General features: G+C 44.9%; 8 non-coding genes and 1 pseudogene across 8 annotated transcripts; 3 read left to right on the top strand and 6 right to left on the bottom strand.

Moving 5' to 3' along the window:
* Positions 1-29,951: 29,951 nt before the first annotated feature.
* On the bottom strand, positions 29,952-94,963 carry LOC144698558 (uncharacterized; annotated as a pseudogene).
* On the bottom strand, positions 39,764-39,836 carry trnav-gac (transfer RNA valine (anticodon GAC)). Its single transcript has one exon. It is a non-coding gene; the product is annotated as a tRNA-Val (tRNA).
* trnan-guu (transfer RNA asparagine (anticodon GUU)) lies at positions 47,994-48,067 on the top strand. The gene has a single exon. It is a non-coding gene; the product is annotated as a tRNA-Asn (tRNA).
* On the bottom strand, positions 54,922-55,003 carry trnas-uga (transfer RNA serine (anticodon UGA)). The gene has a single exon. It is a non-coding gene; the product is annotated as a tRNA-Ser (tRNA).
* Positions 58,108-58,189, bottom strand: trnas-aga (transfer RNA serine (anticodon AGA)). Its single transcript has one exon. It is a non-coding gene; the product is annotated as a tRNA-Ser (tRNA).
* Positions 68,732-68,804, bottom strand: trnav-uac (transfer RNA valine (anticodon UAC)). Its single transcript has one exon. It is a non-coding gene; the product is annotated as a tRNA-Val (tRNA).
* Positions 78,181-78,254, top strand: trnan-guu (transfer RNA asparagine (anticodon GUU)). The gene has a single exon. It is a non-coding gene; the product is annotated as a tRNA-Asn (tRNA).
* Positions 82,080-82,151, bottom strand: trnae-uuc (transfer RNA glutamic acid (anticodon UUC)). Its single transcript has one exon. It is a non-coding gene; the product is annotated as a tRNA-Glu (tRNA).
* trnat-ugu (transfer RNA threonine (anticodon UGU)) lies at positions 84,565-84,638 on the top strand. Its single transcript has one exon. It is a non-coding gene; the product is annotated as a tRNA-Thr (tRNA).
* Positions 94,964-133,721: the final 38,758 nt, after the last annotated feature.

Below are 133,721 nucleotides of genomic sequence, written 5' to 3'. Positions count from 1 at the left end.
CCGGTGATTTTCCAGTCACACTGATGATTTAAATATTTCCCCACAGACAGAACAGACAAACATTTCTCCTTCCATAATCAGAGGCTGATCATTTATGAATTCAGTGATTCTATAAGATCTTGAGATTTTTGCTTTGAGTTTCTCATCTGAAAATCCTCTCCCTCTAATCCCCTGTAAACAGAGTTGACAAAAGCCATCACTGTCAGTACAGGATAGAAATTCAGAACAGACAATTCTAGTTCCAAGGGATATTCTTTCTCCTTTCATTCCCCCAAATCTATAAATCCCTGTCCCACACACTCCTCCCCCTCTCTGCTCATTGTTACAGATTCAGTGCCTGATCTCCTACTAATTATTTTCTCCCCTCCAGATTCCCTCTCTTCCTGTCCTTAAAGTGGTGTCTCAGGCTGTGGGTCAATCCCACTCCTTCACTCTAATTCTATCAAATAATTCAGCTCACAACAGATGTTCTTTAATGGTTTTGTGGTAATTTTGAATGTTTGGAAAGAATCACCTTTTCCCAACTGTGACACAAGCTGTGCCTGAGTTACATTAAATAGACTCATTCACTCAGTAAGTGATCAGATCTCACTGAACTATGATACAAGCTGTGTCTATCTGAGTTACATTGATACAGACTCAGTCACTTAGTAAGTGATCAGATCTCACTGAACTATGACACAAGATGTGTCTATCTGAGTTACATTGAAACAGACTCGCTCACTCAGTAAATGATCAGATCTCACCGAACTATGTCACAAGATGTGTCTATATGAGTTACATTGATACAGACTCACTCACTCAGTAAGTGATCAGATCTCACTGAACTATGACACAAGCTGTGTCTATCTGAGTTACATTGATATAGACTCAGTCACTTAGTAAGTGATCAGATCTCACTGAACTATGACACAAGATGTGTCTATCTGAGTTACATTGAAACAGACTCACTCACTCAGTAAATGATCAGATCTCACTGAACTATGTCACAAGATGTGTCTATCTGAGTTACATTGATACAGACTCACTCACTCAGTAAGTGATCAGATCTCACTGAACTATGAAACAAGCTGTGTCTATCTGAGTTACATTGAAACAGCCTCACTCAGTCAGTGATCAGATCTCACTGAACTATGACACAAGCTGTGTCTATCTGAGTTACATTGATACAGACTCACTCACTCAGTAAGTGATCAGATCTCACTGAACTATAACACAAGCTGTGTCTATCTGAGTTCTATTTATACAGACTCACTCACTCAGTAAGTGAACAGTTCTCACTGAACTACAAAAACAACAACTTAAATTTATATCGGGCTTCTAACATAATAAATTGTCCCAAGGAGTTTCACCAGGGCATAAGGATATATTAGGTCAGATAACCAAAAGCTTGGCCAAAGAGGTCGGTTATAAGGAGTGTCTGCAAGGAGGAAAGTGAATGAGAAAGGTGAAGAGGTTTAGGGAGGAAATCCCACAGCTTAGGGTCCAGACAGCTGAAGGCCCGGCCACCAATGGTGGAGTGATTAAAATCGGGGATGAAGGACATCCGGTAATGGTGCTCCATATATGTGGGCCCCATAGCCCAGGCTCAAGGCCCTAATCTGAACTTTGGGACATAGTTTGACCATCCCGGGTTTCAGAGAAAAACACAGCAGGTCAAACATCATTGGAAAGTGATAAGTTAGTGGTCACTGTTTCAGGTGGGACTCTTTCAGAATGAACACTTCCCACCACCAGCACCAACCCCCCTCCCCCATCCCCCTCCCTGTGAACTGAACATTCCTTCAGCCACTCATCCACCCATTGCACATCCACCCAATGGCTCCCAGCCTGGATTGACATTCAGCATGAACCCAGTGAGAGGGTGAGCTGGCCCATGGGATGTCAGAATGGACAAGAGCTGGAAGTGGTTCCAATCAATGCGTTTTAAGTTTCATTGTTATAAACAGGAAACTTAATATTTTGTTAAACCCCCATGTTCACACCCTTGGTGAATTACAATTTCTCACCCAGTCCTTCCCTCTGGCTTCAACATGGTGCATCCTGTATGGGTTCAGCAGAGGTAGAGACAGGCTGCTCGTGAGATGGGGGCAGAGTGTCGGGAGACGGGGGCAGAGTGTCGGGAGATGGGGCAGAGTGTCGGGAGATGGGGCAGAGTGTCGGGAGATGGGGGCAGCGTGTCAGGAGATGGGGGCAGAGTGTCGGGAGATGGGGCAGAGTGTCAGGAGATGGGGCAGCGTGTCGGGAGACGGGGGCTGAGTGTCGGGAGATGGGGGCAGAGTGTCGGGAGATGGGGGCAGAGTGTCGGGAGATGGGGCAGTGTGTCGGGAGATGGGGGCAGAGTGTCGGGAGACGGGGGCAGAGTGTCAGGAGATGGGGGCAGAGTGTCGGGAGATGGGGGGCAGAGTGTTGGGAGATGGGGCAGTGTGTCGGGAGATGGGGCAGAGTGTCGGGAGATGGGGCAGCATGTCGGGAGTTGGGAGATGGGGGCAGAGTGTCGGGAGATTGGCGCAGTGTGTCAATAGGTGGGGGCAGAGTGTCAGGAGATGGTGGTAGGGTGTTGGGAGATGGGGGCAGTGTGTCGAGAGGTGGGGGCAGAGTGTCAGGAGATGGGATATATACTGTACGTGTTGCTCAGCTTCATAATCCACATCTATCAGTAATGGACTTGCTGCCATCTCGAACAAAACTGTTTTCACCACTAAGGCTCCGCTGGTATTTAATAGTCTTCATGACATCATCGCACTGGGACTGGATGACATCATTGCACTGGGACTGGATGACATCATAAGAGTCCATTGTTTCTTAATGACCCACATCAATAACAAGAGGAAATATTAATAAACCTGAGCACATTATCTAGGCTGACACTCCAGGGTGACACTGAGGGACTGCTGCACTGTCAGAGACAGCATCCTTCACATGGAACTTGTGGAGGCTCTGGTCACAATCTTCCAATCCTCCTTATATAGTAGTGGTGTCAAAGAACTGATAGATTGTAAATGTTACACCCCTGTTCAAAAACACAGCTATTCTAGGACAATCAGCTTCATATCAGTTGTGGGGAAAGGCTGGAGACAATAATCTGGGAGAAAATCAATTGGCACTTGGAAAAGTATCGGTTATTTCCAGCATTTTCTGTTTTTAACACTGATACTTCCCTGGATCCCAAGGCTCTCTGGGAGTTGTGGGGAGCTGGGACGTATCCATGAGAGTAACCAAAGGTCTGAGAACTGAAAGAATCTAGAGTTAAGAGAGGAGAAAAGATCCAAAAATGGAGCCATTAGGAACAGGACATCAATCAGTCTTCTCTTATCCTGGAGAAATCAAGGACTCGACATTCTGAGAGTATGAAACAAAACTGATTTATTTAACAGACTTCAAGATATTAAACTTCAGCCCAGTTACAGGGATTATGAACAGCAATAGAAACAAACCAAAACTGTCAGAATGAACACAGTTCAGTTCCGCATGTGATTAACAGCAGCAATAACAGCAGAATCCAACCTCTGCAGACACTTGTGAACTCACTGCTGTCTGAGCAGGTGGGATGACTAAGTGAATCCCTTCCTACATTCGGAGAAGGTGAACAGCATCTCCCCATTGTGAACTCGCTAGTGCCTCAACAGGTTGGATAAATGAGTGAATCCCTTTCCACACTCCGAGCAGGTGAACAGCCTGTCTCCCATGTGAATTCACTGGCGTACACTGAGGTGGAATGAAGGCTGAATCTCTTTACACAGGAAGTGCAGCGGAATGGCCTCTCCTTGTGTGAATTCGCTGGTGTTTCAGCAGGGTGGATGACTGAGTGAATCCCTTCCCACACTGGGAGCAGGTGAATGGTCTCTCTGCAGTGTGAATTCGCTGGTGTGTCAGCAGGTGGGATGACTGAGTGAATCCCTTCCCACACTCGGAGCAGGTGAAAGGCCTCTCTCCAGTGTGAATTCGCTGGTGTACTTTGAGGTTCCATGAAGTCCTGAATCTCTTTTCACAGGAAGTTCAACTGAATGGCCTCTCCTCAGTGTGAACTCGCTGGTGTGTCAGCAGGTGGGATAACAGAGTGAATTTCTTCCCACACTCAAAGCAGGTGAATGGCCTATCTCCAGTGTGAACTCGCTGGTGTGTCAGCAGGTGGGATGACCGAGTGAATCCCTTCCCACACTCGGAGCAGGTGAAAGGCCTTTCTCCAGTGTGAATTCGCTGGTGTACTTTGAGGTTCCATGAAGTCCTGAATCTCTTTCCACAGGAAGTACAACTGAATGGCCTCTCCTCAGTGTGAATTCGCTGGTGTGTCAGCAGGTGGGATAACCGCTTGAATCCCTTCCCACACTCAGAGCAGGTGAACGGTCTCTCCCCAGTGTGACTGCGTCGATGGGTTTCCAGTTCGGATGGACGATTGAATCCTTTCTCACAGTCCTTACATTTCCACGGTTTCTCCATGGTCCAGGTGTCCCTGTGTCTCTCTAAGTTTGATGATCAGTTGAAGCCTCGTCCACACAGAGAACACGTGTACAGTTTCTCCCTGCTGTGAATGGTGTGATGTTATTTCAGGCTGTGTAACTGGTTAAAGCTCTTTCCACAGTCAGTTCACAGGGATACTCTCACTCGGGTGTGTGTGTGTCTCGGTGCTTTTCCAGTCACACTGATGTTTGAAATCTTTTCCCACAGACAGAACAGACAAACGTTTCTCCGTCCACATTCAAAGGTGATGATATTCAGGTCCTGATGAATCGAGTGACTGTGTCAGATCTTGATGTGATGTTTGGTTTGAGTTTCCTGCCTGAAAATCCTCCCCTTCTAATTATCTGTAAAAGGAGTTTACAAGATCCATCACTGTAAGAACAGGATAGAAATTCAGAACAGACAATTCTATGGAACATTTTTTCCTCTCTTGTTCCCCCAAAGCTGCAAATCCCCATCCCACACACTCTCCCTCCTCCCTGTGCTGAAATCCAAACAGAGTTTTGGACAATTCTTTCTGTATATTTTTAACAAATTTCTATAATTGGAGTTGACAATATGTCTGATCATTCACCTCAGTGATTACTCGTGACAAAACATTAATCTGAAACCCCCTGACCGACCAGACAGAATAGCAGATGTTAACCTTGTGTTCAAAACTAACTGTGTGGAGATTTAATGAGCGATTATGAAGGTGGTTTCTCCCAATGTCCCAGAGTTTCCTTCCTTCCTTCTCTCCCTCTCTAACTGAGTTAAACCTGGGATCAGTCTCATGGCCCATTCTGGTTCCTGCTTCTCTTCCTGATGACTAATTAACTCCAATTAAACACTGAGAAGACTGAAGACACTGTTTTCAGTCCCTGCTCCAATCTCCATTTCCCAGATACCAACTCCATCCCTTTCCCTGGGAACGGTCTGAGATTAAACCAGTCTGTTCACAACCTCGGTGTCACATTTGATCTCGAAATGAGCTGCTGACCTCATGTCTGTGCCATTACTAAGATCGCCTGTTTCCACCTCCGTAATATCACCCGACCCCACCCCTGTCTCAGGAGTGTCTCATCTGCTGCTGAAACCCTTATCACAGCCATTTTTACCTCCAGACTTGACCATTCCAACACACTCCTGGCTGGTCTCCCACATTCTGCCCTCCGTAACCTTGAAGACATCCATATTTTTGCTGTCTGTGTCTTCACTCACAGCTAGGCCCATTCCCTGACCTTCCTTGGCTCCCGTTCAAGGAGCGACTCGATTTTAAAAATCTCATCCTTGTTTTCAAATCCCCCAATGGCCTCCTCTCTGTGGCTCCTGCAGACCCACAACCCTCTATGATATCTGCACTGCTCTAATTCTAGCATTCCCTGTTTTAATTTCTCCACCATTCGTGTCCGTGCCTTCAGTTCCCTCGACCCCAAGCTCTGAGATTCTCTCCCTCTGTCTACCACACTTTCCCCCTTTAAGACAACTTAGTATTAATAAAAAAAGACATTCTGTCAAAACATTTTATCTTGTACTCATCAGGATAGAGGGAAGAATACCAAATTTCAAAAATTATCAGTCAGGCTTGTAATGTGTCTCACTTACACTTGCTAGAAGCTACATATGTTCATCCACAGGGACCTGGCCTCTGCAGGCAGAAGGAACAAGTCCAGGCACGGGGTCTTTTGTGGAGTTAAACAAAAGCAGAGGGGATGACAGCTCCTGGCTGTATTGTCCATGGCAACAACCAATCAGAGCCGACGGTCCAACCAATCAGCACCCTTTTCTCGTGCAGTATAAATTGTGGTTCCCTTTGAAATTTGGGATTCTTGCGTCTGTCCTGGTGAGTGCAACAGGAAAAGCTTTGACAGCTTGTCTCTTTTTTCAGTAATAATCAAATTCTGTACAAACAAGTGACTATTTAAGTATTTTGGTCACCTCCTTCTGTGTCTGAATGTTATACTTTATTTTATAATTTCCCTGTGAAGCTCACTGGGGTGATTTATGATGTTAATAGAAGCTGTTGTTGTTTCTGACTGTTACCCTGATCTCCTGTTTTACAACAACCCATTGATTTCACACCAAACTCTATCTCTGATTTATTGTCCCTCCTGCGGGTCATTCATCCGGGCCTGCAGCCTCTGTAAAGATGGCGCCCACGCATGCTCCCTGTTGGACATTGCCCGCTATAAAGATGGTGACCACACATGCGCTCTGCTGCTCCTTGCCCCCTATAAAGATGGTGACAGCACATGCGCTCTGCTGCTCCTTGCCCCTATAAAGATGGTGACCGCACATGCGCTCTGCTGCTTCCTGCCCCCTATAAAGATGGTGACCGCACATGCGCTCTGCTGCTCCTTGCCCTCTATAAAGATGGTGACCGCACATACGCTCTGCTGCTCCTTACCCCCTATAAAGATGGTGACCGCACATGCGCACTGCTGCGCCTTGCCCCTATAAAGATGGTGACCGCACATGCGCTCTGCTGCGCCTTGCCCTCTATAAAGATGGTGACCGCACATGCGCTCTGCTGCTCCTTGCCCCCTATAAAGTTGGCGGCCGTTAACTCAGGCCTACTTCCGGAGAAATTGCCTAATCTGTGTTTGGAAGGATGGTTCCTTATTGAGGGTTTAGGACAGAGACCGTGAATTCATAAAGCCTCCCAACTCACCCGCCAGCCCTATCTATGCTCACGGGCTTTTTTTCCAGCTCTCAGTCCGCACTCGCTCTTTGTAAATCCCGCATTTTAAATCCGCTCGCTCCAGCTCTGCTCACGCCTGATTTCACGCGCTACACATGCTCCAGCTCACAATGATTGACGGCAGCTCCGGACCAATAGGGACAGGGGGCGGGCCTGGAGGACCAGCGGGAGCGGCTGTTCCTCCGGCCAATCGGAGTGAATGAGGGGCGTGGCCGGGCTTGAATTGGAGCATGCGCAGCGCGGGTGGGGATCGGGATCAAGGCGGCCGGGTTGAAAGTCCAGCGGGTGAGAAAGGGCCGAGTGCAGGAGAGGAATGGAGCCGGAGGGTGGACTGGGAGGATTCACAAACACCCGGTGTAGGACTCCAAACCCGGATTACAAACTCCCGGAGCCCAGTTTACACCGAGTGTTTGGAAACTCCTTTTCCAGGGGGTTACAAGGGGAGGATTTACACACAGCAAACTCCAACCCAGAGAAATGTTTGTCTCTTAATTTCTATCCTGGACTGACAGGGATGGATTTTTATAATGTCCTTTGTACAGGATTTTCAATGGGACGGATTTGCAGATGGGAAACTCAAACCAAACTTCACATCAAGATCTAACAGAGTCACTCGATTCCTCAGGTCCTGAATATCATCGGACTTTGACTGTGGAAGGAAAAAGGTTTGTTCTGTTTGTGGGAAAAGCACCGACATTTTCAAAATCCTGGTTAGACTGCACCTGAACCACTGTAATAAAAATAAATAATGCTGGAAGTACTCAGCAGGCCTGGCAGCATCTGTGGAGAGAAACAGAGTTAATGTTTCGAGTCAACATGAAATTTCATCAGGACAGGAATACTGTGTTCAGTTCTGGGCATCACACTTTAGGAAGGATAGAACATATTGGCCTTAGTGGGAGAGCAGTGCAGATGTACCTGAATAACAACTGAACTCCAAGGGTTAAATTATGAGGAGTGGTCAAACAAATGCATCAGAGTAATTACAGCACAGATAGAGGCCATTCAGCCCACTGAGTCAATGCCAGCTCTCTGTAGAGCAGTCCAGTCTGTCTCATTGCCCCGCTGTGTCTTCAACCCCCTGCATGTTTATTTCTCTTAAATGCTGGTCCAATTTAATTTTAAAGCATTTATCATGTCTGCTTCCAGCCTGCTCGTAGGCAGTGAGTTCTGGGTTATTACCACATGTTGTGTAAAATATTCCTCCCTGCATTTGCCCTGTATCTTTTGCCCATAACCTTGAATCTGTGTCCCCCTAATCTTTGTACCATCACCAGATGGAAACAACATTTTCTTTGTCCACCTTATCTTAACCTGTCACAATCTTGTTCACCTCTATCCAATCTCCCCTCAACTCTGTAACTCCAAGAAGAACAACTTCAGATTCTCCAATCTCACTTTGTAACCGAATTCCCTTCTTCCTGGAACCATTCTGGTAAATCTCCTCCGCATCCTCTCAAGGACCCTCACCCCTTTCCTAAAGTGTGGAGACCAGAACTGGATGCAATACTCCTGTTGTGACCTAACCAGAGCTTTATGACGGGTCAGCTTATTTTCCCTGTGTTTATACACATTAAATCTGCTTATGAAGCCCACGATCTCATATATTTTGCGTACTGCTCTCTCAATATGTCCTTTCGCCTTCAAATGTGTATGCACATCAACCCCAGGTCCCCCAGTCCCTACACACCCTTTAGGACTGTACCATTGAGTACCCTATTCATTCTGCCAATATTCATCATCTCACGGCGAGGTTTGTATTCCCTGGAATTTAGAAGTTTGGGGAGGATTTTCTCGAAGTTTTCATGATATAAATTGGACATGGTGTGGTAGATAGAAGGGAACAATTTCCATTGGTTGGGGAATCCAGGACTGAGGAACATAGTCTAAAACTTAGAGCCAGAACTTTCAGGGATGAGATTAGGAAAATCTTCTTCAGAAAAAGTTGGGAGAAGTTTGGAATTCTCTTCCTGAATTAGCAGTTCATGCTTGATCAATGTTCAGTTTCAATCTGGCATTGATAGATCCTTCCTAACACAAGGTATAAATCAAGGGACAGGAGACAAAGGGTCACAGATCAGCCGTGATCTGATTGCACGGTGGGACAGACTCGAGGGGCTAAATGGCCAACTCCTAGAATCATCGAAACTTAGAGCACAGAAGGAGGCCATTCAACCCTTTGTGCTTGTGCTGTCTCTTTGAAAGAGCAGTTGTATTCGTCCCACACACCCACTTTCTATTTGTAACCCTGTAAGTTCCTCAATCCCAAATCCCTGTCAACTCCCTTTTAAAATTCCTGATAGAATCAGGTTCCAGCACCTTTCCAGGTAGAATGTTCCAGATCCTGACAACTCACTGTTGGTGCAGAAACTGCTGAACTCGATGTTGAGTGTGGAAGGTTGTAAAGTGCCGAATTGAAAGATGAGCTGCTGTTCCTCGAGTCCCCATTGAGCTTCATTGAAACACCGCAGGAGGCCAAGGACAGAGAGGTCAGAGTGGGAGTGGGGCGGAGAATTAAAATGACAAGTGACCGGAAGCTCAGGGTCAAGCTCACAGACTGAACGGAGGTTGTTCCACAAAGTGATCACCCAATCTGTGTTTGGTCTTCCCAATGTAGAGCAGACCACATCATGAGCAGTGAATACAGTAACTAAACTGCAAGAAGTACAAATAAATCACTGTTTGGTTTCATCTTGCGCAACCTTGAGAACAGCCCGACGAGAGATACTTTACTTGAAGAATAAAGGTTAAAATATAATTACATTGTCTATCTCAGGGTGTAATCCAAGAACACCACCTTGTATTTACAGGAAGGGTTGTGGGGCTGGAGGAGGTTAGAGATACTGAGGATCCGGTTGACATTGTCTATCTCACCAGTGTCAAATTCATTTTCCATGGTGGCTCTGATCCAATATCCTGACACTGGGTGAGGGCCACATTCAGCAGAATTTATAAAAATGGAACTAGATACAAATAAACTATATCAGTATTTACTGACACCTTCGTTTTATTTATTGTTCCTGCTGCTCCCGGTACCCGGCATCTCTTCGCTTGAACCATCACATCAACACTCGGGGCAAATGACTGGGCTGAGGCCTGTCTCAGATAAAAACACGAGGACCACTTGTCACCACAGAATCTGTCGCAGAAAAACGGAGTGAACACTCAGAACCTGGAGGTTTGTCTAGGAAGTCTTTATTAAAGTCGTGATATCACGGAGAGCCTAGTTGCATACAACGGAGCGAACCAGTCTCTGCCTAACAAAAACAGAATTACCTGGAAAAACTCAGCAGGCCTAGCACCTCTTTACACACATAGATAAAGCAAAAGATTCGTGACAGAAACTTGGGCAATTACAATAGTTTCAAATGGTTTCAAAAAATAGCAATCAGTGTTAATGGTTTCACGATTAGACAGGACAATGTCAATGGTTTAGCAAATAGACAGGACAATGTCAATGGTTTAGCAAATGGACAGGACAATGTCAATGGTTTAGCAAATGGACAGGACAATGTCAATGGTTTAGCAAATAGACAGGACAATGTCAATGGTTTAGCAAATAGACAGGACAATGTCAATGGTTTAGCAAATAGACAGTGATAATTGGTTACATATCCTGGGCAATGCACACTCACAATAGTTTTTTTCTCTTAGATTTTGCCACCGTATCTGACATCCGGAGCCCCTTAGTCTGGGAAGGTAGCACTGGCCCTTTGATTTGCTAATTTATGTGCTGGCTGCGTGACTGTTTGGGGACAGTCTACAGTAAATTACATTATACATGTATTTTAAGTTTATTTCTCTCACAAATATAGGTGTATTTTATTTCATTCACAATTGTATGTGTATTTTATTTCATTCACAATTATACGTGTATTTTATTTCATTCACAATTATATGTGTATTTTATTTCATCCCCAATTACACACATATTTTATTCCTCCACTGTCCCTCCTTGTTAATCTTTTCTTTTAGATTAACACCAGTGAGGAATAATATCTTCATCATCATACGGGGGTTCATAACCATGAGGAAAAGGCCGGTCCCTGGCGGGGTAAACTTTCTCTCCCCACCAGTGGGCTTCGCTGGGGCCAGTGCGCATCATTTGGGGAATGATTGGGGCACCCCCTAATCCAGTGGAGACACTATTGATAATCTGGGAGCAGCAAATCCGTAAAGTAACACACGCACAGCACCCTATGATACATGCTACGACTATCCCAATTAAAAAGTATAGCAACCAACTTCCTCAACCAGAAAACCAACCTAGTATTGTAGACCACTGAGAATCTTTTTTATAAAAATCGCTCGAACTTTCCCCAGCCTTCTTTATTTCTTGTACCTTGTCCATGACATGCTTTCCAAAGTCAGTGATATTTTCAGAGACATCGGGGACTGAAGTGCAGCACTCTGAGCCTATCATAGCACAAGTGCCACCTTTTTCAGCTAGAAGGAAGTCAAGGGCCATCCTGTTTTGTAATACGGTTAGGCGTAATGCTATCATTTCAGTGGTGCTGGCTGAGATCTGCTTCTGTGTTTTAATCAGAGCATCAGCCGTTGAATTAGCGACTTTTTCAAGCGCAGCTGCCAGGTTGATAATTTCACGTGAATTACGAGCTGATCCATAAGGGGGCAAAGCAATCATCCAGAATCGTTCAGATTCCGAGATGCCACGGCGATGTAGGCGCCAATGTGGGTGCATATCTGATTTACCTATATGGCGAAGATAGGGATTTAAGTATGCTAGGTAGCAACAGCCACTCCAGGTGGGAGTGGTTTTGTTCTTTTCCGAATTTCCTACAGACATGTTAGAGAAAAAGGACAGCTGAGGCATCCCAGGCAACCAGGGGTAAGCTTTATCTCCACAAAGCCAATATGTACCATTAAGAGGGTCTGGTGGATGTTCAGCACCGGCGGGCTTTCGGACAGATAGGTCAAAGATGTATGATACTGTAGTATGACAGGAGCTTCATCCCAGATCATAAGTGCTCAGTGTAAGGCTGGAACACCAGCAGGTGGCGTTTACCGGCTCTAACGGGGGTCTAATTCTAATCCCATGTTCTGTGTAGTTCCACCCATTGGCAGGTGGAGAGCGACGGAACCAACCCCGAAACATATTGTGCTGCGGTGTTACAATATCCAAAGTTCGAACGTCAGCATACTCAGCGTCATTTAGAGGAACAGCACACCAATTACCCATCTCTCTCCCATGTTGGGGAGTCTGGGCACATATCCAACAGGCACCCTGTCCTACCTCTCTAGCATAGGTGCGGCATAGAAACAAAAAGGTGTTTGGGTGAGGGTCCCTTGGGCATACTCTGCGGAATATAACAAATAACAATATCCTATACATAATGCAAGTTAAATCACTTAGTAACAGTTGCTATACTGTCGCCAGACAATGTTTTTTACAGCGGGTGACATGGATCCAGTCTTCCTTCCCTTCAAAGCTGACCGAGCTGTTAGCAACACGAGGTCGGGTCCTTTCCACCTAGGAGAAAGAGAGTCTTTATTTAGATTTTTTACATACACTTGATCACCTGGCTGGAAGTTGTGTATAGGAGTATCTTCTGCGGTCACCTGAGCCCACCTTACTCTCTCATGCAATTCAGCTGCAGTTTTGCATAGTGCTTGGGCGTAAGCCAAAGTCTGTTCATCGTTCCAAACTAAGGCTAATTTTTCGGCACATACAGGGGGCTGGGCTCCAGTAGTCATAGGATGTCCCATAAGAGCTTCATGGGGCGTTATTCCAGTGGCTCTATTGTTTCTATTTCGCATAGCATAAAGCACTACTGGGAGTGCTTCTGGCCACGGGAGTTTATTATCCTGACAAACTTTAGACAGGGCGTTTTTAAATTCCCCATTTACCCTTTCTACCATCCCTGAGGACTTTGGCTGGTAGGGAATATGCAATTCCCACTGAAATCCCATAACCTGCGCTAAGTCTTTTACTATCTCTCCGGTAAAGTGAGTCCCTCGGTCACTATTTATTCCCATAGGTATTCCGTATCTAGGTATTATTTCTTTCCACAATATTTTCACTACCGTTCGAGCATCATCTTTTCGTGTGGGATAAGCTTCTACCCATCGGGTGAACATGTCTACTATCACTAGCATATACTTATATCCCAAGGCCGGGGGCATATGTACAAAATCAATCTGTAAATTTTCGAAGGGTATCTTGAGCATCGGGAGGTGATCATACTTGGCTGCTGGCCCTTTGTTATTCTGCTGGCAAATTGAACAAGAGCGAGTGATTTTTTGTATGGTTGGGGTTATGCCTGGCGCAAACCATTGTTGGTTAATCGCATGTTGCATCCCTCCTTTGCTCATGTGTGCCTGTGCATGCACTAGGCAATACAGGGGCAAAAACAGACTTCGGGGACGGACCACCCGTCCATCCGGATGAAACCAAAATCCTTCCTTAGTACTGCATTGTGCCCGTTCCCATGTCCGCTTTTCCTGTTGAGTAGAGTTTTGTTGCGCTATCTGTAGTTCAGAAGACTCTAAAACAGGGATGGGAGGGTGGCTGGAGACGCGGAGAGCTTGCAGGAGAGGTACTTGTGCGGCAGCTACTCCTTTGGCTGCCTGGTCAGCGCGGGCATTTCCTTTGGAGACATCATCAGTTAAATTAGTGTGTGCTTCACATTTAATAATTGCCAGGCGCTTGGGCAATTGAATTGCTTCGAGGAGGTTTAATACAAGTTGGGAATGCTTGATGGACTTTCCCGCTGATGTAATAAAACCCCGATTTTTCCATATCTGTCCGAAATCATGCACAACACCAAAGGCATAGCGGGAATCGGTGTAAATATTGGCTGCCTGATCACCGGCCAGGATGCAGGCTCGGGTGAGGGCAAAAAGTTCCGCTGCCTGCGCTGAAGTGCCAGGGGGCAATGCATAGGCTTCCACAGTGCAGTGCGGGTCCACGATGGCATAACCGGCGAGGAGTAAATAGTCTCTTGGTCGATGAGAAGAGCTGTCAGTGTAAAAGATAACATCCGGATCGAGCAGGGGGTCTATCCGCAGATCCACCCTGGGGGAAGTGGACTGTTCGACCACTGTGAGGCAGCCATGCTCTGCATCGGTTGAGGGCTCCGGCACAAAGGTGGCAGGATTATTGCAGGCGATCGGCGGTAAGTATAATAGGGATGTGATAGCAAAATTACTCCGTATCCCATACATCGTGAGGCAGTAAAATGTTGTGTAGCGGCGGAGTTTAAAAGTAACATGACAGCATGGGGTACTCGCACCTGACAAGGGTGGTCGAGGACCAACGGTAAAGACTTTTCGACCATGGCAGCGGTGGCTGCGATGTCACGGAGACAAGCAGGCATTCCCAGTACTACAGCAGGGAGAGCCGTAGAGTAGTAAACAACTGACCTCCTTCCTCCTCCATGGTCCTGTGTAAGCACTCCCGTGGAGATTCCTTCCTTCTCACAGACGTGCAACTGAAAAGGGCGCGCATCGTTAGGTAGCCCCAAAGCCGGGGCTGTTGTTACAGCTGCCTTGAGGGCTCGGAATGCTGACTCCCATTCTGGAGTCCATTGAACGAGTGCGGGTGCTTCTTTCAGAGTAGCAGCATGGAGGACAGCATCATGCAGGCGATAATCGGGTATCCATTGTCGACAATAGCCAACCGTGCCTAGAAAAGAAAGGACTTCCTTTTTAGTCTTCGGAGGGGGTATTCGTAGGATAGCCTGTACTCGCTCAGGTCCTATTTGCCGAGTTCCAGCCTTCAAGGTGAATCCCAGGTACTGGACTTGTGACTGGCAGAACTGTAGTTTAGACCTCGATACCCTGTGGCCTCTTGTAGCTAAGAATTGGAGCAAAGTCACTGAGTCCTCTACACCGTCCACCAGGGTAGGTGAGGCCACTAAAAGGTCACCTGCATATTGTATCAGGGTAGAGTTTCCATTCAGACAGCATTCTTCCAAATCACATTTCACAGCAGCTGCATACACAGCGGGGCTCTCTGTATACCCTTCGGGAAACCGTGTCCAGGTATATTGTCGTCCTTTATATGTAAAAGCAAACAAATACTGGCTATCCAGGGCGGAGAGGGATAGAGAAGAATGCAGAACACAAGTCAACTACAGTGTAGACCGCAGCTTCAGACGGGATAGAGGATAGAATCACATTTACATCGGGCACCACCGGGGCTATGGGAATCACAATGTTATTTACAGCTCGCAAGTCCTGCACAAAACGCCATTCATCTGGCCGTCCAACTTTAGGTATAGGCAGTATTGGTGTGTTACAGGTGCTGACAGTAGGCTTGAGAAGCCCTTGTTGGAGCAGGGAGTCTATGACTGATGCGATGCCTGCCTCAGCTTCAGGGGTCAGTCAGTACTGTCGAACGCTGGGCAGCACAACATCCTTTCGTAGTATGACAAGGTGGCCCGGGGCGGTGAGCACTCGGCCTACATGAGTATTGTGCAGGGCCTACAAATCGCTATTGCTTATGTCCAAGGCTGGAGGGCCAATGAGGCTGGGCTGCTCAGGGGGCTGCTGCCGCTGAAATTCAGCAAGAGGGTCGATTAACTGACAGGAAATACCAGGGAGGTATATTCTACCCTCAGCAGGTCCAAACCACTCAAAAGATCCAATGCATTCAGAGGTAGAGGCCGACTGTAACCGTTTAATCATGGGATCTATGTGCTTTGCCAGGAAGAGGGGCGATTAGCGAGTGTCAAGTGGGGCTTGAATCAAGGTCCATAGGGAACAGGGGCTGCTGCTCTGTGGTTAGGTGCACCGGGACGCCTGTGCCCGCTTCCCCGAAATAAATGTAGCGGTCGGAGCTGACGGAGGTTAACTGTCCTGCAAGAGCATTGGCCTTTTGGTGATACTCAGGGTCATCTGTCATTGTAATCCACACAGTACAGTGTAAGCGAGAGTAATACTGCACCACCTGTAACAGGCTTTTCAGAGTCCGAACAGGAGTTAAAAACGGCAGCTTATCAATTTCCTGCCACAAGCGGCCCATCTTTGCCGCATAAGGGTTACCCTCAAGTTGCCAGCAGTATAAGGTCGGTTCGGGCTCAGCTTCGGGGGTAAGGAGTAGGGACATTAGCTGATGGGTCTGGGGCGAGGGTACCTCCATATACATGCCCTGAGGGGTACAGTAGATAGTGGCTCCTAATTTGCACAGGGTCTGGCGTCCTAGCAGGGGTAAGGGAGTGGTTGCTGATACTATCAATGTCTCCTCTACATGGTTGTCTTTTAATGATAAAACAACCCGTTTCGATAGGGTCTCTGATAAAGGAACCCCAGACACTCCCACAGTCACTACCCTGTTCTGACTAAGGGGCAGTCACAGGGAGGGGGGTACAGAGCACAGGGTAGTGCCAGTGTCCACCAAGGCTCGTAAATGTGTATCTCCTATTCTAAGGGTTACCATAGGTTGTGCTTCCGAGTCTTGGGAAAGTGATATATCCGCTCCCTGTACCATAACCTCCCCTGGGCTCCGCTAATTTTGTGGAAAAGGGTTATTATAAGTAAAGGAGGGAACCGCAGTTATCGGCTGCCTGTGTGGCATAGCAGGCTCCTTGGGGGGAGTAGATGGGCAGTCCCTGGCCCAGTGCCCTTTCTTCCCGCATTTACGGCAAATGTCTTGGGATTTGTCCTGTCTCAGACCCCTAGCCTGTCCCTTACATCTGCCCTATTCTTGACGATAGCATTGGGTCTTTTGTTGTTTGGGGCCCTCCCGGGGGCTAGCAAACAGTCCCTCAGAGTCCATATTGACCAAGGTAGGGGTAATTTCGGACCAGCGCATAGTTTGCCAATTTAGATTTCGCATCTTAAAGGCCTGGGCTTGTTGGGTTCAACAGTTCAACAGCGTTCGAATAGCCAAGGGCCCGTTGCCTTCCAAGGGAACACCTGCATACTCTTCCCAGGTATTACTGAATCTGGCAATAAAATCAGGGGCGCCCTCATCTTTCTTCTGCAAACACCGAGTTACATCCCCCAGGCCCCCATGTCTCTGTGCTGCCCCCATAATTGCAATACGTCCCCTCCCTCGTAACCAACGCTCTAAACTTTCATTTCCCATGTCAGCTTGATCATCATCGGATCGCCAATCCCCATTTTCCCCAGGTGGCACCGGAATGTGGCCCAGGAGCTGCCATAAGCAAATTTTAATAAGGCTTGTAAGTCGCCTGGATGGTGTTGATAAATTGCACACATTTGCTCCAACCAATTGAGGAAGGCTGCGGGACGCTTAATGGGTTTGGGTGCCTCGGCTACCATGGCGCGAGCCTCAGCTGGGGTCCAAGGTTTAAGTACAGCCATGTCTCCAATCATTATTTTAGGGGCCTGAAATGCATGAGAGGCAGAGTCAGCTGCTATCTGTCTAGAGAGGCTTCGTGTGATGGCTCCATTTAGCTGAGTCACTTTCTTACTTTCACTATCAGATTCCGACCCCCTGAATCGGGAAGGGTGTTTACGCTGGTCGTCAGTTGGGACTGGATTTGATGGTCCCGGACCCGCTTCTGCCTCTGCTCCAGCTTCCGCACCCGGTCTCGCTACTTTATTACACTGTCTCCAAGCCGCTACCATCTCTATTAGTTCTTCTGTCAGGGTATCAGGTAGAGGAGGCTGACAAGGGCTGTCAGAAACGGGCGACATGAGTCTAGGGAACTGGGGATAAGGCCCCAGTAGTCCGCAGTTAGTGGGATAAGGAGGAGGGGCAGAGGGGTTTTCAGGCTCTGGAGCGGGAGTTTTCTCCTTTAGGGTGGTATCAGGGGTACCCCCTCGGTTGGTCGGGGTCTCATTATCAGAAGCCAAACCCTCCTGTTTACTCTTTTGTTTGGGGGGCTGATGCCGCTTTGCTACCTCCATCCATTTTTCAAAACAACCCAGCATATAATTAAAATCCCAAGTAGGATCTCCGGCCCCATTCGCAACTCCATCCCACCAGGTCTGGATGAGGGGTATTTTCAAACTGCCGCCATACGGCCATTCCCCTTGTGTCCAGCCCATATAAGTCACTACTAAAAGGCACCGCATACCTGTCATCTCCCGTTTCTGTTATTACAACGTCGGCTGGCGACCCCGGAGGGACCAGCGGATCTCCTACCTTCTGCCGAGCCCTGGTTACCATTTTCATGCATTTTTCCGTTCTCTTGCCCATCTTCAAAGTTCCCGATTTGGGTTCTGGCTTTGGTCTGTTTTTGAATTCCCGTGGAGCCGGAGATGCGGCAGATGCCTCTCTGCTGCCACGATTTCCCATTTTATCTGGAAAGGAAATACAATTAAACAGCGCAGTGCGTTTTGCCTACCTATGCGCCCACCGGTGTTTAAGAATTCCTCAACAATACCTCCAAATCCTTGGGTCTTTCAAATCTTTTCGGTCGGTAGCTACCCTTTTTCAAGCACTCCCCCTTTCAGCTAGGATGCTTGTTCATCCCCCTTTCACCTCTCCAACTTAAGAGGCCACCTCTCCAACTTAAGAGGTAGCTGGGACGCTATTTAACTGCACTCCCCCTTTCAGCTAGGATGCAGTTCGTATTCTCACCAATTTAGGAGAGTCTCTCCCTTTCTCCGCGAGGGTTCTTTTTCAAAGATCCGATGGTCCAGGTTTTCAAATACCTCTCCAACTTAAGAGGCCACTGGACTTCAGTCGGATCCCATCCTCGTCTCCATCTGTCGCGGAAAAACGGAGTGAACACTCAGAACCCAGAGGTGTGTCTAGGAAGTCTTTATTAAAGTCGTGGTTTTTTTTTTCTTGCAAAAATATACTTTATTCATAAAATATCTTCAACCACATTCCAAACCATTTCAAAAACACCATTACAAAGGTACAATCAGGTTCAACTTTTACAACATGTATCACCAGGTGCATCAGAACAAACAATATTACAATCATTTGCAGACATTCATTTTGAGCTGTACAGCCCGAGGGGATTTAAACAGTTCCCAGTCCCTCGGTGCGCTGTGGCAGAAAGTTCTTAGGCAGCGACCCTTCCCCATTGCGCCTTTGCAGCGGCTGCCCCAAGCTTTAGTGTGTCCCTCAGCACGTAGTCCTGGACTTTGGAATGTGCCAGTCTGCAACACTCGGTCGGTGACAACTCTTTGCGCTGGAAGACCAACAAGTTTCGGGCAGACCAAAGAGCGTCTTTCACCGAGTTGATGATCCTCCAGCTGCAGTTGATGTTTGTTTCAGTGTGTGTCCCTGGGAACAGCCCGTAGAGCACAGAGTCCTGTGTCACAGAACTGCTCGGGATGAACCTCGACAGCAACCACTGCATCTCTCTCCAGACCTTCTTTGCAAAGGCACAATCTACAAGGAGGTGAACAACGGTCTCTTCCCCACCACAGCCACCTCGAGGGCAACGTGCTGAGGGGGTGAGACTCCTGGCGTGTAGGAAGGATCTGACGGGGAGGGCCTTTCTCACCACCAGCCAAGCCACGTCTTGGTGCTTGTTGGAAAGTTCTGGCGATGAGGCATTCTGCCAAATGACTTTGACAGTCTGCTCGGGGAACCATCCCACAGGATCCACCCTCTCCTTTTCCCTCAGGGCCTCTAAGACGTTACGTGCTGACCACTGCCAGATGGACTTGTGGTCAAAGGGGTTTTTCTGCATAAATTTTTCCACGAGGGACAGGTGGACCGTTCCGCGGCAGCGTGGCCAGACCCATCCTTCGCAACACCGGGGACAGGTAGAACCTCAGCACGTGGTGACACTTGGTGTTTGCGTACTGAGGGTCTACACACCGCTTGATGCAGCCACACACAAAGGTGGCCATCAGTATGAGGGCGATGTTGGGCACGTTTTTTCCCCCTTTATCTAGAGGCTTGTACATCGCGTCCCTGCAGACACGATCCATTTTTGACCTCCAGATAAAGCGGAAGATGGCTCGAGTGATCGCCACCACGCAGGAGTGTGGAATGGGCCAGACCTGTGCCACGTACAGCAACAGCGAGAGTGCCTCACACCTGATGACCAGGTTCTTACCCGCAATGGAGAGGGAGCATCGCTCCCACATGCCCAGTTTCCTTTTCACCATAGGCACTCGCTCCTTCCAGTTTCTAACGCATGCTCTGGTCCCTGCGAACCATATCCCCAGCACCTTCAGGCCATCAGCCCTGACAGTGAAGGGGACAAACTCCGCCCAGTTCACAGCTCAACCTACCAGCTTGCAGCTTCCTGCACCTTGACCCCGCCCGGCCCAGGTGTGGGACAGTCCAAGGTGAGTCCTTCGTGTTACCAGGACAGTGGGGGAGGGGTGACCTCCTGCCCTGTGCTGTGTCCCAAATGGTTCCATCCTCCCCTCCTCCAGGGCCCACTAAACACTGCATGCAGACGGCTGATGGACCTTGGGGATCCTCACTGACCTGCACAGGTACATTATGCTGCTCCCCAGCCCCGATACACTCTGTAACCAAGTTGCTTTTCTTTTTTTCTGCTGTCCCTTCGCGTAAACACCTTGTTTCATACAAGTTTTGATTAAGAATTGTTCAATTTTGTTTAATTGCAGGGCTAGGGGGCAAAGGCAGGGAGGTGGCATTAGGTAAATTGTCCCTTCAGGGGCCTAATACAGACACGACTGGCTGAACGGCCTCCTTCTTTTGCTACAACCATTCTATGATTCTCTGACTTGTCTCTATCCTGCTGCTCCATTCAAAGTGAATCCTACCTTCTGCTTTTGTCCCTGGATCCCTGTTTAACCAAGTAATTATCTCTGCCCTCATTTGTTCCTTATTTCTTTGAGTCCTAGTTTTCCTTTCTTATTTCTCTCATTTTCTTCCCATTGCATTCAGACTGTTGTTATCGTGCCATTCACACCTTATCTCGAAACAGCTTTTGTGTTTTTAATAGTCCCATTACCACTCCTTTTGACCTTGCATTATGAAGACTTTTGTCAGTTAATCTCTCTCGCCCTGCAGCCTTTCATAGACCTTCCCTTCTGTTCCTCTTCCACCTCCCCTTTTCAATGGCTAACAGACCTGAAACGTTAATTCTGTTTCTCTCTCTACAGATTCTTCCAGACCTGCTGAGTGTTTCCAGTTTTTAATCTTTTCATTTCATGTTTTAAGCATTGCAGTAATTTTCGTTTCTCCATTCCAAGCACTCTACCTGACATTATTAATAATTCAATTCAGTTATTCATAAATTAATTTATCTGTACTTTATGTCTTGAAAACTGATTATTTATTGAGCTATTTATCAGTTATCAGTGTTTTTAAATGTTACAATTTCACAACTCCTCACGATTTCCCCACACTTCCTGGCACTAATATTAAATCCTTAGTAATCTTAAATGGAAGGGTCAACCCAGCATTGACAGACCAGTCAGTTTAACCTCTTGTGTGGGAAAGCATTTAGAAGCGGCAATTCAGGTCAAAATTAGGTCACTTGTACAATTTGTTCAGGACAATCGTGTTGAACTAAATTTCTTAACTTTTTGATAAGGCAACAGAGAATTTTGATGAGCGTAACACGGTTGATATGCACATGAACTGCTAAACGGCATTTGATACAGTGCCAAGTAACAGGCTTGTCAGCAGAGTTAAAATCCATTGGGCAGAGGCAGCATTGGTTGTGTGACAGGCAACAACATGCATGGTGAACGGCTGCTTTTTCAAATTGAGGAAAAGTATACAGTGGGATCACAAGGGGTCGGTCGTCAGACCACTGATTTCTTGATATATATTAATGATTTAGACTTGTGTGTGCAGGGCTGCATTTCAAAATTTGCAAACGACACCAAATTTTCAAGTTGTCTTTACAGTCGGGAGGATGGTGATAAACCTCAAGAGGACATAGACACGATGGTGGAAAGGGCAGACAGGTGGCAGATAAAATTTCATTCAGAGGGTGTGAAATGATTCATTTTGGTAGGAAGAACAAGGAGAGGCTATATAAAATAAAGGATACAAGTGTAAAAAGGTGCAGGAGCAGCGTAATGTGGGGCTTTATGTGCACAAATCATTGAAGATGGCGGGGCAGGCTGAGAAAGCAGTGAATAAAGCATGTGGAATCCTGGGCTTTATGAATACGGGAATAAAGTACAAAATCAACCAAATTAGAATAAACCTGAATAAAACACTGCTTTGGACCCAACTGCAGCATTGTGTCCTATTCTGAGCTTTACGAAGAATGTGAGAGTGTGGAGGAAAGATTCACGAGAGATCGGAACTTCAATTAGGCGAGGTGAAGTTGGTTTGTTATCCTTGGAAGGGGAACCGTTTTCTTGCATCTTTTCTGGACCCTCTGTCTTCACTTCCTTCCGAAATTGTAACCATTCAGTGGCGGTGATGTTAAAAACTTTCTTTCATGGAATGTGGGCAGGGCCAGCATTTGTTGCCCTTGAAGCAAGTGCTTGCCACACCATTTCAGAGGGTATTTAACAGTAGCCACATTTCAGTGTGGATCTGGAGTCACATGTCAGACCAGGTAAGGACAGCAGATTTCCTCCCCGAAAGGACATTAGTGAACCAGGTGGGATTTTATGACAATCGACAATGGCTGAATTGTTGCCCTTATTGAGACTCACTTTCAATTCCAGATTTAATAATTGATTTTAAATCCCACCAGCTGCTGTGGTGGGATTCGATCCCATGTCCCCAGAGCATCAAGCTGGTTTTCTGGATTATTAGTCCAGTAACATTCCCGCTGTGGCACCGTCTCCCCCAATATATATTTTTATTTATTTTTAGCCGACAGTTGAGTATTTGTCAGTATTTTGTTCCATGTGGTTTCTATTCTGAGTTTCAGACAGTTTCTGTGCCAAGTGGACGAGGTGTTTAAAGTTCATTCATTTGCCCCTTTTCCATCTCCAGGTCCGGGAAAGACACAGAGAATAATGTCCCCTCATTAAGTATCTATTGACGAGACTGAGATGGACAATTCCCACTCCCCATCTTTCCGGTGGATAATGGATGTTCTGTTACATTCAGGTTTCTCTATTATTTCATCTCTAATTTTATTGAGTTTTTTTATTTAAATCCCCGAGACCCAGACCCAAGATAACGGCCGCCATCTTTTTTCAGTAGGTAGCAGGGCGCATGCGCGGCCTTGTTGCTGCACCAGTGAGTGGGCGGGGCTTCATGGTCCCGTTTCCCAACAGGGTCCTTGTGCCCGGGAGAGGCAATTATTTAGCGGGGTGACAGGGTTTTAAGCAGCTTTACCCACTCCCAGGCTGCAGGTGATGTTTGCGACCTGGAGGAGTCCATGGGCCTTGTATATGTTCAGAGTGAGAGGCTGCAGCCCCTATGGGGCTGATTCGCAGCCTTTGGTGACACTTCAGCCCCACAATCCTAATCTCTGGTTGCCTAGTGTAGGAGGGGTGGGGAGAGGGGCTGCGGTAAGACAGCGAATCTTTTCCTGTAACTGTTCATGTGCCTGTTTAAAACAGGAATTTGTAGATCCAGGATGGGTGACACACATGGGGGTGGTCACACTGGCTGCCGATCTCTCTTCCGTGGTCTTGTCCATGCCTGACTGTCCCTGGAGACATTCGGTGTCCACCGGTACGCTTGATACCTTCCACATCCAGTGGGCACCTGAGGGTACAGTGTGTCTCACAAGCACTGGAAACAACATTCTGGTTTAGTTATTAAGATTTCCTTTGCTTTTATTGGGACCTTGTTGCTGATTTGAACTTCTATCTGTTTGATTGGACCATATGTTTGGGGAAAGAATGTCCCAAAGTAACTCGAATTGTCTGTTTTGAATTTCTATCCTGTACTTACAGTGATGGTTTTTGTAAACTCCTTTTACTGGGTACAAGAGAGAGATGATTTGCAAATAGGAAACTCAAACCAAATATCACATCAAGATCTGACAGTGTCACTCGATTCACCAGGAAACAAAAAAACATAGAAAATAGAAGCAGGAGTGGGCAATTCGGCCCTTCGAGCCTGCTCCGCCATTCATTATGATCATGGCCGATCATCCAACTCAATAGCCTGCTCCCGCTTTCTCCCCATATCCTTTGATTCCTTTCGCCCCAAGAGCTATATCTAACTCCTTCTGGAAAACACACAATGTTTTGGCCTCAACTACTTTCTGTGGTAACGAATTCCACAAGCTCACCACTCTCTGGGTGAAGAAATTTCTCCTCATCTCAGTCCTAAATGGTCTACCCTGTATCCTCAGGCTGTGACCCCTGGTTCTGGACGCCCCCACCATCGGGAACACTTCTTCCTGCATCTATCCTGTCTAGTCCTGATAGAATTTTCTAGGTTTCCATGAGATCCCTCCTCATTCTTCTGAACTCCGGTGAATATAATCCTAAACGACTCAATCTCTCCTCATATGTCAGTCCCGCCATCCCAGGAATCAGTCTGGTAACCCTTCGCTGCACTCCCTCTATAGCAAGAAAATCCTTCCTCAAACAAGCAGACCAAAACTGCACACAATATTCCAGGTGTGGTCTCACCAAAGCCCTGTATAATTGCAGCAAGACACCCCTGCTCCTGTACTCGAATCCTCTCACTATGAAGGCCAACATACCATTTGCCTGCTTTACCACCTGCAGCACCTGCATGCTTGCCTTCAGGAACTGGTGTACGAGGACACCCACGTCTCGTTGCACATTCCCCTCTCTCAATTTATAGCCATTCAGATAATAATCTGCCTTCCTGTTTTTGCTACCAAAGTGGATAACCTCACATTTATCCACATTATACTGCATCTGCCATGCATTTGCCCACTCACTCAGATTGTCCAAATCACACTGAAGCATCTCTGCATCCTCCTCACAGCTCACCCTCCCACCCAGCTTTGTGTCATCTGCAAATTTGGAGAAATTACATTTAATTCCCTCACCAAAATCCTTAATATATATTGTCAAAGCTGGGGACCCAGCACAGATCCCTGTGGTACCCCACTAGTAACTGCCTGCCATTTGGAAAAAGACCCGTTTATTCCTACTCTTTGTTTCCTGTCTGCCAAACAGTTTTCTATCCATCTCAATACACCATCCCCAATCCCATGTGCTCTAATTTTACACGCTAATCTCTTATGTGGGACTTTGTCGAAAGCTATCTGAAAGTCCAAATAAACCACATCCACTGGCTCCCCCTCATCAACTCTACAAGTTACATCCTCGAAAAATTCCAGTAGATTTGTCAAGCATGATTTCCCTTTCATAAATCCATGTGGACTCTGTCCCATTCTGCCACTGTTTTCCAAGTGCTCAGCTATTGAATCTTTTATAATGGACTCTAGAATTTTCCCTACGACCGACATCAGGCTGACTGGTCTATAATTCCCGACATTGGACTGAATAACATTGATCTTTGACTGTGGAAGGAGAAATATTTGTCTGTTCTGTCTGTGGGAAAAGATTTCAAACATCAGTGTGACTGGAAAAGCACCGAGACACAGACACACCCGAGTGAAAGTGCTCCAGTGAACTGACTGTAGAAGGAGCTTTAACCTGTTACACCAACTGAAAAAAAACATTTCACCATTCACAGCAGGGAGAAGTGTTCTGTCTGTGGACAAGAATTCAACTGATCGTCCAACATGGAGAGACATAGGGACACTGACACCATGGAGAGACCGTGGAAATGTAGGGACTGTGGGTTAGGATTCAGATCCCCATTTGAGCTGGAATCTCATCAGCGCACTCACACTGGGGAGAGGCCGTTCACCTGCACTGACTGTGGGAAGAGATTCACTCAGATAAGTACCCTCACTTCACACCAACTTGTTCACTCTGACAAGAGACCTTTTAAATGTTCTGACTGTGAAAATTGCTTTAATAGCAGAAAGATTCCGCTGACACATCAGCGAGTTCACACTGGGCATAAACCATTCAACTGCACTTCACATCAATGTGTTAACTCTGAAAAGAGACCTTTTAAATGTGCCGACTGTGTGAAAAGCTATAAAAGCAAAATGGATCTGCTGACACACCAGTGAGTACACACTGGAGAAAGGCCATTGACCTGGACGGTGTGTGGGAAGGGGTTCATTCACCCACCCCTCCGGCTGAAACACCAGCGAGTTCACCCTGGAGAGAGACTGTTCACCTGCTCCATGTGTGGGAAGGGATTCAGTCATTCATCTACCCTGCAGACACACCAGTGTATTCACAAGTGACTCCCAGGGTTGGACTCTGCTGTTAATCACATCCAGGACTGAACAATACTCTTTCCGACAGCTGGGCTTTGTTTCTGCTGATGTTAATAATCCCTGTAACTGGGCTGGAGTTTAATATTCTGGATAAAGGTTAAATAAATCAGCTCTGTGTCAAACATTGTCGACATATTAGTCGAGGCATTGAATGCAAGAGCAGGGAGGTTATGATGGAGCAGTATAAAGAATTAGTTAGGCCACATTTGGAGTACTCTGTGCAGTTCTGTTTGCCACACTACAGGAAGGACGTGAATGCACTGGAGAGGGTGCAGAGGAGATTCACTCAGGATGTTGCCTGGGCTGGAACATTTCAGCTATGAAGAGAGACTAGATAGCCTGGGATTGTTTTCCTCAGAGCAGAGAAGGCTGAGGGGGGACCTGATAGAGGTGCACAAAATTATGAGGGGCATAGATAGGGTGGATAGGAAGAATTTTTTCTCTTTAGTGGAGGGGTCAATACTCAGGGGGTATAGATTTAAGGTAAGGGGCAGAAGGTTTCGAGGGGATTTGAGGATTTTCTTTTCACCCAGAGTGTGTGGGCTATCTGGAACCTGCCAGCAAAGCTTACATCCCGAGAATGAATTTTAAAAGAAAGACAACGCTTTCATCCCAGAAATCAACTGAGTGAACCTTCCCTGAAATGCTTCTAATACAACTCTATCCATCCTCAAGATTATCCCATAGCTATGTTATCATAAGGTGCGAATGGTATGAGCTGGAACTTTGTCTTTGTTATTTTTCATTCCATTTGCTAACAGAATCTGCCCCTCCCATCCCCAGATTCAGACAATGATTAACTGAGACTCAGTCTCTAATGGCGGCCTTAAAAGTGGATAAATCCCCAGGCCCAGGTGAAATGAGGAACTCAGTGCCTGAGGGGGTGGTAGAGGCAGGAACCCTCACAACATTTAAGAAGTATTTAGATGAACACTTGAAACACCACAGCTTACAGGACTACGGGCCAAGTGGTGGAAAATGGATGAGAGTAGATGGGCTTTGATGATGACCACTGCAGGAATTCACCAAGGCTCCTTCGACAGCACCATCCAAACCCATGATCACTAACATCTAGAAGAATCATGGCAGCAGATAGATGGGAACACAACCACCTGGAAATTCCCCTCCAAGTCAACCATCATCCTGAATTGGAAATATATTGCCAATCCTTCACTGTCGTTGGTTCAAAATCCTAGAAGTCCCTTCCTAACAGCATTGTGGGTGTAGCTACACCACATGGACTGCAGTGGTTCAAGAAGGCAGCTCATCACCACCTTCTCAAGTGGAACTAGCGGTGGGCAATAAATGCTGGCCCAGCCAGCGAAGCCCATATCCCATGAATGAAGAAGAAAAAACAGGGCATGAGTGATTATTGTGGCCAGTAGAATGAAACAACGTTTTAAATTATCAATACAGTAAGACCTATTCCAGATAAAAATCGTCTCTCAAACATTCAGGAAAGAATTAAACACCTTGAACATATCAAAGTGAGTCAAATTAATTTGAAGAAGGAAATAGAATCTGGATTTAGAAAATATCCACGAAGAGGATGTAGGTTAACAGAGAGCTGAAGAATCTTTAAAGTCTGTGCATGAACTTTTGTTTGAACCAGGTGTAATTACAACATGTCAATAATTTAGAATTGTGTGGGATGATCAGCAGATGGGGAGGATGAATCTAAGTCGATAGTTATCACATTTTAGTGGAAAAGTTTTGACATTTATTCTTGGTGGCAGCTCAAGTGTTTGTGTAGCTGATTCTGATCATTCTAGTAGCTTTAGTATGTTATCTACAGTTTGTCATCAAGAAATTAGGAAAACAAGCTCGTAGCTTAGAAATAGTGAGGTTAGTCAGAAATCAGTTGTGAGAAGTCAGAAAGGATATTCCCTTCTCAAGGTGGAGAGATCTGTGAGAAATAATTGTCTAATTAACTTTATAAAATCTTCAGAAATTTAATGAACATTACAGAAATAGTTCTCTCTCTATCTTCCTTGTTTAGGAAGAAAGATTCCTGGGTTGATAAACATAGGACAACGTACCCTTATGATAACTCATCGGGATGGTCTCAGTAGTTAGGGGATGGAATTTATAGTGGTGATTGAAGACAATGGCTTTTGTCTTCAATTTTTAATTGGAGGAAATTTCTGCTCATCCAGTACTGGATGTGGGATAAGCAGTTTGATAATTTAGTAACAGTGGAGGAATGGAGAGGGATGGTGGTGAGGTAGAGCTGGGAGTTGTCAGTGTACATGTGTAAAGTAACACGGTGCTTTTGGATGACGTCACCTAGTCGTAGCATGGAGATGGGAAATAGGAGGGGGCAAAGATAGATCCTGCTTTTAGGATGGGTCAGGATGGTGGATTAAAAGGTGAGAGGGACAGTACCAGAAGAGAGAGACAAATCTGTGAATAATATCAGCTAACATGGAGAAGTTGGGTGATCAGTAGATCAGTGAGAGTGGGGTCAGTACAGCAGAAAGTGAGTCTCATGGACAAGATGAGCACTGAGAGGACATGAGGGGAGATGGGAGAGAAACTGGAGAAAATGTGGGTTCAGGGTTCAGACAGTTTGTCCCGGTGGGCTAGTGGAAGGGAGGGAAGCATCAGAGGCAGCTGATTGGATTTTCTCAATCTTAGTGACAAAGAAGCTCCATGGGCAGAATTTTGCCCTTGGCGTGCGGGCTTGGCGGGGGTGAGTGGGGCAGTCGGGAAGCTGACCACTGCCTGCAATCAGGCCCGGAAGGCAATTTCATGCTGGGGGCCAATTAAGGCCTGTGCTGTGTGAAACGTGAGCAGCAGTGCTCAGCGCTGCCTGTGCGGGCGGGGGGAGGAGTGCGAGCTGGGCGAGTGTGACCTTTGTGCATGCACGTGAGAGCGAGCTACATAATCTCCCTGAAGCAGAGAGCTGTCTCAGGGAGATGGATTGACTTGAAAAAATATAGACATAAATATTTTTTACAGGTTATGAAACATGTCCCCTCATGTCACTCTGTCACATGAGCAGGAAGATGTTCTGAATTAATAAGATAAAAGCAAAATACTGCAGAGCAGTACTGCTTCAAGGTAGGCATTCCTGGAAGAGAGTGGCAGTGAATTAAATAAGATAAAAGCAAAATACTTTTGCAAAAAAGCAAAACTCTGTTTGTCTCTCCAGAGATGCTGTCAGACCTGCTAAGTTTTTCCAGCATTTTCCGTTTTTGTTTCATGCTTTGAATTCAAGTGTAAAATTTGATTTGCTTCAGGTGACCTCGTCCCGCCCGTGGATGAGGTTTCCTGAAAAAGGTAAAGGCCGCTTGGCCTTTTCGCCCGCCCGCCAACCATTAGGTTCGATGGGCAGCGTAAATTTGAATTTAATTAACTTCTTAGTGGCCTTACAGGTTTCTTAATTGTTCGTGAAATATTGCAGGACTGCGCGATGACGTCGGGACTCTCGCCCACCGAGCGTAATTTTCTGCCCCATGAGCTCCTCACACTTGTTGTTGGAGGTGAGGATGGAGGAGATGGGGGTGAGGAAGACCCCTTCAAAGGGAACTAACTTGTGTCTGAGAGATTAAAAACACTTGACACATGGTGAGTTTAACACAAAGATGATTTATTTGACTTTTATCCAGGATATTACTCCCTATAACTGACCTGGAGTTTATTAACATCAGCAGAAAGAGACTCCCATGAGCATGGTTCAGTCTTGGATGTAATTTCACAGCAAACTCCAATCACTGCAGTTACTTGTGAACTTGCTGGTGTCTCAGCAGATGGTATAAGCGAGTGAATCCCATCCCACACCCGGAACATGTGAACGGCCTCTCCCCAGTGTGAACCCGCTGGTGTGTCAGCAGATGGGATGAAAGAGTGAATCCTTTCCCACACATGGAGCAGATGAACGGCCTCTCCCCAGTGTGAACCCACTGGTGTGTCAGCAGATGGGATGACTGAGTGAATCCCTTCCCACACACAGAGCAGGTGAATGGTCTCTCCCCAGTGTGAACTCGCTGGTGTGTTAGCAGGCTGGATGACTGAGTGAATCCCTTCCCACACTTGGAGCAGGTGAAAGGTCTCTCCCCAGTGTGAATTCGCTGGTGTTCAGTGAGTTGAGATGATCGCCTGAACCCAGTCCCACAGTGAGAGCACCTGAACGGTCTCTCGTCAGTGTGAACACGTTGATGGTGCATCAGTTCACCAGAACTTTTATAGCATTTCCCACAGTCTGGGCTTTTAAAAGGTCTCTCATCAGAGTGAACACATTGATGGGACATCAGATTCCCAGGATTTTTATAGCATTTCCCACAGTATGGACATTGAAAAGGCCTCTCCCCAGTGTGAACTCGCTGGTGCATCAGTAGGTTGGATGAGGTAGTGAAGCCCTTCCCACACTGGGAGCAGGTGAATGGTCTCTCCCCAGTGTGAACTCGCTGGTGTTCAGTGAGTTCAGATGATCGTCTGAACCCAATCCCACAGTGAGAGCACCTGAATGGTCTCTCATCAGTGTGAACACAGTGATGACGCATCAGTTCCTCAGAACTTTTAGAGCACTTCCCACAGTCTGAGCATTTAAAAGGCCTCTTATCAGTGTGAACTCGCTGGTGTGTCTTCAGGCTGGATGACTGACTGAATCCTTTCCCACACTCGGAGCTGGTGAACGGCCTCTCCCCAGTGTGAGTGCACCGATGAGTTTCCAGCTCAAATGGGTATCTGAATTCCTTTCCACAATCCTCACATTTCCTTGGTATCTCTCCATTGTGAACGGTGCCTTTTCCTTCCATGATCAAAATCCGATGATATTCAGTTTACGATAAATTGTGCGACTCCGTCAGGTCCTGATGTGATGTTTGATTTCAGTTTCCCGACTGCAAATCCTCCCCTTCTAATACCCTGTGAAATTGATTTAAAACAGAAAAAAGGGAGTGAGAGAGAACCCACAAAAACACAAAGGCAGGTTGTGTAATTGAGCTGAATGAATCTGGGAATTTGTGGGGCCGGCACGAGGAAAAAGTGACCATGAAAACTGCTGGATTGTCATAAAAACCCAACTGGTTCACTAATGTCCTTCAGGGAAGGGAATCTGCCACCCGGTCTGGGCCTACACAAGGCTCTGGCCTACAAGGAAGCAGAGGGAGAGAGAGGTGGGAGAGGCAGGGGGTGAAGGGATATCTACAACACAACAAGAACTATGACAAAGTCTCCAGAAATCTCAACCTCCACCACCTAAAGGACCAGGGTAGCAGGTGTATGTGAACACCATCACCTCCAAGATCCTGTCCTAGTCACACACTATCCTGACTTGTCTGGATGAACAGAAATTTCCTCCATTTCAATATTAGGAAGACTGAAGTCATTGTCTTCAGTCCCCGCTACAAACTCCACTCCCTGACCACCGGCTCCATCCTTCTCCCTGACAACTGAGGCTGAACCAGGCTGTTCATAGGGACATAGGAGCAGGAGTAGGCCATTCAGCCCTTTGAGCCTGCTCCAACATTCAATCTGATCAAAATATTTTTCCCACACTATCCGCATATCCCTGTATGTAATTGCTCAATCTGTCATCCATTCCTTTGTTCCCTCTAGACGTAACTATCCTAACGCACTCCCAGCTGGCCTCCCACATTCAGCCTCCCTGTAATCCAAAACTCTGCTCACTTGCACCAAGTCTTATTCACCCCTGTACTCACTGACTTACAAGAGCTCTGGGTTAAGGAGAACCTCAATTTCAAATTTCTCATTCTTGTTTTCAAATCCCTCCATGGTCTCTCCCTCCCTACCTCTGTAATCTCCTCCAGCCTCACAGCCCTTCGAGATATATTTGCTTCTCTAATTCCGACCTGCTCAGCATTCCTGATTTTAACTGCTCCACCTTTTGTGTCTCCCCCAGCAGCTGCCAAGGCCACAAGCTCTGGAATTTCCCGCCTAAACTTCTCCACCTCACTTTCCTCCTTAAAACCTACCTCTTTGAGTAAAACTTTGTTCATCTGCCCTGATATCTCTTCATGTGGCTCAGTGTCAAATGTTGTTTTCTAACACTCCTGTACATTTAATTACACAATAGAATGAATTAATTACCATTTCAGGTTGGGCAGAATTTGATGGTTAACATAGGCGCCAAAGTGAATGAGAAATGGACTACAGCTCAGGAAAAAACAATTCCTCAAAGGTACTGTGGGAAGATAAAGCTGGTGAGCCAGCAGCACATGGTCAGGGGATGGGCAGCAGTGGAAACCTCATTTAGACACAGTTGACAGAAGGAACATTAAAATCCTAAACATAATTAAAATACACTCATAATTAGAGACAGAGAAAGTTAGACAATGGCAGAGAGGTGATCAGGAAGGGCAGAGGTGAAACAGAGCAATAGATGGACATGGATTCAGATCCACAGTAAAGGACTCGCACCAGTCCCAGAGACATGAAACCTCTCACAGATAACAGAGCACAGCACTAAAAGCTCTAAACTGTGGATGAATAGTCAAGAATACTCAACTCTGAAACAATTTCAGTTTTTAAATATAAACTCTCCTGCTGGAGCCTATCAGAAGCACTGGAGTCAGAGAAAAATCTCCCAGTTGAGGAAATATCCAGGGAGCGGGATGATGTCACGGTGTAATTGTCGATGTGCGATGATGTCACAGTGTAATTGTCGATGTGTGATGATGTCACAGACATGGACACAGAACATCTGGGTCTGTGCAAACCAGTGATCACCACACATTATGAAGGATGGGAGGGTCCTTGAGAGGGTGCAGAGGAGATTTACCAGATTGGGTCGAGGGATGAGGGATTTTAGTTGTAAGGTTAGTTTGGAGAAACTGGTGTTGTTCTCCTTGGAGCAAAGTAAGTTGAGGGGAGATTTTATGGAGGTGCATAAGTTTATGTTAGGTTGAGATAAGGTAGATAAAGATGTTCACATTAGTTGATCATAAAAGAATTACAGACACAGGTTTAAGATTTGAGGCAAGATCAACGAGGAAAGGAATTTACAGAGTGAGTGGTTGAATGAGCTGGAACACAATGCTTACAGTCAGAGGCCAATAATATTCAGATCCTGATGAATCGAGTGACACTGTTAGATCTTGATGTGATGTTTGGTTTGAGCTTTCCGTTTGCAAATCCTTCCCATTTTACATCCTGTAAAAAGAGTATTAAAAAAATCCATCACTGTCAGCCCAGGATAGAAATTGCGAAGAGACAGACATTGGTTTGAGTTTACTGTATGTAAATCCTCTCCTTCTAACCCCCTGTAAATGGAGTTTCCAAAAACCATCCCTGTCAATCCAGGATAGAAATTCAAAACATTGTCTCCTCCTGCCACCTGGACCAGTATGGCCGCGCATGCGCCCTGCTGCACAGCCGCTCCCCCGGGCCGAGCAGAGGGATATTCAGCTATTTCCGGTCTGTTTGCTGCAAACGCGGGACCGGTAGTTTCCTATTAAGCGTCTGGGGCCTGTACCAAGTGTTTATGAAGCCTCCTTGCGCACTCCGCTGGCTCCATTCCTCCCGCTCACCCACCCACAACTCTGTTATTCTGCTGCAGTCGCCGTTTTTTCACCCACTCGCTGCCGCTCTGCTCACAGGATAGCACTGCGCATGCTCAGACAGGAATCCACAATGCGCAGGTGCCAACCACACCCGCAATGCGCATGCTTATCTCTCTGGGGCTCTGGATAGAGCACATTCTCTCCCGCTGTGAATGCTAGGTGACAGATCCGCCATTAGAAGCCGATACTGTTGCATATAAAATTATTTTTGATGATCCGATGATGACTAAAGATTTAGGGTCAAGATATAAAATTATTAAATCAATTGAGGCAATAAAGTACACACGCCTCTACCATACTCCTGACCTGGGTGTAATTAACAGCAGAACAAACCCCTACAGTTAGATGTCAATTCACTGGATTCTTAGCAGGTGAGGTGAATAAGTTATTTTTCTTTCCACACACTGAACATTTAAACTCCGTCTTGCCAGTAAGAATGTGCCTATTGCGGATTAAATCTTTTGAACTTTTAAAGCCTCTGGTGACTGGTGGCCAAACTTTGCACACATGAACTACCAGAATTTTCTCCATCAGATGTGACTGCTGCTGTGTCAACTCATCAGATGATCGAATGAATCATTTCCACATTCAGCTGGTGAATGATGTTTTCAGTGTGTGACTTTACCCAGGAGTGTGAAGCTCAGACTTGGATCTCAAATCCTTCTTGAAATGAGTTCTACATTCTCATCCAAGGAAAAGATGCTGTAAATCTGAAATAAAAACAGGACATTTTGGAATTCGAAACAGGCCTGATAGCGTCAGTGGAGCGACACATATTTTTCCTTTCAGGCCTGTGACTTTTCAGCAGAACTGTACTGAGTCAGTGCACAGACCTGAAAACATAACTCTGACTCTCAATCCAATGAAATTTCCAGATATGCCAAGTACTTCTATCATTTTCAGCCTTTCTTTCTGGTCAAAGACGTTGCTTCTGAAATGGACATTGGATTTATTGGTGACTAAGTTATATTGATTCTTGTCTGTCTGCAAGTGGAAACATCTTCCAAACACTTTTCTGACATTAACAGCTTCGATCAAGTCATCCCTCACCCTGTTTTCCAGAGAACCTGTTGAACCTTTTGAATCGTTCTTGAAGTTATAACTTTTCAGTTCTGGCATCACTCCACTAAATATTTCTTGCACCTTTAACAGGGCTTCTGGATAAACATAATGGTATGGAGATGGAGCGTCCCTTTCAAAATAGGCACTTTTATCATGAGCCTGTTGTGTACCTTCTTGCAGTACATCGACTGAACAACATAAACTCATCCCAGCTCCGCTTTCTTCACATTGAAATCCAGTGTGAAAATATTAACAGTTTCAAAGCTTAACAAGGTGCACAAGATTGGAAGGAGAGTCTGGCTGTGGATAATTGACACTGTGCACATTCCTGTAATCAGTATCTCGGACAATCAGGAAAATGAGCTCCTGTCAACCCATCCCGACTCAAAGCCTCGTGTCTTACATTCCCTGTCCCTGCTTACCAGGGAAAAATTAGGTTCGTGAACTGACTTTGCCTGCATCAAGCAATTAATTGACCTGGGAGTTTAACGGGCACATGGAGCTGGAGGCGAGGCAGGGATAGAAGCAGAAACAGCTGCAGCATGGAAGCGTTTAGAATTTGACGTGCGTCAGTTACTTTCAGTGATGAATGTCAGCCGTGTGTTCCGTTGTCAGTTTCACAGGAACCGCAGTGATGAGGTTGGTGTGTTTTGGAAATTGCAAGTTGTACATGAGCAGTTTGAACAGCAGGTCGAACACGTGCCAGCTCAAATTTTATTTAGGGGTATGTATGCGGTGTTTCATTTTTACAGGAAGGACGAGGAGGGACAGGATCGATATAAATTGCTGTGGGAAAAAGGTGGGATTATGAAATTAGTTAAATTGCTCTTCCAGAGAGCCGACACGGACACGATGGACCGAATTTACTCCTTTTCTGCTGTAGGCATTTATGATTCTATGCCAACAACATTAAACTGTGCAGAGGACCAGTCATCGTGGCCAAGTGGTTAAGGCGTTGGAGTCCAAATCCATTGGGGTTTTCCGCTTCCCATTTTCCCTGCTTTTAACTCGCTGTCTACAGAGTTAATTATCATTTAAATTGAATCTAATCCAACCAAACATTCGAGAGTTTTCATATTTACGTTCATTAACGAAAACAGTCATGAAACTAGCACTGGAACATAGAACAAAAACAGAACCAGGTTGGTGTCATTCTTGCTTCCCTAAAGGACATTAGTGAACCAGATGAGTTCTTATGACAATCGTTCCATGGTCACCGTTAGACTTTCAATTCTATGTGGGATTCCAACCCTGGCCCCCAATGGATTACCCTGATTACTCTGGATTACTAGCCCAGTGACAATACCAATAAGCCACCACCTCCCTGAGTCTTCATTCTTTCTCAAAATAAAATTCAGCAAAATAATAATAGTTTTAAAAGAATGTTTCTTCTGGCAGCGGCTGATTGGAGAGTGTTGGGCTGGATAATTGCTGCATTTCCCTGTCTCACTCACTGTGGAGCTGAGGAAGAGAGAAAAATTGATGTGTTCGTTTGATCCAATAACTTCATAGATTTCTATTGGGCTAGATGGAGGTACATGATCGTTTATTTTCTTTAAAATGAATATTCAGAATATTCTTTGAAATGAAAGTTCAGAAATGAAGATTGTTGTGGGAACTCAGAGGGTAAAAGTCGAGCTTGCAATGTTGGGCGATATTTTCCTGTGGTTTCAGAGCCACAGAGCCAGCCAGACCTGTGTGGGAATGAATGTTGATGGGGAGAAAACGACGACGGATTCGCCCCTGGGTGGCCTCAAACCACCGATTTTTTTTCAGTTCTCAGCTGAATGTACTGATCAATTGTGCAACAGAGACTGATGAAAGTTGACTCTTCGAGATACCCTAAAGCAGGGGGTCAGTGAGTTAAAGCTTCAGATTGCTGCTACCAGAATGACAATTGTTCTCTATCAGTTTCATTCTCCCAAAATTAAATTTGGGACACTCATCGTGGATACATGGACACCTCCATCTCACCGGGAACCAGCTCTGCTACAACAGTTGCCGTCTCCCTTTGAAACTTTCAGTGTTTTGTCTGTTACCAAATATTCTGATTGTCCCGAAGCCAATAATTCTAAAGGGGTTTCTCTGTTACACAGCGAGTGGTTAGGATCTGGAATGCACTATCTGAGAGTATGGGGGAGGCAGGTTCAATCGTGGATTTCAAGAGAGGATTGGACAGAAAATCCAGGTCTCCGGGGAAAAGGCGAGGGAGTTGGACCAGGCGAGTTAGTTTCCAGAAGAGCAAGAGGTCTCCCTTTTCAGACGGAGATGAGAAGTTTTTTTTTCTCTCTCGGTGGGTTGTTAGTCTGTGGAATTATTTTTCCCAGAAAGCATTGGAGGCTGAGTCATTGAATTTATTCAAGGCAGACTTAGATAGATTTTTGATAGACAAGGGAGTCAAGGGTTATGGCGGACAGACAGGAAATTGGAGTTGAGCCCACAAAAGATCAGCCATGATCTTATTGAACAGCAGAACAGACTCAAAGGGCTGAATGGCCTATTCCTGCTCCTGTTCCTGAGCCCTATGTTGCTATGACACGGGCTGAATGGCCTCTATCTGTGGGGTAACTTTGAACCTGATACTATGATACTATGAGGGGCTCGGGAGGTAAAATGGACTATCTTGGTTATGTTGGTTATGTTGTAATTCAGTGCAAACACCACTCAAGGCAATGGTTAGTGTGCATTGAGTGGAGATAGCATGGCCGAGCGGTCTCAGGGGGTTGGGTTTAGACTCCAGTCTCCTGTGTGTGTTGCCCTTTCAGTCACATCATCTCAGAATCGGCTCGAAGTCGGTATCCTTTTAAGATCTTCATTTTGGTAGGAAGAACAAGGAGAGTCAGTGTAAATTGCAGGGTGACCGGGAAGATGTGGAGCCGAATGATCTCTGTCGCTGCTAGAACCGTTCGGGGATGTTATATGAGCAACATTAAAATCACCGTAAGGCCTGTAGTTGGGGCCAAGTGTTTAAAGTAATGGGCTTGAAATCCATTGGGGTCTCCCGAAGCAGGTTTGAGTCTGGCTGACTGCACATCTTCCTTTAGATGCCTCCAGGGTTAGTTATTGGTTAAATTGAATAAAAACCTTCCAACATTCCCGTGTACTTTACCTGCTTACCTTCCGCGTTTCTTCATTTCCATTCATCTGCAAACATTTACTCAATTTGGAGTCTGGAAAGGAACAATAATTGGCCAAGTTGGTGTCGCCCTTGCTTTCTTGGTGTTTGCCTCTCCTTCTCAGTGTAAATGTCTATCTGTGATCCTCTGTTTATGTCAATGTGCTTCAGTTCCCCAAGGGGATGAACACATTTTTATCATCACAAGCTTTATTCACATGAGTTAAACTCATAACAAGCTGAGACACCAACTGGAAATCAGGATTTCTATCCCTGTATTTTGGAATATGAACGGCTTAAAATGCTGGTCCGGTTAGCTCAATCGATAGAACATGAAACTCTAAATTCCGGGGCCATGTATTTGAGCCCCACGCTAGGCGCCATTATTCCTGAAAACTTTGCAGCTTCCATGGGTGATCCCCAGCTCTCCATTTCTCCAGCAGTATCACCGCTCAAACTGAGTCTTTCTCTGTCCCACTTTGTGAAAAATCGATTTGGTTGTTTCTGCGTTAAAGTTGCCCTCTACTTCACTGGAAGTTGTGACTGTTCAGTGCTGAGGATTTGGTGCTTTCACTGGCAATTCCTGGTCAAGGAAAACCTTTTCCTTACCACTGTGTGAACTGTCACAATGAACAGAAATTCCTGATTAAATGAAACCAGGTTTGGCAGCGTCTGTGGAGTGAGAAACTGAGTTAATCTTCCAGCTGGATGATCTTTCATCAGAGCTGGAAAAGTCAGAGATGTTACAGGTGGAAAACAAGTCCAGAGGCTGAGGGAGGGGAGTGAAAGGACAAAAGGGAAGGACTGTGATAGGTTACAAGGCCTGAGAGAGAAACTGACTAAAGGTATGATGGTGCAAAATGCGGATGGGAATGGGACAGATTTATCTTCCTGCTGTTCAAACTGGCAAAAATATCACTCTTGATCAACCAATCACAACTGCCCTTTCAAAGTAACTTTCTATAAGTGTTTCATTTCCATCCCCACTGCTGCTGCCTTCACAGTCATTCTATCATCTTCAACCCATTCCAGCAAAATCCACCTTCTTCCCTTGTGTTCAGCTCTTCTGACGTCATGGGACTGAGTAAATTCAGTGAAAATTTTTTTGTCATTTGGCACAAGATTCGGAACCAGACCTGGGAGAGGTTTGTGTCAGTGTAAACAGTGAAATTTCCCCTATTACCGCTATATTTTGCCGTGAACCACCGTCTCTATAGTCAGTGATTTGCAGCCTGCCATGCCCTTCTCTCATTCCTTATCTTCACCTCTGAATTTGTTCGTGACCTGTTGAACGGGTGACATTTCAGGCGCTGATGCAATACTCCAGCTCTCAATCCACTGATTCAGGTGGAACTGATATGCGTTTTCAGTTTTCAATCAAGAAGTAATGCATATTTATATTAATCATTCTCATGACATTTATAAGCGCCGAACCCTAACCACTAGACCCCCAGATTTGCAGCTTTACAGCCCGGCTTATCCATGCTTTCTGTGCCTTTTATTTTCATTTCAAACTTCTTTCAACAGAGACACTTTTCTCCGACAAAATGACACGTTTCTCTAGAACACAACCGACTTCTTCAGCCAATGACAACAGCGATTGCTGTTAGCTGGAGAAGCATTCATTGTCTCACAGTCCCGGATTGTCATTGGATCATTAAACAACAAAAAAAGACAGAAATCGCCAACTCTCCTGTTACCCGGCGAGTTCCAACAGGTAAGGTGAAGAGCAAGTGCAATACGGCTGTGAGACACTGCATTCAGCTAACATTCAACAACAAGAAGGAGCAACGCAGCTTTTCCTGTTACTTAAATGAGCAAGTTGCGGTAATGTTTCTGCCCGGTTTCGAACCGGGGACCTTTCGCGTGTCAGGCGAACGTGATAACCACTACACTACAGAAACGCCATTGATAAGGAGCCCAGTACATCTGACTACAATGCAGTTCCGCAACAGCATTTTTGGGTCTTTGTTTTGAAGAAATGGAATTCGGTTGTTCTCATTAGGAATACTGGAGACAGACTGATCAACAATGTCATCATCAAATGGCACAGCAGGTTGGATGGTCATTAGATCATCTCTTCTGTGCCAGCTTCTTTTTTAAAGAGGAACCAATTCGTCTCAATATATTTCTCTCTCTCTCCATAAGCCTAATTTTTCTCTATTTCAAGTAACTGTCTAATTCACTTTTGAAGAAGGTGTTTCTGCAGAATCCATGCACAGTTTCCCTTAATTAACAAAGTTTTCCCGACCCAGTAACGTGAAGATTTGGACTTGGGTTTCTTCAAGTCCCTGGAGGAGTGGATCCGAATCCCAGCACTGCCACAGTTTAAGTCACATTCCCACTTTGGGGAACTTTAGGAATTCCCTTTCGGAGAACAAGAGGAGATTCTAGTTTAATACAGGGCGGGTTGTGAACTTTATTTTGTTTGGAAAAACGCGGAGAGGCAACACAAATATAAATTGTTGTAAGGGAAAGGCGGGTGTGTGGAATTGGTTGAGTTGCTCTTCCAGAGAGTCAGCATAGACACGACGGGCCGAGTGGCTTATTTTGCAGCCATCTCTGATTTGACAAGAACACATTTGAGCTCGGAAGCTGCTGTTAGTCGTGGCTGAATGTTTAAGGTGATGGATTTCAAATCCATTGGGGTTTCCCCCTGTAGGTTTCAATCCTGCTGACTACAGTTCTCATTATTCCTAATTTTAACCAGGTGCCACCAACTTCATCCCTGCGGCTCCTGTGAAACTGACAAGGCGACACACGGCAGAAATTCATCACTGAAAGTAACTGACACACATCAAATTCTGCCGCTTTCATGTCGCATCTTTTAACTCCCTGTTCTCCCTCTCAGACATTTCCAGGTCTATCAAATGTCATCCACCTGGAACTTCAGCCGCCACCTCGTTTTACTGAATATGGTCGATTTTCCGTTAGATTAAGTTAATAGGTGGCTCCATAGCTCAGTGGTTACAGCACTTGACTTGTAAGTCAGGGGGTGCGAGTTCAATCTTTTCTGGAACCTATGGATAACCTTCAGCTGAGATGGTGGAGTTATGTAGAAAGCTGAGAGACTGCAGAACAATATAGAAGAAGCAACTTAATAATTTAAAACACTGTGGATGTTGGAAATCTGTATTAAAAACAGAAAATGCGCGAAAAACTCACCATCTGACAGCATCTGTGGAGAGAGAAACATAGTCAATGTATCGAGTCCTTGTGACTCTTCAGAGCGAAAGGGAAGCAGAAAAGTGATGTAGTTTATACTGTTATACGAGGCGTTGGGTAGAGCAGGTGAGAAGGTCAGAGATAGGTGGGGGATCAGGAAGGGTTGACAAAGGAGTCAGGGACACAAGACAAAGGGAGTGTTAATGACAGCGGTTAGGGCGAAAAAAGATACTGATTGTGGCATAAAGGCAAGAAAGCAGAATGTGTGAATAGCAGAACAAGGATCAGCACTCTGTGAAAGAACAATTGACAGTTGGCCCTTCAGGGGCCTTCCTCCTCACTTTCCAAGGGCCAAAACGCTTCTTTCAGGTGAAGCAGTGCTTCACTTGCACCCCCTTTAATTTGGTCCACTGCATTCGCTGTTCCCAATGCGGTCTCCTCTACATTGGAGAAACCAAACGCAGACTGGGTGACCACTTTGTGGAACACCTTCTGTCTGTCTGCAAGTATGACCCAGACCTTCCTGTCGTTTACCATTTCAACACTCTACCCTGCTCTCAAGCCCACATGTCCGTCCTTGGCCTGCTGCAATGTTCCAGTGAAGCTCAACGCCAACTGGAGGAACAACACCACATCTTACGATTAGGCACTTTACAGCCTTCCAGACTGAATATTGAGTTCAACAATTTCAGACCGTAAACTCTGTCCTCTAATTTCACCCTTTTTAAAATCTCGCTATAAAAATGTATTTTTATTTTTATTTACTTATTTTTATTAATTTATTCATTATTTTATCCCCCTTTTATCCCCTTTTCTATCCTTTTTCCCCAATCACCGCACTTCCTCCCACACCAGCCCAAAATAGAGCCATCTGTTACTTGTTCCATGTTGCTCTTTCACAAAGTGCTGACCCTTGTTCTTCTATTCACACATTCTGCTTCCTTACTTTTATGCCACTATCCGCACCTTCTTCAGCCCTGACCACTGCCATTAACACTGCCTTTGTCTTGTGTCCATGACACATTTGTCAATCTCTCCTCCACCCCCACCTATCACTGACCTTCTATCCAATCTCGCCTGCTCTACCCGCCCCACACCGCCCCCCTCCCGCCCCCTCCCCGCCCCGCTTGAATAGCATAAATCCTATCACTTTCTATTTCTTTTCAGGTCTGAAGGAGAGTCATACGGACTCGAAACGTTAACTCGGTTTCCCTCTCCACAGATTATGTCAGACCTGCTGAGTTTTGCCAGCATTTTCTGTTTTTATAATATATAAGAGGTGATTGGCTAACAAGATGACAGACGGAGAAAAATGTAGCAAAGTCTGAAGTTACTCACTTGGTCGTAAAAATAGTTTGAAAAAACAACAAAGCAGAACATGTTTGAAGAGGTGAGAAACTTGTGCTGATGTTCAAAGAGACTTGGCTGTACCTGTACAAAGAACACAGAAAGTTGCATCAGTCTCTGTAGCACAATTGGTCAGCGCGTTCGGCTGTTAACTGTAAAGTTTGGTGGTTCAGAGGCGAAGCCGTGAATATTTTTCCCCCATCAACATTCAGTGTCACTCAGATCCGGGTTGTCAATGGCGGTAAGAACATTTTCCACAATTGTTTCCAGTTCTACTGTTCTTCAATGAGTTTCGATTCAGGAAACTTTCGGCGTGTAAAGCAAATTTGATAACCACTAGACTACAAAAACAACACGCAGCTCCTTGCAGAACGACGTAGAATGTCAAACTGGGCTGTCTTATTGCACTTCGGAACCTTGTTTTGTGGAAGTACAATTTGGCTGAAAATCTTAGCCATGCGGCAGAGAAATTGATCTAAAATTAGAATCATCAGATGACACAGCACATCAGCAGCTCATTCAACACCTCACACATGTACGAACGGCCTTACAGCAAATCCGTCCCCATCTTTCTCTCTTTCTTCCAAGCCATGCATTTTTCAGAATATAATTCGAAACCTGGAGAAGTATAAATGTCACGTGGTTTTGAGAAGATGCATCCGGTTACTGTTTAACAACAAACGGGAAAGATGCAACCTTTCCTCACACTCAATTCTGTTAATGCTTCTACCCCTTTTCGAGCTGGGAAACTTTCCGTGTGTGAGAGACCGTGATCCCTATTACCCTACACAAACCCTGCAATATAGCGGGGAAACTTTCCGTGTGTGAGAGACCGTGATCCCTATTACCCTACACAAACCCTGCAATGTAGCGGGGAAACTTTCCGTGTGTGAGAGACCGTGATCCCTATTACCCTACACAAACCCTGCAATATAGCGGGGAAACTTTCCGTGTGTGAGAGACCGTGATCCCTATTACCCTACACAAACCCTGCAATGTAGCGGGAAACTTTCCGTGTGTGAGAGACCGTGATCCCTATTACCCTACACAAACCCTGCAATGTAAAGAGCCCAATTTAACACATAGAAGGCAGAGGGCCGGGAATTTTCAGATTGGAAAGCCGCAAGTAGTGGAGTGCCACAAGGATCAGTCCCAGGGACTCAATTATTTACTATCTATATTAATGACACGGAGGAGGGGACGGAGTGTAATGTATCCAAATTTTCTGACGATACAAAATAGGTGGGAGGTCAAGTTGTGATGAGGACCTGAGGAATCTTCAAAGGGATATAGATAGGTTGAGTGAGTGGGCGAAAGTTGGCAGATGGAGTTTAATGTAGGGAAGTTTGAGATCATACACATTGTTAGGAAGAATCAAAAGGCAGAATATTATTTTAATGGAGGGAGACTCCAAAAAAGTGCAGCACAGAGGGATTTGGGTGTTCCTATGCATGAAAGACAAAAATGACATGCAGGTGCAGCAAGTAATTTTGGCCTGTTTTGCTCGTGGTTGGAGTTTAAAAGTCGGGAAATCTTGTTACAGCTGTACAGGTTGTTGGTGAGGCCGCACCTGGAGTCTTGTGTACAGTTTTGGTCCCAAATTTAAGGAAGCATATATTGGCATTGCAGCCTGTTCAAAAGAGATTCATTAGGCTGATTCCTGGGATGAAGAGGTTGACTAATCAAAAACTGTGAAGCAGGTGAAGACTTTATTCATTAGAGTTTAGAACACTGAGGGGTGATCTTATTGAAACGTGCAAGATTCTGAGGAGGTTGACAGGGTAGATGTTGAGAAGATGTTTCCACTAATGGGGGAACCTACAACTAGGGGACATAGTTACAGAATCAGGGGCACTCATTTAAAACTGAGATGCAAAGGAATTTCTTCTCCCAGAGGATAGTGAATGTTTGGAATTCTTTACCCAAGTGAGTTGTGGAGGCTAGCTCACTGAGAGTATTTAAAGAGGAGGTAGATAGATTTTTGAAATATCGGGGATTGAGGGCTATGAGGAGCTGGCAGGAAAGAGGAGTTGAGGCCTGGGGCACAGTAGCCATGATAATATTGAACAGCAGGACAGGCTTGAGGGGCCGAATGTCCGAATGGCCGACTCCTGCTCCTATTATTAATGCTCTTCTGTTCTTATGAAACGTGTCTCTGGTGAAAGAGGTCTGAAACAAAAATAAAAGGCCCAGGTAGCATAGATAAGCCACGTGGTGAGGCTTGTGAGCAGCTTTCTTGGTGTTCTAGTGGTGAGGATTCAGCTCTTTCACTGCTGTGGTCCAGGTTTAATTCCCAGTCAGGGAATGGAGATTTACTGACCTCGTGCAAACTGTTAAAATGAGTCTGGGTTGTTTCTTGATGAAAAACAGAAGACGCTCATCTCTGCCAGAATCAGTGGAGTGAGAGCTGGAGTTCTGCCTCAGAGCTGGAAATGTCACCCGTGCAACAGGTGGAGAACAAATATAGAGGTGAAGATAGGGAATGAGAGAAGGGCTGTGATAGGTGGCAAAGCCCAAACCAGAGAAATGTTGCTGCAAGGCAAAATATAGCGGAAATAAGGGAAACTTTACTGTTTACAACGACACAAATACCTCCCAGATCTGGTTCCATATCTCGTGTTAAATGAGAAGAAAACTTCTCGCTGAAGCTTCCACTTTTTAGCTGCACCTCCTTCCAAACATTGCAAACTCCCCCTGCATCTTCCATCTTGATATTTTTCTCTGTGACATTTTGATATGAAACTGCACAACCAGTGTGAATAAAGTTTGTGATGGGAAAAAGATGTTCATGCTCTTGGAGAACTGAACCACATTGACACACACAGAGGAACAAACACAGACATATACACCAAGAGTGACAAAGAGCAAGGAATTGTCTCTAAGGAGAGACAAACACCCAGAAATCAAGCCTGACACCAACCTGTTTCCGTTTTTGTTCCATTTCTCGCTGCAACTTTTGTGAATGTTTGCAGGCGAATAGACATTAGAGAACGTTGGAGGTTTTAGATGGTTTTATTCTACTTATTCGGACAATTGATTGTGCAGATACACTGTAAAATTCAGGAATGATAAGAAGCGTATTGGCAGGATTCCAGCCTACCTGTGGAGATCCCAATGCATTCAACACATGCCGCTTTAAACACTCAGTCACGAATCCAAGCCCCAGATTTGTATTAATGATGTTTGTATAAAATCATAGACGGCCGCATCAGACGGCCATTCAGCATGTCGACTCTCTGGAAGGGCAAGTCAACTCCTGTAGTTCCGCGCCTCGACATTTCCCTACAGAAATTCATATTTATATTGCCTCTCCTCGTTCTTCCCATCAAAATAAAACACCGCACACTCCGCTGGTGTGAGCTGATATCTGTTGACCTGTTGGTTTGAATGGGGCTGCTGCAGATCCCAAAAGGTACATTATCTGAACGCTTGGCAGTGGTGAGATTCGAACCCACGCCTCTGTAGAGACTGGAGCCTTAATCCCGCAATTTAGACCGCTCGGCCACACTACGACGTTACCTACTGGTGCTCCTAATTCCCTTCACTGGTATTATCATCGAAATAGAACAGAAGCAAAGGAGCAGAAATCGGTCATTGGGAAACACGAACCAACTCCGCCAGTTAATCAGATCAACCTGCACTTTGTAACATACAGAAATCATCTCCACTATTAACTTCATTATTTCAGTGTTTCACTATTTCAATGTTTCAAATGATGTGTTTTTTTTCCTGTGGTGACTGTGCGTGTTTGCTCAATGAAATGTTGGTAAAAGGTATCGAAAGAGGAAAATGAGGAGATGATTGGTCAGAGCAGATATTTGTTTTCTGAAAATTCGGTTTGAAATCAACTATTTTTAAAATTTGAATAATTGTAAAAGAATTCCGAATCCAACCCTTCATCTCAACGAGTCAGGGAATCTTTGTTAATTTTCACCCACTGAGCATGGACACGGCAGCAGCTCCTGCACCTCTTTCAGTATTGTTTCTCTTAACTCAGAGTTTTCAAAAGGGAATTGGACAATGATTTGAAAGGGAGAAAAAAATCAGAGTTATGGAACGAGACAAAGAAATTGAGATTAAGTCGAAAGCTCTTTGTGAAAATCTGACATCGATACTATGGGCCTCTTGTAGAGCTGTGCCTTTTGATGATGACATTGTTGATCAGTCTGTCTCCAGCATTCCCAAAGAGAACAGCCGAATTCCATTTCTTCAAAATAAAGACTCAAAGTGTTGCTGCATGACGTCACCGCTTAACATTTTAGTGAGGCCCATTGAGTTTTTTTCCTGTCCCCTGTTTCTGCAATGCAGTGGTTATCATGTTTACCTCATACGTGAAGAGTTGCCCCGTTCGAAATTGGCCAGAACCATCACCAAAACTTGCAGATTGAAGTTTGTTAAAGACAGCAGGATGCAGTCATGTGTCCTGGTCACTGTTTATCCTTCAACCAAGGTTATAAGATCTGTGCATTGTCAAGTCCCTGGCTTTGGTTGTTTGTTGAGCAGCGATTGGCTGCCGTGCTCCAGCATAAAAACAATGACTCTCCTTCAGAAGGAACTTCAATAAAAACAAAATATTGGAAATCTGAAATAAAAACATTAAATGCAGGTAGAGCTCAGCAGGTCTGACAGTGTCTGTGGAAAGCAAAACCTGCAGAGTTTCTCCAGTATATTCTGTTTTAATTTCAAAAAGTGCTTAACTGGCTTGAAAGTGGTTTCAGACATCCGCTGGTCAGGAAAAGCGCTGTATAAATGCAAGTCTGTCTTTCCTTAACTATCTTTTAAATCCCAGTCCTCTGGTTACTGATCCCCGTCATTGGAAACAGTTTCTCCCCATCTGCGCCATCAAGCCGCCCGTCCCCACTGCCCCCACCCACATTATTTCGAATAGCTCCATGAAATCTCCACTTAAACTTCTTTGCTCTAAAGAGAACAAACCCGGTCTCTATAATCTCTCCACAAAACTGAATTTCCTCATCCCTGGACATGATGCGCCTTGCATTGAGGGATTGAGATGAGATTTTGGAAAATATTGTCAGTTGGCAGGTGGGAAAATGGCGAAGGAACCAGAACAGAAAACCCAGTCTCCAGCTTTGTGAATCTTTAGAAACTCTTTGGGAACCGGAATCAGAGGAGAATGAAGGGTGAACTGCCCGACTGACCAGAGACAGTCAAGGCATCTTTCCTTTCTTTAAGACGTTGGAACATTGACTCTGATGTTATCAGTGAAATTAACTAATCTGAGACATTGAAATGATTCTCGTTACTGCACATCAGGAATTCAAACCTAATATCAGCTTCGGGACAATCAGAATACTTGGTAACAGTCAAGACACGCAAAGGCTCGAAGGGGGACGGCACCGGTTGTAGGAGAGCTGGTTCCCGGTGACATGGATGTGTCTGCAGTGGGTGGGATGAGACTGTTTCCATGTATCCACAATGAATTCTCCACTCTTTGTTTTGGAAGAGTAAAACTGATAGAGACAATTGTCATTCCGATAGCAGCAATCTGAAACTTTACCTCACTGATATCCTGCATAAAATTTTCGTCAGTCTCTGTGGCGCAATTGGTCAGCGCGTTCGGCTGTTAACCGAAAGGTTGGTGGTTCGAGACCACCCAGGGACGAAGCTGCCCTTTTTTTTTTCCCCCATCAGCATTCATTGTCACTCAGTTCCCGGTTGTCATTGGCTACTTGAGCTGAATGTCAAGACCCCGGAAATGTTGCCGGCTCCACTGTTATCCAGTGAGCTCCCAGGCAAGCGGCTTTTTTTTCGAATATTCATTTCAAATATAATGAGAAAACATTTAGACCTACCATGCACTGATATCCAACATACTGGAAATTTATGAAGTTATTGGATTCAAGCAAACCCATCAATGATTCCCTCTTCCTCAGCTCCAGTGAGTGAGACAGGGAAAAGCAGAAAAGCAGCAATATTCCGGCCCCGCACTCTCCAATCACCCGCTGCCAGCAGAAAGCGGCGACTGCAGCTACAATCAGCGGGTTACTGCCCATCCCTGGGACACAAGATATTCCAACCCGGGCCAAAACTCCCAATACACCGAGCACAGGCTCGGGAAAACACAGGTAGATTATATCCCGGTCACAAAATCTCGGCGCAGCATTTACAGAATACCCGAGTGAGTGAGTCACAAATAAAAGTCACGCAAACTTTCTAAATCTTTTCATTGTCAAATTCCTTAATTTAAATGAAAAGCTGACTGTTGTGAATCTGAAAATGAGCACCATGGGACTTGTGTTACCGAGTGACTTGTTTTCCACTGATTGTCCTTCAGGTTTGGAATTCAAATTGTGTTGGATATTGAAGCGAATCTGTTTGCAAAATGAGGTCACAAAGCAAGGAAATATTCAATCCAGGAGAAAATCCTGAGGAAAATTGATCACCATGTTTGGAAGGAGGTGCAGCTGAGAAGCGGAAGCTGTGAATGATGTTATTGATGATTGAGTGGAAAGCACTGGGGCCCTTGGTCAATCATCGTGTCCCAGTGGTGAAAACGATGCTTTTAAAATCCACTGGAGATTCCCCAGGAAAGTTCCAATCTTACCGAATGTTCTTCTTAATATTGCTGATTTCAACCAGGTGTCCACAGAACTCTCGGATCAATGGAAGAAAAAACATCCAAAAATTCTCCTGATTTTTGGACTCTAAGGGAATGAAGGGCTATCGGGATCGGGTGGGAATTTGGTGTTGAGGCTGGAGATTCGCCATGATCTTATAAAGTGACGGAGGAGGCTTGTGGGGCCTTATGACGTATTGTTGCTGCTTTGATTCTGTTCTATTTGAGTAGCAATGCTAGGCAAGGCGATGGGCAGTAATAATGAAGCTTGGTTTAAAATACCACTTCCACTGCTGCTAAAATTGCCCGATTGTTCGAAAAAGTGGCAGCTCACAGTTAAAGCAGGTGTGTGCGGTCTTTCACTTTAACAGAAATACTGAGAGACAATAAAATATAAATGGCTGTGGAGAAAAGGCGGGGTTGTTGAATTAGTTGTGAAACTTGTGCAGGACAGATATTCGCCTCCAGCTCTTTCTGCCCGTCCAGGTCAATTGGCTGCTTGATGCAAACGCAGTCAGATGGTGCGAACGTGAAACAGAACGTGATCGGTTTACAGATAGCAGCGGACAGAGACACCAGGAACTTCCTGATTTGCCCACGTACTGATTACAGGAATGTGCACAGTGCCGATTATCCACAATCACACTTCCCTTCCAGTCTTGACTACGTTGTTTAGCTTTGAAAATGCTCATGTTTTCATATTGGAGTTCAATGTGAAGAAAGCAGAGCTGTGATAAGCTTATATGGTTCAGCAGATGTACTGCAAGAAGGTACATAACAGGCAGATGATAACAATGCTCTTTGGACGCGGTGAGCTCCAGTGAAGGATTGGCACCATTAATGTGTCGCTCAATTAGTCTCGTGACAAATCTCGTGCTGGAAATGACAAGAAATCTCGCTGAATTTGCTCCGCGTTTTGGTTTCAAACGAGCCGAAAACAAGGTAAGAAAGTACACTCGCTCGAGTGGGTTAGAAAATGGAAGAATGACTCGTGCTGTTGGGAAACATAAAATTATAGAAAGTTGCAGCACAGAAAGAGGCCATTCGGCCGGGCGTGCTGCTGTCAAAGAGCAGTAGTGATTGGTTGATCCATCAGGAGTGATATTTATGTCAGTGAAAACAGTAGGCAGCAAAATTTGCCCTTCTCCCGCCCATATTTTCCTGGCGCCACCATCTCTGTGGTCAGTGATTTGCACCCAGCCCTTCTCTTGCCCTTCTTTCACTCCGCTTCTGTCTTTGTTCTCGACTTGTCCAAATATGACATTTCCAACTCTGTGGTGAAACTTCAACTATCACCCCACTGATTCTGGTGGAGCTGTTAAATGGTTTCCATCAATAAGTAATTAATACTCATTTTAACAAGATAAAAAAAATCTACATTCCCTGATTGGGAATCGAACCCAGGCTACTGCTGATAAAGTGCCGAATCCTGACCACTGGACCATCGGGGAAGATATCGCCTCAATTTCTCGGTTCCTTTCACCCACTCTAACCTGTCTCTCTCTGAACTTGCTGCACTCCGGTCGCTCAGGTTCAACCCTGACATTGTCATCAAACCTGCTGACAAGGGTGGTGCTGTTGTTGTCTGGCGCACTGATCTCTACCTCGCAGAGGCTGAGGGTCAACTCGCAGACACTTCCTCCTACCTGTCCCTGGACCATGACCCCACCACTGAACATCAAGCCATTGTTTCCAGGACTGTTACTGACCTCATCTCCTCTGGAGATCTTCTTTCCACAGCTTCCAACCTCATAGTCTCCCAATGTCGGACGGCCCGCTTCTACCTCCTACCCAAAATCCACAAACAGGACCGTCCGGGCAGACCGATCGTGTCAGCCTGTTCCTTCCCCACGAAACTCATTTCTTGCTATCTTGACTCCATTCTCTCTCCCCTTGTCCAGTCGCTTCCCACCTACATCCGTGATTCCTCTGACACCCTCCATCATATCATCAATTTCCCGTTCCCTGGCCCCAACCGCCTCCATTTCACCATGGACGTCAATCCCTCTACACCTCCATTCCCCACCGGGATGGTCTGATGGCTCTCCGCTTCTTCTTCGAACAGAGGCCCGAAAAATGCCCATCCACCACTTCTCTCCTCCGTCTGGCTGAACATGTTCTCACACTGAACAATTTCTCCTTAAACTCCTCTCACTTCCTCTAAATAAAAGGTGTGGCTATGTGTACCCGCATGGGCCCCAGCTATGCTTGTCTCTTTATGGGGTATGTGGAACATTCCTTGTTCCAGTCCTACTCCGGCCCCCTCCCACAACTCTTTCTCTGGTTCATAGATGACTGCTTCGGTGCTGCTTCATGCTCTCGCCTGGACCTGGAAAAATTTATTAATTTTGCTTCCAAATTCCAACCCTCCATCATTTTCACATGGTTCATTCATGACACTTCCCTTCCCTTCCTTGACCTCTCTGTCTCAATTTCTGGTGATAGACTGTCCACCAATATTCATTACAAGCCTACCGAATCCCAGAGCTACCTTGACTACAGCTCCTCACACACCGCTTCCTGTAATGACTCCAACCGATTCTCTCAGTTCCTTCTCCTCCGTCGCATCTGTTCTGATGATGCCACTTTCAAAAACAGTTCCTCTGACATGTCTTCCTTCTTCCTAAATCAAGGTTTCCATCCACAGTGGTTGACAGGGCCCTCAACCGTGTCTGGTCCATCTCCAGCGCATCCGCCCTCACACCTTCTTCTCCTTCCCAGAAACATGATAGGGTCCCCCTTGTCCTCACTTATCACCCCATCAGCCTCCGCATTCAAAGGATCATCCTCCGCCATTTCCACCAACTCCAGCATGATGCCACCACCAAACACATCTTCCTTTCACCCCACCCCCGGCGGCATTCTGCAGGGATCATTCCCTCCGTGACACCCTGGTCCACTCCTCCATCACCCCCTGCACCTCAACCCCCTCCCAAGGCACCTTCCCATGTAACCGCAAAAGGTGCAACACCTGCCACTTTACTTCCCTCCTCCTCACCGTCCAAGGGCCAAAATATTCCTTTCAAGTGAAGCAGCATTTCACTTGCACTTCCTTCAATTTAGTCCACCGCATTTGATGCTCCCAATGCGGTTTCCTCTACATTGGAGAGACCAAATGAAGACTGGGTGACCGCTTTGCGGAACACCTTCAGTCTGTCTGCGAGCATGACCCAGACCTCCCTGTGACTTGCCTTTTCAACACTCCACCCTGCCCTCATGTCCACACGTCCGTCCTTGGCCTGCTGCACTGTTCCAATGAAGCTCAACACAAACTGGAGGAACAGCACCTCATCTTCCGACTCGGCACTTTACAGCCTTCCAGACTGAATATTGAGTTCAAAAACTTTAGATCATGAACTCTCTCCTCCATCCCCACCCCCTTTCCGATCCCCCATTTTTTCGAACAATTTATATATTTTTTTCTTTTCCCACCTATTTCCATTATTTTTAAATGTATTTCCATCCATTGTTTTATCTCTACCTTTTAGCCTATTTCGATCCCTTCCCCCCACCCCACCCCCATTAGGGCTTTTTCTACCTTGCTCGTCCTGATTTCTACCCTTAATGTCACCTATTAGCACATTTCTTAGCTAATATCACCACCGTCAACATCTCTTTGTCCTTTTCTCTTTGACATCTCTTCTTTGCCTCCGCCTATCACTGCCCCTCTATCCAGCTCAACCTGCCCCACCCCCCACTACCAATTTATATTTCACCGCATTTCTCCATTTCCTTAGTTCTGAAGAAGAGTCACACGGACTCGAAACGTCAACTGTGCTCCTCTCCGCAGATCCTGTCAGGCCTGCTGGGTTTTTCCAAGTATTTTTGTTTTTGTTTCAGATTTCCAGCATCCGCAGTATTTTGCTTTTATCTGAGAGAGAGAAATCAATACGTTTCAGTGAGTGAGACGCTGTCTCAGATAGAGATATGACAGACATTAAGTGATTGTGGTGACAAACGTGCCCGTCTTAGCAAAGAAATGTTTGGTATGACATGAATTTCTAAACAAGAGCACACAACAGAATATATTATCAATGAATATTTATGTTATTTGACGATCTGTAGTTACAGTTTGAATAAGAGAAAATAAAATAAAATGAAACATTCTGGTGAAGATACATCTTTTATCTTTGTGGAATGACGCAGCATGATTTCTTTTCACACTGACACATAGAATAGGTGAAGTCTCATATGTAATACTGTTGGCTGTAATGAAACTGAATATTAGGAGCTGCACGGAACAAACAGTCAAAGCCTGTAGTTTTAGGCCAAAGTCAGAGGCCCATTTCTAACTCAACGTTCACCTTATAGAGACATAGAATAGAGTAGTAACAACAGAGACAGAGCCTGGTGTGGTTATTATTGAGACAGGGCCTAGTGCAATTTAAGCAGAGGCATTACTAGAGAGGCCACCTAATGTTACTTAAGCAAAGACGTGACCTAGTGCACGAATAACAGGGGCGGGGACGAGTGCTATATTAACATAGACAAGGTCTACTGCTGTAATAGCGGAGATGGGTCTAGTGCAATAGTTACCGATACAGGGCCTGGATCAACATCAAGTGAAATAGGGCAATTATTACAGGCGCAGGACACAGAGTAATTGCTTCCCAGAGAGAGTCTAAGGCCGTAATATCGGAGACTGCCACCAGTGTAAGAGAGACAGATGTGATCTCGTGGAGTAAACTCAGGGAAGGGGAGAATGGAATAGAAGCAGTGACAGAGGTACAAAGACAAAGTCTCTGCAAAGACAGGATCCATTTTAATTAAAAAGACAGATAAGCTCGAGTGTAATACAGGCTGATACAAAGTCTAGTGCAAATTGTTCTGAAATACGGTCTAGAGGAATATAAGTGCAGACATGATTGAGTGTGTTATAAGCAGCGCCCTGACCTCGTGACACATAAGTGAGACAGTGCCGAGTGAAGTAATAATTGAGACAGGATCTTGTGTAATACGAACCAGCCTGGTGTAGCAATAACACTGACCGGATCCAGTTTAAGAAAACTGGTACACGGTCTCGTGCAGCTTCACATAATTGAGGGCTCTTTTTAATATCAACTGACGCAGTGTCTGGTGAATTAAATACCGGCAAAGGTACGAGATCAGTAAAAACAGAGACATACACTAATACAGCAATAAGAGAGTAATCGTTTAGGACAATAACAACAGAAACAGGGAATTGTGTGATATGAATGTAGGCATGTATTGGTGCAGCATCACCTGAGACAGGGTCCAGTTTGATAGACACGTGGCAGGTTCTACTGGAGTAATAGCTGAGACAGAGTCTTGTAAAATGCAAATAAAAACATGTTCTAGTTTTCTATAACCAGAGACAAGCTCTAGTGCAGTGCTAACTGGGGCATGGCTTATTGTAACTTTGGTCGAGACCTGCTTCAGTGCAGTCATGACTGAGATAGTGCCAACTGTATTGTGGCCCTAGCCCAGTACATAAACTACTGAGATTGAACCAATTACAGAAACAACTGAGAGATGACCTTCTCTAATATGATCAGAGACATGTCCTCGTGCAATAGAAACAGTAACGGCGTCTAATTTAATATGAAACTCTTTCGAGTTATCAACAGTCACAGATTGCAACTCTTTCGAGTACAATCACAGTTCTTGGTTTTCGGGAGTGGGACATGAACCCACAACCCTCTGATTCAAAGGCGAGGGTGCTATGAACTGAGCCACAGCTGACACCTCCCTTAATTTAATATGAACAGAGACAGTGCCAAATGCAGCAATAATTGAGACAGCGTCTGCTTCATGTGATGTGAGCAATCACGGTTTCACTGCCACCTACTGGTCAAACTTTGCTACTGCAGGTGTTGTGAAAATGTCGATTCCATTTACTGTTTCTGAGATCAATGGTTAAAATCAGAAATAATGGAAAACGTAGACGGCAGGATTTGCACCTGCGCGTGGTAACCACAAAGGATTTCAAGTGCATCGCCTTAACCACTCGGCCACGACTACAGACCTTGGCATGGAGCCTGTATTATTTATATGAAGTCATAGAACGGTTACAGCAGACAAAAAGGGCCTTCTGCCCGCCCTGTCTCTGTCATAACCTAGCCGGGTATGCACGCGCGTTATTTCCTATGTGAATATTCAGGGAGATCAATGTTGTTTCCTCCTGGAGCCTCAGCTTGTTCTGAATTTCAATCTGTGGAAGGTAATCGACCTACAAAATCCACAAGATGATAATGCATTCCTCTCAATCATCAATAACATCATTCACATCTTCCACTTCTTTGCTGCACCTCCTTCCAAACATTGTAAACTCCACTTGCATCGTTCATCCTGATATTTTTCTCTTTGACATTTTAATATGAAGTTGCACAACCAATGTTAATCAAGTTTGTGTTGGTGAATATGTGTCCATCCCCTCGGGGAACTGAACCGCATTGACACACACAGAGGAACACACACTGACACATACACCGAGAGTGACAGAGGCCTAAGGAGAGACAAACACCCAGAAAGCAAGGATGCCACCAACTAGGCCAATTATTGTTCCATTTCAGACTCCAAATGTGGTGAATGTTTGCAGATGAACAGGACTAAGAAACGCGGAGGTGTTTGGCTGGTTTAGTTTTTCATTTGACTGACAACTTATTCTGCAGACAGTTTGTGTCAATCAGGAGTGAGAAGGGGAATTGGCAGGATTCGAACCATGTGGAAAAACGCCTGAACCACTCGGCCAGGACAACTGGGTAAAGGCTGCATGTTGTTTGTTTAAAATAATAGAATGAATACAGGGAGTTCCAGTGAAAGAAGGTCTTCCAGTCCGTGCCATTGCCCCAGCTTTTCCCAGTCACCCTGGGATTTACACTGTCTCTCCTGATTCTTCCAACTGAAATACAACACTGCACAGCTCAGCTGCCCCTTCACCGCACAGGGAATCTTTTGGAAGTGCATCAAACAACAAACCACCAGAAAGTTTGGCAGCGGTAAGAGTGAAGCCCAAATCTTCAGAGAGATCGAAACCTGAACCAGCGGCTGATCCCGCTCGGCCTCACTACCACATTCAGATTAGACACAAACATTGTCTTCACCAACATTGACACTGAATTAGAATATAAAAAATTATGATCAGGAATGGGCCATTCGGCCCCTCGAGCATTCTCAGCTACTTGATAAGATCATGTGAAAACTTGAATCATCATCCACTTTGTAACATCCGGACGTTTAGTTACTGAACAGTCTCCGCTCAAAGAAAAGAGAGAAATGTCTTCTTGCATCTTTTAAAACTGATGGTTTTTCTCTCTCTCTGCACCTTATGATATTAAGCCACAGAACGAATATGAGTAATGTGTGGGTGGTAAAAATGGGAAACTGAACCACATTGACACACACAGAAATTCACAAATACGCACTTGTTAAGTTTTGAAATTGTGCTTCTTTTCAAACTGTCTTCAATGTGCAGAAAGTGGAGCTATGATCAACTTATAGCTCAGAAGATGTACATCAAGAATGTATATAACAGGTTGATTCTCACGGTGCCTCTTGGGACTCGGTGAGCTGCATCTAACGATTTAGACCATTTAATTGTCGTTCAATGAGTCCGGTTCCAAATTCGGTGCTAGAAATGATAAGAAAACTCGCTGAATTTGCTTGTCTTGAATTCAAAGCATCGCATGGAAGATAAGAAAGTTCATCTTAACCGTGGTGTTAGGAAACATAAAATGACAGAAAGGCACAGCAAAGACAGGGGCTATTCGGCCCTGTGTGCTGCTTTCAAAGAACAATGTCATTGGTTGATATGAATATTCAAAGATATTCGTCATTTAGGAAGAATGGTTAAAAAGGAAAATGAGGTGGGGTCGCGCTGTTAATAAGGAACGAGATTGGTACATTAGTGAGAGAGGATCTTAGATTGAAGGATCAAGATGTAGAAAAAGTTCGGGTGAAGCGAAGAAACAGCAAGAGGCAGAAAACATTGGTGGGAGTTGTTTATAGGTCACCAAACTGTAGTGGGAATGTTGGGCATGGGATAAATCAGGAAATTAGAGCTGCATGTGACATGGGTAATACAGGAATAATATTCTGCCTCGCACCACCAGCTCTATAGTCAGTGCTTTGTAACCTATCACAGCCCTTCTCTTTTATTTTCACCCCCTCACTCCGACTCTGGGTTTATTCCCGAGTTTTGCCCTTGTGACATTTCCAGCTCTGATGTGAAACTTCCACTCTCACTCCACCAATTCTAGCAGAGCTTTACCGTGTTATTGTCAACCAGCAAATCAATCACATTGATTTGAACAGCTCGCCCAGGACTTATACGTTTCAACTCCCAAACCAGGGATCGAACGCAGGCTGTACTGATAAAATTAACGCATTCTAACTACGAAACCAGCAGTTTGACACATGGAAGCTGCTTTTGGTATTTTTCTATCCCAGATCTCTTTCACAAATGACAAGTTTCTTTGGCCAAATGGTCGGTGTCGTTTGAACACAGGTGTCCTCTTCAGCCAATGAGAACAAACATTTCGCTGGAACATGAAATCGATACTTTCCCCCTTTAAGACAGTTATTAAAGCCGCCCACTTTGACTGAGAATTTAGTCGTCTGACCGATTTTGTGGCTCAGTGTCACACTTTGTGATAAAATGCTCCTGGGGAACGCCTTGTGACGTTTCATTAGGGAAAAGGAGCTTTATAAATATAAGTTGTTTTTGTAGTCCATACATAGAAAGAGACAACCTCCTCTTCCCTCTTTCATCCTGTTATTTTTCACTGTAACATTGTAATGTGAAGTTGCACCACTAATGTGAATACAGTTTGTGCTCGTAAAAATGTGTTCACCTCCTCAGGGAACTGAACCGCATTGACCCACACAGAGGAACACACTCAGAGATATGCACCGAGACTGACAGAGGCCTAAGGGATACCAAATACCAAAGTGAAATCATGTAACCAAATTGGCTCCGTTTTGTTTTCCATTTCCGACTGGAGATTTGCAGAAGGCTGACAAATGAATGGAAATAAGAGATGACGGGTGTGTTTGGATCGTTTTTACTCGATTCAAACGATAATTAGCGCTGTCTGTGCGCGGTTAGAATCCAAAGTAGTGAGAAGCGTAGTCGGCAGGATTCGAACCTACGCGGGGTAACCCCAATGGATTTCTAATCCACCGCCTTAACCACTCGGCCACGACTACAGAAGCTGCTGCTCGCTCACTATTATTTGTGTGAAATCATGCAATGGTTACAGCGGAGAAAGCGGTCTTTCTGCTCGTCCTGCCACTGCCATGACCTGACCTTTTCCCCGGAACCCAGCAATTTATCCTGTCTCTCCTGGTTCTCCCGACCAAACTGGGAAAGAAAGAGTGAGAATGATCAACCCGGTCAATTACCGCTTCATCAGTCTACTCTCCATCATCGGTAAAGTATTGGAAGGAGTCATCAACGGTGCTATCAAGCGGCTCTGACTTAGCAATAACCTGCTCACTGATGCCCAGCTTGGTTTCCACAAGGACCACTCAGCCCCTGATCTCATTACAGCCTTGGTTCAAATATAAGCAAAAGAACTCAACTCCCAAGAGGAATTGAGATCAGCATTTGACTGAGTGTGGCATCAAGGTTCCCGAGCCGAACTGGAGTCAATGGGAATCAGGGGGAAACTCTCCGCTTGTTGGAGTTATACCTAGCACAAAGGAAGATGGTTGTGGTTGCTGGAGTCAGTCATCTTAGCTCCAGGACATCACTGCAGGCGTTCCTTAGGGTAGTGTCCTCGGCCCAACCATCTTCAGCAATGAACTTCCATCCATCATAATGTCAGAAGTGGCGAAGTTAGCTGATGATTACACAATGTTCAGCACCATACCCGACTCCACAGATACTGAAGCAGTCCATGTCCAAATACAGCAAGACCAGGGCAATATCCAGGCCTGTGCTGACAAGTGGCAAGTAACATTCGCACCCCACAAGTGTCAGGCAATGACCATCTCCAACACGAGAGAATCCAACCATCGCCTCTTGATGTTCAATGACATTACCATCACTGAATCCCTCACTATCTACATCCTGGGGATTCCCATTGACCAGGAACTGAACTGGACTAGCCATAAAAATACGGTGGCTACAAGAGCAGGTCAGAGGTTAGGAATCGTGCAACGTGTAACTCACCTCCTGACTCGCCAAAGCCTGCCTACCATCTACAAGGCACAAGTTAGGGGTGTGATAGAATATTCCCCACTTACTTGGATGAATGCAGCCCCCCCGCAACACTGAAGAAGCTGGACACCGTCCAAGGCAAAGCTGTCTACTTGACTGGCACCACATCCACATTCACTCCCTTCACCACTGATGCACAGTAGCAGCAGTGTGTACCATCTACAAGGTGCCCTATAGAAATTCACCGAGGCTGCTTAGACAGTAGCGTCTAAACCCACAAACATTCCCAGCTAGAAGGACAAGGGCAGCAGATAGATAGGAACACCATCACCTGGAAGTTCCCCTTCAAGTCACTCACCATCCTGACTTGGAAATATATCGCCGTTCCTTCACTGTCACTGGGTCAAAATCCTGGAACTCCCTTCCTAACAGCACAGTGGAATACCTACACAACATGGACTGCAGCGGTTCAAGAAGGCAGACCACCTTCCCAAGCGCAATTACGGATGGACAATAAGTGCTGGCCCAGACAGCGAAGCCCACATCACGTGAATGAATAAAAAAACGATCCAGTTTTACCTGCCTTGAACTTCTGACCAAAGTAAAGCACTGCAAACGTCAGTCCCTGGAGCAAGTCTGACGTATTTGCTCAGGTGAGGAACCAGCTGAAGCTTTCAATATTGGATTTCTTAACACCGATTTCCAAATGGGAATTGTTTAATGGCTTGAAAGCGAAAAAACAGGACTATGGAGAAAGAGAAGGAAATTGTCATTAATTATAAAGCTCTTTGCACAAAACTAACGTAGACACCATGGGTGGAAGGTCCTCTTACTGCGCTGTGCCATTTGATGATGACATTGTTGATCAGTCTGTCTCCAGCATTCCTAATGAGAACAGCCGAATTCCATTTCTTCAAAACAAAGACCCAAAGTGCTGCTGCATGACGTCACCGTTTAACATTCCAGACAGCTCCATTGGGATCTTTACAGCGCAGGGTTTATAGAGGCGAGTGGGGTCATATTCGCTTCACATGTGATGGAGCTGCGGTTTGAAACCTGGTAAGAGCATTATCCAAGCGTGTTTATTTGAGTGTGAGCGACAGTTCGATAATTTCCGTTTGTTGTAAGTATGAACACAAGTGTTGGAATCCTGCTGACTAAAGATTGCACCATTTTTGATTTTAACCAAATTAATTATCAGTTAATTAGAAGGAAACCCATCCAAATACGTCCGTATTTTCAGATTCCCATTCATTTGTCAGCATTCAGGGAATTTGCTTTCGGAAATGGAACAAATACTGAGCCAAATTGATAATACCCTTGCTTTCTGGGTTTGTGTCTCTACTTAGGCCTTTGTCACTCTCGGTGCATATCTCTCTGTGTCTGTTCCTCTGTGATTGTCACTGTGGTCCAGTTCCCTGAGGGGGTGAAAACGTTTTTAATGTCGCAAACTTGATTCACATTACTTGTGTGAATTCATGTTAAAATGTCGCAGAGAAAAGCATCAGCGTGAAAGATAAAACAAGAGATTGGCCCTTTCCATTTCTATCCTACAACAATAACAACTTGTATTTATAAAGCGCTTTTAACCTAATGAAACGTCACAAGGGCGTTCCCCAGGATCATTATATAACAAAGTGTGACACCGAGCCTCATATTCGGTCAGATGACTAAAAGCTCGGTCAAAGGGGGAGGCTTTAAGAACTGTCTTAAAGGAGGAAAGTATCGATTTCATGTTCCAGCTAACAGCAATGGTTCTTCTCAATGGTTAAGGAATCGCTTGTGTTCAGCTTAAACAGACCATTTGGTCGGAGAACATTGTCCCTGGAGGAGATCCCGAATGAAAAAAAAATGTCAAAAGTTGCCTCCATCATCCAAATCTCAAGTCTTATTGGTAGTTTCCCTGATGTTCAGTGACTCGGGATCGGCGCTTCCATTGGACCAACAGCGAATAGGGTGGAGGTTTTTGGAAATTGAAAGTTGCGCATGCGCAGCTTGTGGGGCTATTTCAACTTACTGTCGATTTCATGTTCCAGCTCAGAGCATCCGTTGTTTTCATTGACTGACAAAGTCGTTTGTCTTGAAACGAAACAGGCAGTTTTGGAGTGAAAGAGATCTGAACTGAAAAGCAAAAGGCAAAAGCAGCGTAGATAAGCCAAATCGAAAACTAATGGTATAGCTTCCCTGGTTGTCTAGTGGTCTGGATTCGGCGCTCTCACCGAAGCGGGCTGGGTTCGATTCCCGGTCAGGGGGTGTAGAGTTAATCAATTCGTAGGAACGAGTGTTAATTATTCATTGATTGGAGAAGTTTAAAATCTCCATCAGAGAAGTGACAGAACATAGGAACAGAAATTAGGCCATTCGGCCCATCGAGTCTGCTCTGCCATTCAATCATGGCTGATAAGTTTCTCAACGCCATTAAATACACTCAATGACCTGTCCATAGATTCACCACTCTCTGGCGAAAGAAGATTCTCCTCATCTCTGTTCTAAAATGTCTTCCCTTTACTCTAAGGCTGTGCCCTCGGGTACTAGTCTCTCCTACTATTGGAAACATCTTACCCACTCTATCCATGCCTTTCAGTATTCTGTAAGTTTCAATCAGATTCCCCTCATCCTTCTAAACTCCATCGAGTATAGACCCAGAGTCCTCAAACGTTCCTCATATGTTAAGCCTTTCATTCCTGGGATCGTTCTCATGAACCTCCCCTGGACTCTCTCCAGCGCCAGAACACCCTTCCTGAAATACGGGGCCCAAAATTGCTCACAATATTCTAAATTTGGTCTGACTAGAGCCTTATAAAGCCCTAGCAGCCCATTCCTGCTTTTATATTCTAGTCCTCCCCAAAATAAATGCCAACATTGCATTTGCCTTCCTTACTACCGACTCAACCTGCAAGTTAACCTTAAGAGAATCTTGGACTAGGACTCCCAAGTCCCTTTGTACTCCAGATTTCTGAATTCTCTCCCCATTTAGTGAATAGTCTATGCCTCTATTCTCCCTACCAAAGTGCATGACCTCACACTTCCCCACGTTGTATTCCATCTGCCACTTCTTTGTCCATTCTCCTAACCTGTCCAAATCCTTCTGCAGCCTCCCCGCCTCCTCAATACTACCTGTCCCTTCATCTATCTCTGTATCATCTGCAAACTTAGCCAGGATGCCCTCAGTTCCTGCATCTAGATCATTAATGTATAAAGTGAAAAGTTGTGGTCCCAACACTGACCCCTGCGGAACTCCACTAGTCACCAGCCGCCATCCTGAGAAGGACCCCCTTATCCCTACTCTCTGCCTCCTGCCCTCCTGAGAGTTCCCCCTCAGAGCTGGAAAACATCACACTTGGATCAAACAATCACTGGAATAGACACCGAGAGTGACAAAGGCCTAAGGAGAGACACAACCAGAAAGCAAGGATGTCACCAACTTGGCTCAATGTTTGTTCCATTTCCGAAAGCAGCCCGGCCGAATGGCCTCTTTCTGTGCTGTAACTTTCTATAATTTTATGTTTCCCACCAGCACCGGTCATTCTGCCATTTTAAACCCACTCGAGCGAGATGTAATTTCTTACCTTGTATTCGGCTCTTTTGAACCTAAACACGAAGCAAATTCAGTTTGTTTTCTTGTCATTTCCAGCACGAGATTTGTCACGAGACTAATTGAGCGACACATTAATGGTGCCAATCCTTCCCTGGAGCTCACCGCGTCCAAAGAGCACTGTTATCATCAACCTGTTTTGTACCTTCTTGCAGTACATCTGCTGAACAATATAAGCTTATCACAGCTCTGCTTTCTTCACATTGAAATCCAATGTGAAAATCAATTTCAAAGCTGAACAACTGGAAGGAGAGCGTGACTGTGGATAATCGGCACTGGGCACATTCCTGTAATCAGTATATGGGAGAATCGGGAAGATGAGATCCTCGTGTCTCTTTACCTTCGAGTTTTACCCATTCCCACGAACTGACTGTGTCTGCATCAAGCTGCTGATTGACCTGGGAGCTGGATGGACAGAGGGAGCTGGAGGCGAAGCAGGGACAATAGTTCTTCTCATTGGTGAAGAAGTCGCTTGTGTTCAACTTAAACAGACCATTTACCGGAGAGAATTGTGAAAGAGATCGGGAATGAAAAAAAAAATGTCAAAAGTTGCCTCCATAATCCAAATCTCAAGCCTTATTGGTAGTTTCCCTGATGTCCAGTGACTCGGGATTGGCGCTTCCATTGGACCAACAGCGAATAGGGTGGAGGGTTTTGGAAATTGAAAGCTGCGCATGTGCAGCTTGTGGGGCTATTTCACTTCACTATCGATTTCATGTTCCAGCTCACAGCAACCAATATTTTCATTGGCTGACAAAGTCGTTTATCTTGAACCTAAACAGGCAATTTTGTGGTGAAAGAGATCTGAACTGAAAAACAATAGGCAAGAGCAGCGTAGATAAACCAAATCGAAAAATATTACCTGGTGGTCGAGTGGTCAGAATTCAGCGCTCTCCCCACCATAGCGTGCGTTCGTTTCCGGGTCAGGGAGTGTCGAGTTATTGAATTTGTTGGAACGAGCGTTGATTTTTCATTGATTGGAAAGGTTTAAAAGCTCCACCAGAAGCAGAGGAATGAGAGTTTAAGTTTCGCCTCCGAGCCGGAAAACGTCACACTTGGTTCAAGTGGGGTAAGGGAATGAAGGACGAGGAGGAGAAGATCGGGGTGCAAAGCGCTGAATATAGAAATGTTGGTGTGAGGCAAAATATGGGTGGGAGAAGTACGAATTTTGTGGCTGCCGTTTGCACTGACACAAATATCACTCCTGGTGGATCAACCAATCATAGCTGCTCTTTGAAAGCAGCACGCCCGTCCGAATGGCCTCTTTCTGTAATTTTCCATAATTTTAGGTTTCCCAACAGCACAGATCATTCTGCCATTTTATAACCCACTCCAGCGAGATGTCCTTTCTTACCTCGTATTCAGCTCTTTTGAAACCAAAACACGGAGCAAATTCAGCGAGTTTTCTTGTCATTTCCAGCACGGGATTTGTCACGAGACTAATTGAGCGACAGATTAATGGTGTCAATCCTTCACTGGAGCTCACCGCGTCCAAAGAGCACTGTTATCATCAGCCTGTTATGTACCTTCTTGCAGTACATCTGCTGAACAATATAAGCTGATCACAGCTCTGCTTTCTTCACATTGAAACCCAGTGTGAAAATCAATTAAAAAGCTGAACAACTGGGAGAGATAATCGGCACTGGGCACATTCCTTTAATCAGTATCTGGGAGAACCAGGAAGGTAAGATCCAGGTGTCTCTTTACCCACGAATTTTATCCATTCCCACTATTTGACTGTGTCTGCATCAAGCGGCTAATTGACTTGGGAGCCGGACGGGCAGAGGGAGCTGGAGGCGAGGCAGAGATAGAAGCAGAAAGACATGCATTGAATTTGACGTGTGTCAGTTGCTTTCAATGGTGAATGTCTGTTTTGTAAGTTTCAGAGGAGACACAGAAATTGGTGTTTTTTATTTCAAGCAGCAAGCAGCAAAAGTAAAACGATAAAAGCTAATTACTGCGAACGATAGAAATGCTGGAAAAACTTCACAGCTGGTGAGAGACACAGAATGAACGTTTCCAAGCCGCACGAATCTTATTTGGATTTTTAAGACATTATAGCGCCCAGCGTGTGGCTCGAATCCACGATCCAGAGTCGCATGCTCTACCGACTGAGCTAGCCGGGAATATAGAAGGTCGCTCCATATGCCAACACACGTGGATAAACCTGCTGCTTTCCACCCGATACCTCAGCTTGTTCTGAATTTTAAGGTGTGGAATATAATCGACCTACAAATGCCCCAAGGTTGCAATGCATTCCTCTCAATCACCAATAACATCATTCACATCTTCCACTTCTTAGCTGCACTTCCTTCCAAACATTGTGATCGATTTTCCTCAGGATTTGTTTCTGGATTTAATACTTAACTGCTTTGTGTCCTCATTTTGAAATCAAATTCGCTTCAATGTCCAACACAAATTCAATTGCAAACCTGACGGATAAACAATGGAAAGCAAGTCACTTGGTAACACAAATCCCATGGTGCTCATTTTCAGATTCACAGTCAGCATTTCAATAAAATAGAGGAATTTTACCGTGAAAACATTTAGAAAGTTGGTGTGACTTTTATTTGTGACTCTCTCACTCGGGTATTTTGTAAATGCTACCTGGAGGTTTAGTGACCGGGATACAATCTACCTGTGTTTTCCTGAGCCTGTGCTCGGTGTATTGGGAGGTTTGGCCCGGGTTGGAGTATCTTGTGTCCCACGGATGGGCAGCAACCCGCTGACTGAAGCTGCAGTCGCTGCTTTCTGCCGGCAGCGGGTGACTGGAGAGAGCGGGGCCGGAATAATTGCTGCTTTGCTGCTTTTCCCTGTGTCACTGACAGTGGAGCTGAGGAAGAGAGAATAATTGATGGGTTTGTTTGAATCCAATAACTTCATAAATTTCCAATGGGTTAGATATCGGTGTATGGTAGGTCTAATTGTTTTCTCAGTGGAGTCAGAAACGTTTCGGGGGTCTTCATATTCAGCTCAAGTACCCAATGATAACCGGGAACTGAGTGGCAATTAATGCTGATAGGGAGAAAACAGTGAAAATTCCATTCCTGGGTGGTCTCGAACCACCACAATTTAGGTTAATAGCGGAACGCGCTAAACAATTGTGCCACAGGGACCGATGAAATCTGAAGCCAGGGTGTCAGCGAGTTAAAGCTTCAGATTCCTGCGAACGGAATGACAATTGTCTCTATCAGTTTTACTCTTACAAATTAAAGAGTGGGACATTCATTGTGGACACATGGAAACAGTCTGATCCCACCCATTGCAGGCAGACCCATGTCACTGGGAACCAGCTCTCCTACAACTGGTGCCGTCTCCCTTCGAGCCTTTCGTTGTCTTGTCTGTTAGCAAGTATTCTGATTGTCCCGAAGCTGATATTAGTTTTGAATACCTGATGTGCAGTAACGAGAATCCTTTCAATGTCTCAGATCAGTTAATTTCACTGATAACATCAGAGTCAATGTTCCAGCATCTTAAAGAAGGGAAAGGTGCCTTGACTGTCTCTGGTCAGTCTGAAAGTTCACTCTTCATTCTCCCCTGATTCCGGTTCCCAAAGAGTTTCTAAAGATTCACAAAGCTGGAGACTGAGATTTCTATTTTGGTTCCTTCTCCACATTCCCACCTGCCAACTGGCATTATTTTCCAAATATTTTTTGGAGAGGACAGCAAAGCGGCCTCGAGGCCACAATCAGATCAGCCATGATCTTGCTGAATGGCGGAACAGGTTCAAAGGGCTGAATCTCCTCCTCCTGATCGTCATTCGTCCCTTCCTGTGACACAGCCCGAATCACTCCTGACTTTAGCAAACTGCCTTCAGAATTAATTATCAGCTTTATACTTTCCGTTCATCTGCAAACATTCACTAAATTTGCAGTCTGAAATGGAAAAATAATTGGCCAGGTTGATGACATCCTTGTTTTCTGGGTGTTTGTCTCCCCTTCGGTCTCCGTCACTCTCGGTGCATATGTCTGTGTGTGTTCCTCTGTCTATGTAGTGTGGTTCATTTCCCGGAAGTGGTGAACACATTTTCACCATCACAAACTTTATTCACATTGATTGTGCAGCTTCATATTGAAATTTTACAGAGAATAATATCAAAATGAAAGATTCAAGAGGGGTTTGCAATGTTTGGAAGGAGGTACAGCTAAGAAGTGGAAGGTGTGAATGATGTTATTGGTGATTGAGAGGAATGTATTGCAACCTTGGGGCTTTTATCGCTCGATTACCTTCTACAATTTGAAATTCAGAACAAGCTGAGGCTTGAGGTCGGGAACAGCAGTGATCTCCATGGATGTTGGGACGTGCAATACTTCGCTCTTCTTACATGCCTGGCGAGTTCAGTCGACGGCGTCTGAGGCTCTTAATGCCAGGTCTGTTGGGTTCGCGACCTGGGATCAGTGAAATTCTCTTCTTAAACATTGTTGCTTTCATGGGTGACCCCCAGGTCTCCATTCCTCCGGCAGTATCACCGCTCAAACTGAGTCTTTCTCTATCCCGCTTTGTTAATATCACAGCCGCTGGTTTATGAATGAAAACTGTTCTCGGCTTCACTGGAAGTCAGAGTATTTAATTCTGAGCATTTGATGCTTTCGCCGACGCAGCCTAGGTTTAATTCCCGTACGGAGAAAACCTTTTCTTTCCCGCTGTGTGAACTGTCACAGTGAATAGGAATTCCTTATTAAAAGAAACTAGATCTGGCAGCGTCTGTGGAGTGAGAAAGAGAGTTAATCTTCCAGCTGGATGATCTTTCACCAGAGCTGGAAAAGTCAGAGATGTTACAGGTGGAAAACAAATCCAGAGACGGAGAGAGGGGAGTGACAGGACAAAAGGGAAGGACTGTGATAGGTTTCAAGGCCTGAGAGAGAAACTGACTAAAGGGATGAGTGTGCAAAATGTGGGTGGGAATGGGACAGATTTTTCTTCCTGTTGCTCAAACCGGGACAAATATCACTCCTGATCAACCAATCACAACTGCTCTTTCAAAGCAGCACGATGGGCCGTAAGGCCTGTTTCTGTACTGTAACTTTCTATAATTGTTTCATTTCCATCCCCACTGCTGCTGCATTCACAGTCATTCTGTCATCTTACAACCCATTCCAGCAAAATCCACCTTCTTCCCTTGTGTTCAGCTCCTTTTACGTCATGGGGCTGAGCAAATTCAGGGAGAATTTTTTTACCATTTGGCACGAAATTCAGAACCAGATATGAGGGATATTTGTACCGGTGTAAACAGTGAAATCTCCCCTATTACCTCCACATTTTCCTTTGCACCACCATCTCGATAGTCAGTGATTTGCAGCCTATCACAGCCCTTCTCTCATTTCCTATCTTCACCTCTGTATTTGTTCGTGGCCTGTTGCACGGGTGACATTTCCAGCTCTGATGCAAAAATCCAGCTCTCACTCCACTGATTCAGGCGGAGCTGATATACGTTTTCAGTTTCAATCAGGAAGTAATGCACATTTATTTTAATAATTCGCATGACATTTATAAGCGCCAAATCCTAACCAGTAGACCCCCAGGCTTGCAACTTCACAGCCCGACTTATCCATGCTATCTCTGCCTTTTATTTTCATTTCACATCGCTTTCACCATAGACACTTTTCTCCCACAAAATGACAAGTTTATGTCGAACACAAACGACTTCTTCAGCCAATGCCAACAGCGATTGCTGTTAGCTGGAGCAGCATTCATTGTCACACAGACCCGGGTTGTCATTGGGTCCTTAAGTGACAAAAACGGGCAGAAATCGCCAACTCTCCTGTGACCCGGCGAGTTCCAACAGATATGTTTTTTATTGAACATTCATTTTGAATATTCTCCACTCACCCGCTGCCAGCTGAAGGATATCCTCATTTTGCTGAATGTTCACTTTGTGAAAAGACGAAGAGCAAGTGCAATCCGGCTGTGAGATTCTGCATTCAGCTCATATTCAACAACAAGCAGGAGCGAAGCAACTTTCCTTTTCGCCTAATTGAACAAGTTTCAATAATGTTTCTGCCCGGTTTTGAACCGGGGACCTTTCGCGTGTAAGGCGAACGTGATAACCACTACACTACAGAAACTCGACGCGCAAGAAGTCTAGTACACCTGACTACAATGCAGTTCCACAGCAGCACTTTGGGCCCTTGTTTTGAAGAAATGGAATTCGGCTGTTCTCATTAGGAATGCTGGAGACAGACTGATCAACAATGTCATCATCAAATGGCACAGCATGTTGGAAAGTCATTAGATCATCGCAGCTTCTTTTTTAAAGAACAATCAATTAGTCCATATTTTCTTCTCTCTTTCCATAAGCCTCAATTTCTCTATTTCAAGTAACTGTCTAATTCACTTTTGAAGAAGGAGTTTCTGCAGAATCCATGCACAGTTTCCCTGACCCAGTGACATGAAGATTTGGATTTGGGTTTCTTAGGAGTGGATCCGAATCCCAGCGCTGCCGTAGTTTAAGTCACATCCCCACTTTCGGGCACTTTAGGAATTCCGTTTTGGAGAACAAGAGGAGATTCTAACAAAAAGCTACTGCGGATGCTGGAAATCCAAAACAAAAACAGAATTACCTGGAAAAACTCAGTAGGTCTGGCAGCATCGGTGGAGCAGAAAAGATTTGACGTTTCGAGTCCAACATGACCCTTCAACAGAACTGAAGTATAGTTAGGAGAGAGGTGAAATATAAGCTGGTTTAAGGTGGGGGGCGGGGGGAGAGAGAATTTGAGGGTGGGGGAGTGCAGTAAGTTCAGAGAGAGACAGATTAGAATGGGTGAGAGGAGCAGAGAAATTGAGACGGCTAATGTCACGCCGACAGTTCTCAATGAAAAGATCAAGAGAAGGTAAGAATCCAGAGGGAGGCAAAGGATCATCCTCCGCCATTTCCGCCAACTCCAGCATGATGCCACCACCAAACACATCTTCCCTTCACCCCCCCTGGCGGCATTCCGTAGGGATCGTTCCCTCCGGGACACCCTGGTCCACTCCTCCATCACCCCCTACTCCTCAACCCCCACCTATGGCACCTTCCCATGCCCACGCAGAAGATGCAACACCTGCCCCTTCACTTCCTCTCTCCTCACCGTCCAAGGGCCCAAACACTCCTTTCAAGTGAAGCAGCATTTCACTTGCATTTCCCCTAACTTAGTCTACTGCATTCGTTGCTCCCAATGCGGTCTCCTCTACATTGGAGAGACCAAACGCAAACTGGGCGACCGCTTTGCAGAACACCTGCGGTCTGTCCGCAAGAAAGACCCAAACCTCCCTGTCGCTTTCCATTTTAACACTCCACCCTGCTCTCTTGCCCACATGTCTGTCCTTGGCTTGCTGCATTGTTCCAGTGAAGCCCAACGCAAACTGGAGGAACAGCACCTCATCTTCTGACTAGGCACTTTACAGCCTTCCGGGCTGAATATTGAATTCAACAACTTTAGATCTTAAACTCCCCCTCGCCCCATCCCCACCCCCACCCCGTTTCTTCCCCCTCCCTTTTTTTTCAATAATTTATATAGATTCTTCTTTTCCCACCTATTTCCATTATTTTTAAATCTGCAACTAATACCTTGTTAGTCTTTCCACCCCATCCCCACTAGAGCTGTACCTTGAGTGTCCTGCCATCCATTCTTAATTAGCACTTTTCTTAGATAATATCACCACCTTCAACACCTCTTTGATCCTTTTGTCTGTGACATCTTTTGATTATCTGCTCCTATCACTGCTTGCTTGTCCCCACAACCACCCCACCCTCAACTTCTCGCTCCCCCCGCCCCCCACCTTAAACCAGCTTCTATTTCACCTCTCTCCTAACTATACTTCAGTTCTGTTGAAGGGTCATGTTGGACTCGAAACGTCAACTCTTTTCTTCTTCACCGATGCTGCCAGACCTGCTGAGTTTTTCCAGGTAATTCTGTTTTTGTTTTGAAGAGGAGATTCTAGTTTAATATAGGGTGGGTTGTGGTCCTTTATTTTGTTTGGAAAAACACGGAGAGGCAATACAAATATAAATTGTTGTGGGGGGAAAGGCGGGTGTGTGGAATTGGTTGAGCTGCTCTTCCAGAGAGCCAGCACAGACACGATGGGCCAATTGACTTATTTTGTAGCCATCTCTGATTTGATAAGAACACATTTGAGCTCTGGAGCAGCTGTTGGTCATAACTCAATGTCTAAAGTGATGCATTTGAAATCCATTGGGGCCTCCCCCTGTAGGCTTGAATCCTGCTGACTACAGTTCTCATTATTCCTCATTTTAACCAGGTGCCACCAACCTCATCCTTGCGGCTCCTGTGAAACTGACAAGGCAACGCACGGCAGAAATTCATCACTGTAAGTAAATGACACACATTAAATTCTTCCGCTTTCATGTCACATCTTTTAACTTCCTGCTCTCCCTCTCAGAGATTTCCAGGTCTATCAAATGTCACCCACCTGGGACTTCACATCTACCTTGGTCTATTGAATATGGTCGACTTTCCAGTGTTGTATAGTTAGCCAGTGGCTCAATAGCACAGTGGTTGGCATGCTGGTTTTATGAACCAGGGGTTGAGAATTCAACCTTTGCTAGAGCCTGTGATTAATCTTTAGCTGAGAATACCGAGTTATGTGGAAAGCTGAAAAACCGCAGAAAAAATATTTAAGAAGAAAAAGTTTGCTTTTTGAAGCATGTTGCTTTTAATTTAAAGTACTGCGGATGCTGGAAATCTGAAATAAAAACTGAAAATGCTGGAAAAACTCAGCATCTGACAGCATCTGTGGAGAGAGAAACAGAGTGAACGTCTCGTGTCCGTGTGATCTTCTTTAGAGCTAAAGAGAAGCAGAAGTGTTCACTGTTTTTATACTGTTTACGAGGGAGTTGGGTGGAGCAGGTGGGGAGGTCAGGAGGAATTGACAAAGATACTATGGGCACAATACAAAGGGAGTGTTAATGGTAGCGGTAAGGGCTAAAAATGGTGCTGCTAGTTGCATAAAGGTAAGAAAGCAGAATGTGTGAATACAGAACAAGGGTCAGCATTCTTTGAAAGAACAACATAGAGCAATGACAGATGGCCCTTTAGGGGCCTCTCTCCTCACCTTCCAAGGGCCCAAACACTCCTTTCAGGTGAAGCATCTCTTCATTTGCACCTCCAATTTGGTCCATTTCATTCACTGCTCCCAATGTGGTCTCCCCTGCATTGGAGAGACCAAACGCAGACGGGTGACCGCTTTGTGGAACATCTTCAGTCTGTCCGCAAGCATGACCCAGACCTCCCTGTCATTTGCCATTTCAACACTCCACCCTGCTCTCATGCCCACATGTCTGTCCTTGGCCTGCTGCAATGTTCCAGTGAAGCTCAACGCAAACTGGAGGAACAGCACCTCATCATCCGATTAGGCACTTTACAGCCTTCCAGACTGAATATTGAGTTCAGCAGTTTCAGATCATGAACTCTCTCCTCCATTTTCACCCTTTTTAAAATCTCTTAACAAAAAAGAATTTTATTGACTTATTTTTCATTCATTTATACATTATTTCACCCCACCCCCTTTTATTATCCCCTTTTCTATCTTTTTTTCCGCAACTATCTCCCCCTCCCACATCCCACCTCCAAAAGGGCCATCTGTTACTCATTCCATGTTGTTTTTAAACAGAGCGCTGAACCTTGTTCTGCTATTCACCCATCCTGCTTTCTTACCTTTATACCACTATCAGCACCTTCTTCAGCCCTTACCACGACCATTAACATCCCCTTTGTCTTGTGTCCAGGGCATCTTTGTCAGTCTCTCCTTAACCCCCATGTATCGCTGACCTTCTATCCAGAATGACCTGCTCTACCTGTCCCGCCCCGCCCCCTCCCCGCCCCGCTTAAACAGTACAAATTCCAACACTTTCTACTTCTCTTCATCTCTGAAGAAGAGTCACACGGACTCTAAACGTTAACTCTGTTTCCCTCTCCACCGAGTCTGTGAGACCTGTTGAGTTTTTCCAGGAATTTCTGTTTTTATAATATATCAGAAGTGACTGGACAACAAGATGTAAGACGGAGAAAAATGTAGCAAAGTCTGAAGTAACTCAGTCAGTCGCAGTAATTTTTAAAAAGCAACAAAGCAGAACACGTTTGAAAAGGTGAGAAAGATGTGCTGATGTTCAAAGAGACTCGGCTGCACTTGTGCAAAGAACGCTGAAAGTTGCATCAGTCCCTACAGCACAATTGGTCAGCGTGTTCGACTAACTGAAAGTTTGGTGGTTCGCAGGGACGAAGCTTCCAATGTTTTTTCCTCCCATCAACATTCATTGTCACACAGATCTGGGTTGTCAACGGCGGCAAGAAATGTTTCCACAAATGTTGCCAGTTCTACTGCTTTGCAGTGAGTTTTGAACCAGAGAATCTTCCCCATGTAAAGCAAATGTGATAATCACTGGACTACAAAAACTACACGCAGCTCCTTGCAGAACGACCTAGAATAATAAACTGTGCTGTCTTACAACAGTTCCGAACCTTTTTTTATGGAAGTACAATTCGGCTGAAAACCTTAGCCCTGCGGCAGAGAAATTGATCTAACATTAGAATCATCAGATGACACAGCACATCAGCAGCTCATTCAACACCTCACACATGTACGAACGATCTTGCAACAACTCCATCCACATCTTTCTCTGTTTTTTCCGAGCCATGCATTTTTCAGAATATTACTCAAAACCTGGAGAAGTATAAACGTCACATGGTTTTGAAATGTTGCATCCAGTTACTATTTAACAATAAACGGGAACGATGCAATCTTTCCTCACACTGAATTCTGTTAATGCTTCTACCCCTTTTCGAGCTGGGAAACTTTCCGTGTGTGAGAGACCGTGATCCCTATTACCCTACACAAACCCTGCAATGTAGCGGGGAAACTTTCCGTGTGTGAGAGACCGTGATCCCTGTTACCCAACACAAACCCTGCAATGTAGCGGGGAAACTTTCCGTGTGTGAGAGACCGTGATCCCTTTTACCCTACACAAACCCTGCAATGTGAAGAACCCAATTTCACACACAGAAGGCAGAGAGCCGGGTATTTTCAGATTAGAAAGACGTAACGAGTGGAGTGCCATGAGGATCAGTCTCAGGGACTCAATTATTTACTATTTATACTAATGACATGGAGGAGGGGACAGAGTGTAATGTATCCACATTTTCTGACGATACAAAAATAGGTGGGAGGTCAGGTTGTGATGAGGGCTTGAAGAATCTTCAAGGGGGTATAGATAGGTTGAGTGAGTGGGCAAAAGTTGGCAGATGGAGTTTAATGTAGGAAAGTTTGAGGTCATACACATTGCTAGGAAGAATTGAAAGGCAGAATATTATTTAACTGGAGGGAGACTCCAAAAAAGTGCAGCACAGAGGGATCTGGGTGTTCCTATGCATGAAACATAAAAACTTGGCATGCAGGTGCAGCAAGTAATGAAGAAGGCAAATGGAATTTTGGCCTGTTTTGCTCGTGGTTGGAGTTTAAAAATCGGGAAGTCTTATTACAGCTGTACAGGGTGTTGGTGAGGCCGCATCTGGAGTCCTGTGTACAGTTTTGGTCCCCAGATTTAAGGGAGCATGTATTGGCATTGCAGGCAGTTCAACAGAGATTCACCAGGCTGATTCCTGGGATGAAGGGGTTGACTAATCAAGAACTGTGAAGCAGATGAAGACTTTATTCGTTAGAGTGAAGAAGACTGAGGGGTGATCTTATTGAAACGTGCAAGATTCTGAGGAGGTTGACAGAGTGGATGTTGAGAAGATGTTTCCACTAATGGGGGAACTTCCAACTAGAGGACAAAGTTACAGAATCAGGGGCACTCATTTAAAACTGAGATGCGAAGAAATTTCATCTCCCAGAGGGTAGTGAATGTTTGGAATTCTCTACCCAAGAGAGTTGTGGAGGGTATCTCACTGAGAGTATTTAAAGAGGAAGTAGATATATTTTTGAAATATCGGGGATTGAGGGCTATGAGGAGCTGGCAGGAAAGAGGAGTTGAGGCCTGGGGCAGAGTAGCCATGATCTTATTGAATAGCGGGGCAGGCTTGAGGGGCCGAATGGCCGACTCCTGCTCCTATTTCTAATGTTCTTATGAAACGTGTCTCTGGTGAAAGAGGTCTGAAACAAAAATAAAAGGCCCAGGTAGCATAGATAAGGCACGTTGTGAGGCTTGTGAGCAGCTTTCTTGGTGGTCTAGTGGTCAGGATTCAGTGCTTTCACTGCTGTGGTTCAGGTTTAATTCCCGGTCAGGGAATGCAGATTTACTGACCTCGTGCAAACTGTTACAATGAGTCTGAGTTGTTTCTTGATGAAAAACAGAAGACGCTCATCTCTGCCAGAATCAGTGGAGTGAGAGCTGGAGTTCTGCCTCAGAGCTGGAAATCCGTGCAACAGGTCGAGAACAAATATTGAGGTGAAGATAGGGAATGAGAGAAGGGCTGTGATAGGTGGCAAAGCCTTAACCAGAGAGATGTTGGTGCAAGGCAAAATATAGCGGAAATAAGGGAGGCTTTACTGTTTACACCGACACAAATACCTCCCAGATCTGGTTCCATATCTTGTGTTAAGTGGGAAGAAAACCTCTCCCTGAGTCTTCCACTTTTTAGCTGCACTTCCTTCCAAACATTGCAAACTCCTCCTGCATCTTCCATCCTGATATTTTTCTCTGTGACATTTGAAACTAATGTGAATAAAGTTTGTGATGGTAAAAATATGTTCATGCCCTTGGGGAACTGAACCACATTGACACACACAGACGAACAAACACAAACATATACACCGAGAGTGACAAAGGGCAAGGGATTTTCTCGAAGGAGAGACAAACACCCAGAAATCAAGCCTGACACCAACCTGGTTCCGTTTTTGTTCCATTTCTCGCTGCAACTTTTGGGAATGTTTGCAGACAAATAGAAATTAGAGAACGCTGCAGGTTTTAGATGATTTTTATTCAACTTATTCGGACAATTAATTGTGCAGGTACACTGTAAAATTCAGGAATAATAAGAAGCGTAATTGGCAGGATTCCAGCCTACCTGTGGAGATCCCAATGCATTCAAAACCCGTCGCCTGAACCACTCAGTCACGAATCCAAGCCCCAGATTTGCATTAATGATTTTTGTATAAAATCATAGACGGCTACATCAGACAGTCATTCAGCATGTCGTTCACATGCCGACCCTCTGGAAGATCAACTCAACGACTGCAATACCGCACCCCGCCTTTTCTCCACAGCAACTGATATTTATGTTGTCTCTCCTCGTTCTTCCGATCAAAATAAAACACCGCACACTCCGCTGGGCTTAATGTGAGCTGGGATCTGTTGGTCCAAATGGGGCTGATCCCAAAAGGTAGATCACCTGAACGTTTGGCAGTGGTGGAATTCGCCTCTGTCGAGACTGGAGCCTTAACCCAGCGCCTCAAACCGCTCGGCCACACTACCACGTTGTGTAGGGCTGTTCCTAATTTCCTTCACTGGTATTATCATCGAAATAGAACAGAAGCAAAGGAGCAGGAATAGGTCATTGGGAAACTCGAACCAACTCTGCCAGTTAATCAGATCATCCTGCACTTTGTAACATACAGAAATCATCTCCACTATTAACTTCATAATTTCAATGTTTCACTATTTCAATGTTTCAAATGATGTGTTTTTTTCCCTGTGGTGACTGTGCGTGTTTGCTCAATGAAATGTTGGTAAAAGGTATCGACTGAGGAAAATGAGGAGATGATTGGTCAGAATAGACATTTGTTTTCTGAAAATACGATTTTAAATCAACTATTTTTAAAATTTGAATAGTTGTAAAAGAATTCAGAATAATTGTAAAAGAATTCAGAATCCAACCCTTCATCTCAATGAGTCAGGGAAACTTTGTTAATTTTCACACACTGCACATGGACACGGCAGCAGCTCCTGCACCTCTTTCAATATTGTTTATCTTAACTCAGAGTTTTCAAAAGGGAATTGGACAATGATTTGAAAGGGAGAAAAAAACCATAGTTATGGAAAGAGACGAAGAAATTGAGATTAAGTCGAAAGCTCTTTGTGGAAATCTGACATCGATAATATGGGCCCCTTGTAGAGTTGTGCCTTTTGATGATGACATTATTGGATCAGTCTGTCTCCAGCATTCCCAAGGAGAACAGCCGAATTCCATTTCTTCAAACTAAAGACTCAAAGTGTTGCTGCATGACGTCACCGCTTAACATTTTAGTGAGGCCCATTGAGCTTTTCTCCCGTCTCCTGTTTCTGCAGGGCAGTGGTTATCATGTTTATCTCATATGTGAAGAGTTGCCCCGTTCGAAATTGGCCAGAACCATCATCAAAACTTGCAGATTGAAGTTTGTTGAAGACAGCAGGATGCAGTCATGTGTCCTGGTCACTGTTTATCCTTCAACCAAGATTATAAGCTCTGCGCATTGTCAAGTCCTTGGCTTTGTGTGTTTGTTGAGCAGTGATTGACTGCCGTGCTCCCTGCATGAAAACAATGACTCTCCTTCAATAAAAGCAAAATACTGGAAATTTGGAATAAAAACATTAAATGCAGGTAGAACTCAGCAGTTCTGACAGCGTCTGTGGAAAGCAAAACCTGCTGAGTTTCTCCAGTATTTTCTGTTTTTACTTCAGTGCTTAATTGGCTTGAAAGTGGCTTCAGACATCCACTGGTCAGGAAAAGCACTGTATAAATGCAAGTCTGTCTTTCCTTAACTATCTTTAAATCCCAGTCCTGTGGTTACTGACCCCCGTCAGTGGAAACAGTTTCTCCCTATTTGCACCATCAAGCCGCCCGTCCCCACTGCCCCCACCCACATCATTTTGAACAGCTCCATAAAATCTCCACTTAAACTTCTTTGCTCTAAAGAGAACAATCCCAGTCTCTATAATCTCTTCACAAAACTGAATTTCCTCATCTCTGGACATGATGCAAGGTGGGGGATTCAGATGAGATTGTGGAAAATATTGTCAGTTGGCAGGTGGGAAAATGGAGAAGGAACCAAAACAGAAAACCCAGTCTCCAGCTTTGTGAATCTTTAGAAACTCTTTGGGAACCGGAATCAGAGGAGAATGAAGGGTGAACTGTTCGACTGACCAGAGACAGTCAAGGCACCTTTCCCTTCTTTAAGACGCTGGAACATTGACTCTGGTGTTATCAGTGAAATTAACTGATCTGAGACATTGAAAGGATTCTCGTTACTGCACATCAGGAATTCAAACCTAATATCAGCTTCAGGACAATCAGAATACTTGGTAACAGTCAAGACAGCGAAAGGCTCGAAGGGAGACGGCACCAGTTGTAGGAGAGCTGGTTCCCGGTGACATGGATGTGTCTGCAGTGGGTGGGATCAGACTGTTTCCATGTATCCACAATGAATGTCTCACCCTTTATTTTGGAAGAGTAAAACTGATAGAGACAATTGTCATTCCGGTAGCAGCAATCTGAAGATCGAACTCACTGGTTTAAGTCTTCATCAGCCTCTGTGGCGCAATTGGTCAGCGCGTTCGGCTGTTAACCGAAAGGTTGGTGGTTCGAGACCACTCAGCGGCGAAGCTGTCGCTATTTTCTCCCCATCAGCATTGATTATCATACAATTCCGGGTTGTCATTGGGTTCTTGCGCTGAAACGGAAAATCCCCAAATTGTTGCCAGTTCCACTGTTATCCAGTGAGCTCCCAGGTAATTGGCTTTTGTCGAATATTAATTTCAAATATAATGAGAAAACAATTAGACTGACCATGTACCGATATCTAGCCCATTGGAAATTTATGAAGTTATTGGATTGAAACAAACCCATCAATTATTCTCTCTTCCTCAGCTCCACAGTGAGTGAGATGGGGAAAAGCAGAAAAGCAGCAATATTCCGGCCCCGGACTCTCCGCAGAAAGCGGCAACTGGAGCTTCAATCAGCGGGTTACTGCTCATCTCTGGGACACAAGTTACTCCAACCAAAGCCAAACCTCCCAATACACCGAGCACAGGCTCAGGAAAATGCGGGTAGATTATATCCCGGTCACAAAACCTCCGGGCAGCATTTACACAATACCCAAGTTAGTGAGTCACAAATAAAAGTCACACACTCTTTCTAAATCGTTTCACTGTAAATTCCCTTCACTTTATTGAAAAGTTAACTGTTGTGAATCTGAAAATGAGCATCATGGGATTTGTGTTACCGAGTGCCATTATTCCATTGTTTGTCCGTCAGGTTTGCAACTCAAATTGTGTTGGATATTGAAGCGATTCTGATTTCAAAATGAGGTCACAAAGCAGCTAAACATTAAATCCAGAAACAAATCCTGAGGAAAATGGATCACAATGTTTGGAAGGAGGTGCAGCTGAGAAGCCGAATCTGTGAATGGCGTTATTAATGAATGAGTGAAAAGCATTGGATCAATGGTCAATCTCCGTAGCCGAATGGTTAAATGGATGGTTCTAAAACCCATTGGAGTCTCCGCAGGTAAATTCAAACCTTACCGAATGTTCTTCTTATTATTGTTGATTTCAACCAGGTGTCCACAGAACTCCCGGATCAATGGAACAAAAAACATCCAAAAATTCTCCTGATTTTTGGACTCTAAGGGAATGAAGGGCTATCGGGATCGGGTGGGAAATTGTTATTGAGGCTGGAGATTCGTCATGATCTTATTAAGTGACGGAGGAGGCTTGTGGGGCCTTATGAAGTATTTCTGCTGCTTTGCTCCTGTTCTGTTTGAGTAGCAATACCAGCCAAGGTGATGGGCACTAATAGCCTGAGTTCGGCAGATTGGCTATAGGTGGTTGAAGGTGTCACTCTTCACTGAGTGGTGAAAAGGATGCTTTTAAAATCCACTGGGGTTTCCCCAGGAAAGTTCCAATCTTACTGACTGTGCTTCTTATTATTGCTGATTTCAACCAGGTGTCCACAGAACTCTCGGATCAATGGAAGAGAAAACGTCCAAAAATTCTCCTGATTTTTGGACTCTAAGGGAATGAAGGGCGATCGGGATCGGGAGGGAAATTGGAGTTGAGGTTGGGGATCTACTATGATCTTATAAAGTGACGGAGGAGGCTTGTGGGGCCTTATGACGTATTGTTGCTGCTTTGATTCTGTTCTATTTCAGGAGCAATATCAGAAAAAGCAATGGGCAGTAGCATCCTGAGCTCGGTAATTCAGCTGAGTTGTTGTAGGTGCTGGTTTAAGGTTTCACTCTTTATTGAGGCGTGGTTCCTAATCGCACTGCTGCTAAATTGTCCTATTGGTCGAAAAGGTGCCAGCTCACCAGTTAAAACAGGTTTGTGCGGTGTTTCACTTTAACAGGAAGAACGAGGAGACACAATAAAAATATAAATGGCTGTGGAGAAAATGTGGGGTTGTTGAATTAGCTAAATTCCTCTTCCATAATCTGGCAGGGCCAGACTGGGCCGAATTTCCTCCTCCTCTGCTGTAGACATCTATAATTTTATACGATCAACACTAACTTATCCATAGGACCAATCATCGTGGCCGAGTGGTTCAGGCGTTGGAGTCCAGATCCAGTCAAGTTGAAGTAGAGTAGTATCGTGAGCTTGATAGCGCAGCTGTAGTGATTTTCAATGGTTTAAGATCTCATTCTTTATTGAGGCGTGGTTTCAAATCCCACTGCTGCTAAAATTGCCCTATTGGTCGAAAAAGTGCCAGCTCACAGTTAAAGCAGGTATATGCCGTATTTCACTTTAACAGTAATACTGAGGAGAGACAATGAACATATAAATGGCTGCAGAGAAAAGGCGGGATTATTGAATGAACTGAATTCCTCTTCCATGAGCTGGCACGGACACGATGAGCCGAATGTCCTCCCTCTCTGCTGTGGCCGCCTATAATTTTATACCAACAAAATTACCCTGTGCATAGGGGCAGTCATCGTAGCCGAGTGGTTTAGGCGATGGAGTCCAAATCCATTGGGGTTTCCTGCTTCTCATTATTCCTGTTTTTAACTCTGTGTCTACAGAGTTAATTATCGGCTACATTGAATAAAATCCAACAAAACAAGCGGGCATTTTCCTATTTCTGTTCGTTAACGAAACCTGCAGTGGAAATGGAGCAAAACTTAGTGTCATGCTTGCTTTCTGGGCGTTTGTCTCTCCTTAGGGTCAAACCCTTGCCCTCTGTCAGTCTCGGTGTATATCCCTGTGTGTGTTCCTCTGTGTGTGTCAATGTGGTTCAGTTTCCCGAGGAGGTGAACACATTTTTACCATCACAAACTTTATTCCCATTAGTTGTGCAGCTTCAGATGAAAATGTTACAGAGAAAATTATCAGGATGAAAGATGCAAGAGGAGTTTGCAATGTTTGGAAGGAGGTGCAGCTAAGAAGTGGAAGATGTGAATGTTGTTATTGATGATTGAGAGGAATGTATTGCAACCTTGGGGCTTGTGTAGTTCGATTACCTTCTACACTTTGACATTCAGGACAAGCTGAGGCTCCAGGTGGAAAGCAACAGTTGTCTCCATGTATGTTCGGATATGGGATACATATGTTATGTATGCCCGGCTAGTTCAACTGGTAGATCAAAGGCTCTAAATCTCAGGGTTGTGGGCTCGCCGCACGTTGAGTGCAGCTTCTTTAAAACAAATAACCACCAACCTCTGTTCCTTTGAAACTGGCACATGACGGACATTCACCACTGATTCAAAGCACTTCCATGTCACATCTCTTTCTGTCTCACCTCCATCTCTCTCCGCCCTTCCAGGAGCTGTTTGACCACACGCAGTCAGTTAGTGCGAACGTAATACACAACGTGATCGGTTTACAGATAACAGGCTAAAGAGACACCAGGATCTTCCTGATTCCCCCAGGTACTGACTACAGGAATGTGCACAGTGCCGATTATGCACAGTCACACTCTCCTTCCAGTCTTGTCTACGTTGTTCAGCTTTGAAATTTCTCGTATTTTCGCACTGGATTTCAATGTAAAGAAAGCAGAGCTGCGATAAGCTTTTATTGTTCAGCAGATAGACTGCAAGAAGTTACATAACAGGCTGATGATAACAGTGCTCTTTGGTCGCGGTGAGCTCCAGTGAAGGAGTGTCACCATTAATGTGTGGTTCAATTAGTCTTGTGATTGGTTGATACATCAGGAGTGATATTTTTGTCAATGCAAACAGTAGGCACCAGAATTTGTCCTTCTCCCACCCATATTTTGCCTGGCGCCACCATCCCTGTGGTCAGTGCTTTGCAACCAGCCCTTCTCTGGTCCTTCTTTCACTCCGCTTCTGTCTTTGTCCCCGGCCTGTTCTAAGTGTGATATTTCCAGCTCTGAGGCGAAACTTCAACTGATTCTGGTGGAGCTGCTAAATGTTTTCAATCAATAAGTAATTAATGCTCATTTTGACAATTCCACAAGATCAATAAGACTGCATTCCCTGACCGGGAATCGAACCCGGGCTGCGGCGGTGAAAGCGCCGAATCCTGACCACTAGACCACCAGGTAAACTGGCAAACTCAATTCAGTTTGGTTTATTGACGCTGCTTTTATCCCTGTTTCCATTTTAACTGGAATGAATTCTTCAGTCAATTACAACAACCGTTTCTGTGAGCTGGAACATGAAATTGACAGTGAGGTGAAATATCCCCACAAGCTGCTCATGTGTAACTGTCAATTTCCTAAACCCACCAACCTGATCACTGCGGCTGTTGTGAAACTGACAAGGGAACACATGGCAGACATTCATCACTGAAAGTAACTGACACACTTCTAAACACTTCTAAACACTTTCATGTCGCATCTGTTTCTGCTTCTGTCCCTGCCTCGCCTCCAGCTCCCTCTGCCCGTCCAGCTACCAGGTCAATTAGCTGCTTGATGCAGACACAGTCAGTTCATGAACCCAAGCTTTCCCTGGAAAGCAGGGACAGAGAATGTGGGGCCCAAGGATTTTAGAAAGAAGGGGTTTGCAGATGACATGGTAAAGATAATCTGGGATCTCATCTTCCTGATTCTCCCAGACACTGATGACAGGAATGTGCAGAATGCCGATTATCCAGAGTCGCAGACTCCTTCCAGTCTTGTGCACGTAGTTGAGCTTTGAACCCACTCGCAAAAGTGGATTATAAAATGGCAGAATGAGTGTGAAAGAAGTGGTGTTGGGAAATATCAAATTATAGAAAGTTACAGCAAAGATAGAGGCCATTCGGCCCTGTGTGCGACTTTCAAGGAACTCCAAAGAAGAGTCACATGGAATTGAAACATTAACTCTATTTCTCTACCAGAAATATTGCCAGACATGCTGAATTTTTCCAGTATTTTCTGTTTTCACTTCAGATTTCCCGCATCCACAGTATTTTTCTTTTATCTCTGGGTTTCTAGCCCAGTGACAATGCCAATACGTCATCTCCTGAATGCTCTGATTTGATATGAACATGTTTTCCCGAAGGAATTGCTGTTAGTAGCGGACGAGTGTTGAGGGCGATGGTTCTGACATCCATCGGGGTTTCCCCAATGTTGGTTTGCTGACTGCGGTTCTCATTATTCCCGATGTTGACCAACAGAATTAGTTATCGGGTAAATAGAATCAAACAGAAACTTCCGTGCTTTCTTATTTCCATTCATCTGCAAGGATTTGCGAAATCTGCAGACGGAAATGGAGTAAAACTGAGCGAGTTTGGTGACATCCTTTCTTTCTGGGTGTTTGTCTCTCCTTAGCCCTCTGTCACTGTCGATGTTTATGTCTGTGAGTGTTCCGCTGTGTGTGTGTCAATGTGGTTCAGTTCCTCATTTTTAGCAATCCCCACTTTATTCACCTTACTTGTGTGGCTTCATATTAAAATCGTGCAGAGAAAATAAAAACCGGTTTAAAAGGTTCAAGAGGAATTTTCTTTCTATATTTCTGAGTGGAGACTGTTCAGTTACTAAGTGTCCGTATGTTACAAAGCGGAGGGCGATTGAAATTTTCACTGAGCAACATTTAAACAGACACCGAGTCCTTGTGGTCGAGTGGTTAAGGCAATGAACACATCGAGAGAATGAATTTGTAAATACAAACAGTCCAAACTGATACCCCTCGGACATTAGGGACTGTATTTCTTCTCGAAGCTGTTCCACGTGTGATATTTGCAGCTCTGATGTGAAACTTCAACTCTCACTCCACTGATTCGGTCGGAGCTGTTGTGAGTTTCCGTTTTCAATCAATAAGTAAATCAGGCCTGTTTTAACAGTTTGTACCACATCAATAAACCTTCATTGCCTGGTCGGGAATCGAGTCCGGGCCACGGCGGTGAAAGGGCCGAATCCTTACCTCTGAACCACGAGGAAAGCTGTCTGTAACTCTTGCAACGTGCTTTATCTGGGCCACATTTGCCATTTTTCAGACACTTTCACCAGAGGTGTTTTTAAGGGGTAGCTGCAGTGAAGGATTGGCACCAATACAGTGTCGTTCAATTGGTCTGGTTCCAAATCCTGCTCAGGAATTTAAGAAAAACTTTGAGTTTGCTCAGTGTCTTGACTTCAAAAACGAGAATGTAAAAAAGTTCATTCCCCCAAGCGTGTAATAAAATGTCGGAATGACTGGGAAGTGATGCTGGGAGACATAAAATTATAGACAGTTACAGCAAAGAAAGAGGCCATTCGGCCTGGCGCCATGCTTTCAAAGAGCAGTTGTGATTGATTGGTCAGGAGTGATATTTGTGTCAGTGTAAACAGTCGGCAGTAAAATCTCTCACATAACCACGGCAGACATTCATCACTGAAAGCAACTGACACACGTCAAATTCTGCCGCTTTCATGTCGCATCTTTAACTTCCTGTTCTCCCTTTCAGGCATTTCCAGGTCTATCAAATATTATCCATGCAGAACGTTGTCCTGTTCCTCGTTCCACTAGGAGACTTACTGTGAGCTGGGTAGAGTAACTGGCTCCATAGCTCAGTGGTTTACAGCACTGGTCTTGTAAACCCGGGGTCGTGAATTCAATTCTCACTGGGGCCTGCGATTAACATTTATGAAATTTGGTAACAAGGTAACCTTTGAGCAGAGCACTGTAAAAAGATAAAAGCTGGAAATCCAAAACAAAAAAAAGAGTACCTGGAAAAACTCAGCAGGTCCGACAGCATCTGCGGAGAGTAACACAGTTAACGTTTCGAGTCCGTATGGCAACAAGATGGCAGATGGATTATAATGTAGGCAGGTGCGATTATGTTCACTTGGTTATAAAAATGAGAATAACAGCATGCTTTTAAAATGTGAGAAATTTGTAAGTGCTGATGTTCAAAGAAACTTGGGTGTGCTTGGACAAGCAACGTGGAAAGTTAGCATGCAGGATCAGCATGTTGGCCTTTATTGCAAGGGGATTGGAAAGCAAGAATAAAGAAGTCTTGGTGAGACGGCATCTGGAATCCCGTGTGCTGTTTTCATCTTCACATTTATAAAAGAATAAACTTGCATTGGGGACGGTGCAGGGAAGGTTCACTAAATTGGTCTCTGGAATGAGCTGGTTGTCCTAAGATGAAAGGCTTTTATTCTCTGGGGTTTAGAAGAATGAAAACCAATCTGATTGAAACCTGTAAAATTCTGAGAGGGCTTGATAGGGTAGACATAGGGATTGTTTCCGCTGGTCAGGGAGTCTAAAACACTGGGGCACAGTCTCAGGGTAAAGGGTCGATCATTTCGGGCTGAACTGAGGAGAAATTACTTCATCCAAAGGGTTGTGAATCTTTCAATTCTCTACCCAGAGGGTTGTGGATATTCCATCATTGAATACATTTAAGGCCGGGATGGACAGTTGTTTGGTCTCTCGGGGGACTAAGGGATATGGGGAACGGGCAGGATAATGGAGTTGAAGCCCAAGATCAGCCATGATCGAATTGAATGATGGGACAAGCTCGATGAGCCGTGTGATCTACTCCTGCTCCTATTTCTTGTGATCTTATGTATAATAAAGACAGTAATTCATGTTATAATAAAAACAGAAAGTATTGGAAGTTCTCAGCAGGTCTGACAGTAACTGTGAAGGGAGAAACAGAGTGAAGGTTTCGAGTCTAATTTGACACTTTTTCAAACCATAAATTGGCTGCTAGTTATGACATTTTGCACAACATCAAGACAGAATTGAACCCAGGCGGTGAAAGCACCGAGGCTGAACCACTAGAGAGTTAGCTTCCAACTGAAGGTTTAATGGTTTAAGAAAACCTAGGGTCAAATAGACTCCCTCTCTTCCTGCTTCTACTCATATTACCGACATAATTCTGCTTTGTGTCCTTTGGCCACAAGGAATTGTTGTTCAAACTTTGCCAGCGCTGCTGTTATTTGGTAAGTTTTCACAAAAGTATTGCGTGTCTCCAAATATTGCGTGCAGTTCTGGAATCCGCATCATAGGAAGGGTGTGATTGCACTGGAGAGAGTGCAGAGGAGATTTACCAAGATGTTGCCTGGGCTGGAGAGTATTATTTATGAGGAGAGATTAGATAGGCAGGGGTTATTTTCATTGGAGCAGAGGAGATTGAGCGGGGACATGATTGAGGTGTATAAAATTATGGGGGGCATAGATAGAATAGACAGGAAGGAACATTCCCCCTTGGTGGAGGGATCAATAACCAGGGAGCATAGATTTACGATAAGGGGAAGGAGGTTTAGAGGGGATGTGAGGAAGAATTATTTCACCCAGAGGTTCGTGGAAATCTGGAACTCATTGCCTGAAAGGGTGGTAGAGGCAGAAACCCTCATAACATTCAAAAAGTATTTGAATGTGCACTTGCGATGACATGGCATAGAAGGCTATGGGCCTAGTGCTGGAAAATGGGATTTGAACAGTTAGGTACTTGTTTGACGGCGCAGATTCGATAGGCCGAAGGGCCTCTTTCTGTGCTGTAGACCTCTATGACTCTATGACTAAATAGATTTATGAATATTCTTTTCAAATAACGCGAGAAACTGAAAGAAACATGTACATAACATCCAACCTATTAGTAAGATTGGGTTCAAAGCAACGAATAGAAATTGACTGTCAAATTGCATATATAGAACTGGAACACACCATCACAACGAATGAATCTATTGTCTGTTAAAATGTTGCTCAGTGAAAATTTCAATCATCCTCCGTTGTGTGACATACAGGCACTGAGTCAATAAGCAGTCTCCACTCAAATAAACACAAAGGGTCAATCTCCTCTTGCAACTTTTCAACCTGTTGTTATTCACTGTACCATTTACCATGAAGATACATAACGGAAGTGAATAAGGTTTGCGATGGTAAAAAATGTGTTCACCCCTCGGGGAACTGAACCACATTGAGACACACAGACGCATGCAGCGTGAGTAATAGTGGGCAAGGTTTTATCTCTAAGGAGAGGAAAACTCTCAGAACGCTAGTATGGCACAAATTAGCTCAGTTTTGTATCATTTCTGACTGCAAATTGCGTGAATGCTTATGGATCAAGAGAAATGAAACAACATGGAAGTGAAGCAGGAAAACCACACGGGAGTGTTTGGAAGGTGCTGATTCCATTTAACCAATAGTTCATTCTGGAGGCAGCAAAACGAAGGAACAGCGAGAAGTACAGTCACAGGACTCTAACCCACGTGGGGAGGCCCCAGTGGATTTTAAATCCATCCCGGTAACCACTCAGTCACGGCTGCAGGCCTTATACTAGCGTCATTGTTGTTCCTGTAAAATCCTGGAATGGTTACAGCAGAGAATGAGGGCATTCAGCCCCACCTATTCCCAGTCACCCTGCAATTCCTACAGCCTCCCTTGTTCTACCTACCAAGACGAACCACGTCATATGTCAAATACCCCGAGCCTATTCTAAGGGATTTGATGAAACGTCTGAAAGACAAACCAACTGAAACTTTGGCAATGGTGGGATTAAAATCCATGACTTAATAGGAGCTGGTGTTTAAATCCAGTGCCTGAGACCACTCGCACACGCTACTGCTGGCAATATGATAGTAACCATCGCCTTGATTGATAACGGTACTGAATTAGAACGTAACAAATAGCAACAGGAATAGACCATTTTGTCTTTCCAGCCCCTCTCTGTACCATAAAATCAAAGCCAAATACAACATATAGAGACCATTCAGCCGGGTCAGAGGAACAGAGGCCATTCAGCCCTTTGACCCTGCTCCACCATTCAATAAGATCAAGGCTGATCTGTTTGTGGTCTCAACTCCACTTTCCTGTCTGTCTGTCCGTACCCACCCCCACCCCCACCGCCCCCCATAACCCTTGAGTCCCTTCTCTACCAAAAATCTGTCCAAATCAGCCTTGAATAAATTCAATGACCCAGCCTCCACTGCTTTCTGGAGAAAATTCCTCAGACTAACGACCCTCTGAAAAAACAAATAAAAACTCTTCATCTGCTTCTGAAAAGGGAGGCCTCTTACTCTTCTGGAATTAACTCACCTGGCCCCTTTCCCCTACCTTTTCCCTGGACATGTTGCAGTATTTGGTCCAATTCCCCTTTGAATTCCGCTGCTGAATCTGCCATCCCCACATTCTCTGTCTAACGCAGCCGCTGGATCCGTCCCTCCCAGGTCGCCATGTGGAAATGCATGGTGACCCTATACTGAAGAACAGGTCCCAGACATACTCAGCTACTTGACAACAGAACAACATGAAGTGACTATTGTGGAAAATTGAATGAGACAACATTTTAAATCATCAAGATATTGACACAAACTCCATAGAGAAACTGGCTTTCAAACAATCAGGATAGAATTAAACACACCAGTACCTATCAGAGGGAGTAAAATTAAAGTGAAGAGGGAAACAGAATATAGATTTAGAAAATATACACAAGGTGGATGAAGGTGAATAGTGAGCTGGAGAATCTTTAAAGTCTGTGCATGAACTTCTGTTTGGACCAGATGTATTTACCACATGTCAATAATTTGAAATTGTGTGAGATGATCTGCAGGTGGGGAGGATGAATCTCAGTCGATAGTTATCACATTTAGTGGATAAAGTTTTCACATTTACTCTTGGTGGCAGCACAAGGGTTTGTGTTGCTGATTCTGATCATTCTAGTAGCTTTCGTACGTTATCCACGGTTTGTCATCAAGAAATTAGGAAAACAAGCTCGTAGCTTAGAAATAGTGAGGTTAGTCAGAAATCAGTTGTGAGAAATCAATAAGGATATTCCCTTCTCAAGGTGGGGAGATCTGTAAGAAATCACTGTCTAATTACCTTATAAAATCTTCAGAAGTGTATTGAATATTGTACGAATGGCTCCCCCTCTCCCTCTCTCTCGCTTAGGAACAAAGATTCCTGGCTTGGCAAACATAGGACAACATATCCCAATGTTACCTCATAGGGATGGACCCGGGAGTTAGGGAACGGAAGTTGTAGTGGTGATTGAAGACAATGGCTTTGATCTTCCCAATTCTTAAAAGGAGCAAATTTCTGCTCATCCAATACGGAATGTTGGATAAGCAGTTTGATAATTTAGTAACAGTGGAGGAATGGAGAGGGATGGTGGTGAGGTTGAGCTGGGCGTTGTCAGTGTACATGTGAAAAATAACACGGTGCTTTTGGATGATGTCACCTAGTGGCAGCATGTAGATGAGCAATAGGAGGTATCAAGGATAGATCCCTTTTTTAGGATGGATGATGACGGTGGATTTAAAGGTGAGAGGGACAGTACCAGAAGAGAGAGAAAAAAACATGAACAATATCAGCCAACATGCGGAAGTTGAATGATCAGCAGCTCAGTGGGAATAGGGTCACTGGAGCAGAAGGCAAGTCTCGTGGACAAGATGAACACTGAAAGGTTATGAAGGGAAATAGGAAACTGGAGAAAGATCTGAGTTCAGAGCTCGGACATGGGGGATCTTTAGAGACAGTTGACCCGGTGAACTAGTGGAAGGGAGGGAAGCAGCAGGGGCAACTGATCTGATTGACTCAATCTTAGTAACAAAGAAGCTCCATGAGCTCCTCACACTTGCTGTTGGACGTGAGAACACAACAGGCAGGAGAGAGAGAGAGCACTTCAAAATGAACTAACTTCTGTAGAGAAATGAAAAAGACTCGACACACTGTGTGTTTGACACAAAGCTAGTTTATTTGACTTTTATCCAGAATTTTAACCCCTATTACTGGGTTGGAGTTTATTAACATCAGCAGAAACAGACCCCATAGAACATGGTTCAGTCCCAAATGTGATTAACAGCAAAATCCAATCACTGTAGTTACTTGTCAACTTGAGTTAATGTTTCGAGTCCATGTGACTCTTCTGAAGAAGAGTCTATGTGGACTCAAAACGTAAACTTTGTTTTTCTGTTCACAGATGCTGCCAGACCTGCTGAGTCTTTCTACACTTTGTTTTATTTCAGATTTCCAGCATCTGCAGTATTTTATCTTTATACTTGTGAACTGGTTGGTATCTCTGCAGTGTGAATGAACAACCAAATGACTTGCCAGACTCGGAGCGTGAGAACAGCCTCTCCCCAGTGTAAATTCACTGGTGTACAGTGAGGGCAGAGGATTGCAGGAACCCAGGCCCATTATGAGAGCACCTCAAAGGTCTTTCGTCAGTCTGAACATGTTAATAAGGCATCAGTTGCCTGGAACATTTCTAGCACTTCCCGCAGTCTGGGCTTTTAAAAGACCTCATCAGTGTGAACTCACTTGTGTGTCTGCAGATGGGACAACTGAGTGAATCCCTTTCCACAGTTGGAGCAGTTGAACGGTCTCTCGTCAGTGTGAACATGTTGATGGGAACCAATGAACATTGTCCACTCTCACAATCCGCCGCTTCCGGCTTCCCTCCGGCACCAACCTCATGCAAAGAGAGCAGGAGACTCCGAGCATGCGCCATCCACCCGGACAACCCGCGGCAGATAGAGCGGTTTCCGAGGCGATTGGAAGTTGTGGGTAATCAGGCCGCCATTAGACACCGCGTCTCAGTTAATCTTTGTCTGAATCTGGGAAAGCAAGGGGAAGGTTCTGTTCGCATCGGGTTGGAAAATAAGAAAGATCAAGTTCCAACTCCTGCCATTCAGACTAGAGATGATAAGGGACGAAAAGGAGGATTTACACATGGGGGCAAAGGGCATAGCCGAGAAATGAATACTTTGCAACTGCCTTTAGCAAGGAAGAAAATGCTACCCAGAACATGGTGAAAGAGGAGGTGATTCAGATTCAGAAAGGTTTAAAATTGAATTAGAGGAGATATTAGATAGGTTATCTATATTTAAAGTTGTGAAACAAAAACAGAACATTCTGGAAAAACTCAGCAGGTCTTACAGCATCTGTGGGATGAAAAAAAAAATAATGTTTCGAGTCCGTATGACTTACTGTTTTGTTTTCCCTCCACAGATGCTGTTAGACCTACTGAGTTTTTCCAGCATTTTCTGCTTTTGTTTCAGAATTCCAGCATCCACAGTATTTTCCTTTTACTTTAAAGTTCTGAAATCACCTGAGCCAAATGAGATGCACCCAAGGATCCTGGGAGAAATAAGAGTGAAAGTCACAGAGGCGCTGGCCATAATATTTAATTCTGCCTCAGACTCAGGTGCCAAAGGGCTCAAAAATTGCAAAAGTTACACCCTTGTTCCAGAATAGGTGTAACGATAAGCCCAGCAACTGCAGGCCAATTAGTTTAACTTCAGTGGTGAGAAACTTCTAGAAACTATAATTTGGACGAAGTTAACAGCCACTGGAAAAATGCAGGTTAATAAAGGAAAAACAACATGGACTTCTTAAGAGAAAATCATGTTTTATTAGCTTCCTGAAGATTTTTGAAGAGGTAACAGAGAGGGTTGATGAGGGCAATGCTGTTGATATAGTGTACATGGACTTTCAAAAGGCATTTGGTACAGGGCTGTACAACAGACTTTTAAGCAAAGTTATAGCTCATAGAATAAATGGGACAGAAGCCACATGGATACAGAATTGGCTCAGTGGAAAGAAACAGAAAGTAGTTAATGGATGTTTTTCAGGCTGGTGGAAGGTTTGTAATGGTGTTCGCCAAGGGTCAGTGTTGGGACTCGGGCTTTTCCTGATATATATTAATGACCTAGGTCTTGGTGTAAAGGGAAAGATTTCAAAGTTTGCAGAAGATACAAAAGGAGTTGAAGGAGAAAGGGACCTGGATGTATATGTCCATAAGTCATTGAATGTGGCAGGAGAGTGATTGAGAGAGTGATTAATAAAATATACAGTACCCTGGGTTTTATTAATAGGGACATAGAGTAGAAGAGCAAGGAGGTCATGTATAAGTCACTCGCTTGGCCTCAGGTGGTTTATTGCATCCATTTCTGGGCACCACACTTCAGGAAGGACGTGAAGGCATTGGAGAGGGTGCAGAAAAGATTCACAAGCTTGATTCCAGGGAGGATGGACAGCTCTTAAGAAGATACGTTGGAGAAATTAGGACTGTTTTCATTAGAGAAAAGAAGGCTGAGAGGATATTTGGCAGAGTTATTCAAAATCAGGTGGGGGCTGCACCGAGTAGATAAGGAGAAACTGTTCCCACTCATCAAAGGATTGAGAACAGGAGGGCATAGTTTTAAAGTGATCAGTAAAAGAATCAATAATGATATGAGAAAAATCTTTTCACGCAGTATCTGGTTAGGGTCTGGAATGCTTTGTGTGGGAGTGTGGTGGAGGCAGGTCCAATTGAAGCATTCAGGCAGGAATTAGGCTGTTATCTGAAAGGGAAGAATATATAGGTTTATGGGGAAAAGGCAGAAGAATAGGACTGGTTGAGTTGCTCATTCAGAGAGCCAGTGCATATACGATGGGCCAAATGGCCTCCTTCAGCCCCAAACCAAATCTATAATGTGGTAGAAATTATTGGTTTATTCTGACAGTCAATTTCTATCAATATGTTTGTAACAGAGCAACATCCCATTGTTCTCCCAGCTTTACATTCTAACAGGAAGCTCCAGGTGTTTGTAGCGCTGGGATCTTGTGGCAGAGACAATAACATTGTCCACACCACAAGATCACACATCAATCTTGTGGAAAGGGTCTGATACATCGAGAGTGATATGGTCTGCAAAATACAATCTGTGTGAGTCATTAGAATATGATTGTGTCATAGTTCAGTGAGATCTGATTAATTAAAGAGTGAGTCTGTATGAGGGTGAGATTCTGCTAACACAGGCATTGCAAATTAAGAATGACAAGGTCCATCTCCTACCATTTGCATCCTGCAATAATGGACCTGTTGGCAAATTCTTGGTAATGAATCTGTTTCAATAAGTCTGTCACAAACTAACAACCTGTTGTTCTGCTGTGCTTTATATTTTAATGGGCATTAGCAGACATTTTTATTGCTATGAGCTTGGGTAGTGGCTATGTCTTCACTCTTCTCTGTTGATCTGATCAAGAAGGGCTGCTGCAGAAAGAAGGACTTGGTCTGTCAGACGCGGTCACTGTGAAAGTGATAATGAAACATCTGTGTGTCAAAGTTCAGTGACACCTGATCACTTACCGAGTGTGAGTCTATGAAAATGTAACTCAAATTATCTCAGCTCCTGTAGGTGATTCTCTGGCTACAATGACATAGATAAGAAAGGAATCAGGAGCATGTAGTCCCACCCACCTGGACGCCAGTGGAGAGGAATTGGAAGAGGATGGTTCAGTCAATGGTGTCAAAGACCACAGACAGGCCAAAAGGGAGAATGAGGGGGAATTTACCTTTGTCACATTCACAGAGGATGTAATTTTTGACTTTGATGAGAGCTGTTTCAATATTGTGGCAGGGGCCGTTTTCTTATTGGAGGGATTGAACCATGGAGTTTCATAAAAGATTGGCATGGATTTTGGAGGTGACCAGGACTTTGGAGAGAAAAGGGTGGAGAGAAATGGGGAGATAGTTTGCAACGGCATTGGGGTCAAGGGTTGGTTTTGTTGAGGAGGGAGTGATGATGGCAGATTTGAAGGAGAGGGAAAGTGCTTCAAAGGAACTAACTTCTGTTCGAGATATTAAAAAGACTCAACACACTGTGTGTTTAACACAAAATTGATTTATTTGATTTTTATACAGAATATTAACCAGAATGACAGGGCTGGGATTTATTAACATCAGCAGAAACAGACCCCAATGAACATGTCCTGGATGTGATTAACAGCAAAATCCAATCACTGCAGTTGCTTATGAAAACACTGGTGTTTCACCCGGTTAGCTGATCGAGTGTTGGAAGGGATTCACTCAGAGCAGGTGAACAGTCTCTCCACAGTGTGAACTCGCTGGTGCGTCAGCAGGTGGGATGACTGAGTGAATGCTTTCCCACACTTGGAGTATCTGAATGGCCACACCCCAGTGTGATCTCACTGGTGTACAGCGAGTTGAGAGGATCACCTAAACCCAGTTTAGAACCTAAGCGGTCTCTCATCAGTGTAAACCAATTGATGGGACACCAGTTCCCCAGAACTTTTAAAGCACTTCTTGCAGTCTGGACATTTAAAAGGTCTCTCATCAGTGTGAATTTATTGATGTGCCTTTAGGTGGGATGATTGAGTAAATCTCTTCCCACACTCGGAGCAGCTGAACAACTTCTCCCCAGTGTGAACTCGCTGGTGTCTCACCAGGTTGTTTGAATGGGCGAATCTTTTCCCACACTCCGCACAGCTGAATAACCTCCCCTCAGTGTGAGTTTGTTCATGTCTCAACAGGGTGGATAACTGAGTGAATCCCTTCCCACACTCCATACAGGTGAATAGTCTCTCCCCAGTGTGAATTTACTGGTGCCTCAGCAGGGTGGATAACTGAGTGAATCCCTTCCCACATACAGGTGAATGGCCTCTCCCCAGTGTGGACTCGCTGCTGTATGGTGAGTTCAGATAAACGCCTGAACCCAGTCCCACAGTGAGAGTACCTGAACGTTCTCTCGTCAGTGTGAAGACGCTGGTGCGCCAACAGGTTGGATGAGTCATTGAATCCCCTCTCACACTCGGAGCAGGAGAATGGCTTTTCCCCAGTGTGGACACATTGTTGTATCACCAGGCTGGATGACTGAGTGAATCCTTTCCCACAAATGGAGCAAGTGAACGGTCTCTCCCCCGTGTGAACTCTCTGGTGCCTCAGCAGGTTGGATGATTTAATGAATCCCTTCCCACACTCTGGGCAGGTGAATAGCCTCAAACCAGTGTGACTGTCTTGATGAGTTTCCAGCTGAACTGCATAAGTGAATCCCTTCCTATAATCTGCACGTTTCCACAGCTTCTCCCCACTGTGACTGTATTTATGTTCTGACAGGCCAGATGATCGGCTGAAGTCTCGTCCATACACAGAACACGTGTACAGTTTCTCCCCATTGTGAACGGTGCTTTTTCCTTCCATGTTCAAAATCCGATGATATTCAGGTTACCACAAATTTGGTGAGTCTTTCAGACCCTGATGTGATGTTTTATTTCACTTCCCCAAATTAAAATCCTCCCCTTCTAATACTCTGTGAAATTGATATAAAACAGAAAAAGGGGACTGAGAGAGAACCCACAAAAACACAAAGGCAGGTTGTGAAATTGAGCTGAATGAATCTGGGAATTTGTGGGGCCGGCATGAGGAAAAAGTGACCATGAAAACTGCTGGATTATCATAAAAACCCAATTGGTTCACTGATGTCCTTCAGGGAAGGAAACCTGCCACTCGGTCTGGGCCTACACAAGACTCTGGACTCCATCAGAGCAAATAGAGAGAGGTTGGAGAGGCACTGGATAAAGCAGAGGGATAAACTCTAAATCTCAATCCCTAGAAGGACCAGGGTAGCAGGTGCAGGTGAACACCATCACCTCCAAGATCCCCTCCAAGTCACACACCCTCCTGACTTGTCTGACATCCAGAACTGGATTAACAGAAATTTCCTCCATTTAAATATTGAGAAGACGAAAGCCATTGTCTTCAGTCCTCACTACAAACTCCACTCCGTAGTCACTGGCTCCATCCCTCTGCCTTGCTGGGAGTTGGAGGGTAGCGGACCTGTGGGAAATACTCAGGAGATGAGAAGCGCCTATAAATAAAGGTCAGGGATTCGAGTGAGGCCTACCTTGCTAGGAGTCAGAGTGGAGCGGACCTGCAGGAGACAGTGGGGAGTAGTGGAGCCCCTATAAATACAGACCGGGGATTTGAGTGAGGAGTGTCTATAAATACAGACTGGGGATTTGAGTGAGGATCGTCTATAAATACAGACCGGGGATTTGAGTGAGGAGTGAGGAATGTGTATAAAAACAGACGGGGGATTTGAGTGAGGAACGTCTATAAATACAGACCGGGGATTTGAGTGAGCAGCGTCTATAAATACAGGCCGGGGATTTGAGTGAGGAACGTCTATAAATACAGAGCGGGGATGTGAGTGAGGAGCATCTATAAATACAGACCGGGGATTTGAGTGAGGAGTGTCTATAAATACAGACCGGGGATTTGAGTGAGGAGTGAAGAATGTGTATAAATACAGACTGGGGATCTGAGTGAGGAACGTCTATAAATACAGACTGGGGATTTGGGTGAGGAGCGTCTGTAAATACAGACCGAGGATTTGAGTGAGGAACGTCTATAAATACAGACCGGGGATTTGAGTGAGGAGCGTCTATAAATACAGACCGGGGATTTGAGTGAGGAGTGTCTATAAATACAGACCGGGGATTTGAGTGAGGAGTGTCTATAAATACAGACCGGGGATTTGAGTGAGGAGTCTCTATAAATACAGACCGGGGATTTGAGTGAGGAGCGTCTATAAATACAGACCGGGGATTTGAGTGAGGAGCGTCTATAAATCCAGACCGGGGATTTGAGTGAGGAGCGTCTATAAATACAGACCGAGGATTTGAGTGAGAAGCGTCTATAAATACAGACCGGGGATTTGAGCGAGGAACGTCTATAAATACAGACGGGGGATTTGAGTGAAAAACGTCTATAAATACAGACGGGTGATTTGAGTGAGGAACATCTATAAATACAGACTGGGGATTTCAGTGAGGAACGTCTATAAATACAGACTGGGGATTTGAGTGAGGAACGTCTATAAATACAGACGGGTGATTTGAGTGAGGAACATCTATAAACACAGATGGGGTATTTGAGTGAGGAACGCCTATAAATACAGACGGGGGATTTGAGTGAGGAGTGTCTTTAAATACAGATTGGGGATTTGAGTGAGGAGCGTCTATAAATACAGACGGGGGGTTTGTATGAGGAACGTCTATAAATACAGACGGGGTATTTCAGTGAGGAAAGGGCTGTTTCACCTGTGAGGCAGCAGGAGCGGGGGGGAAAGAGGCAGCTGTGATGTCACAGGAAGCTGGTACGTTGATTGGTCGGTAAGTGTTCAGTCTAAGGGACAGTGTGTGAGAAACCAGCTGAGGACAGGCAAGTTCAGGTAGATCTATCAATAAAAATAACTTTACAATAATAAACCAAAATTTGAAAACTTTAAAATTCAAATAAAACAACAAAGATTTTAAACAAGCAATAAAATAGAATTACTTAAATAAACATCTAATACACATCTCTTGTGGTTAAGAAGCATATAATCTTTAGTTGTCAGTGGAACTAGCATTCAGTAAACACAGTAAATTGTAGCAAACATAGGAAGAAAGTAATTAAAGTAAATTAACTAAATAACATAAGTTAGAATGGTAGGACAGGGGTTATGTTGCAGCTGTGAGATGTGGGAGCTTTTGGATGCCAAGGTGTTCCATGACAAACACGTCTGCAGGAAGTGTAAGCAGCTTGAGGAATTCCGGATCAGGATTATTGATCTGGAAACCAAAATGCAGACACTGTGCAACATAAGGGATGGGGAGAAATACCTGGATACTTTGTTCCAGAAGACAGTTACCTTAGAAGAGGGTCATCTGTTTTGATCAGCAATGAGGGACAGGAGGATGTGACTGTCAGTGAGGCAGGTAATGGGACCGAGCAGGCAGGAGTGGAGGAGTCTCAGACTTTACAAGTGTCAAACAGGTTTGAGGTGCTCACAACCTGTGCGGATGAAAGTGAAATGTGCAAGGTGGATGAGTTGGCTGGCCATGACACTGTGGTACAGGAAGCCATTCACGCAGGGGAAGCAAAAACGAATGTAGTGGTAGTAAGGGATAGTATAGTGAGAGCATTGACACTGTTTTCTGCAGCAAAAAGTGAGAGTCCAGACGGCTGTGTTGCCTGCCCAGTGCCAGGGTTCCGGACATCTGCTCAGGGCTGGAGAGGGACTTGCAATGGGAGGGGGAGAATCCACCTGGTCCATGTACGTACCAATGACATAGGTAGAACTAGGAAAGAGGTTCTGTAAAATCAGTATAAGGAGCTAGGTACCAAATTATATAGGAGAAACTCAAAAATAATAATCTCTGGATTATTACCTGAGCCACGTGCAAATTGGCATCGGGCAAATAAGATTAGCGAGACCAATGCGTGGCTCGAAGATTGGTGTGGGAGAACTGGGTTCCGGTTTGTGGGGCACTGGTATCAGTTCTGGGGGCAGTGGGGGCTGTACCGTTGGGATGGTTTACACCTGAACCAAGCTGGGATGAGTGTCCTCGCAAATCGCATAGCTCGGGAAGTAGAGAGGGCTTTAAACTAAACAAGAGCGATGAGGGATCAAGCTTGAGTAGAGGTAGCAATTCAAGGTGTAGAGTCAAGAGAGGAGAGCAAAATAGTAATATGAGAAATGAGGTCAGAGAATGGCAGGAAAGGACTGAGAGAAAAAACCTAAGAATAAATCAATAGTCAAGACTAGATGTTACAACGGTAACAAAAAGACAAGACTGAAGGCTCTCTATCTGAATGCACATAGCATTCAAAACAAAGTAAATGAATTGATGACCCACACAGAAGTAAATAAATATGATCTGATAGTAATTATGGAGACGTGGCTGCAGGACAACTAAGATTGGGTCCTTAATATTGAGGAGTACATGACATTCAAGGAGAATAGGAAGCTAGGTAAAGGTGGAGGGGTTGCATTGTTAATTAAATAGGGCATTGGTGCAATGGTTAGAGATGACCTTGGATCAGGAGGTCAGGATCGGTTTGGGTGCAGATGAGGAATAGTAGGGGAAAAATAGTCATTAGTGGGAGTGGTTGATGGGCCCCTAACAGCAGCCATAGTGTAGGGCAAAGTATTCAAGAGAAAATATTGTGTGCTTGTGATAAAGGGACGGCAATAATCATGGGTGATTTTAATCTACACATTAACTGCAAAAATCAGATTGGCAGTAATAGCCTGGTTGAGGAGTTCTTAGAATGCTTTTAAGATAGTTTCTTAGAGCAGCATGTTCAAGAGCCAATCAGAGAGCAGGTTATATTTGACTTGGTATTGTGTAATGTAACAGGATTAATTAATGACCTCAGAGTAAGGGCACTACTAGGTAGCAGCGAGCACAATATGGTTGAATTTTACATCCAGTTTGAAAGGGAGGAGAGTGGGTCAAAGTCTAGTATCTTAAACTTAAATAAGGGCAACTATGTGGGGATGAAAGCTGAGTTAGCTGAAGTGAACTGGGAAACGAGGCTAGAGGATAAATGAATAGAGAAGCAGTGGCAGACATTTAAGGGGATATTTCAGAGTATTCAGAATGAGTAAATCCCGACCATAAAGAAAAATTATAAGGGGAGGACCCACCATCTGTGGTTAACTAAAGAAGTTAAAGAAAGCATCAAGCTCAAGGAAAAAGCATACAACTCTGCAAGGATGAGCAGCAGGACAGATGATTGGACAGAATATAAAGAACAGTCGAAAATGGCTAAAAGGTTAATCAGGAGAAAGAAATTAGAGTGTGAGAGGAAGTTTGCTAGAAATGTAAAAATGGATAGCAAGTGTTTCTACAGGTGCTTAAAAAGGAAAAGAGTGAGCAAAGTGAGTGTTGGTCCTCAAGAGGGTGACAGTGGGGAGTTAATAGTAGATGAGGAAATGGTGGAAGAAATGAATAATATTTTGCTTCTGTGTTCAATATAGAGGATAGAAAAACATTCCAGTAATAGCTGCAAATCAGAAGGTGACAGGAGAAAGGAACTTGGTGAAATTGAAATCACTCGGGAAATGTTACTGAGCAAATTGAAGGAGCTGCCGATGTCAAGTCTCTGGGACCCAATGAACTACATCCTCGGGTCTTAAAAGAGGCGGCTAATGCGGTAGTCGGTGTGCTGGTGTTAATTTTCCAAAATTCGCTCGATTCTGGAAAGGTTCCGTCAGATTGGAAAGCAGCAAATATAACCCCTCTATTCAAGAAGGGAGGGAGGCAGAAAACAGGAAACTATAGGCCAGTTAGCTTGACGTCTGTCATGGGGAAGTTATCAGAATCATTCATTAAGGAGGTTATAGCTGGGCACTTAGAAGAGCTCAAGGCAATCGGGAAGAGTCAGCATGGTTTTGTGAAAGGAAAATCATGTTTAACCAACTGATTGGAGTTTTTTTGAAGGAGTAACATGCGCAATGGATAAAGGGGAGCCTGTAGACGTACTGGACTTGGATTTCCAGAAGGCATTTGAGAAGGTGCCACATCAAAGATTATTACGGAAAATAAAAGCGCATGGTGTAGGGGGTAACTTATTAGCATGGATAGGAGATTGGCTGGCTGGCAGAATGCAGAGAGTATGTGTAAATGGGTCTTTTTCTGATTGGCAGGATGTGATGAATGGAGTCCCACAGGGGTCTGTATTGGGGCCTCAACTTCTTATGATTTACATCAATGACTTAGATGAGGGGAGTGAAGACGTGGTCGCTAAATTGGCAGATGGCACAAAGATAGGTAGGAAAGTATGTTGTGAAGGGGACATGAGGAGGTTGCAGATGGATGTAGATAGGTTGAATGAGTGGACAAAGATCTGGCAAATGGAGTGAAATGTGGGAAATGTGAAGTTGGTCACTTTGGCAGGAAGAACAAAAAAGCAGAGTATTGCTTAAATGGAGAATGGCTGCATAATTCTGAGGTGCAGAGGGACCTAGGTGTTCTAGTAAATGAGTCAGAAAAAGTTTGTATGCAGGTACAGCAAGTAATTAATAAGGCTAATGGAATGCTATCCTTTGTTAGGAGAGGGGATGAACATAAAAGTAAGGATGTTATGCTTCAGTTGTACAGGACTGCACCTTGAATACTGTGTGCAGTTTTGGTCTCCTTATTTAAGGAAGGATATAAATGCATTGGAGGCGGTTCAAAGGATATTCACTAGATTGATACCTGGAATGAGTGGGCTGTCTTAAGAGGAAAGGTTGAACAGACTGGGCTTGTTTCCACTGGAGTTTAGAAGAGTGAGGGGTGATTTGATTGAAGTATACAAGATCCTGAGTGGCCTTGACAAGGTGGACGTGGAAAGGATATTTCCTCTTGTGGGTGAGTCCAGAACTAGGGGGGCACCGTTTCAAAATTAGGGGGTTGCCCTTTAAGGACAGAGATGAGGAGAATTTTTTTCTCTCAGAGGGATGTGCGAATGGGAACTCTCTGCCTCAGAAGGCGGTGGAGGTGGGATCATTGAATATTTTTAAGACACAGGTAGATAGATTCTTGTTAGGCAAGGGAATCAAAGGTTATCGAGGTTAGATGGGAATGTGGAAATTCAAACACAAGAAGATCAGCCATTATCTTATTGAATGGCACAGCAAACTTGAGAGGCCAAATGGTTTGCTCCCGTTCCTATTCCATATGTTCTTATGGTGTCTCTCCAGTGTGAATTCGCTGGTGTATTCGCAAGTGGGATGACTGAGTGAAACCCTTCCCACACTCAGAGCGGGTGAATAGCCTCTCCCCATTGTGAAACCACTGGTGTATCAGCAGTTGGGATCACTGAGTGAAACCCTTCCCACACTCAGAGCAGGTGAATGGCCTCTCCCCGCTGTGAACTCGCCGGTGTATCAGCAGGTCAGATGTCTGAGTGAATCCCTTCCAACACTCAGAGCAGACGAACGGTCTCTCCCCATTGAGAATTCGCTGGTGTGTTCGCAGGTTGGTTGAGGAAGTGAATCCCTTCCCATACTCAGAGCAGGTGAACGGTCTCACCCCACTGTGAACTCGCTGGTGTCTCAGCAGTTCAGATGACTGAGTGAATCCCTTCTTACATTCAGAGCAAGTGAATGGTCTCTCCTCAGTGTGAATTCGCTGGTGTGTTCGCAGGCTGGCCGATAGAGTGAATCCCTTCCCACACTCGGAGCAGGTGAACGGCCTCTCCCCAGTGTGACTGCGCCGATGGATTTCCAGCTGGGATGGATAATTGAATCCTTTCCCTCAGTCCTCACATTTCCACGGTTTCTCCATGGTGCGGGTTTCCATGTGTCTGTCCAGGTTTGATGATCAGTTGAATCCTTGTCCAAACAGAGAACATGTGTACAGTCTCCCCACTGTGAATGGTGTGAAGTTTTTCAGGCTGTGTAACTGGTTAAAGCTCTTTCCATAGTCAGTTCACTGGAACACTCGCACTCGGGTGTGTGTGTGTCTCGGTGCTTTTCCAGACACACTGATGTTTGAAATTTTTTCCAACAGACAGAACAGACAAACATTTCTCCTTCCACATTCAAAGACCGATGATATTCAGGTCCTGATGAATCGACTGACTCTGTCAGATCTTGACGTGATGTTTGGTTTGAGTTCCCCGTCTACAAGGCCTCCCTTCCAATACCCTGTAAAAGGAGTTTACAAATGTCATCACTGTAAGAACAGGATAGAAATTCAGAGCAGACAATTCTCATTTCTATGGAACATTATTTCCTGTCTTCTTCTCCCAAAGTTGCAAATCTCCGTCCCACACACCTCTCCCTCCTCCTTGTGCTGAAGCCAAACAGAAATTTGGATAATTCTTCCTGTATCTTTTTAACAAAATTGTCCAACTGAAGATAACAATATGTTTGATCATTCACTCCAGTACTCGTGACAAAACATTAATCTGAAACCCCCTGACCGACCACACAGAATAGCAGATGTTAACCTTGTGTCCAAACCTTACTGTGTGGAGATTTAATGAGTGACTGTGAAGGTGGTTTCTCCAAACCTCCCAGGTTTCCTTCCTTCCTTCTCTCCCTCTCGAAGTTAAACCATGGGATCAGTCTCATGGCCCATTCTGGTTACTGCTTCTCTTCCTGGTGACTAATTAACTCCAGTTAAATACTGAGAAGACTGAAGACACTGTTTTAAATCCCTGCTTCAATCTCCATTTCCCAGGTACAAACTCCATCTCTCTCCCTGGGAACAGTCTGAGATTAAGCCAGTCTGTTCACAACCTCGGTGTTACATTTGATCTCGAGATGAGCTTCTGACCTCATATCTGTGCCATCTCTAAGACGGCCTGTTTGCACCCGACCTCACCCTGTCTCAATGCTTCTGCTGCTGAAACCCTCACCCCTGCCGTTGTTACCTCCAGACCTGAACGACTATCCCAACACACTCCTGGCTGGTCTCCCACATTCTACTCTCCGTAAACATGAAGCCATCCAAAAGTCTGCTGTCCATGTCTGCACTCGTAGCAAGTCCTGTTTCACTATCACCCCTCTGCTTCCTGACCTGCCTTGGCTCCCAGTCAAGCAACAATTTGATTTTAAAATTCTCATCCTTGTTTTCAAATCCCTCCATGGCCATGCCCCTCCCTTTCTCTGTAATCTCCTCCAGCCCCATTACCCTCTGAGATATCTGCACTGCTCGAATTCTGGCCTTGCACATTCCCTATTTTATTTGCTCCAGCATTAATGACCATGCCTGAAGTTCCCTCGTTCCCAAACTCTGAAATTCTCCCCCTAAACAGTGCAGTAGATGCCGGAATGCTGAATAAATTTAAGGAGGAGATAGACAGATTTTTAATTAGTAATGGGTTGAAAGGTTATGGGGAGAGGGCGGGAAACTGGAGTTGAGGCCGAAATGAGATCAGCCATGATCGTATTGAATGGCGGGGCAGGCTCGAGGGGCTGAATTGCCTACTTCTGCTCCTAGTTCTTATGTACACCTCTCCCTCTGTCTGCCACATTTCCCCCCTTTAAGTCACTTGAGTATTGCTTAAAAAAAAGACATTCTGTCAAAACTTTTATCTTGTACTTATCAGGACAGACGCAAGGACACTGAATTTCAAAGATTATCAGTCGGGCTCAAAATGTGGCTCACTTATGCTTGCTAGAAGCTACATATATTCATACACAGGGAACTGTCCACTGCAGACAGAAGAGGCATGTCCAGGGATGGGGCCGTTTGTTGAATTAAACAAAAGCATGGAGGATGATAGCTCTTTGGTGCATTCTCCATGGTAACGCCTTGACCAATCAGAGCTGACTGGCCAAACCAGTCAACACCCTTTCCTTGTGCAGCATAAATTGTTATTCGCTGAGAAATTTGTTTGTTTTGCATCTTTCCAGAGGAGTGCAACATGAAATATCAGCAATATGTCTCCCTTTTTCAGCAATACTTAAATTCTGTACTGCTGAGTGACTATGGGTTTATAATTCTATTGTTGCTGATCTAAAACTCCTGGTGAACACACATTTTATGAATGTCTGCCTCGGGCTGTTGTTCATTGTCCCCGTGAGGTTGGCAGCCGCGCATGCGCCCGTCCCGTCTTTGCCCCTATGAAGATGGCGGCCGCGCATGCGCTCCTCCCGTCTTTGCCCCATGAAGATTGGGGCCGCGCATCCGCCCTTCCCGACATTACCCTATAAAGATGGCGGCCGTTACCTCGGGCTTTTCTCCCGCAGCGCCGAGCAAACCCGAGACCGGTGGCTTCTTATTGAGGGTTTGGAGCCGGTTCCGTAAGTTTATGAAGTTTCCAAACTCACCCGCCGGCCCTCTCTCTGTTCACAGGTTTATTTTCGCCCCTGGATCCGCACTCGGTCTTTGTCAAACCCGGATTTTAAATCCGTTCGTTCGAGCTCTCTTCCCATCTGTCTCCACGGACTGCGCATGCTCCGACTCCCAATGATAGGTGGCAGCCCCGGACCAATAGGGACAGGGGGCGGAATTGGAGGACCGAGCGGGAGCAGCTGGTCCTCCAGCCAATCGGAATGAATGAGGGACGGAGCCTGTTCGACTTGAATTGGAGCATGCGCAGCGCGGGTGGGGATCGGGATGAAGGCGGTCCGGTTGAAAGTCCAGCGGGTGAGAAAGGGCCGAGTGCAGGAGAGGAATGGAGCCGGAGGGTGGACTGGGAGGATTCACAAACACCCGGTGTAGGACTCCAAACCCGGATTACAAACTCCCGGAGCCCAGTTTACACCCAGTGTTTGGAAACTCCTTTTACAGGGGGTTAGAAGGGGAGGATTTACACACAGAAAACTCCAACCCAGAGAAATGTTTGTCCCTTTGGACTGACCTGCTGAAACACATTGAATTCACACTGGCGAGAGGCTGTTCAGTTGCTCAGTGTGGTAAGAGGTTCAGGACATCATCCCACCTGCTGAGACACTAGCGCATTCACACTGACAAGAGACCTTTTAAATGACCAGAGTGAGAGAAGCGCTTTAAAAGGTGTGGGGAACCTTGCGGGGAGATTTGCTCGTGCTATTGGTGGGCTCTTAAATTAATTTGGCACGGGGGTGGGATACTGAGTGGAGGTATAGTAGGGGGTGATGTACATACAAGTATATAAGAAAAAACAAGTCAGTCTGGAAGGCAGAGTGTACATAGTCAAGTTAAGGCACAAGGTAACATGGCAAGGCTGGATGACATTTATTTTATTGTAAGGAGTGTTGTGAGTAAGGCAGATGAGTTGCAGATGCTGATTAACACATGGGGATATGGTGTCATTGCTATCACGGCGACATGGCTGAGGGAGGGGCAGGACTGGCAGCTCAATATTCCAAGGTATAGAATCTTCAGGTGAGACAGCAAGGGGGCGGAGATTGTAAAAGAGATGGTAGTGTCACAATATTGCTCAAGGAGTCAATTACTGCAGTAAGGAGGGATGGTATCTTAGAAGGTTCCTTAAATCAGGCCGTATAGGTCGAACTTAAAAACAAAAAGGGGGCAATGACATTGTTGGGAGCATACTATAGACCCCCAAACAGTCAGGGAGAGATAGAAGGGCAGATATGTAGGCAAATCTCAGAAGTGTCAAAATAATAGGGTAATAATAGTCGGGTATTTCAACCTCCCCAATATTAACTGTGATAGACAAAGTGTGAAAGACTTTGAGGGGGCTGAATTCTTCAAATGTATCCAGGAGAGATTTTCAAGCCAGCACATAAAAAGTCCTACGAGAGAGGTGCTGGACCTTCTTTTAGAGAACAAAGCTGGGCAAGTTGTAGAAGTATCAGTGGGGGAGCAGTTCAGTGATAATGACCATAACTCAGTAAGATTTAAGTAGTTAAGGAAAAGGACGAAAATGGATCGAAAATAAGGGTTTTGAATTGGGGGAAGGCCAATTTCAATATGATAAGTCAGGACCTGGCCAAAGTGGACTGGGAGCAGCTACTTGTAGGAAAATCAACATCAGAGCAGTGGGAGTCATTCAAAAAGGAAATAGTGAGAGTGCAGGGCCAACATTTTCCCACAAAGGACCAACAAGTCCAGAGAAACTGGGATGTTGAGGAATTGACAGAATTAGATATGGGGGTAAAAATGGGAAGCTTATGGTACATACCGAGGGCTCAAAACAGCAGGAGCCCTTGATGGGTAGATGAAGTGCAGGGGGTTACTTAAAAAAGAAATTAGGAAGGTGAAGAGGGGGCATGAAAAACACAGCTGGGTGAAATAAGTTAAAATCCAAAGGCATTTTATAAGTATATTCAGGGCAAGAGGATAACCAGGGAAAGATTAGGGCCCATCAGGGACCAAAATGGCAATCTGTGTGAGGAGCTGGAAGATGTAGATGAGGTTTTAAATGAGTACTTTGCATCTGTATTAACTATACAGAAGGACGATGTGGGTATAGAAATCAGGGAGAGGGACTGTGATATACTTGAACAAATGAGTATTGAGAGGGAGGAGATATTAGCGGTTTTATTGGGCCTTAAAAGTGTATTAATCCCCAGGCCCAGATGAGATGTATCCCAGGTGCTGTGGGAGGCAAGGGAGGAGATTGCAGGGGCCCTGACATTAATTTTCAAATCCTCTCTGGCCACAGGAGGGGTGCAAGAGGACTGGAGGACAGCTAATGTGGCACAATTATTCACGAAGAGTGGTAGGGTTAAACCAGGGAGCTAATAGGCCAGTGAGTTCAACATCAGTGGTAGGGAAACTTTTGGAAACGTTCTGAGGGACAGAATTAATCCCCACGTGGAGAGGCAAGAACTAATCAAGGATAGTCAGCATGGCTTTGTCAGTGAGAGATCATGTCTAACAAATTTGATTGAATTTTTCGAGGAGGTGACGAGGTGTGTAGCTAAGGGTAGTGCAACTGATGTAGTCCACATGGAATTCTGTAAGGCTTTTGACAAGGTCTGGCATGGGAGACAGGTCCAGAAGTTAAGAGCCCATGTGATCCAGGGCAATTTGGCAAATTGGATTCAGAATTAGCTCAGTGTCAGGAGGCAGAAGGTGATGGTCAAAGGTTGTTTTTGTGACTGGAAGCCTGTGTCCAGTGGCGTACTGCAGGGTTGGGTGCTGGGCCCCTTGTTCTTTTCAGTGGACATTAATGATGTAGACATGAATGTAGGAGGTATGATCAGTAAGTTCACAGGTAACACAAAAAAATCCCTAGTGTGGTAAATAGCGAGGAGAAAACCCTTAGACAACAGGATGATATAGACGGGCTGGTCAGATGGGCTGAACAGTGGAAAATGGAATTTAATCCCAAAAAGTGTGAGGTGATGCATTTTGGGAGGACTAACCAGGCAAGGGAGTACATGATGAATGGAGGACCCGAGGAAGTACAGACCCTTGGTGTGCATGTCCATAGATCCTTGAACATAAGAACTAGGAGTATGAGTGGGCAATTCAGCCCCTCGAGCCTGCCCCACCATTCATTACGATCATTGCTGATCTCATTTTGGCCTCAACTCCAATTTCCCTCCCTCTCCCCATAACCTTTCAACCCATTACTAATTAAGTCCGTGTGGTGAAGGTGCTCGCACAATGCCGGTAGGTAAGGAGCTACAGGTTATTCATCCAGCGATGAGGAAGGGACATTGATATATCTCCAAATCAACAACAACAATTTGTGTTTATATCACACATTTATTGTTATATAGTTTACCAAGACATTTCACACAAATGTTAGAAACCAAGGAGATACTCGGGCAGGTGGCCAATAATTTGGTCAAAGAGGTCGGTCCGAAGGAATATCTTAAAGGATGCAAATGAGGTAGAGAGGCGGAGAGGTTTAGGGAGGGAATTCTAGAGTCTTGGAAACTGACAGAATGGCAACCAGTGATGGAATTATTAAAATCAGTAATTCTCGGATTCGAGAAGAGCAGATATCTCGGGAGGATTGTGAGGCTGGAGGAGGTTACAGAGATAGGAATGATCACAACCATGGAGGAAAACAAGGATGAGAATGTGAAAATTTAGGTGCTGCTTAAATGAGTGCCTTCAAATCATTTGTATAGTTTGTGAATGACTGTGGGCCAAGCACTGATCCTTGTAGTATCCCACAAATAACAGCCTGTCATCCTGAGAATGAGACATTTATTCCGACTCTCTGTTTTCTGTCTGTTCACCAATTCTCAATCAATAACAGGATATTACCCCAATCCCATGCACTTGAATTCTGTTTACTGACAGCCTGTGCTTTGTTTAGTAACCTCTCTCTCTCCCACTCCTCTCTCTCTTTCTCTCTCTGTCACATTGAATTCTCCAGCCCAGCGAGTTGTGGATGCTCCATCATTGAATATATTTCCGGCTGAAATGGGGAGATTTTTGTTCTCAGGGAGTCAAGGGATATGGGGAGTGGGTGGGAAAGTGGAGTTGAAGCCCAAGATCAGCCACGATCATATTGAATGGTGGAGCAGGCTCAACGGGGAGTTAGGTCTTCTCTTGTTCCTATTTCGTATGTTCTTATAGAGGCCAGAGTCTTGTGTTGGCCCAGACCGGGTGGCATGTTCCCTTCCCTGAAGGACATTAGTGAACCAGTTGGGTTTTTATCACAATCCAGCAGTTTTCATGGTCACTTTTTCCCAGTGCCGGCCCCAAAAATTCCCAGATTCATTCAGCTCAATTTCACAACCTGCCTTTGTGTTTTTGTGGTTTCTCTCTCACTCCCCTTTTTCTGTTTTAAATCAATTCCACAGGGTATGAGAAGGGGAGGATTTGCAGTCGGGAAACTGAAACCAAACATCACATCAGGATCTGATGGAGTCGCCTAATTTATCTTAAACTGAATATCATCAGATTTTGAACATGGAAGGAAAAAGCACCGTTCACAGTGGGGAGAAACCGTACACGTGTTCTGTGTGTGGACAAGGTTTCAGCCGATCATCTGACCTGACGGAGCATAAATGCAGTCACAATGGAGAGAAACCGTGGAAATGTGGGGACTGTGGGAATAGATTCAAATCCCCATTGGAACTGGGAACTCATTGGTGCACTCACACTGGGGAGAAACCATTCACTTGCTCTGAGCGTGGGAAGGGATTCACTCAATTAGCCAACTTCATGGGACACCAACGAGTTAACACAGATGAGAGACCTTTTAAATGCCCACAGTGTGAGACGTGCTTCAAAGATGGAACTAAAGTCCCATCAACATGTTCACACTGATGAGAGACCGTTCAGGTGCTCTCAGTGTGGGACTGGGTTCAGGCAATCATCTGATCTCATTGCACACCAGCGAGTCCACACTGGAGAGAGACCATTCACCTGCTCCGAATGTGGGAAGGGATTCAGTCAGTCATCCCACCGGCTAAGACACCAGAGAGTTCACACTGGAGAGAGGCCATTTACCTGCTCCGAATGTGGGAAGGGATTCAGTCAGTCATCCAACCTGCTGAGACACCAGAGAGTTCACACTGGAGAGAGGCCATTTACCTGCTCTGAATGTGGGAAGGGATTCAGTCAGTCATCCAGCCTGCTGCTGCACCAGAGAGTTCACACTGGAGAGAGGCCATTTACCTGCTCCGAATGTGGGAAGGGGTTCACTCAGTCATCCAGCCTGCTGCTGCACCAGAGAGTTCACACTGGAGAGAGGCCATTTACCTGCTCCGAATGTGGGAAGGGATTCAGTCAGTAATCCAACCTGCTGCTGCACCAGAGAGTTCACACTGGAGAGAGGCCATTTACCTGCTCTGAATGTGGGAAGGAATTCAGTCAGTCATCCGGCCTGCTGCTGCACCAGAGAGTTCACACTGGAGAGAGGCCATTTACCTGCTCTGAATGTGGGAAGGGATTCAGTCAGTCATCCAGCTTGCTGATGCACCAGAGAGTTCACACTGGAGAGAGGCCATTTACCTGCTCCGAATGTGGGAAGGGATTCAGTCAGTCATCCATCCTGCTGAGACACCAGCAAGTTCACAAGTAACTGTCGTGATGGGATTTTGCTCTTAATAACATTCAGGACTGAAGTATGTTCATTATAGTGTGTTTCTGTAGACATTAATAAACTCCAGCCCACTTAGATAAAAATCAAATAAATCAGCATTGTGTTAAACACAATGTGTTGAACCTTTTTACTATTTTTAACAAGTTAGTTCCTTTTTGATGTTAATAAACTCCAGCCCAGTTACAGATTCTGTATAAAATTGGAATAAATCAGCTTTGCGATGAACAGTTGAGTCGTTTTGATATTTCTAGCACAAGTTAGTTCCTTTTGAAGGGCTCTCCCTCTGCCCTGTCTCCTCCATCCTCACCTCCAGCAACAAGTGTGAGGAGCTCATGGAGCTTCTTTGTCACTAAGATTGAGACAATCTGATCAGCTGCCTCTGCTGCTTCCCTCCCTCCCACTAGCCCACTGGGACAAACTATCTCTAAAAGTCCCTCTTGTCCGAGCCTGAACTCGTGATTAAATGACAAAGGGGATGATGGTGCAAGGCAGCATTGGGTGATAATGAGACGAGGAAATAAACTAATGGGACAAGTGGAGAAACAACACAGGTTCAGAGGAGGGATAAATGGTAAAAGAAGAACCATTACCAGCACCTACTGTCAGAAAAAATGGGAGCAGTTGTTGTGATCTGAAATTATCAAAATGAATGTTGAGTCCAGAAGGATGTAAAGTGTCCAATGAAAGATGGGCTGCTGTTCCTCGAGCTTCCATTGAGCTTCATAGGAACAGTGCAGGAGGTCGAGGTCAGAGTGGGAGTGGGTGGAGATTAAACTGGTAAATGACCAGGACCTCAGGGTCACACTTGGAGACTGAAAGGTGATGTTCCACAAAGCAGTTACCCAATTGGGATTTAATCTCCTCAATGTAGAGAAAAACGTACTGTGGTCAGTGAATAGACAATACTGAATAGCAAGAAGTACCAGTAAATCACTGTGCCCCTTGGAAAGTGTTTTGGGCCCTGGAATGAGGGAAGGGAGGAGGTGGATGGGTGCTGCTGCATCTGCTGTGCTTGAATGGAAATGATTCACACTGATGTTCATAAGAACACAAGAAATAGGAGCAGGGTTGGACTCAAAGGCCCCTTGAGCCTGCTCTACCATTAAATGTTCTTCCAGCTCAACTCCACTTTCCCATCCTATCACCATATCCCTCAGTGCCCAAATATTTATGGATTTCCATCTTGAACATATCAAGAAGGAAAACAACAGACTCAGTGCAACTATTAATCTGGGAAATGCACAAACAAGGTGCATGTGTATTACAAATTCACCTCTTCACTGCTTGGTAATCATGTTAAATGAGCTTTACACTGACCCCATGCTGAAATCTAGTCATTCTCTGACAGGTATTCTTAATGGTATAATTAGCAAATTTAGAATGAAAAATACCCTCTGCTTCACTGTAAGGCTGAGAGACAACTTTGTAATTGATTCATAATGTCACAGACCAGCTCATTAGATCTGCTCATTTCATCTAATCTTATTTTATGCTAATGGGAGAATGGCTGAAACAGGGGATGGTGAATAACAGCTTAAAACCACAGTCCCCTCTCCCACTGCCATAATGATCCTTACAACATACAGGAATTTGGGACAATGTGACTTTGATGCTCAGATTAGCTCTGTCTCCATATTATCGGAAGGAGTGAATCACTGGGGATGGTGCAAAAAAGATTTACTGGAATGATGCCAGAATTGGAAAATATGTCAAATTCACAAAGATTTAACAGATTGAAAAGTTTTTCTCTGGAAAAGAAAGTGAGGGATGACTTGACTAAGGCCTTTAAGATAATGAAAGGGGTTGACAGGGTAGACAAATGGAAGAGTTTTCCACTTGTAGATGGTTGAGAATAAATATACATTAGTCATCAATAAATCTAATGCACAATTCATATGCAACTTCTTCAATCAGAGATAAAAGCAGAAAATCATGAAAATACTCAGCACATCCAGGAGAATCTGTGAATTGAGAAATAGAGTTAAGTTTTCAAGGCTGCTCACTGATGCAGTGCAGTTCTGATGGAAAGTCACAGCCCTGAAATTTAAATACATCTTTCACTCTCCACAGACACTGCCAGATCTGCTGAAAATTCCAATATTTTGTTTTTTTATTTCAGATTTACAGCACCACCTTTCTCTAACTGTGGTTGCCAATGTAGATCACATTCTTAGAAGGGTTTGAGATCCCAGTGTGAGCTGAAACTCATGTTGCAAAATCACACCATGAAATCGCACCAGCTGAATGTGGAAATGGATTCACCTCGTTATTCCATTTTCTGACACAGCAGCACAGTCATACCTGTGGGAGACCATTCAGATACTTCTTGTATGCAACCCTTTGCTCAATGCCCACATGCTAACACTCCAGTTTTAGAAGGTCAAAGGATTGGATCCACAATTGCTACATTCCAACTGACAAGACAGAGTTTCAGTAGTCAGAATATGGAAGAAAAATCATTTGTCTGCGTCGCTGCTGAGACTCCGGTGCGTTTAGATCTAACTGTCAGGGTTTGTTCTGTTGTTAATTACACCCAGGACAGAACTATGGTGGAGGGGCCGTGCACTATGGTTGCCATATAAATATTAATAATTTTATATATTGGCCCTATGGCGCCAATCATCATCAGATCATAAAACATGATTATCTTATCAGAAAAAATCTTTCAATGGCGGTACGTGTACCCAGGATTCAGTGGGGGGCAGAATGTGCTCTATCCTCACGACTGGCAGTCCTCGCGCAGGCGCAGTAGCTGGCAGTGACTGGTACATGCGCATTGTGATTTCTGACTGGAGCATGCGCAGTACCATCTGTACCTGGAGCTGGTGGACGACGCTGAGAAATGGCGAACACAGGCGAGTAAAAGGAGCCGGTGAGTGGGGAGGGATGGAGGCGGCGGAGTGGGCGGGGAGGCTTCATGAAGACCCTTTGAAGGTCTGAAATCTTGAATAAGAAGCTACCGGTCCTGCGGTTACACCGAATGGAAAGGGGACAACTCTGACCCGCGTCTCCTCTCGGAGACAGGCCCGAGTTAACAACCGCCATCTTCACAGGGACAATGTGCAGCAAGGCGCATGCGCGGCTATCCTGGTCCAGGTAGCAGGAGGAGAGAATGTTGTGCATTTCTATCCTGGACTGACAGGGATGGATTTTGGAAACTCCTTTTACAGGGGGTTAGAAGGGGAGGATTTATACACAGCAAACTCAAACCAAGAGAAATGTTTGTTTCTTCTCAATTTCTATCTTGGACTGACGGTTAGTGTTTTTGTAAATTTCTGATACTGGATCTTAGAAGTGGAGGGTTGACAGATGGGAAACTCAAATCAAACATCAATTCAGATTTGGCAGAGTCACTCGATTCGTGAGGACCTGAATATCATCGGCCTTTAAATCTGGAAGGTAAACAGTTGGCCTGTCTGTGGGCAAAGGTTACTTGTAGGAGAAAGAATAATTAACTGGGGAAAGCCAACTTCAGTAGGGTGAGAATGGATCTGACCCAGTAAAGTGGAATCAAAGGTTGGCAGGAGAAACTGTAATTGAGGAATGGGCTGCCTTAAAGAGGAAATAGATCAGACATAGTAATGACATATTCTTACAAATGAGGAAGGTATGGCTAACATATCCACAGCTCACTAAATAAGAGAAGAGATTAAGATGAAGATGAATAAATCTGCTAACAGAGATATCAGGTGGCTAATACAACCGAGAGACAGGATAAAGAAAGGATATTCAGAGAGAAATTGGAAAAAGCAAGTAAGAGAAGCAAAGAGAGAGTATGAGAAGAGACTGGCAGCTAATATGGAAGGAAATCAAAACGCTTTCTCTGGCTGATACCTAGTAACAGGGCGGTAAAAGGAGAAAGGGGCTGATTAGGGATTTAAAAAAAGGTGATTTACCCATTGGGACAAGGGGTATGGATGAGGTATAAATGAATATTTGGCATCTGTCTTTACCAAAGATGATGCTGCACTGGTCATGGTTAAAGAGGAAGTAGTTCAAACACTTGTGGTGTTTAATATTGATAAGGAGAAGGTATATAGGCTGTCTGATAAAGTTGACAAGGCACCAGGATTGGATGAGATGTATCCAAGGATACTGAGGGAATTCAGAGTGGAAATTGTGGAGGCACTGACCATATTATTCCAATCTTCTTCAGACCCATGTGTGGTGACAGAGAACAGGAGAATTGCAAATCATACACCTTTGTTCAAAAAGGGTGTAATGATAAGCCCAGCAACTACCAGACCAGTCAGTTTAGCCTTGCGAGTGATAATTCTGGGCAAAATTAATAGTCACTTAAGCAAATGTGGGCTAATTCAGGAAAGCCAGCACAAGTTTGTTAAGGAAAAATCATGTTAAACTAACTTGCTTAAGGTTTTTCAAGAGTTAACAGTGTGGTTGATGAGGGTAATGCTGTTAATGTGGTGTACATGGTCTTCCAAATGGCATTAGGTAAAGTGCCACATAACAGACTTGTGAGCAAAGTTATAGCTCACAGAACAAAATGGGCAGCAGCAACATGGGTACAAAATTAACTGCGTGACTGGAAACAGAGAGTAATGATTTTTCAGAATGGAGGAAGGTTGAAAGTGGATTTCCCCAGGAGTCAGTGTTAGGACTCCTGCTCCTATGACCTAGACCTTAGTGTTCAGGCACAAGTTTGGAATTTATGGGCACAGACTGTGTAGAAGGTCTTTTCTCTGGTGGACCTTAGTGAACCAGTTGAGTTTTTGTGACAATCCAGCATCTTTCGTGGTCACTTTTTCCTCGTGCCGGCCCCACAAATTCCCAGATTCATTCAGCTCAGTTTCACAACCTGCCTTTGTGTTTTTGTGGGTTCTCTGTCACTCCCTCTTTCTGTTTTAAATCAATTCCACAGGATATTAGAAGGGGAGGATTTGCAGTCAGAAAACTGAAACCAAACATCACATCAGGATCTGGTGGAGTTGCACAGTTTATCGTAGCCTGAATATCATCGGATTTTGAACATGGAAGGAAAAAGCACCGTTCACAGTGGGGAGAAACCGTACACGTGTTGTGTGTGTTGACAAGGCTTCAGCCAATCATCTAATCTGGCAGGACATAAATGTAGTCCCAACAGGGAGAAACCGTGGAAATGTGGGGACTGTGGGGAGGGATTCAATTACATGGAAAGACATCGGTGCAGTCAAACAGCAGAGAGACCGTTCATCTGCTCCGAGTGTGGGAAGGGATTCACTCGTTCATCCTACCTACTGAAACACCAGCGAGTTCACACTGACGAGAGACCTTTTAAATGCTTGGACTGTTGGAAGTGCTACAAAATTTCCTGGGAACTGATGTCCCATCAATGTGTTCACACTGACGAGAGACTGTTCAGCTGCTCTCACTGTGGGACTGGGTTCAGGCGATCATCTCATCTCACTGTGCACCAACGAATTCACACTGGGGAGAAGCCATTTATCTGTTCCAAGTGTGGGAAGCGATTCACTCAGTCATCCAACCTGCTGAGACACCAGCATGGTCACACTGGAGAGAGGCATTTCACCTGTTCAGAATGTGGGAAGGGATTCACTGATTCATCCCATCTGTTGACGCACCTGCGAGTTCACAGTGAGGAGAGACCTTTTCAATGTCCAGACTGCAGGAAGTGCTATTAAAGTTCCGGGACCTGGTGTCCCATCAACGTGTTCACACTGAGGAGAGACCGTTCAGATGCTCTCACTGTGGGACTGGGTTCAGGCGATCAGCTAATCTTATTTCACACCAGCAAGTTCACACTGGGGAGAGGCCTTTCACCTGCTCCGTGTGTGGGATGGGATTTACTCAGTCATCCAACCTCCTGAAACACCAGCGAGTTCACACTGGGGAGAGACCTTTCACCTGCTCCGAGTGTGGGAAAGGATTCACTCAGTCATGCAACCTGCTGAGACACCAGGAGGTTCACGAGTAACTACAGTGATTGAGTTTTGCAACTGAACCATGTTTCACTGGGGTCTGTTTCTGCTGATGTTAGTAAACTCCAGCCCAGTTATAGGTGTTAATATTCTGGATGAAAATAAAATCATTAAGCTTTCTATTAAATAGATGATGTTGAATCTTTTTACTATCCCTAAGACATTAGTTCCTTTCGAAGGGCTCTCCCTCTCCCCTGTCTCCTCCATCCTCACCTCCAGCAACAAGTGTGAGGAGCTCATGGAGCTTCTTTGTCACTAAGATTGAGACAATCCGATCAGCTGCCTCTGCTGCTTCCCTCCCTTCCACTAGCCCACCAGGACAAACTGTCTCTAAAGACCCCCCATGTCCGAGTTCTGAACCCATATCTTTCTCCAGTTTCTCTCCCATCTCCCCTTCCTGCCCTCTCAGAGCTCACTTTGTCCATGACACCCACCTCCTTTTCCATCGACCCTATTCTCGCTAAACTGCTGATCACCCAATTTCCCCATGTTCACTGATATTAACGGTTCTCTCTCTCCTGGTACTGCCCATCTCTCCTTCAAATCTGCCATCATCACTTGTCCTCAATAAAACCAACACTTGACCCCACTATCCTATTAAACTCCCGCTCCAGCTCCAACCTCCTTTCAGTCTCCAAAGTCCTGATCACCTCCCAAATCCATGTCCACATTTCCCAGAACTCCATGTTTAAATCCCTCCAATAAGATCTCTGTCCCTGTCACGTTATCGAAATAGCTCTTCCCAAAGTCACCAATGACACCCGATGTGAATGTGACAAAGGAAAACTCCCTCATTGTCCTTCTCGGCCTGTCTGCAGCCTCTAACAACATTGTCCAAACCGTCCTCCTCCAATGCCTCTGCACTGGTGGCCAGCTGGGTGGGACATGATGAAACAATGTACAAACAATTCAAGGGCTGACTGACTTCAAGAAATAACCGGGCAGACAGGGAATGTCACCGTTACAACAAGGAGAGTCCGTGGTTTCAGTGAATGAACCAACAGACGGGTGTTGTGGAGTATCTTAGACACTCGGCATGAGTCAGCTGTGTGATGGAAAAGCAACACTAACGAAAAATATGGGGATACAGGAGAGCCCCAAAGACATCTCATCGATACAAGTTTCTCCCGTACGTTTGGAGTATTTTGTAGACATTACAGCATTGATCATGATTACAGAATGAACCGTGTGCCCTTGTTTATAATTTCGCTCCTTTACATTCATGCCTCTGTAAAAATGGTCTGCACCCATACCTGGTTCCTCTGTTATTCCCCTCCCACCCCACACCACAAGTGCACTTCCTCTGACCTCCTTGGCTTTCTAGCTCCTTCTCACTGTCTCTCTTTCCATCAAAAATCAGCAAATTGTTAAAAAAATGAATGTAAAAATAATGTCTAACCTTGTAATCCCGACATTAGCAAGAAGTCCCCTTATGTCCCCGTTGGACATCTGTCCGTTTGACCATACCCTAATCCTTCTGTTAGTCCTAAATTAATTATGTCTGTCAGACTAAGCAGAATTACTAACTTGAAGCATATATTTGTTAATGACGCATTCCCCCCTTTCAAGGGTTATGACAGGTTAGGAAGAAGGTTCATATTGTCATCATTCAGAACAACCCAGATTACAAAGGAACAACTGATCTCAAAGACAACCTCTTGTAGTATGTGTGGAGGGGGTGTGCTGAATCAGGTTTAAATGGGTTAAATGATATATGTTTTCTATATTAGACAATCACATTAAAATCTGGAACTTAGATGGGGATATGGATTTGTGTTAGGTGGGAAGATCTGGATCAGTATATTACTCCAGGGAGCCTAATGATCAGAGGGACAGTATTTCAGAACTGATTCCTGTGAAAGCAGCAAACCCATTGCTCTCTGTGAAAAAGACCAATGGAAATATTTAAAGTGGAAACCATAGGCATGTTGGAGGATGTTGTACACAAGGAATTTGTGAACTATCTGAGGATAATAGTGAGGGGAAAGGAATGGATCTGGAAAGCAGCAGACACTTCACATTGTTCCTGGAGAAGTGGGGCCTGGTTGTATAGATGTCAGGTTTTACACAGCACACGGTCAGCCTGTGGTTTCACCCTGGATGAAGAATCTCCGAATCGTACCATTCACATCACTGGATGGGATTCTCAGGAGCCATGTTGTCTGCTTGGAGAGGAAGGTTTGTGTTATAGCTAATGAGAAGCAGCACAGACAACCACACACACATTCTCTGTCTGTCTCTCACACACTCAGACAACCTCTCCACACCCACACATATACACACACTTCCACACTCAGGGATACACCCGCACCCATACAACCAGACACATGAGGACACATCCTGTCCTATCAGGTGGACAACACCGACCAAAGTGACTAATACTGGGGATAAAGTATTGGTGCCTATGAAGAACATTGTTTTTGGCACATTCAAGTCAACATCACCCTCCATAGCCTGTGAGCGGTTTTGACCATCCAGTCTCACCCCTTTCTCTGAACATTAAATCTATATTGAACAACATCTGGGACAGAGGCTACAACACAATTAGAACAATGAGCTGTCTATTGCCAGCTTTGGTGACAGTGGGAGGTAGTGTAAATTTCAGAACAACATCCCTGGATAATTACAGCCTCTGATTTCCTCTTGGAATGACTTAAAATGTCAATTCCTCTCATGTTGACGGTCTGTTTGATGAGAGAATTCTGAGATAGGTCGCATGGTGAAAGAATATAATGTTGTTTTGACTCAGTATCCAATATTCCCCTGAGTTTGTTCATTGCTGCCCCAATGTCCTGAGACATGTTCCTATGTTCAAAAGGAACTAATTTGTGTTTGAAATATTAAAAAAGACTTAATACACCATGTGTTTAACACAAACCTGATTGTTATACAGAATATAAACCCCTATAACTGGGCTGGAGTTTATTAACATCCACAGAAACAGACCCCAATGAACATGGTTCAGACCTGGATGTGATTCACAGCAAAATCCAATCACTTGTTAATTGTGAACTCGCTGGTGTCTCAGCAGGTTAGCGACTGAGTGAATCCCTTCCCACACTTGGAGCTGGTGAACGGCCTCTCTCCAGTGTGAACTCGCTGGTGTACAGCGAGTTGAGATGACCACCTGAACCCAGTCCCGCAGTGAGAGCACCTGAACGGTCTCTCGTCAGTGTGAACACGTTCATGGTGCATCAGTTCACTGGAACTTTTAAAGCACTTCTCACAGTCTGGGCATTTAAGAGGTCTTTCATCAGTGTGAATTTGTTGATGTGTCTGTAGGTGGGATGACTGAGTAAATCGCTTCCCACACTCAGAGCAGCTGAACAGCTTCTCCCCAGTGTGAACTTGCTGGTGTCTCACAAGGTTGTTTGAAGGGGTGAATCTTTTCCCACACTCGGAGCAGCTGAATGGCCTCCCCTCAGTGTGAGTTTGTTCGTGTCTCAGCAGGCTGGATAACTGAGTGAATCCCTTCCCACACTCCGTACAGGTGAATGGCCTCTCCCCAGTGTGAGTGTGCTGGTGTATGGTGAGTTCTGATAAATATATGCTTTCTTTACCACCTGATCCACCTGTCCGGCCACCTTCAGGGACCTGTGGACATGGACTCCGAGGTCTCTCACTTCCTCTACCCCTCCCAATATTCTCCTGTTTATTGTGTATTCTCCAGCTTTGTTTGCCCTCCCCAAATGCATTAGCATTAATTTTCTTTCTTTTTTACAGCTGATTTAAAGTTGCAGATTTTGCTCCGAATATTAAGTTGGGATTGATATTCAAAGTTAACTATTTAACTGCAGCAACAACTTCAGCTGGGAGTCAGTGGATTAAGAGGAAAGATCCTAGACAGCGGATTAAGAGGTAAGATCCCAGACAGTGGTTCTTCAAGGTACACTGCAGGCCCGACAGCTCAATCAGCTCCACTCTCAGCTCAGGAGAGCTCAACAACTCCACATTCTGTCCACAGGGGAGTTCACCTGGTGCAGTGGGACCAACATTCGTGTTTTAACTAACAGCACCAAAAAAACTAGATTAATCAGTTAGTCTGATTGCTGTTTGTGGAATCTTGCTGTGCACAAACAGGCTGTCATGAAACAGGAACAACTTATATAAAACATCCCAAGGTGCTTCAGAGGAGTTTCATAAAGAAAAAACTGACAAGTCACATAGGGAGATATTAGGGCCAATGGACAAAGCCGTGATTGAAGAGGTAGATTTTAACCAACATCTTTAATCAGGAGAGATAGGTGGAGGGGTGGAGAAGTTGAGGGAGAGAATTTCAAAGCTTCACACCTAGGCATGGCCATCAATGGTGGAGTAATTAAAGTCAGGGATGCCAAAGAGGCCAGGAGGATGAGTGCTGAAATCTAGGAGGGTTGTAGGACTGGAGATTAGAGAGGGATGAGGCCATGGAGGGATTTGAAACAAGTATGCAATTTTAAAATGGAGACATTGCTTGACCAAGAGCCAATGTGGGTCAATGAGCACAGGGGTGATGGGTGAATGGGATTTGAGGTGAGAACACACAGGCACAGTTTTGGATAATCTCATGATTCCGTGTGGGACGGGGTGAATGTGAGGGGCCGGCCAGGAATGTATTGGAATCATCAAGTCTAAAGGTAACATGGACATGGATGAGGGTTTGAGCAGCAGATGAGCTGGGGGTGGGGTGGAGACAGGCGGCGTTATGGAGATTGAAATATCAGGTATTAGTGATGGTGTGGATATGTGGTCAGAAACTCACCTTGGAGTCAAATATGAGACTAAGATTGTGAACAGTGTGGTTCAACCTCAGACAGTTCCCAGGGAGAGGGATGGATTCGGTAGTTAGGGAATGGGATTTGTAGTGGTGACCGAAGACAATAGCTTTGGTCTTCCCAATTTTTAATTGGAGGAAATTTCTGCTCATCCAGTACTGGATGTGGGATAAGCAGTTTGATAATTTAGTAACAGTGGAGGAATGGAGAGGGATGGTGGTGAGGTTGAGCTGGGTGTTGTCAGTGTACATATGAAAACTAACACGGTGCTTTTGGATGATGTCACCGAGTGGCAGCATGTAGATGAGAAAGAGGAGGGGCCAAGGATAGATCCTTGGGGGGCACCAAGTACAAGGACTTTGGAGAGGAAAGGGAGGTTGGAGATGGGGCGGTAGTTTGTGAAGACAATGGGTGATCAGAGATTGTTTTTTTCGGATGGGTGATGATGGTGCATTGAAAGGTGAAGAGGGACAGTCCCAGAAGAGAGAGAGAACCATTAACAATATCAGCTACATGGAGAAATTAGATGATCAGCAGTTTAGTGGGAATAGAGTCGATGGGGCAGGAGCTGGGTCTCATGGACAATATGAGCGCTGAGAGGGCATGAGGGGAGAAGGGAGAGAAACTGGAGGAAGATGTGAGTTCGGGCTCAGACAAGGGGGATCTTTAGAGACAGTTTGTCCCAGTGGGCTAGTGGAATGGAGGGAAGCAGCAGAGGCAGCTGATCGGATTGTCTCAATTTCAGTGACAAAGAAGCTCCATGAGCTCCTCACACTTGTTGGAGGTGAAGGTGGAGGAGGCAGGGGAGAGGGAGGGTCCTTCAAAATGAACTAACTTGTGTTAGAGCCACTAAAAAGACTCAACTCACTGTATTTCATACAAAGCTGATTTATATGACTTTATCACATTATATATTTTTTTAATATTAACACCTATAACTGGGCTGATGTTTACTAACATCAGCAGAAACAGACCCCAATATACATGGTTCAGTCCTGGATGTGACTAACAGGAAAATCCAATCAATGTTCTGAGTTACTTGTGAACTTGCAGCCTGGATGACCGAGTGAATCCCTTCCCACACTTGGAGCAGGTGAACGGTCTCTCCCCAGTGTGAGTTCACTGGTGTACAGTGAGTTGAGATAATCGTCTGAACCCAGTCCCACAGTGAGAGCACCTGAATGGTCTCTCGTCAGTGTGAATACGTTGATGGGACATCAAGTTCCCAGGAACTTTTATAGCACTTCCCGCAGTCTGGGCATTTAAAAGGTCTCTCGTCAATGTGAACTCACTGGTGTGTCAGCAGGTGAGATGACTCAGTGAATCCCTTCCCGCACTGGGAGCAGGTGAACGGTCTCTCCCCAGTGTGAAGTTGCTGGTGTTGATGCAGCCCTGATGATCGCGTAAATCCACTCCCCCACAATCGGGGCAGGTGAACGGCTTCTCCCCAGTGTGAACTCGCTGGTGTCTCAGCAGGCTGGATGATCGAGTAAATCCCTCCCCACATACGAAGGAGATGAACGGCCTCTCCCCAGTGTGACTGCATCAATGAGTTTCCAGCTCAGACGGGAATCTGAATCCCATTCCACAATCCCCACATTTCCACGGTATCTCCCCACTGTGAACGGTGCTTTGTCCGTCCATGTTCAATAGGGCGACTCCGTCAGATCCTGATGTGATGTTTGGTTTCAGTTTCCCGACTGTAAATCCTCCCCTTCTAATACCCTGTGAAATTGATTGAAAACAGAAAAAAGGGAGTGAGAGAGAACCCACAAAAACACAAAGGCAGGTTGTGAAATTGAGCTGAATGAATCTGGGAATTTGTGGGGCCGGCACGAGGAAAAAGTGACCATGAAAACTGCTGGATTGTCATAAAAACCCAACTGGTTCACTAATGTCCTTCAGGGAAGGGAACCTGCCACCCGGTCTGGGCCTACACAAGACTCTGGTCTCTTTAGGAGCATAAGTAGTGATCAAGAGAAGCCCTGACACCTCGTCAAGCCTGCTCCACCATTCAATACGATCGTGGCTGAATTTGGGTTTTAACTGCACTTTCCCACCCAAAACTCGCTGGGCTGGAGAATTCTATGTGACAGAGAGAAAGAGAGAGACAAGGAGTGTAGGAGAGGCAGAGAGGGAAGGGGAGTGGGAGAGGCAGAGAGGGAAGGGGAGTGGGAGAGGCAGAGAGAGAAGGGGAGTGGGAGAGGCAGAGAGAGAAGGGGAGTGGGAGAGGCAGAGAGAGAAGGGGAGTGGGAGAGGTAGGGAGAGAAGGGGAGTGGGAGAGGCAGAGAGAGAAGGGAAGTGGGAGAGGCAGAGAGAGAAGGGGAGTGGGAGAGAGATAGAGAAGGGGAGTGGGAGAGGCAGAGAGAGAAGGGGAGTGGGAGAGGCAGACAGAGAAGGGGAGTGGGAGAGGCAGACAGAGAAGGGGAGTGGGAGAGGCAGACAGAGAAGGGGAATGGGAGAGGCAGAGAGAGAAGGGGAGTGGGAGAGGCGGAGAGAGAAGGGGAGTGGGAGAGGCAGGGAGAGAAGGGGAGTGGGAGAGGCAGAGAGAGAAGGGGAGTTGGAGAGGCAGAGAGAGAAGGGGAGTGGGAGCGGCAGGGAGAGAAGGGGAGTGGGAGAGGCAGGGAGAGAAGGGGAGTGGCAGAGGCAGACAGAGAAGGGGAGTGGGAGAGGCAGAGAAAGAAGGGGAGTGGGAGAAGCAGAGAAAGAAGGGGAGTGGGAGAGGCAGAGAGAGAAGGGGATTGGGAGAGGCAGACAGAGAAGGGGAGTGGGAGAGGCAGAGAGAGAAGGAAATTGGGAGAGGCAGAAAGAGAAGGGGAGTGGGAGAGGCAGAAAGAGAAGGGGAGTGAGAGAAGTAGGGGATGAGGAGAGGGTTGTTATAGATCTACAACTAAACCAGAACTTTGACAAAACTTCCCAAACCCTCAACCTCCACCACCTAGAAGGACCAGGGTTACAGGTATATGTGAACACCATCACCTTCAAGTTCTTCTCCAAGTCACACACCATCCTGGCTTGTCTGACATCCTGTACTGGATGTACAGAAATTTCCTCCATTTAAATATTGAGAAGACTGAAGCCATTGTCTTCAGTCCCCGCTACAAACTCCACTCCCTATCCACTGACTCCATCCCTCTCCCTGACAACTGTCTGAGACTGAACCAGACTGTTCATAACCATGGTGAAATATTTCACCCCAAGATGAGCTTCCAACCACATATCCACATCATCACCAATACCGCCTATTTCCACCTCAGTAACATCGCCCGACTCCAGCCCAGTCTCAGCTCATCTGCTGCTGAAACTCTCATCCATTCCTTTGCAATCTCTAGACTTAACTATCCTAACGCACTCCCGGCCGGCCTCCCACATTCAACCTCCCTGTAATCTTGAGGCCATCCAAAACTCTGCTGCCCGTGTGCTTACTCGCACCAAGTCTTGTTCACCCATCACTCCTGTGCTCACTGACCGACAAAGGCTCCGGGATAAGAAGCAAAATTTTAAATTTCTCATCCGTTTTTTCAAATCCCTCCAGGGTCTCACCCTCCCTATATCTGTAATCCAGCCTCACAAACCTCTGAGGTATCTCAGCTCCTCTAATTCCGGCCTCCTGAGAATTCCTGATTTTAATCGCTCCACCATTGGTGACCATTCTTTCATTTGCCTTGGCCACAAGCTCTGGAATTTCCTCCCTAAACTTCTCCACCTCTCTTTCTCCCCTGTAAGATGCTCCTTAAAACCGACCTATTTGACCAAGCTTTTGGTCACCTGCCCTAATATCTCCTCATGTGGCTCAGTGTTAAACCTTGCTTTGCAACGTTTCTGTAAAATGTCTTGGAATATTGTCTTACATTGAAAGTGCGACATAAATACAATAATTTGTCATATATCACTGTTCCTTCATCATCACTGGGTGAATAACCTGTAACTCCTTACCTAACAGCATTGTGGGAGCACCTTCACCACACGGACTGCAGCGGTTCAAGAAGATCAAACATCATCTTCCCCACAGGCAACTGGGGTTTGACAATATATGCTGGTATCTGTGGAGAGAGAAACAGAGTTAAAATTTCAGGCCATGCAGAATGAATTACAGAGAATAAAAATTACACAGAATTTGATGGTCAATATAAGCTCAGAAGTGGAAGAGAAATGGACTATAGTGCAGGAAAAACAATTCCTGACTATGAAAGATGGGAATGTAAAGCTGGGAAGTCATCAGCACATGGTCGTGGTTGGGGAGCGATGGAAACTTCATTTAGACACTGTCCGCAGAAGTAACAGTAAAATCCCAAATGGAGTTAAAATACACCCATTATTAGAGACAAAGGAAGTTAGACAATGGCAGAGAGGTGATCAGGGAGGGCAGAGGTGAAACAGAGGAATGGATGAACATGGATTTAGATCCACAGTAAAGAAGTCACACCAGCCCTTGAGGCATGAAACCTCTTACAGATAACAGAGCACAGCACTAAAGGACTCGATTGTAGATGAATGGGCAAAAACATGCAGCTCTGAAATAAGTTCAGAGTTTGCAATGTTAAACTCTCCTGCTGGATCCTGCAGCTAGAAAGATATCAGAAGCACTGGAGTCAGAGAAAAATCTCCCAGTTGAGGAAATACCCGGGGAACGGGGTGATGTCACCATGTAATTGTTGATGTGTGATGATGTCACAGTGTAATTGTCAAAGTGTGATGATGTCACAGACACGGACACAGAACATCTGGATCAGTGCAAACCAGTGATCACCACACATTATGGAGGATGTGGAGGGTCCTTGAGAGGGGGCAGAGGAGATTTACCAGAATGGGTCGAGGGATGAGGAATGTTGTAAGGTTAGTTTGGAGAAACTGGGGTTGTTCTCCTTGGAAGAAAGTAGATTGAGGGAAGATTTGATAGAGGTGTACCAGTTTACAATTGGCTTACATAACGTAGTTAAAGAAAAGTTGTTCACAGTATCTGATTGTAAAGGATTACAGGACTACAGATTTAAGAGATTACAGATTTAAGATTTGGGCAAGATCTACAGGGAGCATGTGAGGAAAAATTTTTACACAGTGAGTGGCAATGACCTGGAACGCAACGCTTATCCTGAGAGGCCGATAACATCAAGTTCCAATGAATCAAGTAATTCTGTCAGATTTTAATGTGATGTTTGGTTTCTGTTTCCAATCTGCAAATCCTTCCCATTTATTATACCAGGGTGTTGCCTGGGATGAAACATTTAAGTTGTGAAGAGAGGTTGGATAGACTTAGGTTGTTTTTGTTGGAGCAGAGAAGACTGAGTGGCGACCTGATCGAGGTGAACAAGATTATGAAGGGCATGGACAGGGTGGATAGGGAGCAGCTGTTCCCCTTAGTTGAAGGGTCAGTCACCAGGGGACATAAATTCAAAGTGAGGGGCAGGAGGTTTAGGGGGGATGTGAGGAAAAACTTTTTTACCCAGAGGGTGGTGACGGTCTGGAATGAGCTGCCTGCGAGGGTGGTGGAGGCAGGTTGCCTGACATCCTTTAAAAAGTACCTGGATGAGCAGTTGGCACGTCAGAACATTCAAGGCTATGGGGCAAGTGCTGGTAAATGCGATTAGGTAGGTAGGTCAGGTGTTTCTCACATGTCGGTGCAGACTCGATGGGCCGAATGGCCTCTTCAGCACTGTGTGATTCAGTGATTCTGTGAAAAAGTAGTTTACAAACAATCCATCACTGTTAATCCAGGACATAAATTGAGAAGAGACAAACATTTTTCTTGGCTTGAGTTTGCTGTGTGTGAATCATCCCCTTCTAACCCCCTGTAAAAGGAGTTTCCAAAATCCATCCCTGTCAGTCCAGGATAGAAATACACAACATTCTCTCCTCCTGCTACCTGGACCAAGATGACCGCGCATGCGCCCTGCTGCACATTTCCCCCTAAAAGATGGCGGCCGTTACCCCGGGCCTGGCGAAGAGAGAAAATCAGAGCTTTCCGGCTCGTTCTCTGCAACCGCAAACCCCATACCTTGTTATTTGGGGTCTGCGGCCTGCACTGTGTCTTTATGAAGCCTCCCTGTCCACTCCGTTGGCTCCATTCCTCCTCACACACCCACTAACTCTGTTAGTTTGCTCCACTCGACATTCTCCCACCCGCTCTGAGCAGCTTAAGTCACAGACCAGCACTGCGCATGCTCCTGAAACTGACCGCATTGCACACGCTCCAAGCATATACAACAATGCGCATGTGCGAGGAACTGTTGTTGTGAGAATAGGACACATTCTGTCCCGCAACGAATGCTGGGTGACCGCTCCGCCATTGAAGGGCGAAAATGAGGGATAGAAACCTATGTCCTGTAATCAGATACGATGGGTGCCATTGGGGCAAGGCATAAAATTGTTGAATCAATTGATACAGCGACCAAATTGCTCTGGTCTCCACCATAATTCTCTCCTGGATGTAATGAACAGCAGAACAAGCCCCTAGAGTTAGATCTGAACTCAGCGGAATCTTAGCAGATGGGATGAGTTGGTGGCTTTCAAACTGTCTGTTGCCAGTAGCAATCCTCTGATTGCGGATCAAATCCTTTGAACCTTTAAAGATGGTGTGTTTACATGTGAGCAAACTGAATAAAGCCCTTTGCACATGCGAAGTCTCTGAATGGCCTCCCACCGGTGTCATGAAGCTGTTAATGTACATAATATTTTGGAAAATACTTTTCTTTTAAAATAGAGGTTTAGTCTGTGGGTGTGTCTTATTTGGATTAAGTCCAGCTAGCCTGGGTGCTTTGATGTGTGCTAGTTTTGAGATGTAAGAGGAACTACGTGCATTTGCATTTTTTAATAGAGCATTCAAGAAGTAGAGTGAAAGCGGACACCTACCTAGCAGCTACCAAGTAATATATTTATATTTTTAATAAAATTGGTATTATGTAAGGGCCTTCATTGTTAAAAGATGTTCAAAGAGGCTGGTGGGAAAATTAGAATTTGCATTCAATCAGTGATAGTAGGTATCCAGATAACCATTTTGAGTGTGCTTAACAGAGGCAACTGAGATCAAAAGGCAGCTGTAAGCCTCCAATTGACTCCGCAAGGAACAAATGAAAAGAACCTCATTTTGAATTTATATGGTGAAAATGCTATGCCTGGTGTCTGGTTAAGTCTGAAGGTTGCTGTTGCCTTAATGGATATTCGTTTGGGAATTTGTTAAAAGTTCTGAGAGTAATAATTTGTAGCCATGTATATATATATTTTAATCTGTGTAAATTAATAAAATGTTTCATTTTGTTTAATGTAAAACTTCAAGAGCTGGTGGTCTGATTCCTGAATTTAGGGTCGCATCCCAAACATAGTACTTAAAATTATAGGTTGTGACAGTTGTTTGAAGTTTCCCTCTGGGAATAAATAACTCCGCTTTACCAACTGCATCAGTCATAACACCGGCGAGACTGTGTTGCTGTGTCAGTAATTGGGATGATAGGGCGAATCCCTTTCCATTTCTACCTGGTGAACAATCTGTTTACAGTGTGAGCTTACCTGCACGTTTTCAGCTCAGACATGGATCTCTAAATCTACTGGTAATGGGTTCCACACTCTTAACACTACATAAGAAAGGGAGCAGGAGTAGGCCATTCGGCCCCTCAAGCCTGCTCCGTCGTTTAAAAAGATCATGGCTGACCTGACAGTAACCTGAACCCTGTACCCCGCCTACCCCCGATAACCTATCAACCCCTTGCTTAGCAAGAATATATCCATCTCTGCCTTTAAAATATTCAAATACTCTGCTTCCATAGCCTTTTCAGGAAGAGAGTTCCAAAGACTCATGACTCTCTGAGAGGAAAAAATCTTTGCCTCTCTGTTTTAAATGGGTGACCGCTTATTTTTAAACAGTGACCCCTAGTTCTAGATTTTCCCACAAGAGGTAACATCCTCTCAACACCCGCCCTGCCAGGTACGCTCAGAATCTTATATGTTTCACTAATCAGGTAAAGAAAAGCAACATATTTCAGATGTTGGTCATCTGAAATAACAACAGAAAATACTGGAATTCTCAGCAGACCTGGTCGCCTCTGTGGAGAGATAAACATAGTTTTCATTTCAGGTCTGTAACCTTCCATCGGAACTGCATTACATCTGAACTATAAATTATGCCTCTCGAATCAAAGATGCTGCCAGATGTGGTCAGGGAACTCAAGGAGAAAATGAAAATCCGCTTTGAGGAATGGAATCAGTGAATGAAGGGTGAACAGTCCGACTGACCAGAGACAGTCAAAGAAGGTACCTTTCCCTTCTTTAAGGCGATGGAACATTGACTCTGATGGTATTAGTGAAATTAACTGATCTGAGACATTGAAAGGATTCTCGTTACTGCACATCCGGAATTCAAACCTAATATCGGCTTTGACAATCAGAATACTTGGTAACAGACAAGACACCGAGAGGCTTGAAGGGAGACAGCACCAGTTGTAGGAGAGCTGGTTCCCGGTGACATGGATGTGCCTGCAGTGGGCGGGATCAAACCGTTTCCATGTATTCACAATGAATGACCCAACTTTTATTTTGGAAGTGCAAAACTGATAGAGTGCGATAGTCAGCTGGGTAGTGGCAATTTGAAGATTTGACTCACTGACACCCTGGTTAGGATACCTTGTAGTCTGAACTTGTATAAGCCTCTGAGGCACAATTGGTCAGTGTGTCTTCTTGTTAACTGAAAGGTTGGTGATTCAAGACCATCCCGGAGTGAAGCTTTTACTGTTTTCCCCCATCAACATTCATTGTCACGCAGTTCCGGGTTGTCATTGGGTACTTGGGCTCCAAGATAATATCCCCAAAACGATTCCAGATCTACTGTTGTCCAGTGAGCTCCCACACAAACAGCTTTTTAAAAAATATTATTTTTTTCTGTCAAATATAGTAAGGAAAGTTTTGTACGAACTATGTACCTTCATCTAACCCAGTGGAAATCTAAGAAATTATTGGATTCAGACAAACCCATCAATGATTCGCTCATCCTCAGCTCCACCGTGAGTGAAACAGGGAAAAGCAGCAATATTCCGGCCCTGCACTCTCCAATCACCCGCTACCAGCAGAAAGTGGCGACTGCAGCTTCAATCAGCGGGTTACTGCCCATCCCTGGGATGCAAGATACTCTAACCCGGGCCAAACCTCCCAATACACCGAGCACAGGCTCAGGAAAACGCAGGTAGTTTATATCCCGGTTACTAAACCTCCGAGCAGCATTTACAGAATTCCCGACTGAGTGAGTCACAAATAAAAATCGCACCACCTTTCCAAGTCTTTTCACTGTAAAATTCCTTCACTTTATTGAAAATCTGACTGTTGAGAATATGAAAAAGAGCACCATGGGATTTGTGTTACTGAGTTGCTTGTTTTCCATTGTTTGTCCGTCAGGTTTGCCATTCAATTTGTGTGGATGTTGAAAAGAATCTGACTTCAAAATGAGTTCATAAAGCAGATAAGTATTAAATCCAGGAACAAATCCTGAGGAAAATGGATCACCATGTTTGGAAGGAGGTGCAGCTAAGAAGTGAAAGATGTTATTGATGATTGAGAGGAATGCATTGCAACCTTGGGGCTTTTGTAGGGTGATTACCTTTTACACTTTGACATTCGGAACAAGCTGAGGTATCAGGCTGAAAGCAACAAATCTCTCCATGTATGTTGGGATATGGAATAGACCTCGGTCACTTTCCCAGTTAGCTCAGTCGGCAGAACACTTTTCATAGCAAGGTTGTGAGTTCGAGCCCTATGCTGGGCGCTGTGGTACTTTTAAAATCTTGCTGCTATCAAAAAAGAAAAAAAAAACATCAACTAATCGCTGCAAGGCAGACATTCACCATTGAAAGCAACTGGCAGACATCAAATTCAAAGCACTTTCTTGTCGCATCTCTTTCTGCTTCTGTCCCTGTCTCGTGTCAAGCTCCCTGGTCAATTAGCTGCTTGATGCAGACAGAGTCAGTTCGTAAGACACAAGGCGATAATTTGCAGACAACAGGGTAAAGAAACACCAGGATCTTCCAGATTCTCCCAGATTCTGATTACAGGAATGTGCACAGTGCCGATTATCCACGGTCACACTCTCCTTCAAGTCCGTTTGTACGTTGTACGAGCGCATTCTCGTACATAGTTCAGCTTTGAAATTGTTCATATTTTCACTCTGGATTTCAATGTGAAGGAAGTAGAGCTGCAATAAGCTTATATTGTTCAGCAGATGCACTGCAAGAAGGTACATAGTAGGCTGATGGTAACTGCGCTCTTTGGACGTGGTGAGCTCCAGTGAAGGATTGGCACCATTGATGTGTCGCTCAATTAGTCTCGTGACAAACCTGGTGTTTTGGTTTGTTAAGAGCCGAATGCAAGGTAAGAAAGTACATCTCTTTCGAGTGGGTTATAAAATGGCAGAATGACCCGTGTTGTTGGGAAACATAAAATTATAAGAAGTTAGAGCAAAGAAAGAGGCTTTCAAAGAGCAGTTGTGATTGGTTGTTTGATCAGGAGTGATCGTTGTGCCAGTACAATCAGTAGGGAGCAACATTTCTCCTTCTCCCACCCATACTTTGCCTCACACCAACATCTCTGGTCAGTGTTTTGCAACCAGCCCTACTCTTCAGCCGTTCCCTCACTCCTCCTCTGTGTTCTCCACTTGTTCCAAGTGTGATTTTTCCAGCTCTGAGGCGATACTCTCACTCTTCTGCTTCTGGCAGAGCTGCTAAATGTTTTCAATCAATAAGTAATCAACACTTGTTTAAACAATTTCTCGAAATCCACAAACCTTCATTCCCTGACTGGTAATCGAACCAGAGCCAAAAGCGCCGAATCCTGACCACTAGACCACCAGGGAATCTGCCAAATTGTTTCTGGAGTTGGCTTAGCTCCTCTACGCTGCTTTTGCCTTTTTTTGCTCCAAGGGGTCGGAAATAAAAATAAAAGGCACAGGTAACATAGCTAAGTCAGAGTGTAAGGCTTGTGCGCAGTTTCCTTAGAGGTCCAGTTTTCCAGGTTTGGTACTTTCACCGGGTCATGGGCCAGGTTCGATTCTGGGTCAGGGAATGATAATTTATTTACCTTGTGCAAACAATTAAAGTGAGTCTGGATAATTTCCTGATTAAATCGAAAAATGCAGACCACCTTTGCCAGTGGTGTGAGAGCGTTAGTTTTGCATCAGAGTTGGAAATGTCATCTGGTCGCAACGGCTCGAGAACAAACACAGAGGTGAAGATAGGGAATGAGAAAAGGGCTGTGATCGGTTGCAAAGCATTGACTATAGAGATGGTGTTGCAAGGTAAAATCGGTAAGAGGAGAGATTTTACTGTTTACATCGACACAAGTATATCCCAGATCTGGTTCCAAGTCTCGTGTTAAATGAGAAGAAAACTTCTCGCTGAATCTTCCACTTCTTAGCTGCACCTCCCTCCAAACATTGCAAACTCCCCCTGCATCTTCCATCCTGATATTTTTCTCTGTAACATTTTGATATGAAACTGCACAACTAATTTGACTAAAGTTTGTGACGGTAAAAATGTGTTCACCCCTTCGGGAAATGGAAACACATTGACGCACACAGAGGAACACACACAGACAAAGACACCGAGAGTAACAGAGGGCAAAGGTTTGTATCTAAGGAGAGACAAACGCCCATAAAGCAAGCCTGACACCAAACTGGCTCTGTTTTTGTCCCACTATGACTACAAGTTTCGTGAATGTTTTCGTGAATGAACGGAAATAGGAAAACCCCCTTGGATGCTTTAGTGCTTGGATGGATTTGATTGAATCTAACCGAGAATTAACTCTGTAGACATAGAGTTAAAACCAGGAATAATAAGCAGCGGGAAAATCCAATTGATTTGAACTCCATCGCTTTAACCACACGACCACCGCAACTGGCCCTATGGACAGGTTAATGTTGTTAGTATATCAGATGCCTGCAGCAGAGAAGGCGGGCTTTCGGCCCATCTTCTCCGTGCTGGCTGTCTGGAAGAACAACTCAACTACTTCCACTGCCGTACATTCTCACACAAGCAATTACTATTTGTATTGCCTCTCCTCCTTCTCCCAATTAAAATAAAACCCAATACGCGCTCGCATTCACTTTGAGCTGGCACTTTGTCATCAGAAGAGAGCATTCAAAATGGCCCACAAGTGAACCACCAATAAGCTTGGCAGCGGTTCCACAAATAATGGAACCTGGACCCAGCACCTGAGGCCGTTCGGCCAGGTCACCTCTCTCAACCTGCGGTTTCCTGTCGCTTTGATGGTGTTTCCACTGAAACAGAACATTAAAAATTGGCCATAAGCTCCCTCGAGCCTCCGCTACCACTTAATAAGATCATGTCAGATCCCCAAACTCTGCACCAATTTCCCATCTAATCCCAATAGCCCTTCATTCCCTTAAAGCCCAAGAATGTATCCACCTCAGCCTTCAATATTCCCATTGGCTGGGGATCCACAGACATCCGGGCTACAAAATTCCGTAGATTCACAAGCCTTTGAGTGAAGAAATGTCTCCTCACCTCAGTCCTAAGTGGCTGACACATTATCCGGAGAATGTGAGCTCAGTTCTAGACGCTCCAGCCAGGGGGAAACAGCCTCTCAGCATGTTCACTGTCAATCTGGCTCAGAATGTCAGACTTTTCAGTGAGATAACCTCTCATTATTCTAAACTCCAGAGAAAACAGACTCATCTCATTTAATCTTTCCTCCTAGGACAACCGTCTCATCTCAGGAATCAATCCAGTGAATTTTGGTTGCACACAGCGAGTGAATGGAGTGAACAAAGAGCACAAGAGTCAACAGCGATAGAGACACAGACAGAGAGACTGAGAGACTGAAAGAGACCGAGGCAGATATACAGAGGCAAAGGCAGACAGATGGAGTCAGAGAGTGGAGTAGACACTGGGAACAGATACACTTCACCATTCCATATGATTGTTAACTTAGAGTGACAGACAGAAAGAAAGACGAGAAAGAAGGGCTTACATTTAAACAGAGCCTTTCATCAACTCTGGACAACGGGAGGCGCTTTAGAGCCAATGAAATCTTTCTGAAGTGTAGTCACTGTTGTAATCCAATGAC

The sequence above is a fragment of the Cetorhinus maximus genome, chromosome 23, assembly GCF_964194155.1.
Source record: "Cetorhinus maximus chromosome 23, sCetMax3.hap1.1, whole genome shotgun sequence".
NCBI lineage: Eukaryota > Metazoa > Chordata > Chondrichthyes > Lamniformes > Cetorhinidae > Cetorhinus > Cetorhinus maximus.
This window is presented reverse-complemented; position numbering and strand designations above follow the sequence as displayed.